We start from the raw sequence: 121,896 nt of genomic DNA on the forward strand, positions 1-121,896 counted from the left end.
ATTCTTAAGATGTTTCAAACTGTTTTCCCTTTCTAGCAAAGCTGAAAGCATTTTACAAAAATTTCTGAGGACAGATGAATTTGGCTCACAGTTTTATGCTTGCATAATAAGACAGGGAGAATGGCTAGGCTGAAAGGCTTAATGGCAGTTAATCTAGAATCATTATTTAGCCTGAGTATAAGACAGTATTTAGAGATAAGAGAAGATGGAAGTTTTCAGGCGATGTATGATCTGGGAAAAGAAGCCTGGGAAATACAAAGCTGCAGCGTTTGATTCCCTTAACAGTTGAACTGTAAAAATACATCCCAGGGCCATTCCAGACCCCATGGTCACGTCTGCATTCCTCCATATTAGCTTTATAATTAACCAGGCAATAAGGGCGGACATTAGCACAAAGCTGTTCTTTGGGCTGGCTGAATTCAAGCCACTGTGTGCACAATGGCATCATGTGGCATAAAGAGTAATTTCAGAGAGATGTCTCCCCAGGTGGCTTTCCTTAATATTACAGCCACTTTGCCTAATTATACAAATACTATAGAGAGTTTTAGAGGAAAATCTGAACTCTCTAATTGTGTGGACCTCTGTATTCTGGATACCTCCAGCAACCCAACCGTGATGTTTGCAAGTCTCTTTGCTCTAACGGTCATGTTGTGCTAATTGTGTCCTGCACACAGGATTTACTGACTCGTGCTAATGTTGACAGAGACCGCCACATTTTTGACAACCATGGTTTGAATTGAGGTAACGAGTACATAAATAATTAGCACATAAGTAAGTAAGACTTAAAAATAGTACAAGTGAGATAAATCTGTGGTCCAAATACAATTTGTTTCAAATCTTTTCATTCAAAAACGTGTTTCCTATTTCAGTTTATGATAAACAAACACACACACAAACAACCAACCACAACAAACAAAAGCAAATGATATCAAGTCAACAGATCTCCAACAGTACATAATTATTAATAAGCTGGCTAGAACAGCAATAAAGAAGTATCAAGAAACTTAAGCATAGTGGGAATTGTCTTAGCACCTCATATTAGGGAACAGCAGGTAACTACCAGGAATTAAAAAAAAGCCTTCAGTCTGTGCATGAATTACTTGGAGGTGTTTAGATGGAGGGTTTGTTGCAAGACTACCTTCTGTCAGTACATGCACCAGCATGTAAAAGTAGGATCACTCATCTGAATGAAAATGTTTTTGGAAAGTCATCTATTTTGATCTCTAATGCCATAGGATTTTTATGGGCTTAGCCTGTGACGAAGGTTTCCTGCATTGTTGATCTTTCTATCCAAAGTACCATCGTATCATGGGACAGAGAAACAAATCACACTGTTGTCTTCAACAATCTTTGACATGATGTAATTGTAAATTGACTTTCTCCAATTACCTCTTGGGCAGTGTTTAAATTTCCACTACCACTCCTGCATGTTGCATCAGGAGGAGAGAAGGAAATGGTGTGACTGGGAGAAAGCCCATCCCAGACAAAGGCAAACAGAGAAATGTATGTTATATCACAATGAACAAGCACTCCAGCAAGAGAGAGAATGAATTTCCAAGCACACATACACGATGACTAGTAGCAGATAATTTGGAATGAAGATGAATTGTTTCCTTAATATGTCACGTGTGCTGACCACAGACAGCCTGCCCAGTCCTGTGGGAGCCCTGCCAAGGGAGCCTTCTGGGGCCATGTGGAGAATGGAGGGATTATCCCTTCTGGTGCCCCTTGCACTCACTTCCAAATAGCCTGAAGTTTGTCCACATCTCTGAATTTAGCTTTGACTCTCCCTGGGACTGTCCCACATTATGAAGTGCTGTATTTTCCAGGACAGAAAGTTTTTGGATTTGAAGAATCTGGGAAAAATGGGAGAACTGGCAAATTAATAATAATCTCTAAAGAAGTTCAGCATTCCTTCCTTAAAGATCAGTTGTCTTTAAAGAGACCGAGACTTAGTGAAGTTGTGACTGAAACATCTGCTGCCACTGCAGCAGGGCCCCTGCCCAGGCCTGCTTGGTGATGCACGGCAACAGGAGGCCATATTCAGGTTCACATCTGTCACAATTAGCACTACAAATGACCCCTTTGCAAAGCCTTGGTTTCCTCTCTAACTGGCATCTGTTCTGCTTCTGCCCTTGTAAGTTTACTCATTTCACTGACACTTCTCCTCATCTATATCATACTTATGGAGGAAAGGAGGACCAGGCCTTGGCTACATCCTATGAAAACACTCTCATCCAGGAATCAATGGCACCTGCTATTGCTAAAATTGTACTTAGAAGACTGGAAGCTGATTTTGTAGAAAAATTAGGAGTTATCTCACAATATCAGAGCCTGGAGTCTCAACTATCACTAATGATAGCTTGTGCTAAAATTGCGACAGTAAGGAAACGGAAGTATACATTCCATAAGCTTAACTACTTGGAGTCTTTTCATTATATTTCAAACAATGTCTTGGACAATTTCTGGTGCTTGCAGAATCTTTCAGCTCTCTGCAAGCAATTGGCCAAAATTCACCCGGGTCTCTATTAAATGATGTTAAAAAGTGACTCTTTGCTCCTTACATTGTAAATCCCCATTTGGAACATTTGGATGCATCGTGAAAATGGTCCAGAATTATATCCTTGCTCGTAATCCCATCTGAAAGACTAAATAGTAAATAGGCATATAGTTTGGGCCATCCTATTCCTTTTGGAGCTGGTTCTTGCAAGTAAGGAGCAATGAGGTAGAAAATTGCGTGGATTCTCAGTTCAGGTGCTGTATCTACAACTGGTCTCACCACCTCTTTGCTTGCTTAAACACTGCTTTAGTTTTCACAGCTGAAGGTTTAAAATCCTACTCTTGAACCAAAAATACACTTGGCAAAGAAAAATAGTAAGAAGAAGAAAAGATGTCAAGAATTTAGAGGGAAAGATCCTCCTTGACACTGCTGTTACTTTATACGTCCTTGGTAAGCCACTAATTCCTTGTTTCGGTGGACTACAGAGATGTAGGAAGAATTAAATTAATGCATATGATATCTATCAAAATAAGAATTTTTATGACTGCCATGTGTTAATCCCTCTGATCTAATAGTACAGTTGTGGAATGTAATTAGTAGCTCTATTAGCAGGAGTCTACAAGTCATCGTTACATCGAAACTGACTTTAGGTACATATCTTGTATAATTTGGAGGTCAGATTCTTGTATACTTTCAAACAAGTACAGCCTTCCCTTAGAGGTGATCCTACTGGCTTTTTTAATGCTCTCCAGGAGAGAGCATTAAGGTGAAGAGATCATTATGGATCTCCACACGAGAGCAAGGGTAAGGAAATTAGAACAAGAAAAGAAGCAGTAGCAGTACAGAGATCAGTAATCTGTAGTTCTTCATTCAGAACTTAATCAGGTGCACAAAAGATTATTTTAATTTTAAGCAAGAATGGGACAGATTGTTGATACGGACTGGTTGTAATTATGACTTCTTGCGAGCTGTGACTTATAAATTAAAGCTTCTAACTGTGTTACTTGCAGAGCTGTTTGATCTGTATCCAAACACACTGCTGCTGCAGTAAGATACGGGATTTCAGTACAGTCAGTGGTTTGATAGTTTCACTAAGTTTAAAGTCACTGCTTTTTAGTGTAATCTGCTGCTTATGATTGTTAATGAATATCATCTATAACACTTTCTATACTTAGGCCTTAGTGAGTGATCCTACCAGTACTGATAGAATAATGGAAACATTTCCCTTGTAGTGGTAAAGATATGTTACTTCGACATGTAATTTAATTAACACTTTAAGTAATGTGAGGTTTTCTGCTGAATGAACTTGGATATGTCTCTTATGGTCTAGTACCATAAGCAAGCCAAATTCTGCTCTCAGGTTTATAATTTCAAGCTAGCTGGCACCTACAGTTTCTTGCTGAAATGAAGCATCTAATTATGTGAAGCATCTACTTGCCCCAATTTCCTTTCCAGTCAACAGAAAGAGACTTCAGTGGACTAATGAGCTAGCTGAAAGATGTCTATGTCCCTTATGGATAACCAGATCCCAATATAGGTGAGAAGAGTCTATGCTGTTGACATAAGGCTTTAATATTTTGAACTGTCTACTTCCAGAATATTCATATATTCAACAAATTCATTCACATAATATTTAATAAAGCAATTGAAAATACAGTGCCTCATGTGAAAAGAGACAATAAATCAAAGCTAGTATTTCTTTTTCCTTATGTTGCTCCCCACTCCGGTGGCATTGGAAACAGAGTGGTATATGGGTTATTCTTTTTTACTCCCTTCTTATAAATCTAAATTAAAAGTTACAAACATTTGTGATTTTTGTGTTGTAAAGGGCAAAATGCATGTCATTTTATATTGGAGGGCAAAGCTGGGAACAAGACTGTGATATGAAAACCTCAAGCGTGTTCTTTCAAGGCCTGATTTCAGCGTCACATCAAAGATTACCATCATCAAAGTGGTGTTTTTCACTAGAACCTGACTGTCAGGAAAGAGAAAAGTCTACAGAAATAAAAGAAATTCAGCTTGTGCTGAAACCTTGCATGGAAAGTAAATAACATGCAAAGGATGATACTGCTGGCAGAAATAATTTCTGCTTATTTACTTGGTAAATAGGACTTAGACAATACATGGATGAAGTACCCTGGTGCTCAGTTTACCCCTGTTTGTCAGATCAGTATTTTGCAAGCAATTGCACTGTAGCACCTCTCTCATGTCATTTTTGAACACGAGTTCTTCAATATGAAGCTTTGGGAAAGGAAAGCATCCTTTTGTTCCAAGGCGGAAATTGCCAGTGTTTGGGAGGAGCATGGCCTTGGTGGCCTTGGCAGCTTGAGAAGTCTGCACGCCCAGCAGAAGAGCTGTCAGGATGCAGCTGGAGAGGTGATGCGCCTCATTTTCACATCTGAATGTTAGTTACAAGCTCAGGAACTGATGTCTCTGCTTCCTGTCCTCTCCCGTGACTGACACGCTGTCGATACATAGTGAGTTTTGTGTGGACTGAAGTCTCCACTGCTGACGCCCTGTCACCTTCTAAGTGTCTCCTGCCATTTCCTCTCTGGGGTTGGTTATGTTTGGCGGTCCAAAAGAGAACAGATCCACACTAACCTAACATCTCTAAATAAACCAGACTCGGGTTTAAAGTGAAGTTGATTTTTACAACTGAGCCAGTTCTTTTATGGATGTCCTGACTAACAGAGTTTCATTTTGCAACCTTCAAAAGTTCCTGTCTGAGCGTTGCACATAATATTTCTTTCACTTACTGCTTATAGAATAAGCCAAGTTCATAAAATTTAATAGTGCCATTTGTGGAGGTCAACTGTCTTTCTTTTCTTTTTAACCCTCAAAGAAATATTTTGTAAGTGAAAAACTCCAGCTATGAGAGCTGGTGAAAACATGTCCAGTAAAAATGGTACCCCAGAAAATGATGGCGAATTCCAAAAGGAACGATAGAGTTTCCACTGAGCTAAACATGCAAAGTCTTTATTTGATTCCTCACAGTGTATTAAAGCATGAAGTGCATTTCTGTGGCTATTCATTGACTGAAACTTCTGCTGATTTTGCAGTCTCCTAATAGAGTGGAGTCACCTGTAAGAAAAATCTTCGTCTGTGTTGTAGATTTCATATTGTTAGCTCTCTATACTTTCTTGTTATCCTTATCCCAAATGTATCAGAAATGCTAAGTCATGGCCTGGACCAGTGATTGAGTACATGGTGGGAAGGCAGGGCCGAGCCAGGGGTGCTCAGGTGAATTTAATGCAGATGTGAAGATGGTTCGTTTTCACTTTAAAAAACCTAAGAGTGAAGCTCACATTCTTCCCTAAAAGTGGTGAATATCCACAGTAGATCCACTGAGAAGTGAATCAGAAACCCACAACAGCTTGTTTTATGAATGGATAAGAAAGAATTCTCTTAGAAGGAAGAGACATAAAACCAGCTGATGCTGAAGGGCAGAACAATCATTCCCGTAATATGGAATTCCAGAATCTGGCAATATTTGCATTATTCTTGGAGCTGCTTCTGACCATGATGTATCAGGTTACTTGCAGCAACTGGAATTAACTAAAGTATGATGGTTATGTTAACCAGCATTTAAAATGCCAAATATGTTGGACAGGATTATGAAATAGTAATTTCTGCTATAAAACCATAATTTTTTTTTTCCCTGTAACTTCTGTTTCAATCAGTATTAGCATGGAACTGATCAGATAATGTCTTCCTGCTTACTGGACTTCGATTCTGGGAACTCCCTGCAAAAAGTAAGACTGCAAGAGAATAAACTGATGCACACAAATAACGGCATAAAAACTATTCCATTTATTAAAGGTACCATAAGATTTTGAATGATTACCTTGCAATAAGCCTCCACACATAAAGTAAGAAAATAATTCGGAAAGAAAGCTTTCTTTTTACTCTTTTAAAGGAAGACTCATGAAGACAAACCCTCAGGAGCTGAGGTAGTTTCTTCCAGAAGGAAAAATCAGTATAGTCACTGACAGCAACCTGGAGATTAAAAAACCCTGAAAAACAAAGCATCTGTTTAGTTTTGTTTTACATTGTAAATGTGAAGTAGAACTGTTTGACGTGCATGATCTGCAGATATCCTGGGCTGATGAAAATTGTATTAACTTCTTGTTTTTCACAGATGCTACAAAAAGAGAGAGTGCTCTGTGTATGTGAACTCTGCTTCCAGATGAACCCTCCACATTCTGTCTTTGTAGACTTAGAATCATAGAATATCCAGAGTTGGAAGGGACCCATAAAGATCATCAAGTCCAGCACTTGGATCTGTATAGGACCATCCAAAAAGTCATTAGGACTCGCCTAATCTTTTTGGGGTCTGCCATAGGGTGACAGACACTGTACATTTTTCAGCCTCCAACTGCTCCTGTAAGTCTGGTCCCAGAGTCTACAACCTGCATCCAGGCATGGGGCTCCCTACCCATGCATCTGCCCTACTCCTGAACAGACCTTGATCTCTTTGCCTGGAATGTTTCCATCACAGACTTTCCATGAAGGGTGTGGAGACTTCCATATCTTCTCTCTAAGGCAAATTTCAGCAAAACTGGCTTTGGGCAGGCTGCCAGGATAGCGTATTTTGCACTCTTCACGAAGAGTTTATTGCTGATCAAAGCTGGTTGTCAGTACAACAGCCTTCACAAGAGCAAAATGTCATTTGGGAAAGGAAGTATGTTATGTATGTTTACCTCAAATCAAAGGCTGACAGAGAGGACCTCTCAGGATTGGAGACAACAGCTTCACTACAGCTGAGTCCTTTCCACTGTCCTGCATAAGTCAGTGAGACTGGAATTCCTCTCTTATTAACACTGGGTCAGTGCTGAGGCCTGGAGGGGGCCAACTCTGATCTGGTGCAGGCCTATCCCCTGGGTGGAGGAGGATACCAGATCTGACAAACTATACATGGTACAGAGCAGTGTTAGGTGCTGCTGCAGTGTGAAGGCCAACCTAGCAAGTGTGTTATATAGGGCTCATGCTTATGGACTGTGTGATTTTGGTCTAGTACCAGGGATCCAACAAACACCCTCTCTGCATGCTCCAAGGCACAACCTGAGTGTTACTTACTCACGTTGCACATCCAATTCCCAAAGAGCAGAGAAGCTGCTTGAAAAAGGCCAGCGGCCAAAGCATATGAACAATTATTAGTCTCAAAAATGGTTGTATTGCAAATCTGATCGATGTTCCTGCTGTCAGTTAGATAAATATAACAGCATTGTTATTGTAGGATGGGCTATTTTAAGACAGATGGACTACCAGAATTGGATTTCAACATTTATTTAGATTTTTATTTTTCCTATTACATGTGTTAGCCCTTGTTTTTGTGAAAATGACTTGACTAGAACTAATGTCTCACACATTTCCCTAGTGAGGAATGCCAAGCTGAACTGTGAAATACATTTGTTATTTCACACTCTTCTCATATTACTGTTGGTGAACTTGGTCATGCCAGTCAGGCTCAGGCTCTTCCAAAACAAATTAATCAGATGAAATCTGTGGCCTCCTGCACCTTTTAAGAAGCAGTCTGTAGAGATGTCAAACCAGTTGAATAGAACTATTGATCACACTTCTAAGGCTTGTCTCTAATTTCTCTCCTCCCCGTCCATGGTAAAATGGGTGAACTTGGGCTCCTTAGTAAATTGACTTAAAATGCATGGGGGAAAAAGTACCACAGAGCAAAGTGGTAAACACTCTGTTTGCTGCTGTAAGACTTAGCTCTCAATGAAGAATATTCCTCCCTTTCAGTGACATTGCTTTGCCACCATGTAGCTTATCACCATTATTTTTCTCTTCAGCTCTTTCTCATATTCAACATGTTTTTCACTACATTTCAGAGCAGACTCGACTTTGTAATGGATTCTTTACAAGGGCTTTAACAGTTTAAACTCCCTGAGAATGAGATTCCCTTCTTCACTTATGCTTGACCTCCAACACAGTACTTTCTTAGGATAAGTAATTTGATCTCCTATTAAGTTTCTTCCTGTGGCTTAAATCTTCCCTCTTTCATGTTCCCTCTTGATTTTTAACACTGTGGAGATGGTCTGAAGCCAGCAGCAAGCCTTGTAAGATTTTCACTGCTGGCATTTTCTCTTCAAAGCAGCATTGCTATAGCTGCCCAAGTCTCTGCTAGCAGAGAAAACCTTTGAAATACATGAGGCTCCACAGCATGGTCACAGTAATGATGAGCATAAAATAAAATAAAGAAATGAGAACTGTTTGTTTAAGCTGTTGGTAGCGACCATACAATTAAAGAGATGACAAGGTCTGGAGTTTGTTTATCTTTTCAAAGGCCCACACACTGGCTTCTGCTTTACTACAGGTTAGGCCAAGTATTGCCTCGTTACTCATCCGGTGACTGAGTTGCCACTGCTTCCCAGAGGGATCAAGGTCTTATGTCCCTGTACAATCTCTAGCCTATGACACCGCTGTGTAGAAAGAGTAAGGTAATTTATGTAGAGTGATGCTTCCCAGACTTACCCAGGGATGTCTGGGCTGGGAAGCTGTGCTGAAGCACAGCAGAGATGGCACAAACTGAGAAGAAGATTTGGTCCTTCCCCAGGAGTTTGCCATCATTCAGGATGGCAGCTGAAATCTAAACCTGCCCACAGGCCATGGGTAGGCTCAGAAGAGGGGAGGCTGAGGTTTCTGTGTTCTAGGCAAGCTGATGCAAGCCCTCCTCAGGCAGGACCTCTTGCCTCCTCTGCCATGCTCTGCAAAGGGGCAGCAGAGCAATAGCAGAGGGGGTCTGTAGCCAAAGGTCTGGTTAATGTATGTGTTTTGACAGAGGCTGGAGCTTCAGCTGCTAAATCCAGTGATAAAACTCTCTGGGCAGTAGGAATTCACCATAGCTTGGTCCCAACACCAGTGAGAGCCACTGGAGCACACTCAGGGATAAATAATTTCCAACAAAGCAATGCAAATAGAGCAAAGAAATGAGTTGATCTGTTTCATCCTATCTGTAAGTACACAAAATTACTCAATTACTCTGTCAGGTAATCCTGCCCTCAGTAGAATTAAGTTTGTTAGCTCCTTTAGTAAAGCAGCATTAGCTAAAATGAGAGAGCATTATATTCCATCTATCAAGCTAATCTACTGGGCTAATACGATAATCTTGGAATGACAATTTGTGGAAGATTTCTAGAAGCTACTTCTCTTCTTTTGGTCTTTTTATGGGAGTTCTAGAATAAATATGTGAAATATCCAACAACTGAGAAGTTATCCAAATAAAAAAAGATTAGTACAGAAGAGTACGACTTCATCTGTGGAATTAAGAACAACTTTATGGCTTCAAAATGAGCATTTTGTTACTGAGGTGTTTTTTATGCCACATTTCAGTGTGCAGCCAAGGAAGATTGGACTATTGTACTAATAAAAGAGGAAAACATGAGAGATTTTATGGGTACAAGAGTATAAATGAGATGTAAATTAAATACCCTCTTGCTATAGTGAAGATCGATCCCTCCTTTGCCTGCTCTACATTGCCATACTTGAGAATGTTGCAAATAGAAAATGCAAATGCTAGACTTGGAGTTGCCAGGTTTTACTTCATGGGATTTGGGTCAGGCCTAAGTGATTGCAGGGCAGAAAATGGTCTGTAACAAAACATTTTGAGTTAAACCTAGAGGCAACCACCTCCACGGGAAATGAATTGTGGGGATGTAGATAAGCCCACACAAATCCTTGCCACAGGTAGACAAATACTGCCTCAGGAAGTCTGTGGTGACCAGCATTGTCATCTCCCTGCAGCACTGTGGAAGTATCTAGGTATCTTTGTTGTGGCAAAGCTTCACACATATGCTGCTGCTACACAGCTGACCACAGATACAGAGAGCCAATTCAGTAATGCTGCTCTCCAGTCGGATCACTTAAGTTAACATATTTCTTTTCAAATGAGTATCTTCAATACAAGACATTGTGTACTGCATGTAATGAGATGGAGAAGCGTGACTTTGCTGTAGTCACCTTAGACTTACAACCACAGCCCAGCTGTATGTGCACTATACATGTCGCCTATAGCCTTCATGAATGTAGAGAGTAGATGGAAATACTCATATTTTATTCACCAGCAGTATCTGGAACTTGTTGAAATTTTTATTTTCATTAAACATGCAAGAACTGTCTGTACTGTGGTGTGATCTGAATGCATAATTTAGAGGGAATTTTGTATTTTTTGTATTTTGTGAGGGTTGTTTTTTTCCACCCCTGTCTAGAGGTTATTACATCCAATGTATTTGTACAATTAGCCACTTCTAAAGTAAAGATACAATATTTGCACTTTTTTTCCCCCTTGAAAGCAATACTCATCACGTGCTTAGAAAACTTTTAAAGACTTTCATTAGTCTTTATGAATCAGCTGAAATGTATGTTTAAGAAATCTATCAAGTAGAAAATGTTAGTAAGGGATTTCTCACATATTGTGTTCAGCAGGTCAGATTACTTACAATATATGTGTAGCATCTGCGTTGATTTTTGCAGATGAAATCACTGAGTCACAGCTGCTTACGTGATTTTGAAGGTTGCTTGGTAGGATTCCATGCTCCCCATCTCTTCATTCAGCCAAGCTTCATCACTGCCCCACCACTTTCTTCTGCGATGAAATCCAGCAGGAAATTTGTATTAGTTTTAATATAATCCCATTAGTGTCAATCAATAACATGCTGCTTCGGGCACCCCTAAAAGGCAGTTATGATGTACAAGAGTTTTATCAAGTCGGTTCTTAGGGAAGTTTACTTTAAGATGAATGTTTTTGCCATGGAGACGGCAGTTTATGAATATTTATATCACAGTATATAATTGCAGTGTTTAGTGTTAAATTCAAAATGAAGATACAGATATGCACCATAAAACTCTTCCTTCCACAAAGTCCACTGAAGTAGAAAATCATTTTGAAGCCAAGCAAGGCATGATGAAATAAAACCCCTTGACTGATGCTCTGGGTTTTTAAACTTGCTTAAGTGTTACGTGACTTAGTCAAATGATTTCTTCAGCTTACAAGTTATGTTAACAATGTTAACATTAACAAATGTAATGATGTTTTGAAGGTATGGAAAGGACATGCAGAGCTTGTCCACAGCTGTGCAATGCCAGTGTTGAACTCCAGAGGGTCAGCCTCTGTTTTGGGATCAGGAAGAAAACTGTGGGCCAGAAATGGATGTACGTTGTGTCCCAGGACCCAGCATGGCAGGCTGCCTCCTGCTCAGTGTGTGCTGGGAGCTGTGGGGTTGGGCAGCAGCAATCAGGGAGGGCAGCACCCGGGGTTTTCTGCTTGCATCCTCGCGAGTTGTCACACTGCCGCTCAGTCAGCCGTGCTGTGTGTTCTCACTTGGCAAGCGGACCCTTAAATCTGACATGACAGATGACATTTTCCATTTTCATACTTCTGAGCTCTGCTCCATCTTTGCTGAACCTTCACTGATGTCCTGAACGTGGGCTTGTCAAAGGTCTTTGTGACAGCACTGTGCTTGTGCCACTGAGCTCTGCAACCTGTAGGCTGGTCAGGAACAGCCACATGTAGCTGTGGTTACCTGAGGAGTGAGTCTGTGTAGCACTGGCACGGAATTAGAAGAGCAAGCACCTATTTTGTGGTTGGAGCATTCAAGAGGAGATACCAGAAGGGGTGTGTGTGACAAGACAGAGACGTAAAGTGCTGCTAAGTGCTGCCTGCGTGCCTGAAATTATCTCAGTAACACATTCCACTATAAAGTGCTGATGGCAGAGGAGCGGGGTTATGTATAGCCAGCTGGTGGGGAGTGGCAGGGCTTGTTTTACATACACAGAGGAAAGCACTGGGGGTGTTTCTGGTTTCAAGAACTCGAAGGAATGTGAAAAGGAACTGATCAGTTGGGTATTAATGATTAAGGATGGGCCAGTTTGTTGTTCTGAGGCAGCTGATGTGCCTTAGCAGCCAGAGGCAGTGGTTACATGTTCTCGAACACAGAACTAAGCTGGAGGGATCAAAGTCAGTCCTGCTCTCAGCTCGTTCCTCCAGCCTCACTCCTCTCTTTCACCAGTGAAGGCCCTGCTTGCTTCCTCCTGTGAGGGAAGCCCACAAGGAAAGGCAGGGAGGCCTCCTGAATGCTGCTCTGCACAGATGTGCGCTTTAACAGGAAGAAGCGAATGCCCACAGGAGCTGAACTGATGAGAACCCACAGCAGATGGCTGTCTTTGATGGCAGCAGCCCACCTCTGAGCCAACACACCTGCTCTCAGGTCCTAGAGGGGCGTGACTTGAGGCAGCGGGGATGCACATTCCATGTCCATGCTGTCTGTTCTTGCACCATGTAACAAGGAGGAAAAGTAAGTTTGGTCCTCCAGCCCCAATATAAGGATACACGGTGCTGCCCCGGTGGCTGGTGAAGCACAGAGAGAGCCACTAGAGGGCTCAGAGCTGCTGGCTGCACACAGCTGCCACTGGTGGCCTCCAGTTGGGGTTCAGCTATCCCCACAGATCACGTGTGATCACGGTGCTCACCTCATGTACCATTACCAGGAGAAATGTCATCTGTAGAACATGTTCAATGGGATTGGTACCTCAGTGCATTCAGTCCAAGGTACATCTCAGCACCATTGGATGCTGTTCATGGATGCAGGATGTGAAACATCAGTACAAACAAACAAACAACATCCACCACTGAATGACTAAAAGCAATTGCCATAATGTCTGCTTTTCTGGGGTAATGCCTGGGCTATTGTCTGCTGAGTTTGAGAGTTCTAACACAGTGTGATGCAGTGTACAATGAGACATAACTTTGATTTTTTGTTGCTTGACTTCATAGGCTCTAAATATTAATACTGACATTTTTGCTCATTATTAATAAAGTTTAGTTCACTATCAGTTAAACAAACATCATTTTTCCCCCCTTAAACCTGAACAGATCTTTCTTGGTTATGAAAATTAAAGTGACAGCCCCCAGTGAATTAACATTTTCTTCTTGAACAAGGTGGTGTGATCTAAACATCTGTGACATAACATAATTACTATCAGATACTGAAAAATCTCAGATTAACTTCAGCACATGCCAGGCTTTCATCCAGTTGGAAGATGTCTGCAGCTTAATCACAAAGTTCTACACAAGATCAGGGTCCCAGACTGGGACTTCTGGTCAGGTGGCAACCACAGGACCCTGACAGGAGCTGCCAAGGTCAAAGATCTATAAGAACCTGAGCACAGACTGAAGAATAAATGTAGCTCATTACAAGAGCTACCATCAGGAAAAGAAATTCAGATTTCTCTCTGACATCTCTCCACTTAAACCAGTAAGTGCTGAAGAAACTCACTCTTAACAGATGATTTCTTGTTGGTCTTAGGAGACGGAGACATCCTCTACCATTGCTTCTCAGCATCCAGAAGGGACCGTGATTCAGCCATGATTCAGAAGGAAATGTGTCACATGGTGAGTCATCAGCATCGCTACCTCCAGCACCTCTGGTCTCCCAGCTGAGAGCTGACAGTCACCTCTGAGAAAGTGAAAGCAGCAGATATCATCACTATGAGGCAAAAGTATAGTGAAGACAGTTCAGCTCCCGCACTGCAGTGTGACCTCGAAAACCTTTGCAGTCTTCATTTCTGTTTATTTATAAGAACAGACAACTGCTTAAGGTACAGCATCAGTTTTCAAGAAATGAAAAGCCAGTCTGGTATTTATTATGTTGATAAACTTCATATAAAATATATATTTACAGATTTACATTAATTTATTTATATATTATGGAAAAAAAGATGCAACTTTTGCTTTTCACCACCTGAGAACCAGAACTCTCACTTTCTGCCCCATGCTAATGTTTTTAATTATCAGCATGCCTTTGCAAGGTGCCATGGAGCCTTTGCCTTCTCATTCCAAACCGCATTATGGTGCCACTGAACAGGAGCTGAAAGAGGGCTGAGGTCAAAGAGCATGATCATAAGTGCTGTAGTTCTGGCACCAGGCATACTTGCAGAGTTAAAATCTCATGATTAAAAACACCTCCTGTAATCAAGAAGGCGCATTGTATGAGGCTGCATTCCTGAAACATCAGCAGTCCCGTGGTGTGCTTCTATGAGACCTATCATCAACCAACAAGCAGATAAAGGCTTCTGATTTTCTAATTAAAAGAGTGAATTTATCTTGATTCCCCATATGCTAAGTGAGGTTGATTAGTGAAAGATATAAGGGATTAAAACTTTGGCTGATTATAATTAAGACTAAATTATTCATTGCAAATAAATTATCTGACAAGTTGGCCATTATCCTTCTCCTGAGCCAATCAAACCTCAATCTAAAGTTTTCAATTTCATACCTATTTTGCAAGTTATTTCCAAGTTAACTACAGAGGACACTTGGAGAAGGCAAGCACAGACATGGGGAATTGTCCGTCACTGTAAGGTTTATTCACCGTGTGAAAAAGGCAAATTTTACTCACACCTTACCAAAATACAGATACACCATAAACACCATCCACCACAGCTCTCTTACAATTGTATTTTATGTGTCTCACTAAAAAAGACGTTAAGATTTATAAGATTTTATATTCAAGTAGAAGAGAGGTGTGCAAAAGTGTTTTAGGTATTTTGTGGTGCCGAAGGTTTAGAGGAACATGTTTGTGTCAGTGTGGGCCACAAGCGGATTATCCTGAAATGTCAAGTACAAGTGTAGTGACAGAGTGGGTTAAATGGTTGGATTTGATTTTACAATGAACGAAGAGGAAGATTAATTGCTTTTGTCTGTTTGGGTGGGGGTTTTGTCTTTTTGGGGGGCTTCGGGCTGTTGTTGTTTGCATTTCTGAGTCATGAGATTAGAAACGCTGTTTGTATTCTTCATACTGATTCATGACTGTTATCTGAATTTCCATCAGGTTCTTGGAGGTTTTTGTGCCTTCAAACCAAACCAAAACATCCAGAGAAATGCATCTTTCAAGGAAAAATGTCATCCAGTTTGCTCATAATTAGAAGCACATTTCAAGAAAGCAAAACCTTTTATTTACCTTACAAAAATGAACATCATGTTTCTAGATGGCTGGAAGGATTTGGAATTTGGAGCCAAGGCGCACCAAGTACTTTGCCAGGGAAGAAAGTGCTGTGCTATTGAGCAAGGTTTTGACTATTTGGATCAGACTCTCCTGTTGCAGTTCTTCTGGACAGGGAAAGGTGCAAGCAGCAAAGAAACAATGCAAAAGAGCCATCTATGGAGGACTCAGAGTCTTTTTGCAGTCTTCTTTTCCAAGAGTAAGGGAAAAAGAATGGCTAAGAGGGGCACCATGTTTGCGCAAATACTGCGGGTCCCAGGACAGCGATCTTCTTGGTTACTGTCCTGCTGACCACCAGGAAACAATTATGTGTGAACACAGAGTATGACCACAGCCATTAGCCAAGTTCCATCCCTTCTCACCTCACATGGCAAGAGATTTCAGGTCAAGCAGCCATGGCTGCTGCCTCTTTGGGCTCAAAGATGGCTTTCTATGATATGCTGAGGTTGGAAAGAGGCTTGTTTTGGCTTCAAAGGGGATCAGACTAATGACTGTGCTCTGGTGGAGCTGCAGAAACCTGTGTACAGTCCCTGTCCTCCAAGAGCAGCAAATGGCTCAGGATTGTAAGCATGATGTCTTGCAAAAAAGGGAGAAAAAGTAGTCCCTAATGACTTCACACTGAGAGTGAGAATGTTGAAAACTGTGCATGAGCTGAAAGGAGCTGTTTTGTCCCAGAGGGACTGATGGAGGCAAGAATGGATTGCAGAAGTCTACCAACCACGGACCATGAAACAAATAAAAAGGCCAGGCACTTACCCAGGCTATCCCAAGTCTTGCCAAAAGCTGAGAATTGACAGAGGCAGAGGTTTTGTGGGCAAGAATGCCCTTTTCCACCGATGGACCAAATGGAGCTGAAGAAATTATATTTCAAAGGTCAGGGTGTGGGTGAGAGAGAGAGAGAGAGGCAGAGATAGACCCTGATGAGATGAAGAGAGCTACAGGGAAGGGGACCTCAGAGGAGGGTGAGGAGAGGGGAGGGGTGTTATGAACAATAGCGACTTACTGACCTAAATCACAAGGAATGCTGGATGTGGTGGGGAACAAAAGCAGAGATTTATATGCTGAGTTTCTTCAGTTGCTTAAAAAACCCTCTGTTGAAGGAAATTACTTTAGAATGAGGGTCCACAGGAGCTGGATTTTGGATAACACAAACTGAACTAATAGGGCAGTTTCACTGGTTATCACTAGTCCAGAGACGTTCACTGCATCTGCACTGGAGGATCCCACATATAGGCAGCAGAACATGCACTCTGTAAATACATAGGACTACACTGATTTAAGCAGTTAAAATGAGTGAGCTGGAGGGACCAACGCAGAGGCTCCACGTTGCCCAGACCAGAACATGCTCACAGCCACACAGAGCAGTGCTCTCTTCGAGCATACAGCCGTGCAGGAATGCCCAAACAGGACAATCATCAGAATAGATGAAAAAATATTCTTGTTTATAATTAATATATCCACTTATTTTTCGATGAGAATCTCAGGGAAGAAAGGCTACTGTGAAAATCATAACTGAGCATCCCTCTATCTCATGAAACCCCAGCAAAAAATGCTGCACATAGTGGCAGGAATGACTACCAATCTTTTAGCTTCATTCCAGGAGATGGGTCAAGAAAGTAGGAACCACAACTGCTCTGTTTTTACTCAGAGAACTGTAACAGTACAGCATTCACATGCACAGCACACATGCATGTGACATGGCCCCTAAAACACAATTGTTAGTTCTTTTCCTTGCTGTGGGTGGGTGAAGCCCCAGTGTTCATAAAATGTCTCTTATAAAGAAGAAGAGAAAGACCGTTTGCCCAGAACACAGATGAGGAATTATTCAGAGCTAATTCAATAGCTTTTCTTCTCCCCAAACTGCCATAAAATGCAAAATATTTGATAACCACGTAAACTAAAAATTATTGCTTACACTTCTCTACATGAATCTGTTCAATTTACCGCTGTACCGCGCTTTTGATTGAATGTGGAATTATAACTGTGTGTTACGAACAATAAATTCTTAAATGCATTAGATATGATTAAATTTACACAAATAATCACTGGTGAGCTTACTAACATATGCTTTTAGCACTAAGGCTTCTTCCTTCCCTCCAGCATAATACCTTTTTCTGCACTATCAGGAAGACCTACGACTGAAGCTACCACTGAGCCAGGACGTGGAGGCCAGTTCATTATACACTTGAATTAAGATATTTATTTCCTGATAACTGGTGCAAATTTGGACGATGCCATGCATTTCTTTATTTACAGTGGCAACAGACAGTGGAATAAAAGGTTGGTGTTTACATAACAGTTTTGTAGGTTATTAGAACCAATAATAATGACAACACCAACAACAATGTTTAAGTCCATCTACCCAAATCTTGCTTCAATAAAGTTACTTGTGAAGCATGAGCTTGCCCAAGAAGAGTCATGCCTGCAGAAATTATCTCCTGTAGGCAGTAGTGTTTCTGTTCCTGCTCAGAACTGCCCTACACTGTGCTTTTTCTTATCAGTTATAATTGGACAGCGAGGGGAGATGGATGCAGAAACTGCTTCCATGCAGCCAAGACAGGTTATGGGGTGGTCAGACTTGAGGGTCTCCACCAGAAGAGGGACCAATGGCATCCACACATCCTGACAATGTGCAGCAGCTGGATGAGTGGGAAGGCCAGTGAGTGCTGAGCTGCCCTGTGCAGCACTGAAGCCCTGGCACAGGCTTTGCAGCTAGGATAGGTCCTTTCAGTGTCTTGTGGGCAGTGAGAGGCCTCTCCTACAGCTCATCCTTCTGAACACAGCACAGCTTTGTTAGCCTGGTACAGAGTCCTTCTTGTCAGGGCTCCATCAGCAAGGCAGCTTCTTGTCAGTGTGCAACATAACTGACTAAAAAAATACCAGAACAACCACAAAACTGGGGCCCCCAGCACAAAAAGGATGTGGAGTTATTGGATCTGGTCCAGAGGAGGGCCATAGAGATGATCAGAGGGCTGGAGCACCTCCTCTATGAAGAAAGGCTGAGGGATCTGGGCTTGTTTAGACTGAAGAAGAGCAGGCTCTGGGGAGATCTCAGTGCTGCCTTCCAGTACTTGAAGGGGGTTTCTAGACAGGAGGGAGGCTGACTTTTTACACAGTCTGATAATGACAGAACATGGGAGAGGGGGATGGCGTGCTTTATCTAAGAGGATATTTAGGTTAAAGGTAATAGGAAATTCTTTACTCAGAGGGTGGTGAGGTGCTGGCACAGGCTGCCCAGAGAAGCTGTGGTCGCCCCATTCCTGGAGCTGTTCAAGACCAGGTTGGATGGGGTGCTGGGTGGCCTGAGCTGGTGGAAGGGAGCCCTGTGCACAGCAGGTGGGGGAGAGCTGGATGGGCTTTAAGGTTCTTTCTAACCCAAATCATTCTATGATTCTGATTCTGTATCTACCTTCAGGATGCCATTTCATGAGTCATGCAAGACATGTGCACTGACTGGTCTCCTTATGCTGTGGTCTGTCCTGGTGTGGGCTTTCTGGCCCAGCTTACATCCAGCATTCTACTTGTGTGCAAGTACAAAAAGCTTACAAGGATGCGGCAAACAGCTTTATATCATGAAACCTTTCACCATACTAGCTGTGCTAAAAATCTTAACATCATCACTTAGGATGTTCCACGTTCGAATTTAAACCATGGTTTGTCATGGTGTTTTTCTCCCTAGGGAATATTTCTCTTGAACCAGAGAGGCCAAGCTCACTGTGAGACTAACAGTCTGTCTGCAGCTCACGGTGGCAGATTAACCTGCACTGGGGCTGGGGGAACACCACTGTAGTACGGCATTCAGCAAGTCACCTCAGCTCCTCTTCCTCATCTCCTCTGATTCCGTCCTGTCTGTTGTGACAGTGATTGCTTGGGAAAGGTCTGTCTCCAGCTATGTACCAGAAACCTTGATCTCCGGAGCTCACAAGAGCTCTTCATGCCAGTGATTTGGAAACAAACATGACTTGTTACTAACGAAACAGACATAACATAATCAGCATGAAGACAGAGGGTGCTGGAACTACTGTTTACATTTTAATCACTAATAATACCTTCATGTTAGAAGATCATTTTCTTGCAGATGATTCACCCAGCTCTGAACAATGCAGGGTTCTTCTGCAATGTGCTTTAGAAATATATGTTAGGATCACACAGTTTTATGCCTAGGATCTTCCTATTTAATAAAATCTTGCAATCAAGAGAAAATTTCCCTTCCTCTGGTGCATACATAGCATTTCATAACTAGATTTATCACACAGTGCAGAGAAGAAAAACCTTCCTGTGTATTTTCCAAACACAGACATGTAGACGTGGACTGAAAGACATGGTTTAATGATGGGTCCACTTCTGGCAGTTCTGCTGCAGAAGAGACAACTCCTGATAAATGGATGAAGAAAACAGCTTTGTCCTGTAACACTGCTGCAGCCAGAGTTCTTTTGTTGTGCTCATTAACACTAACTGAGGGGGGAGCACCTTTCTTTGGAAACAAGCCTGTCTGTCAAACATGAAACACTGTAAAACACAGTCAGTATCGTTCAGCACTTCCCAGATCCCCAAGCTCTGTTTCCTTGCCTAGCTGAGACCAGCCATAAGTTACTGCTCTTACTTCCCAGTTTAAAATCAACTTTTAATTATGGCATCTTAAACACATCAGTTTATGTTTTTATCAATAGGGAACGTAGCTTAGTGGAGAGGCTGCTCTGTGCCATCCATTCCTATTTAACTGCATCAGCTGATCACACAGGAAAAAGCAACTCAGCAAAACTTCACACATAAACCCACCCCAAATAAAACATCGTCTTTTAATATAAATTAATGGTTTCAAATAAGAAACAAACCTCCAGAGCAGGCAGCTCTCCAATGACTGCCTGCAGAAGCACCTGCAGACTGCACTCAAACTGAGAGCTGAGATTAGATGAGTATCCCTGTCACCTCTTGGTGACCTTACTTGGCGATGTCATTTAGCACCTTCCTGAGCACATATTTCTGTTTCTCCAGTACTTCCTCTCTTTTGGAAAATATATTCTCAGCTGTAGCATTAGTAACTTAGACTGAGATAAAGATACCCCCACTCCCAATATTCTCTCCTGGAAACTAAAAACCCAGCAGATGAGAGGCCATCTGTGTGGATACCTCATAATGCATTTCAAGACTAGAACACTAAAAAGTAAAAGAGCTGCACTTTTAGGGCTTTCCTTGCCAGCAGCAATCCCTTGAAAACCCTGTAGGAGTGAAAGGATAGAGCAGGACAGTGCCATGGGAAACCCTTCCCTTCCCTTCCCTTCCCTTCCCTTCCCTTCCCTTCCCTTCCCTTCCCTTCCCTTCCCTTCCCTTCCCTTCCCTTCCCTTTCCCTTCCCATACGTTGTATTGATGGGAAACAAACAAACAAACACCCAACTGCTGTGTTCTTCTAAGGCCAAGATTAACTCTTAGCTGTGTAGTAACCCCACAGTCTTGCTCCAAAGAAAGCAAACTGATGTACTTTTGAACATAGGAAGACGTGTGTAAAGTTCCTGTTCCCAGTTCATGAATGCTACATCCATCCAGAGTCAAGGAGCGCTACCTTCTAGTTCCATCTGTTTCTGTCAATGGGCTTACACCATAATTTGTGAAAGGAAAATACAGCCTGATTTGCTATCACAGAGAAGCTGCTCACTCTTGCACTAGGCGAGTGCACTGTATTTGCTCTTCCAGAGTCTGGAGAAGGAAAGATTCTTGATGCATTCCAACGTGCTTTTTGGTTGTACCTGAAACTGACCCACAAACCTGCCTATTCATTGTGTTCTGCCTCCATTCGGGGCTGAGGATGGTGGTCTTATTACAGCAAAGCAAATGGAGCACTATAATTGTGTCCTGTGTGCACTCTGGCAATTCCTCTTCCTTCCACATCTGTGGCTGCATTGCCCAACTCCATCAGTGATGCTGAATGGGGCCAAAGAGCAACTACAATGTTTCTGGAGCAGGAGTTAAGGAACGTTCACTGCAGTGACTTGCCCGTGAATGCACAGATCCACAGTGATAAAGCATTTGGGGATTCTAAGTACATTTGTTTGTCTTGGTGCCCTCTTTCCAAATGTTCATGCCAATAGTGCTCCAGACACATGCTGCATGCTTATAGCTCTCTCTGGATATCAGCAGAAGCAATGGCCAGCTGGAAATTTAAATGGAGATGATGATGCTCATGGACTCGAAAAGAATCACAGCAACACTTGACTGCATGGGCCTACAACTGTAGGAACCCAGCATGTACAGCCTAATACATTCTCTTCATCAGCTTCAGAGATTACTTTGAAGCATTAAAGAGATGCATCACCACAGGTACCAACAGGACTTCAGTGAAATCTCAGTGCTATGTAACCAACTGAACTCCCAAATCAAACCCAACTGGTAACGAGTGTGTGCAGTAAGTGAAAGAAGACGACTATTCCTGGCGAAGTGTTACACGCCAGTTTTTTCTTTTCATTTTACAACTTCATCATTATTTCCTAACAAAACTAAAAAAGAACTACCATTAATGAAAGGAGAAGCCGCTTGGCAAATATCATTGGCCTCGATGTATAAACACTCGTGTACAGGCTCAGCATTGGTACTGTTCATTGTCTCATTGATTTCAAAGGGATTATTTGCATTATGAGCATTTTGTGCACCTGCATTTGCTGTACGTGATATCACCACATATTTTCACAGTGATAAACTAAAAACTCTGGTTGTATTATATAGGTAAGTCGTCCATTTTAATCATAATGCAGGCAGAAAAGCCTGTGCATCCACCGTGACCTCGCCAACACAGGAGATTCAGATTTTCACACAATTTCACTCATCAGGATGGCGGTTCCTGATCCAGACCTCTCTTAGGTCATCCTGCATCTCCAGAAGAATCACACACAGAATCACAGAATGACCCAGGTTGGAAGGGACATCAAGGATCATGTAGTTCCAACCCCCCTGCCTGGCAGGGCCACCAAACATACACCTTTACTAGATCAGGTTGCCCAGGGCCCCGTCCAACCTGGTCTTGAACACCTCCAAGGACGGGGCATCCACAACCTCCCTGGGCAGCCTGTTCCAGGGCCTAACCACTCTCCTAGTGAAGAACTTCCCCCTAACATCCAACCTAAATCTTCCCTCTTTTAACTTAAAACCATTTCCCCGTGTCCTGCTATTGTCAGAAGAACCAGGACACGTCTCCTCTGCCCTTGTTACTAGGCCGTACCAACAGGCCGTGTTGGTGCCAGGCTGGGTGTATGTCTGCGGGCCGATGTGGATGCGGGGCCGCCCCTGCCCTCACAAAATGGGCGCCGATCTCGGCAGCGGCGAAGCTCCGTGTTCCCGCCTGTTGCAGGCCCCGCGGAGCAGAGCGGCGCGGCAGCCCCGCGGCCTACGTGTCCCGCCGGCCCCAGGCGCAGGGCCGCGTCTCCCGCGGGAGGCGGAGGAAGCGCGGCGGATCGGGCCTCGTTTCTCCTTCCCCCTTCTCCTCCTCCCGTCCCCTGGATCCCTCGTCGCTCCTTATCGCCGGGCGGCACGTCGCTCTCCCCGCCCCTCAGCGCCGCAGCGGGCCGAGCGGCGGCGGCGGCGGGGTCACGGCGTCGGCCGGGTCAGAGGGTAAAGGTTGCTCCCCCAGCATCCTCCGTGCTGGATACTCAGCCATCTTGGATCCGCGGGACAAGAAAATTCATGCGGTGAGTCCGGCCCCGGCCGCCCCCCCCCGACCCCCCGCCGCCGCCCCGATCCCCGCCGCCGCCCTCCCGCGGCCCGATGAGGGGGGACCCGGCGTCGGCGCGGCCCTCGGCGGGGCTGTGCGGGCCCGGGGCCGTCCCGCCGGGTTTCCGTTTGCTTTTGTCTCCGAGGGGAGCGGGGGGGACGCGCGGCGCCCGAGCCCGGAGCGCAGCCGCAGGCCCGGCCCGGCCCGCCGCCCCCCGCCCTCCATAGCGACCGCGGCCGGCGGGGTCCGCCGGGAGCCGCTCCAGGCCCAGCCGAGCCCGAGGCCCGGCCGCGCTCGGGCCCCGCATCCCCCGCGGCCGTCGCTCTGCTGCCGCGGCCCGTTCGGGACGGCTCCCGCCCGCCGTCTCTCTCCCTTGCCGGGCTCGTCCGAGGGCCGCGCGGGCTCCGTTTCCACCCTGCGCCGCCGCCACCTCCCGCCGGGCCCGGCGTAGGGGTGGCCCGGCCTGTGCCGCCGGGTGCCGCCGGGCCCCGCTGCCGGGCGGCGCCGTGCTGCCGGGGCGGCCTCGCGGCCTACGGCGCCGGGCCTTCAACGAGTCCCCGGCTGAGGAACGGGGTGAGCCGGGGATACCGTCGGCCTGCTTCCTTTTACAAATTATATATATATATATTTCTTCTATTTATTTTATTATCATCATCATTATTATTATTATTATTATTTTTGCGCGTGTGTGCGCCTTTTACACCCTCCTCCTGGTGGCGGTTAAGGTGATGTGTAAACAGGTTTTGCTATTCCCTCAGATGTGTTGGTAAAACAAACTTGAAACGGAGTGATCCCATGCAAGAATTTGCCTGCGTGCACGGTGTGCTCAGTCGGGGTGGGGGGATGCAATGGGTCAGGGTGGTACCTGCAGTGTGAGGTGTAGGGCTGCAGCTGTGTCCCTGACAGAAGCAGGGGTTTGCCTGCATGTGCTGCCGGTTGGAATTTCTGTGTCGTTGGTGGTGGTTTCTTTGTTTTTAATTTGTTTTCTTCAATGAAGTTGCAGGTAACTTTGTTTTGGTGGTCGTCTAATGTGAGCTAGTGAAAACAAGCTGTTAGGTGTGGATCGGCTCTAAGTCTGTTTTATCAGAGAACTTGTTTCCAACTTTGCACAGCGTTATCCCTAGAAGATGATCATAACTGTCTGTGTCTCATTCTTTTTCATGCGTGTGTATATACATGTGACTCACATGGGTGAAGGCAGTGTTCCTGCTTCCCTACACACGGTATCCCTGTGGTGTTGGGGGCTCTGTCAAAGCCCCTTGGCCTGGGGAAGGGAGGTTGAGATGTTTAAACTGCTGTCACAGCACTCTGCGGGAATCCTCGCCTTTCTGGAAACTTGGATTTGTTTCAGGCTGTTAAAACTTGTAAAGACCTGCAAAAGCAGAGTAATTGTTTAGGTTTGCATTGCAAAGGCATCTCTACTTGGACCTGTACGGGTTGTTAGGTGTGCAATGGGGTACTTGGAGTTCTCTCTAGTGTAATGTGTCTTGCAGGGTCCAGTTTCTTAATCTTTAAGGCTGTGTTCAATACCTTGCTACTGTTGATGGTGAGAATTCATCTGGAGTGAAAAACTTCAAGGTGTTAACTGCTTCTAATCTTAGGAAGGGATTTGAATACTTGATACCAGGATCTGACCCACCTGACTTGCAAGTGTGTTTCTGTTTCACTTTCAGGAAGCTGTCTGTAAGAGTTTGTTAGCAGGTAAATCTGCTCTGTGCTTTTCTTCTAGAAAGGTAACATAACTCTCAGAATTATCGTTATTACTGTCACCCATCTGCGGGGCGATTCTACCAGCAGTGAAAGCAAAAGCCCTTGGTTAAGAGCTAGCAAGAAAACACCAACTACAAAATTTATTAAAGATGATTTGAGTCATCTTTAAAAGAGTCTAGCTGTAGGGAATTGGTTTTCACTGGGAAGAACAGAATGGTTAATGCGTTGTCCCCTGGCTGCATGATGGCACCTGGAAGCCTTGGTCTTCACGTCAGCCCTAAAAAGCTGGGCATATCTCTCAGGCAATGGTAGCTTTCATGAACTATTTTTGCTATATTTGCTGTGCTGTATTTCTGGCCAGACAGAAGTTGGAAACTTTCTTGCATTTTGAGGCTCCTTTGCGTGGTTTTTGTACTTCTGCACTGGCACAAGGGCCAGGCTGTGCTGTGAGCATTGCAGGATTTGTAACCTCACTGTGCTTCTCAACCAGTTGTGTGCCATAACAAGGAGTCGCAAAATATTTTCTAGCAGAGTTGTTAATGACTCTAGAAGTGGCATAATTTAAAGTACACTCTTAGTTAAAATAGGTGTTGTTTGTACCTGCCTTTTTGATGTGATCTGGAAACTTAAGGGAAGTGCTGACTTGCTTGCTTTGTTATGGGGCGCATAAGAAGTGCATATTAGCTCCCAATCTTGGTTCTCAGGTAGGTTCTTGTACTAACTTCTTTGGGGTTATCTCTTCCTGTGAAGCTATAATGTGGTTGAACACAGATTTCAAAGGCACTTAATATGAAAACAAGCAAACAAAAATCTTGTTCATATATAAATAGAAATATTCTCAATTTCTTGGCAGAATCCTTGCCGTATTTGTTGTATATTTCTGAACGTTATCTTACTGTTAGCAAACAGGCAGAAAGCTTCTATAGAAGCACAACACCATTACGTCAAAGAAGTATTTTGGGCTCCAATTTAAAGGATTACCCTCTAAATGATCATTTAAAAACTATTTTTATGATGATTGTAAATAATTTCTACACAAATGGCAGTGCTGCTTGACAAAGGGCAGGAGATGCAAGTTGGATTAACTTTGCCTCATCTGGGTTTATGAGGTGCAAGTAAGTAAATTTAAAAACCAAGTAAGTATGTAGCCATTCTTCTATGTAGCAGATCTTGAAGTTCATCCAGCTATCTCAACCTGTTTCACTTGTTCTTTCCCAAAAAGGGTTGATTGACTTTCTTTTTCTTTTCTTAGTTTGTTTTCTGTTGTGCTTCAGCATCTACGTTCTGTGTTTGTGTGTTGCATTGGTCTCCTGCCCTGGGTTCCTGTAAAAACATACGAACAACTGAAACTTTGTGGGTAGTCTCATTGACTTAAAAGCAGCCACTGGTGTGCTGACAGTTAACCTCTTACATCAGAGCTTTCAGGGTAGAGGCTGGGATGTTGACAACTCAATCTACTTTTATGGAACATTGTAACAGCGTGGAGAGGGTTGTGTCAAATGAAATTATTGCACAGTGGGATGTTTGAAGTTTTCCTTATGGAAATTTGTTTTTAGAGGTGTTTGTATTCCAACCGTATGTTTCCATGCTAATCAGTAAGAGATTTCTGTATAGGAGTTACAGTCTTTATGCTTTTATTTCAGCAATAACAAAAGACCATAAACTTTTCAGATTGCTTTTAGTTTGTGTTGTGTCTTTCATTTATACTGTTATGCTGGAAGTCGTATGGTGCTAGTTGGTAGTAGCTCAGAGCTGAGCTGCTTTGGGCCCCAAATTGAGATGGAGATGACCCCCACCCCAGAGGAGGTTACTGGGCCCCCCTGTGCTTCCCTCCCTCAATTTGTCTTGGTGATCAGCAGCGTTACAGGAACGTGGGTGTTATTCTTTCCTTTTGGCTTCCTCTGCTATCTGACCACCCTTTACAAAGTGTCATATGTTTAAAACTTGATTATAATCAAGCATTTTTTTCAGACACATCCTTCTTGTGGTGAGTTATGCTGCAAGAGTTGTACTTATTGATGAGTTTCTGATCAATGCCATAGTTTCCTTCTGCTTTCCATCATGGTGGTATTTTTAGCACCATCCTGTACCCCATCTCACAATGCATTTTGATTGCAGTCCGTAACTTTCAAAGCACATTCGAGGCTCTACCTTCACATTCTTTGTGCATCCGAGATCAGCGATGGGTGGACGTGGAAGTCTGACCTGTAAAAGGCTACAGTTTATTTAAAATGAAAACTACTATAAACACTGCTATGTTTGTGGGAGATGAAACGGAAACTCGCGCTTGGTGTGACTCTCACTGAGCAGACAGAGCGGCGGGGGCTGAGCGGTGGATCCAGGCAGAGAGTGCTGTCTGTCTGTTGGAGTTATAGCCCCGAAGTGATGTGTGAGCAGAAAGTAATGGAACCCGTTTCTAGCTGACTTCTGGTTTGGAGCATTGGGATAATGCTTTCCCATGTTTCACTTGGTTGCTTCAAGGATTCTGTGGAGCTAGATCCCAGCAGTCGTTAGTGTATGTAGTTAAGGTAATGTTTATCAACACTAAATGGTCCTATACTAAATAACATAGGTGGGTTTTGTATTCTTTAGCCTTACACATTTCAGAACTTTATGGCAGTGACACTTTCCTTACAATGTAAAGACATGTATACTTGAAAACAAGAGGTTTCCAGGCACCAAAAAGAAGTCCTATGAGTAATTATATTAAAACAACTGCGACAGTTCCAAATTAGAAACTCATTGTTTAGTTTTGTAGTCAACTTCTTGGCAAACAAGTCTTTCTAAGGCAGTCTTGGTAACACTGGCAGTGATAACATAGTATCATCATACGTTATCTTTGCTTTCTAAGGATTGTCTGAAGATTCCTGTCCTGGAGCAAAATAACTTGTGCTTTGTCAGTGGGCTGTGCATTTGTCATCCAGCCTATATGAATCTGTATGATTTTTTCCTTCAGGTTTCAGTGGAATAGTATATTTCCATCTTCAGCTTATTAAAACTTCGCTTTGTTTGAGGTGCTGGTTATTTTTTGTATCTATTTTTAATTCATTTTCCATGTTCTAATTTTGAGAGCCATTCTCGTGAAGGAAGTGTTGCCAGGGAATGAAAAAGATGGGGGGAAAAAAGGGAATGCCAACCTGTCTTCCATTGCCTTGGCGTGTAGGGGACTCATTTAGATAGATGTGCCTGGTATCTCCCACTGTTCCGTAGTGATGTAAGTACTGAGAAAGTACTTATTGCATATAAATGTTAAAGCAGAAAACGAGCTGTGAAGCAGGTTATCTTATTTAATGACCAAGTAGAGTCTTTTCTCTTCTGGGACGTATATATCATGCTTTGGAGAATGGAGGAGTGCAAATCAGAAAGGTCTTCAAACAGAAGTCTAAACTGCATGGCTCCAGTGTTTGAAGGGCTGAAGAGGTGAGGAGCAATTCTGAACACTGAAAGTGTGTTGTATCATGTTCTCACCTGTAGAATGGTTTGCAGTAAAAAAACCTGAAGCATTTAATATGAATAGTTGGTTGACTTTCTTGCGATGCCGGTACTGTTGCTGATAGTTGGCTGTGTGATGTACCTTTTGCAACATGTCAAAAGTATCGTCAGAAAATACTGTCAGCATTTTATACTGAAATCTTAATTTGTTGGTTTATGTATGTGGATGCACGCTTCTAGTGAGCGAATTCTTCGATATCAAACTTCCTAAGGTCAGCGTTATGCACTAGGATAAGTCAGTATCTTGTTCTGTTTCATGGTGAGAATTTGAACTAAATTTGGGTTCCTGTCCTGTTGTGATGTGGAGCAGACATTGTGGTTTATCTGGGGGGGAATTTTTTGGCACTTTCAGACTAATGTGCTTTGGGCAATAAAGAAGTGAGTTTTATATACTGTGGTTCATGGGAGCTCCGTTACATAAGAACATACATAGTGGGTCGTCAGTGGGGATGGAGAAGTATTCTGAATTTGTTGGAGGGATGAGATGTAGTTTGAAGGGGTTTGTATTCTTCTGAGCTCTCCTTACCTCAGGTCGGTGCATACTGTGGCTGTCAGCTGTGTGTGCTTTGATGACAAGTAGTATTTTTCATAATGATTTAATTAGGAATTTGCAAAATGATGATGTTAAGCGTGATCTTAATCTTTTCACTTTCCTTTGAAGGATGTGTAACTCTAAAGGATGCCTCTTATGAATCTGGTTGATGTTTTGTTTTTTTGTTTGTTTTTTTTTTTTTAGGGTCCTGACTGTAGGCTCGGTTCCTATTACTAAAATAAATTTGATTTTATAGCAGCAGCTTGTTACGTCTCGAGCTGGGATGCTCAGGTATGGGCCTGCTTGGCAAACAGGAATGAGCCGCTGTGAGGAGCCACCTGCGACTGTGCCTCACCATCAGCGTGTGTGCAGTCCTGCCTGCGGCAACACTGGGCTCATGTATGCCAAGGTGTACCTGCATCTGATTCTTAAAGCGGAACCTTTTTGGGAGGTGTGCTTTAAAGCTCAGTAGACGAAGCATCATCTGCAGGCCCCGTGCTATTAATGTCATTAGCAGAGAGCCTGGAGGGGAATAGTGTAGGCTACAAGCTAAGAAACAGCGGTAGTAAAATCTGTTAGTAGGATGTGCTTAATGGATTGTTTCATGACTGCCTGCAAGAAACAAGGGAGGCAATATTCAAGTGGGATTGTTTTGAAGAACGCTGTGATACGTGACCATGAAGTTAGCTGTAATTTTACTTTATTTTTTCAATAGGTAAAAATGAGAGGACCGTTGATAATGGGAGCTGGTGAGGAAAGAAGAGCAGAGCTGGATGTAGGGAAATGCATGCTGACTTCATTCTGCAGCACTGTGCTCTTAAAAAAAAATGGCAAACATTGAAGAGGTTTTGATTCAGCTTTTCTCAGGTTACCTCATTTGTGGGATTGCTTTGCTTGTCTGTCCCTCCCACTCGGCAGTGTGTGTATATAAAAGTATACGCATGTATGTAAAGTTCACAGTTAACTTTTAACTCAGAAATTAAGCATTGAACTTGCATACATGGAAACTTGCATCAGAAAGAATTAGACTTCAAAGTCTGGTCCTTCAAGCCTCATAAAATTGTAACTGGGTACAGGAAACGTGTCAAAATTACTGCAGCCTCTCAGAGAAGAGCTGCTCGGAGCTGATGTGGGACTGGTTCTGCAGCCTGGGAGCACATGCAGACTTGCAGAGCGTCTGCACCACTGCTCTCTTCCCTGGAGCAGGAGGGAGTGAGAGGGTGACTAGTGAAGAGATGTGGAAAAACAGGAAGGAAGTTGGGGTTCATCGTGGTGTGGGAGAAATATTAAGCAACAGAGTGAGAAAGCTGCAGGAAACCAGTTTTTATTAGTTCTGTTGTTCCTAGAATATGTGTATCTGCTTATGATCACTAGTGTTTTTTTGGTGGATCCAAGTGAACTTGCTTATTCTCAGCTAGTTGGGTGTTTTGGGGGGACTGGCAGGAGAGAACTCCAATTGGAATCTCTTCTAATCCCGTGCTTCAGCTGAGCAGTTGTTCTTTGTGTGCATTGATGTAACTGTCCGTGGCTCGGCAACAGATTCCAGTGCAGTACTTAATTTTGTAATGTGCTTCTAAAAATAAGCACCTAGTCTTATGTAACACCTCTTGTATTGTTAGCACCTAGAGGCTTCATCCCCACCGGCATGAACTGAAGTACAATTGCATCCTACCTGATTTTTTTCAGCGTGGGTATTTACATCTGAAATATTTTCCCTGACAATAACTGTGGCCAGACAGTATTTTTGCTTGTGTTTCAGGAATACCAACAACCTGCTTTGCACAGTTGGATGAGTTACTCCCCTCCATTTGCTGTTCTGCAGTATCATTTTGGTATATCTTGAAAGAACCACCAATTTGAAAGAGCTGTGCAGTGCTTGAGACATTTCTGCCTATAATTTAAAGAGACACGGTAGATTCCTGCTCACAGGTGCATGCACTTCACAAGTTGCACTTTTTGAGGCATCTCACATCATCTGTCTCTGCATTGGGACTGCAGTGGTTATGAAAATGTGTGGATGCTACACAAGACGGTAATTATATTAATGCAACTGTGATGGCAAATGTAAAATATGCTCAGGAGTCAACCTCAGGTTTTTCTTTTTCTTTTTTCTTTTTTTTTTTCTTTCTTTTTTTTTTTTTTTTAGTATTTCACAGAATCACAGAATGACCCGGGTTGGAAGGGACCTCAAGGATCATGTAGTTCCAACCCCACTGCCTGGCAGGGCCACCAAACATACACCTTTACTAGATCAGGTTGCCCAGGGCCCCGTCCAACCTGGCCTTGAACACCTCCAAGGACGGGGCATCCACAACCTCCCTGGGCAGCCTGTTCCAGGGCCTAACCACTCTCCTAGTGAAGAACTTCCCCCTAACATCCAACCTAAATCTTCCCTCTTTTAACTTAAAACCATTTCCCCATGTCCTGCTAAAGCAGGACTATTTCAGGTGACATTTATCACCAAATGGCATTATTCTGTTAGATACTTGATGCCTCTTGCTGTAGCCTTAGCTATGCTCTCTTTAATATGACATCTATTGTACTTTTTTGTGCCACTATCCCATTTTCAATTACGAATTGAATTCAGGCTACAAATAACGTGTTGTTAAATGAAATGATGGAGCGCATTATATCTTGCTGACCAGGGGGTGGCACCTGTACAAGACAGACTTGTCATATGTAAATAATTTATGGGACAGGAATTGGATGTGTCAAGAATTACAGCTTTAGCAGAGCAACTCAATTCTCATTTTTCACCACTTCTTGAAGTAGGTGCCGTGTTTTTATGTTAAGAGCACAGCTGAACTACAGAATGGAGGATCAAAAGTTGAATCTGAAAATACGAGGCCAAAACAGACATTTATTAGTTGTTCTGATGTCGTGTTTATAAAATTTTCTATAGCAATGTTTAGGGGTGTCCCAGGTGCTTCATTTGATGAGGTCCTTCTCCTTCCCTAGGGGTTCCTGGGGTTCAGAGGTGAGTAAATCCAAGAGGATGTGAGGGCTGAAAGAAATAGTACAACTAAACATATGCAGTTCCTTCAGCAGCCCCCAGTTTTAAGAATGAATGGAGCTTTGTAGATGCTTTTGGTGGTCATTTCATCTGAGCAGTTCAAATAATTTAGTTTCCTAGCAGTGTCTAGATCAGTGATTCAGAGTTATGGGGCTTGGGAAGGGCTGTCAGCTCTCAGGCTTCTTTGTAAACCAGTGATATCATCTAGAAAGATTAAAAAAATAATAATTCTAATTGTAATGCATGGTATTTATTGCATCAGTGGCCTGTGCTTCGCTCTGAAGGTTACCCTTGGTGAAGTATAGATTAGCTTTGTCCTTCCCGAGGCCAAACAGCATGTGTGTATATTTGGATGGATAGACACAGGGCATTTCCGAATGGATAGGCCTTATTTCTACATCAGACTCTGACTGTTCATTGGGAGGGTGGACAGAGGTAGTACGAGGCAGTGTGCTGCCCAGTCTGTCACCCTGTGCCTTCTCTTGGCAGAGGATCTTTAGAGAACCCTGTTTTCCTCACTGTGGGTTGGGGAAAAGCCCAGTGAACTCTGCACCCCCCTTTTGTGGAGGCCTGGGGATGCCATCCCCTCAATGCATGGTGGGGATTCTGGGCTCCTCAAGGAGCCTTGGGGTGCAGGTGAAGGCATTTGTTTTACGCTCCTCACACAACTTGCTATTTATCAAAGTTCTGGATGTTTGTGGAAGATATTGTGTCCTGACTTCCGTCTCTAAATCAGGTGATACTGTGACACACGTCAGGTTTCTTCAATGGCCGTCCTTGTGAATTACAGCCTGCAGAATGAATGGATGGTCTTCTCACTGAGTTAATGTAGAGTAAGAATGAGCTCACATCCCTCTAATGCTGCCCTTCTGTAGCACTTCGTAAAATTGTGTGGGTATGTTTTGATCTTTACAGAGTGTGGATATTTGGGTTGTGAACATGTTTTCTGTGGAAACTCTCTTAGTCATTAATAATTGTAGTGACACATTAAAATCTCTCTTACTGTTCTTACTGCAAAGGGAAATATTGTAAGAGTGACAGATTTCACTTGGATAGGAAGCTTCTGAAATTGATATGCGTTAAGAGCATTTAATGATAATCCAGTTGTCAATGCTAAACGCTAACACTGAAACAGAAAAAAATGAATGGGGGTCTTGCCTATCCAGTTATCCACATGCTTTGTAGTGTCAAAGCCAGAAAACATCATGTTTTGACTTGTTTAACCAGGCAAAAATCCCTCTGGTGTTGTGCTGCTTCTCTCAGTGCAGCTTACTGCTGTCCTGCCCTCTTGATTCTTATTCACTCGTCTTCTTCAGAAGAACCACTTGGTGTTTTTCTCTTACAAGTGACAGTCCACTGCTGTCAGGGTAACTGTGCTGTCTTGGATCCAGGGTTGTTGGTGCAATGGGTTCCATGTGGATTCCAAGGCAAGTTGTTTGGCACGTGCCATCCATGTCCTGCTTTTGTTGGCAGTCTGACCTTTGTGGTCTCTGTAAAACTTGCAAAATAAAACTGACAAAAATCAGTGATACAACAGACAAAGTGACTAATGTTAATCTTTCCCTTGAGACTGGTAGTGATACTTTGTAATTATATCCATGTTAAGAGGAATTAAATTGGATTTGGGGTTGATGTATGACATGTTAGTGTTAAAAATCTACGTAATGCTGCTGAAGTGCTCATATATCCATTATGTATTCATTTTATAATTAAATTTTTTTGTAACTTCAAACGTGCTTTGAAACTTTAGCTATTAAAGATTTGCATTTTTTGCACTTAGTGCAAGGAGCTTTAAATTGGTTTACAGAGAGAGGAAGAGGTGTGTTCCTTCAAGTGTGATGAAGGTGCTCCATGTATGTGTATGATGCTATGAGCTTAATTTGTATCTGAAGTTGGGTGTTTTAGGTCAACACCAAAGACTTCAGCTGCTCTTTTTCAATGTATCCCGTGTTCTCAGAAGCTGTGTCCTTTTTCTGCCTTCTGTGTGCTTTTGTTTTGAGGTTGTTGTGTTGTTTTTTGTTGTTTCCTTGTCCCTCCGTGACTCTTCCCTTTTTATCTGTTCTTTCTTTCTCTTCTATCGCTTGTACAATCCTTAACTGCAATTTGAGATTGAAAAGCAATGTTTTGGATTCTCCTGTTCTTCCTCATGTGTAGTCTTTGTATTGCTACGTTGTAAGATCATAAACTGGGAGGGATGTAGTGTACTGTTTATATGAGCATTATATGAATGTTACAAACAAACCCTTCCCTCAGCCGTTACATAAAGCTCTGCACAAATGAATGTTAAAGTTGCAGACTCAAGGCTCTCTGATATTAAGAAATGCTGGAGTGAGGGTTTTCATCCCATCTTGAGTCAGGTTCCATCTGCATAGTGTTACTGCAGTATTCTGACCAAATGCTGTTTTTTCCCAAGGGACTTTGGCCTCATTTGTTCGACAAGATGCACAGTGTTCGCTCACTGGATAGATAGATTGTCAGGGTTTTAAATTCCATTATTCAGACCAGACCATCCAAAATCATAAATAAATTCTGGATTAACATTTCCTTCCTGGAAAGGGAACTGAGATATTGGCTTAGTGGGGGTGCTTCTTAATATTTCCTAACAGAAATACCACACTTTTCATTCACAGTTGTGAAAGGTTAATGCTTCTGCGCAGACTCTTGAGATACCTGAAGCAGAAAGCACTTACGGAGATCTTTGTGTGACTCTCCAAACGTTGCTTGCAGTAAAAAACAAACACAGGTCTTAAAAGTCGGGCCTAAAATCAATATAGTGTGTGACATTTCAACATCTTAGCCAGACACGCTGTTTTCTTTCTGTAGTCCTCTGCCTCATTAATTATAAGATAGAGGCACGTCTTGACAGTGATCCCTGGTCACTTGGCTGTACACCAGGAGGCTGAGGAAATCCAGCAATGGTGGGTACGGCTCCAAACTCTGAAGCTACACATGCTGTAGTGGCTGCATCTCCGGGGCTGCTCGCCAACCACATCTCGCACGTCTGCCTTCTCGCTGCTGTTTCTTTTTCTGTTCCCATTCTGACCTCTTAATTCCTCTTTTAACTTTACTCCTAGCCTGCACCCTGACGGCACGCACAAGATTCTTAGGAGAATTCACCTCTCTCAGTTCTAGGATGAAGTGTCCTTAGCTGTGCTGGTTAGGTGGTGTCACAGAAGGGAGAAGTTGTGAAATCCTGTACGTCTATCTGTGTCCTGTGTGGGCAGGGTGGGTCTGCAGCTGGGCCAGCCTCGAGCAGTTCTCCCTTGTGATGCACACACCGGGACAAGGAACTGACCTTCTCTGTACTGCAGCATGGCCAGTAACAGCTGTAGTGTCCCAGCGGGTTTTAAACTGTTCTTGGCTGGGTGTGAAAAGGTAAAAACCAAATATGTATGTTGTCATAGCATCTTCTTCTGAATTGCATTTGAAGGCAGTTTAAATAAGGCTCAGGAAAAAAAAAAAATCTATGTATTTTCTATGCGTGCAAGTACTGAGCAGTTCTCTGAATATGAAATCCAGCAAGAGCTGTAGAAAACTTCTAGAAAATCTGTGGTTCAGAAGTGTTGCGCTAACATCAAATTATGGAGGAGTTGTCAGAATTCCTAACTTTGAAACATGATACGGTTTTGAAAGCAAGTTATTTGCTCTGAAAGTGTTTCTGCTCTTTCGATGTTTTTCGTTTTCTGAAAAGAATCTTCACTTGAGAAGAAAGCTTTTATTTTAGGAGCAACTTGACCTGTAGCTCTGTAGGAAGATTACTGACACTTATGAAAGTGGATGGGAAAGTAGAGGGGTGGGGAGCTGTACCATCATAGGTAAGGAATGAGTGCCATTGCTGCGTCTAAAGAAAGCAAAAACAAACAATTCTTGCAGTCCCACCATACTTTGTAGAGGGTTTTTTTTTTTTTCCTGTTTCTGTTGCAAGTGAAGACACTTGAATTTTCAGGGCTGAGGAAGGTTATGTAAGGAGGGAAAGGAGTGATGCAATTAAAAAGTGTTAGTTAGAATAGGAAGGAATGTTCTCCAGTGGGGTGAATTTTACTTTTATTTGGTGTGTTCACTTGCATTAAAAACGTCTTCACTGTTTTCATGATAGATGTTCAAGTAATATATGACTCATTTTCTGTTCCTCTTTGTGTTTTACAAGTGAGGCAGTTAATATCTAGACTTGACTATAAATCATCCGGTATCAACTTTAAATCCAGATTTATCTCACATATCTTCCAGCGCTATATTTCTTTGCTTGAGGTGAAATTTCTCTCTTCTTGCTTTAGCTGGCTATAGAAGGTGTAGGAAACCAGGCATCTTCGAGACCAATGAAGGAAGAGCGAGGAAGAACTTAATGTGTTTCCTTGAAAACACATGTATGCCAGAAATGAGCATCTATCTCTGAGTGAATAAGCATAGCTGAACAGTGTGTTTTACTGTCACGTCTTTTGCACATTATGCAGTCAGCATAACTGGTGCTGAACCCTTTTCCTCTCTTCCAGACTGCACTTGTGGCAATACAAATACAGCAAATTGGTTATGCAAATATACCACAGATAAAGAATAATCAATAATCCTCACTGTGTTGGACTTCACAGTGTTATTCTGACATTGTGAACTGCTGGACTGAATTGCTTTTGCTTTTTATGTTTGAGCTGTCAGGTGGAGGGATTTGTTTTCTTCTAATATTTTCTGCCCATAACCCAGAATTTTGGATAAAATCTTCCTATGCAAACAGGTAGCAGCAGTGCTGGACTTGTGCTCAGGCATAGCAGCCTGAATACATTTTCAATTGCTATAGCAGTTAAGGCATAAGTTATTAACAATGGTGAAGCTTTTGAATCATCTTAAAACAAATAAATAAATGCAGTCCGCCCAACGTGTAGTCACCAGCAGTCTTATGGGATTAGCATTTTTTTGAGCACTTCCTCTGTGACTGTGAGAGCAGTGTTTGTTGAGATTGCAAATTAGATTGTGGTCAGAATATTTTCCTGTAACGGATCAGTTCTGGATTCCTCCTTTCTTCTCCTTGCTCCGTCAGGCCTGTGTTGTGGTTGTTGTCCTCCTCAGCGAAGGGCCTGCATCGAATTAGGCTTTGTTTGCTGCTGCGCCCACCTCAGGCACAGCGCCTCTGGGATCTTCCCTCCTAAGTTTCTTGGGAAACTATGGGCTGTAGCTTATAAAACTTATTTAGATTCTTTTGGCTGGGAAGTGTAATGAAATTTTAATGTGTAACTTTATAATGGCGTGTAATGTTAGTGCATAATTTTGTAAGCTCTGCAGACATTTAATTTGTGCTTCCCCCCTGCAGATGCATACACGTATAAGTCATTACCGGTTTGGGCTATAAATATTTTCAAGTTACAGTTTTGTGCTTGGGTTTAGAGAATTGAAACAACATTAATTGGATTAAGTGTAAAACGTGCAGAAGAAAAAGTTTGTGAACCATTTGATTTTTGGTCAGTAAACAATTCAGTGTACTCAAATGTCCTTATCTCTGGATTTATTGTGACAAAGCCATCACTGGGTCAGGACACTAAGAGCGGTAAGGTAACCTACTAGCCTTGGTTATAAAAATCTCCTTTAAAAATGAGGTTGAGTTCTTACCACTGACTTCAGTGTCTGAGCACAGTTCTACATCAGGCTACCTGGTCTCTCTTTTTTAGTTGAAGTTTCATTTGTCTGTATCAAGTACCTGTAGCATACTCAAGAATCACAGGGCTTGAGAAGCATTTAGATTCCTTTTCATGGTGTGCATGTGTTCTTTAAATGAGCTACTAGAATCATTGAATTGTTTGAGTTGAAAGAGATTCTTATTAAAGATCATCTAGTTCAATTCCCCTGCAATTAAAAGGGGCACCTACAGCTATATTGGGTTGCTCAGAACCCTCTCCCCCCCCCCCACCTCACAGTTCCCCCCTGGCCTGACCTTGTGTCTACAAAAATAGGGCGTCTACCACCTCTCAAGGCAATCTGTTCAGTGCCTCACCACCCTTATTAAAAACTTATTCCTTGTGTCCACTCAAAGTATCCCTTCTGTTACTTTGAAACCATTTCCGCTTATCCTGTTGCAACAGACCCCGCTAAAGAGTCTCCTCCCTTCTTTCATAAAGGCCCTCTTTAGATACTGACAGGCCGCTCCCAGGTCTCCCCAGAGCCTTCTTTCCTCCAAGCTGAGTAGCCCCAGCTCTCTCAGCCTGTCTTCCTAGGGAAGGTGTTCCATCCCTTGGATCGTTTTTGTGGCCCAACTCTGAAATCACCCTAACAGGTCCACATCTCTCAAGTGCTGATAATTCCACATCTGGATGCAGTACTCCAGGTGAGGTCTCAGCAGTGCAGAGTAGAGGGCGGCAGGATCGCCTCCCTCAGCTCCCTTTGATGCTACCCAGGGTATGGTTGGCTTTCCGAGCTGCAACTGGCATTGCTGGATTGCCATTGCCCAGCTTGCCATTCCCCTGTACCTCCAGGTCTATTTGAGCAGGGTTGTGCTCTAGCATGCCTAGATCTCTCTGAGTGGCATCCTGTCCCCTAGACATGTCAACTGTACCACACAGCATGGTGCCACCTGCAAGCTTTCTGAGAGTATACTTGATCCTACTGTTGATATTATTGATGAAGATAGTAAAGAGCACTGGTTGCAGTACTGACCCCTGAGGAACATCGCTTGTCACTGACCTTCATCCAAAGAATTAGAATTTATGACTGTAGGAACGTGCTTGACTGATAGAACCCACCTCAAACTTCTATCATAAAAACTTCTTAAAATCTAGATCAATAAGAAATATAATGGTAGAAGTCTCATTTGCTGAAAAGAGGTAGATATGGAAGTGGTTGAGGGAGCCTGTATTAGTGCAGCTAAAGCATATTGCTCCCATATACTTCATGTTACTGACACATGTTAGTCATGATGTACTTCAAAGGAGTAAACTACTGAAACAATTCCATTTGTTTATGCTTTTATCTTGGGATGTTTGGGCATAATTTAGGAATGCTTTACTCCAAAAGAGAAGTACAAGTAGTTTAATTGAATTTAATTGAAAACTTTTACTTTAAAAACTTTTTTTATTTTTTTATTTATACACTGCAGCCATTCTAAATGACATTAAATAGTAATTATGCCAATTAAAAAAGATGATGATCTTTCATGTTTACTGGAAACTTTGAGCTTAATGTTTCAGCTGTTTTTGAAGATTTTTGATGGGCCAGTTTGTGTTAAGCTTGTGTTAAGCATCAGCCTCACTAGATTTCATTTGAGTGCTAATGCCTCTAGTTTGTTGCAGGTAATACGTTTGAAGATGGTGAGGTTTCAGAGAAGTCAGTCTTCTGGAGCGCTTCCAGTTTTTAAATGTTGCAGTGATAGTTGCACTCTTGGTTTGCAAATGTGAGCAGTGCCAAAGACACTCCAGAACTGACGTGATGCCATCAGGTACACATTATAGAATCAGGCAACCATTTTACAGTATCCCTCAAAACAAATGGTATATAACACAAAATTGGGGCTGTACTATGGTTCTTTTACTACAGTTTGCTTTCATGTTAAATTCAGTAGATCTCAAATGAACTTCTTTGTTGTATATTCATCTTACAGCAGTTCAAACTCTCCTTCTTTTGAGAAATGTTGAATCGTGCTGTAGCAATTTAATGGTGCAGAGAACAGGCCATGGTATCCCTAGTCATGGTAGAAGGGTGTGATCCTGTCCTCAAGATCAGAGTGGCATGTGAGGGACAAGGAGACTTTAAAAGTATTATATTCTCATAAACATATCTCTAGATTGTGTCCAGACAGGAGACTGACATTATTGCCTCTCGTTTGTTCCAGAAGTCACGTCTGTGGTGCAAGCGCTTTGTACTATTCAGGTGCTGAAAAGTACGGGAGGCACTTTCTAAGAAATGTCATTGCTAACCTTTAATCTGGCATTGTTTAGCTTTCCTTTTTTAGGACCTTCCTACAGGACCTGTCCCCTTATGTTCAGATCCAGAGAGTGTTTCCTGAAATCCTATTGAAGGGTCTTAGGGTCTTTAATCTGTTCCTTGTTGGTGTGATTTCATTTTTTGCAGCAGGTGTCTCAGATCACCATTCCATGGGGTGAGAAATAAACCTTTTCTTAGAGTTATTTTTTCCTGTCTACCCCTCTTGGGAATGCCCATGTTGCCAGTCACAGCCTGTGAAAAGTATTTTGCATAGGAAGTCGAAAACTTTAGGTGGAGAGATTTCTTTTAAAATACCTTGGGAAGAGAAGAGAAATGATGATCTCGGATGGTATGTACTGTTTATGGAAGTGGTGTGTTCTTCTCAGTTGGAAGTAAAAGAAAAGCAGTTATGCCAGGTCCCAGCTTCCTCTAGGAAGATGGTCTACGTTCAGTGTACTTTACCTCTGTGGCGTTAAACTTCTGAATGAAATGTCAACCTGCAAAGCAATGGCTTTGATGCTGTCATGTTTGAACAGAAAATTTATGATCGTGGCTGCTGTAAAGTGCTTTGCTTTTTCTTCCTCTCCCCCCCCCCCCCCCATTCATAAAAGCTTCTTGGCAAGCAGTGGCCGGCCTGCGCAAGTGTATGTACGATGGGGAAATGAGCAAATAAATAAAGAGATCTTGCCAGCCTGTGAACTGGCTGCAGAGTTACTGTGAGAACAAGTGGCAAAGTTGGTTGGCAGATGCTGCTCCAATAAATCTGGGAAGTCGTTTTTTCAGTGTTCATTGCTAGACAACTTGCAAGCTTTGCCTTAGGCTCTAACAATTATCTCTGATTTCCAGCAAGGCAGTTGAAATGAAGAGAACTGCTTCGTCAGGAGGAGGCAGGAACTAGATTCTAAAGAGATCTTTCAGGTAGTTTGCTGGGCTCTTCTCCAGCATAACCTTGTGTAGGAAGCTACTGCTCTTCTAGGTCCTTCTCAGAAAATTTGATTTTTGGAGGTTACAGGACATAGATGAAGCAAGATTCTGGATCACAAACTCATTTAAAGGCATTGAAGAGACACGTACATCTGTTTGCAGTGTGAGGGATACCTCACTGAGTGTCTGTTGGGAATTGTCTTGAGTCAAGGTGAAGGATGCCTCGTTCTGAAATTGCACAAACCGTGCTTTTGCACAACATCTCCATTTCTGCATGTTTATTCTGCTTTGGTGCCCACTTTAAGGTGAGCTCTGTGCCAGGAAAAGCAGATGGGCAGAAACGTCTTGTTGCTTTCTGTGTCACTAGTACTTTTTTAATGAGTGTGTTGATAAGCTACTAATGCGCAATGGAGAAGGTGTGTTGGGACTGGTCTGCAAAATGAGCTAAGAGAAACCTGAAATCTGTCCTGTCACTTTGCTCTGGACGTTATCAATTTACATGCCCTGTCCAGGGTTAACCTTCTGCCTTCTTCCTAGCAGTTAAATCACTTCTTAACATATTTGAGCGAGTCTGTTTCCAGGACCTGGAGCCTGCTTCTTTCTATCAGTGGATCAGAGCTCTGGGTATTTACTGCTACAAGCTGAGCACCTATTACCGTAGTATTGCAGAACTGATGTCTCTGCAAGTTAACAGTTTTTATATTAAGCTTTTTTTTTTTGTCCCACTTCTCAAACTTCATATAGAGAAACAGAAGCCGTGTTCCTTACGTTGTATCCATAGGGAGTGAATGAAGGAGGGAAGATGTGCCTTTTGGTACACAGCACAAACCTGGCTCTGTAGTACTGTCAGCTCTGTTTTCCCTACCTGTTGCTTCTGGTGCTTAGTAGTAGTGGGTTTTGGCTTTTTTTCCTTGTCCCACTTGATCTTTATACTTTCAGAAGTTAGTGAAAATGAGGATAGGGCTTCTCCATGGAACTCAAAGAGAGCCTGAAAAGCCAACTTTTATTTAGGCATCTTTGTATCTTAATGTGAGCTTTTCCTTTATGCTTTTATTTTATTAAATAAATTACAAGACTGTGTTGAGCTTCCAAATTATCTTTTCTTCCTGCAGATTGATACTGTAATGTATTCAGAAGTTGAGATACATACAAGATGCTGGTATAAATTCTAACCCTTTCCAGTCAGTTTGTATTTCTTTATTGTATATTGCTACAGTAACTTTTTTTAAAGGACAAATGCCAACAAATATGTAGCAAGATAAATCTGAATATGAAGCAGCCTGGGGATGATGCTAGTTGGGAAAAGTTGTAAAATATATATAATATTTTTATACTTTATGAAACTATTATGTTATCCCCAACATTAGCTTGGGAGTATTATGAATGCTGTTTTATTGTGCAGGAATCTTTTAATTGTAATTACAAACCATCAGTTAGGATCGGCTCCAGGTGCTTGTTCCTAGAAGCTTATAATTCATTGTAAGTAAAATACTGCAGGAGAAGGGAGGAGTGTGCACATTAACGTGTAATGTTGAGATTTTATGTACAGATGTACAGCACTAAGTGTTCTGATGTGCCCTTCCTTAAAGGAATGGCTGTTAATATATTGCAATCCAATTAGTCTTAGTATAGCTCGGTTCATAACGGCGCTTGCATAGTGGCATGGCTTTTTTTAATTTAGAAGACCTTTGCTTTTAGGCTTAGGAAATGAGCTTCTTTCTTTGGCTGCCATCTAAGTATTATTAGTGCCTCTTAAAAACTGCTGAGCAAAATGCTATTCTGATCCACCATCAAAAATAGGTGCGTGGAGTGGCATATAGACTGTACTCAAACAATAATCTGACATCAAGCGTTCTTGCATTATCACCTGTAAAACATTTAAATAAAGGTTTGCCTTAGGAGAAGTAGTTGTAGCTGTATTTTCACATGCTAAATGCAGTTTGGTTTTGGTAATTTTACTGGTTAAATACAGGTGCTCTGCAAAGACCGCTGTGTTTGGTGAAGGATTTTAAGTTAGTGTTGAAGCCGAAGAAGCTTTAGTGTACCTGGCCAAAGACAGATATGCGGGTGACCATTCAATTATGAAAGAATGTGCTATATTATTTAATGTGAAAACCAGCTTTTCTTGTAATTCTTGTGTGAGAGGAATGTTATTACCAGGGGGTTTTAAGATAGTGTTGCTGTTCTTGTAGGTATTTTTGTTCTTTCGTTTCCCTTTGGATTTTCTTCCTTGCTATGCACTTAAAACAAGAGGAAGAAAAAATGAAGGGAAAAGGGCTCTTTTACACTTCCCCAAAGCAACATAATCTTCAGGTCTTAATTTTGGAATAGGCTCAGCTGTGCTGACATCAGTAGGATCAGTTTGTCAAAACACCCTCGAGAGATTGGCCCCAATCCCACGCTGACCAGGGTACCAACTGCACTTACCACATACTCGTTTGTCATTTGACTTCACAGAGGCTAAATGTGTGTATAGTGTTCTGAGTTGAGGAGTAGGTTGTAAAAAAGTAAAATAGAAAAGTGATTGAAAGGGCATTATTGATTGTTTCGTGTTGATGTTTTTTAATTAGACACTAAGTATTTTACCATGAGGCCACCTTCTTTATTCATGTCCTCTTTTCTTTTTGCATCTCTGTTGTTGATCTCCAGTTTGCTAGAAAAGCTCTTTAGCAAAGATGCTTTGCTTGTTTGCTCTCCTCCTTATGTCCTCTACTGTCTGGTGACTCTTAGGGGTCGATTGTTTTTGCTCCTGGTGCTGCTGAGTGCTGCTCTTGCTTGGGGCAATTGTTGTGCTGGAGTAGGACACAGCGTGAGTGTGGGATGTGTGGGACCCAGGCAGCGCCGTTAAGAGTGAAACTAATTATCTGCAAATTGCTTGCAAACCCAATAAACAGAATTATTTAAATCATTTTCAGTAACTTTAGCTGATGATGAAGCATTTGTTTGCAAATGGAGCTGGCAAGTGCACAAGTTTTGTGATTTTAACAAAGTCCAAGACAGCTATTTATTGAAGTCATGTGCTCTTGTCTGTCTGGGGAGTATGTGTATGTGAAGGGTGGAAGCATAGCTTCCTATTCTTGCAATAAGAAGTTCTTCTGAGGTATATTGTTGTTCATTGCGAATTGCACTTCTGTGCTGTTGTTGTTGCATTGCTGTAAAATTGCTATACCAACATCCTAAAAATAAGGCCACTTCAAGACTGTCTAATATGTGTTGTGTTCTGTGGATTTAAATAGCACTGAATAAAATGCTTGAAACATTCATGGACTATTGTGCTGTGGTGTTGGTCTAAAAGAAAATGTTGGAGTGGAAGGTTACACCACCATGGGTGGGTTCTGCTAGACAAAAAGCTTGACACAAGCCAGCAGTGAGTGCTTGCAGCCCAGAAGACCAACTGTATCCTGGGCTCGCATCAGAAGAGGGGCGGCCAGTAGAGTGGAGGAGGGTTGTACCCCTCCCTCTGCTCTGCCCTTGTGAGGCCCTGCTTGGAATACTGTGTCCAAGCCTGAGGTCCCCAGCACAAAAAAAAGATGCAGAGCTGTTGTGGTGGGTCCACAGGAGGCCACGAGGGTGATGTACCATGAGGCCAGGAGGCCGGAGTACCTCTGGGAACAGGCTGAGGGAGTTGGGCTTGTTCTGCCTGGAGAAGAGTGTGCTCTGCAGGGACCTCATTGTGGCTTTCTAGTACCTAAGGGGAGCATATAAACAGGAGGGAGACTGACTTTTTACTTGGTCTGATAGTGATAGGATGAGGGAGAATAGCTCTAGACTAAAAGAGGAGATGTATTTGAGGAAGAAATTCCTCACATAGAGGTGAGGCCCTGGTACAGGCTGCCCAGAGAAGCTGTGGATGCCCCATTTCTAAAGGCATTTGAGACCCAGTTGGATGCAGCCCTGGGCAGCCTGAGCTGGTGGGTGACAGCACTGCCCATGGCAGGGGGTTGGGAATTGATTATCTTTAAGATCCCTTTTAGTTCAAACCGTTTTGTGATTCCATGACCTTAATGATGGTAGCATCTGGCTGTAAAGCAAAATTACTATGTTGGTGTTTGGCTCTGCTCAGCTCACACAGCTGTGATCTTGTAGCTCCACCTAAACACAGTGTCTGAAACAAGGAGAAGGAAACTTGGAGCAGTCCTGATCTCTTGCAGGAAGCAGAAAGAAGGAAATTCACTTTTGGTGTAAAATTTGATGTAGTTGCAATGCTGTGTACTGAAATCCTTCAAATGAGAGCCATAAACTGTGCTGCAAAGTGCCAGGAGGGGCCAGGGCCGGCGTGTCCCGAACTGCAGCCTGCAGAGCTCTGCTGTCATTTCAAGGTGGTCACGGCTCATTTCCACAGCCGCTGTGGTGCCAACGTGGCCTGTGCTGCTCAGCCTGGTTTAAGAGCGCTGCATCCAGCAGGCTGAGGAATATCTGGTTAACTTGTTCTGTCTCTGTGCAAACTTTGTATTGAATGTAATACTGGTTTAGCAATGCTGAAAAGGATAAATTGCTTTTGCTGGTTTCTTGTAAGAATTCTTTTTCCTTTCAGGCATGAGCCTAGTGATTATACTGATGTTCTTGTATAACCACAGCTCCTCAGACCAGGCACACTTCTCTGTGCGTGGTGTTCAGATAGACTATTCTTGGTGTGGTGCCATCTGTATGTGTATATGAGAGTGTTCCAGCCTCAGGTACTGGTGTGACACTGGCTGTACTTTGTAGGTTATAATGTCCTGTGTATTAAATATAGAAGAAGGAAGGGAGGTGTCCCACAATCTCAAGGATTTTCTGCAGTAGTTGAGATGTTGCCTGCTCCTGTGGCCTTCGTGAACACAGCTGTATTTTGCCATATACTTCTGTTGCTTTTGCTGATGAAATAAGAGCTCTGGCTTCCTGGGAGGGATTTCGGTATTGCCTTCATATATGGCTGCCTTGATACAACAAGAGAAGTTTTAATAGCCTGAGTATGGAGGGATGGCTGTTATATGTATTTGCACATGAATGATTTTATATGTTTGGCAAGGTGCTTGTAGCTGCTGTAGCAGATCAACCTTTTAGTAAACTTATGCAGTTTGGCCTGAAACTGATGATTGTTCGTTCTGTCATAGAGTCAACTTTACAGTTCAATCACTGAACATCTTCTTTTGCCTCTTTTTTGTTGTTGTTTCCTTCCAAGTAATACAATTTTTATGCTGCTCAAAGACTTCAGCTTTGGTTTTTCCTTTTTCTCTGTTCGAACTTGCAGAAGAATATCGCCAAACTTGAAGACTTCACAAGCATTAGGTTTGGTACCCATGACCCCACGTTTCTCCCTCTGGTGATATCATGTCAATCTTTTCTTTTACCTGGCTACAGTTTCCTTGTTTCACAAAGCCTTTTCTTTGTAACCTTTGCCCTGTTCTTGATACATTAGCCAGGTGTCTCAACTATCCTGGTGCTGTCCTACAGGTCACCACAACCTTTCCCTGTTCGCAATCAGATTGTAGATTGTGAAACTAAAGATTGAAAGTTTAATTGTGTTGCAGAAAGAAAAGACATTGCAGAAGGAGAGAATTTTACAGCTTGTTCTGATATCAAAAAGGAGGTAGATGTTGGGGGTTATCTTTTTCCCTTCCTTTTTCCTATTGGCGTCGGGACTGGCTGTGCTGTAGACCAGTCAGGAAAGAAATTGATATACCTGTTAATTTCAAGCTACTGGAATGGAAACAAGGAAGAAAGTATCGCAGATGAAGTATCTGTATTCTGTAGTGATGTAGATCTACTAACAGAAAGTCAATCATTTATTTATATTAATGTTACCTGCTTTGTAATAATGAAACAGGTCTTTCAAGGGACTCAGAAAACTGTATTTCTAAACTGACTTGAAACATCTCTTGAAAACTAAACCACATACAAAATGCTCAGAAATCTTGTTCACATCTTGTCAGTTTAATGCAGCTACCTGAGGTGATTGCAGACACATCTGTGAAGGCTTTTATGCTGTGGTGGTTTCAGGACCATTATGTTTTGGCAGTAAAATAGTTGCCTAGTAACTAATCCTTTACATTGGGTGTCCCCTAGGACTGTCTTTGGAACTGGTTACACCTTGTAATTTGAATTGCTCTCATTTAATCTAAGATGGGATGCAAAGGTCTTGCAGTTCAGAGTTTCTCTTTCCAGGGAAGCAGAAATGTCTCAGTTTGCCTGGAACACTCGTGTAAAGACAAGTGGCTTTGGGTGGTATGGTGGTATGTATCAATATAATATGGTGACATCAAGAAAGGAAATATTGGGAAGCCACATGCTGTTAACCAGGGACAAATAATTAATATGTTACGCTTCAGCTTTATCTTCAGTTTATCATCTGTGTGTTCTGAATACAGTAGCAGAAGTCTGAGATTTAATGCTTATCATAGAATTACCCAGGTTGGAAAAGACCTTGAAGATCATCAAGTCCAACCACAGCCTAACCATAGTACCCTAACTCTAACAACCCTCTGCTAAATCATATCCCTGAGCACCACATCCAAACGGCTCTTAAACACATCCAGGGATGGCGATTCAACCACCTCCCTGGGGAGCCTATTCCAGTGCTTAACTACCCTTTCTGTAAAGAAGTGTTTCCTGACATCGAACTTAATCTTGCCTTGGCACAACTTGAGGCCATTTCCCCTCGTCCTGTCACTTGCCACCAGTGAGAAGAGACTTGCCCCACTCTCACTGTAAGCACCTTTCAGGTACTGAAAGAGGGTGATTTTGGGTCAGAGTGGGAAACTGGACTGGTATTTTAGGGGTGGACATCTACAGATAGGCCTCTGTCAGCTCTGATATTCATTCAGAGAAAAGTTCCTGCAAAGTCAGTTTCATTGATCTCAGTGCTGAAGTTACGTGTTTTGGAATTTGATATTCTTAGAGTGTGCTGCTGCAGGAGCAGTGTTGTCACCAGGCCAGGGAGAAGGCTGCCTAAGTGCTACTGGTGCTTTGGCCTCTTGTTGGGAACCCAAAGATACTTTTGGTTTCCTGTTATCATCAGTAATGCTTCCAAATTTTAATCATAGTCTGTTCAGAGAGAAGCCAAGATGGTGTCTTTGGAATACCCGTTTCGTGTGCTCTCATGCTCTTAACCTTTTAAAGTCTGTCTAGAAGTTCTCCCACAATCTGAAATCTGAGTAGAGTACTTCACCGTTTATAGTCATCTTTGTTTAAAGCAAATGGTCTTTCCATATGAAATCCCTAGCTCAGATCAAATTCTTAGTGGGTATCCCCATCCCAGATACTGAGAAAGGTCTGTGCACAGATATGAGAAGTGGATTTCAAAGTCGTTATCTGAGGTGCAATATGAGGAGGAATTAAAAGCGAAAGATAAAAAAGGAGTCGCCAGATCATACAGGGTAGTGCTGAAAAATATTACCAATAGTGAATACTGTTGGCCAGAAACTGAATATCTGCTCAGGATTTGATAACTTTGAATACTTTCCATTACTCTTTTGTGATCTTTCCAGAGGGGAGAGATAGAATCAGGAACTTAGTTACAGAAACCGTATTTATAGAGTTAATAAAAAACTTTAAGTGCTGGCTGCTCAAAAACCTTTTGAGATCCGTGGTCAGCAGGGAGACCTTTTTTATAGAGATAGCGTGTGGGCACATATCTGTGTATTGTGTCTGTGGCTTTGTATGGGTTGTTGTACCTCCCTTCCCTTAACCTTGGACAAAGCAAAGTTTTCTGCTAAGACTGTTCTGCTGGCTGCTTGATGCCCATGAACAAGAATGCACTTGTAAGGTGCCAAATAGAGAAGCTTACTTTTGTCAGGTCAGCTGGGCAGAAGGTTGTTCAGAAATGTGAATGCTACCATGGAAAATATTGCTGTATTTTTGTCTATTATATGGAAGTAAAGGCGATCTTTTCAATTCCTGAAGTTGTTAAATGGGAAGCAGCTGACGGAACAACCATCAAGTATTTGTTTTCCCTTCTTCACTTCACCTGCATAGTAGGAAGTTCTAGGAGCCTTGCTCAGCTACTTCTGTGTTCCTGTACTCATGGTGCGTGACATTCAGGTCATGTAGGTGAACTTGTACACGAGGGAGTGGTGGTTCTGCTTTGACATCTGTCTCCTCCTGAAGATAATAGTGGCAGTGTCTGTGGTGAGATATGATACAGGATCATGATTTCTTTGTGTTTAATGTTTGTTTTCTGCTAACTGCATTTTGTGTAGTTGTTTTGAGCTCCTGCCAAAGTCGTGCGTGTCTGAGCACTTTCTAAATCATTTTTGATTGTTTTAAGTGCAGACTGTTGGTGTCTGTTCTACTTCAGGTTTCAAGTGCTGCATCCTGATTTACTAATGGCGATTTAGAGTTGCCTTAGATGGGAATAATAAGATGCAGTTTGAAGCAGAGTATGTGAATGTGCTGCAGATGAATATAGGAAGAGGCAAATTTGGCTTTAGTTTACTGCACGTGTTTAATTGATCACTGGTTGGTTCCAATCAGAAGGATCACAAGAAATGGGAAGTAAGCTCAGCTAGGTGCAGGGAGTAGATCTGTTTTAGTTTCATTTTGTTAGCAGCAAGCTTGAAATCTGGCTCACCACCTGCTTAGGCTGCCTTTGTAGTCAGTGGATAGAGATCACTGTAGAGAACGATCCCTCCCCTGATAGTCTCTGGACTGACTCTAAAGCAAGCTTAAGAGTTGCTTTTGAAGGCAGGAGTCTTCGTGCAGCTGTCTGCTTATGATCTTTTACATTACTGACAAAGACCTTGCGGTGCTGATTTGCTTGCTTTGGTGGAGTATACGAAAGCACCTTGTTACCTTGAAGAAGCTGCTGTTTGTCTTTCTGTGTTAGTGCAGACAGGAGGAGAGAGATTTCCTTGTAAACGATTAGTTCCTGAAAACAATCTGAAGTGGTTGGGATTAGGATGGCAGATCGTCTGGTGATTTTGTGAGTATTTAACGTCAAAACACCACAGGAGTATCATAATTTGAAGAAAGATGCTGAAATAAGTTAGATTTTCAGTTGCAGCAATAGCAAAACAAACTTGAAAATAATGGAACTGTCAGTCATAACAGACTAATGAGTACAAGTCTGGTGACTAATGAGTATGTGACTACAGCAAAAATGCCTTTCAAAGTAATTCTTCTGTAAGGAAGAGTGCAGGCATCCTTCTCCAGTATTTAACATGCAAATAGAGCCAGGCTGTATTTTATGAGCTTGGTGGAGAGATGTTATGCAAAATTGCTCCCCCCACCCAGGATGAACACTGTTGTGACACTTTTTGTTGAGATTTCTAAATTAAATAATGAAACCTTTCCAATAGTTGGGCAATTATGGTTGTGTACTATACGTAACTTAAGGGCTTCGTGTCTTTGTCATAGCTCTGCATTATCTGTGTTTAGGTTCAGCTTGATGAAGTATTTTCCTATTTTGCTATTGTTCAATGTATGTATGTGTATAATATGTGTTCAAAACTGGGATTAGTTTATATGGAGTTACTTTTGTCCATGATACGTAGTTATATTATCTAGTATTACCCAGACTTGTTCAGCTTGGAGAAAAGAAGGCTGAGAGGGGATCTGGTAGATGTTTATAAATATCTAAAGGGAGGTGGGAGGCAAATGGATGAGGCCAGGCTCTTCTCGGTGGTGTGTAGCAATAGGACAAGGTGAAGTGGCTTAAAACTTGAATATAGGGAGCTCTGTACTAGCATGAGGAAGAACTTCTTTACAGTAATGGTGATGGAGCACTGGAACAGGCTGCCCAGAGAGGTTGTGGAGTCTCTTTCTGTGGCAGTACTAAAGACCTGTCACTATGTTGTAGGGTACCTGCACTGTGAAAACTGCCATGTGAATACTTCACTGTGAAATTATGCTGATTGTTTCTTGGTACAGGTTTCATGTTCACGTGGAGTTGAAACGCACTTGCAGTACGTAATAAACCATTTGGATGAGCAGTATGTTGTTAAGGGCCAGAAGGAAGCAGACATTGTTCCAGGCTGTGTGAGTTCCTGTGTAGAAGTCATAGTGAAATCCATTAGTGCTGTGTTCAGAGATGTTAGGATCTCTTGTGGACTACCGTACTTATGGAAGTACAGTAAACACTGAAAGGACTGAGGAGGAATACGAGTTTAAAAATGATAACCCACAAGAACAGAGGGATGAACTGTTTTTCTCTGGGAATGAGAATACAAAGGAGAGACCGCCTCAAGAGCGCAAAAGAAACGGGGGAGGAAAAGCTACTCTTTTCCCGCTGGGATCAGTTAAGACAGTTGTGATGTTTGTACCAGAGGGCTTATAGGAGGTTGGGGGGAGTTTTGGGAAGTGCATTCGGCCTGGAGTAGATTGTTCCAGGAGTTTGTGTGAGGTCTCCTGTGGGCCTGGCAGCGGGTGGTTGTTACCTCGTGCACATTGGCTGCCACCTATTGCAGAAGTGCTGTCACGTCTAGGAGGTGGTATCAGCTGCTGGCTTCTCTTGAATGTGAAGTATGTCTTTGAATAGGCAGAATTTACCATTCCATGCAAAACTGGTAATCAAAGAATTAACATCTAATTTGGGGAAGAAGAATACAGCTTGATGCACAGCCCTTGGGCCAGAAGAGTTCTCATTTCATAAAATACAGAGAACAAAAACCCATGTAATGAGGTGGAATTGCATTGATTTTAATCAGTATAGGTTTTGTGTGTATATGAAATAGCTACTATTTGTATTACAAGCTTCATTCTCAATATAACATTATGTACATATGTAACAAAACGACGAAAGTTGGCATTTTCTCATTCAAAATGTATCAGTTTTCAATTTGTTTTGACTAGAGTTCTCTCAAGTAATGTGCTGGTACTTGAGTAAGGTCTGGTTTGTTATTCACCATTGCAGGGATGATAAGGCTGGAGTGCTGTGGAATTTCATTGGAGCTATTTTAGTCAGCTGGTAAAATCTGTGTTATAATGGCAAGAGGCATCTTTCTTCTGATGAGCTCAGAGATGCTTTTGTGTTGCTTGATGCTGCCTGGAAATGAGTGGGAATCTGAAGCGTAGCTACTTCTAGGCACTGCCTAGAGAGGCTTTACAACCCTTCGTGCAATGGGGGGGGGGAGGAGGATTCCATTTTAAATGATAATTGTGATACTGTTTACTGATAATACCCTAAAAAAACAGCTGTTTGTCCTGTGACTGTTTGTAATATTGACTCAGGAAAGGAATATAACTCTTCTTCTCTAGTTTGTTGTACGTTTTTTATTCTATTTGCATGTTGGCTTTAGTACCTACTCCCACCAGGAGTTTTATAGGATACAAGAACCTTTCCACAAGCTGCAAGTCTGAATTTAACAAAATAAAGGAAACTTAGTACAGTCTGGATGATGGTAGCATCAGAAAACAATATTGTTGATTGTACAGATGCTAGAACTTAAAGTGCAGATTGTAAGACAGATAAAGAAGCCAGCATTTCTGATGACAAATGGTGAGCTTAAAACAGAAGGGGGTTTGGAAACTCTGAAGTTTTGTCTAATGGTGCTGGTGCTCCCTAGGGTTCTTAGTTCCTTATCAGATGGAAAGGATCGGCATATCTATAAGTTTTCAGTGATACACGCTATATTTTTACTGGACGAAATAGAAGAAGTACCACACATTCTGGATAGCCAAGCAGTTTACTTGTTGAGGAAAGGAACTTCCTTTTTTGTCCTGTAGCTGTAATAGGCACAGCTGGTTGTGCTGGGCCTCTTTGGGGCAGTGCTCTCAGCAGTGTGAGTGTGCCCTTTGGCTTCTTGGTGCGGTGAGATATAAATCTGTCTCTGTATGGGAGAACTGGTTATTTCGCTAGCCCAGGGTCCTTCATGCATGAGACTTGGGTGATGTACTTTTTCTCTGATGTAACTGTTCATTTCCTGGACCACTTGAAGCCAGAACACGGAGGTTCTGAACATCCTGAAAGGTCAGAGTCTCTGCCTGCCTCATTTCTTTCTTTTTTTCTTCTTCCTCCTCTCCTTCAGTGAACGGCAATTTTCATCAGGAACTGGTTTCCTTCCATCTCCTTCAGATTTAGAAACATGGATTCTGCTGCTCCAATTTGTTTTTGTTTATTTTGTTTTTCCAGTCATCTCTGAAAACTTTGAGGCGTGAATTTGTGCTTGTTCCCATGCTGTCTCAAGGGTGGCTTGGAAGCATCTCCCTATTTCTTCTAAGGAGGCAAAGCTGCCTTGAAGTTGGATAATAGAAAGAGTCAGCCAGCATTCAAACATGACTGGGGTTAGCAGAAAGATGCACACAGTTAAAAAGTAATTTGGGGGACGCTTGTGGTGTCTGATGTGGTTTTCTTATGTGACTAATTCTGTATTATTTTTAGAATAACTTGATGGAATCAAGGCATCTGAGCCTTTCTGTTTAGAGGTCTCTTATTTTAACCTTACATTAATTTTGGTGCACTAAGTGTATTGAAAGGGATTTTCCACCCCCCCCCGTTCACACAATAAGAATTGTGTGAAGTTTGGAAGGTAGCAGTGTCTTGTTACCAGTAATGTTTTATTAATCTAATTCATTTACAGGAAGCATTCATCAGTCAAAATTTGCTTTCCTCAGCAGGGACAAAAATTAATGGGCAAAAGAGCAGTGTGTAGGTAGGTGGCTATTTTTAGTGCACTTACAGCTCCTTAAGGAGAACCTCATTCGAAGGGAGAGGGGGAGCCATCAAAATGATTCTGCTCTTTCAAAAGGTGATGCGGTGCACGAGGAGGTATTGAAGGAAATAGATCTGAAGTGCTGGTGACGTGTTCAGCACTCGCATAATGAGGTTTTTATTTAAAAGTGCCTGGGAATGACGCATGTTTGTGTCTATGCGCCGAGAAGAAATTGAAACAATTGTTTTTACTTTTATATGTCATTTTTAAAGTGGTGCAAATTAGTTTATGGAAGATTTACAAATGGTGTTTTTCCTGACGGCTTCCCTGTGCTTGAATGTGGCTTCAGTAACGTTAACTGTAAAGGGATTGGACGTGGGTTTCTCAACGTTGTTGACTGTCAGTGCTTTGCTGCACTTAATGCATCCAAATACAGCGCAATAATTGCTACATTTCAGTATGTTCTTCTACCATATTTTCTAATAGTAGTTAAAATGATTCAGGGTTCCGTGATTGTAACTTTGCAGTAGTAGTGCTGAACAGGGATGGGTGAATTCTGCATTTTGTTACATTGGCTGCAATCAGCTACATGTTTCACGTTAGCATTGTTTGCACATAAATGCTCACTGGAAAACCTTAGTAGTTTCTTCATCTCACAGAGTAAAAACAACAACAAAAAAACCAACCCTTAATTTCTTTTTTTTCCATGAGTTGCGTATTAAATTATACAGGTTAGGTTAGAATAGCATTGCATTTAATTGAGTAAAGTTGTCTTTGAAGATGGAGTGTTCAGTTTAATGGTTGCTGTTGTTGTATCATGACATCACAGAGTCAGGGGCTTCAGTTTCTAATGGAAGTCACAAACCTAGGAACTGTATAATGCGGTTGGGTTTTCTAGTTGTGGCTTAAAAAGTGGGGGAGGGGAAAAAGTAAACATTTCTAAACAAGTATTACACCATTTTAAAGTATAATTTATTGCTCTGAGTGGGAAAAGAATTTCAGCAGATTGTGAGCTAATTGGAGCTTACAAATTATTGGGGGAGAAGAACGTGATCTTAAAAGGCACAAGGTTTAAAAACTTCGGAGTTAGCTCCTGGGTTGTGGCAAATAGCAAGTGAAAGGAGCATGGCCGAGTTCCCAGTAACGTGTCATGACATGTTTAAAACTCATTACAGTAAGATGAGCATCGGAGGCGGTCAGCCCGGAGAACAGCTTTTGTGATTACTCTGTTTTACATTTTGGCGCTTGCATGTTTGAATTTAATGCTATAGTACGGAAAGTCCCAGAAGCCTTTCTCAGGAGTTTCTTCTTCCCTTTGCCATGTGTTGTTGTGCTCAGCCTTCCATTTTTGCGGGTTGAAAATGTGACTGCGTGCTTCTTTCCTTTGCATTCCCACCTCCAGTCCCAGCATTGCAGATGGGCTGGGGAAAAGTTCTGCTTAGCCCAGGTTGGTTTATTGTGCATGAAAATAATGTATCCGTGTGCTGCTTTTCCTTCCAAGGCAGTCTCTGGGTTGTTTCAGCTTTCGTAGAGCAAAGCCAAGTAAGTAGTTAACCTCCCCATTAGAGAACATGCCTTCTCAGAAGTAGCTTACAGGCTTGCTTGAAAGAAGCTGAGGTCTGAGTAGCTTGTAGCATGGGATTCCAATTCTGCATCTAGGTGAGGACTCTATTATGTGAGCCAGCAATTAAGGTACACTAGAACGTGCAAACTGCTAACCAGAAGTTTGAAGCTCTTAGTTTGAGGTACCCTTGTGCCAGGAAGACAGGATCCATCTTAACAGCTGTGATAGGCAGATGGCTGACTTGCATTGTTTTTGAATGTACTTATTCTGAACCAGGCAATAGAATTCCTTCTTGAGACAAATACAGACATCAGGGCATGGGGATTAAGGACTGGTATAGCTTGTGTGCTCCTACTCATGATTCAGGAGTGGCTGCTCAGCCCTGCTTATTTAAATTTGGGCTAGATCTGATACTTCATAAAGCAGTACCAGACAGACCTGTTTTGAAATACTGCATTCATACATGAAGTCATTCACTTATTGCATATAATCTTCTGTAGTGTTAAAATGGCTTTGTCTTGTAAAGGAAACCTATTTTAGGTCTGCAGTCCTCTCTTTCTATTCTTTTTCATTGTCTCTAACATGATAACAAGGAATTTTACTGAATCCTCTCATGGAAGGCTATACCTACTGTGTATTTTCTTTCCCTAAATGTAGGCGTTTTAGAGCAGAACAGAGGGATGCTTTTGTCAGAATGTGGATTTTTTTAGTAATCAAAAAGAAGTCTGCTGATTTGGACAAGAATGATCCAGTTCTGTTTCAGAAACTGTGATGTCGAGCATGTGGCAGTCTGTGTGAGTACATACTGGAGTAGAGGGAGAAACAAACCAGAAACTTTCATGTAAAGGGCATGACCAATTAATTATACAAGTTTGTAGTTCTTATGGAATGCATGTGAAGAATGTAGCAAGCTCAATGAGGAGCTGTGTGCTGTTCTCTACAAGAACAGGGCACGTGTTTGCCTTTTGATGAGAAGAAATTAGCAAGTATGAATACGGAGCAATAGATAAGAGCTGCTAGGAGTCACCAAGTTCCCAAAGGGGCTCATATTTTTCTCTGGATTATCATGAATTTTTAAGTTAAGCCCCTGCTTTTCTTCTCTTGAAGTTTATTGGATCGCTTGAAGTAACTGAGATGTAAGAAATGTTTTTTCCTGACAGTCATCAGAATAGTGGTTAGAAAAATAAAACAACAAACCTGTTAAACTGGAAAACAATAACAAAAGGAGGAAAGAAGTGAATAAGGATACGCTTTCTGCTCTGAAAGTGAAAGGCTTAAGCAGCTTCATTTCAGTCTTGTCAATGAGTTGGACTGAGCGTTGCAGGCAATCCAGAAAAAGGAATGTTTAAAGGATGCAGGGCGCTCTTCTAGAATTCAAGGTCATAGTATACTAAAAAGTGTGTTGAATTATCTTGTTCTGTAGAATTAGAAACTTAGAAGTTTAAGCTTCTGTCTTACAGTTTTTCAGTTTAATCTGCTGAAGGAGGTCTGGAGATATTCAAGACCCGCCTGGACACCTACCTGTGTGACGTGGTGTAGGGAACCTGCTTTGGCAGGGGGGTTGGACTCGATGATCTCTAGAGGTCCCTTCCAACCCCTACAATTCTGTGATGCACACCCAAAAGAGTTATCTAAGCATTTCTTTGAAAGCTTAACAAATTTATCTATCTGTTTATTTCTTGGCATTTTAAATCATGCACCTCATCTCTGTATGTTCTTCATGGCAGATTCTGTTCCTCTGGCACTGTTGTCTCGTAGGACATTTATTTTAGTACCCAAAACATAAATTAATTGGCATTGGTCAATATTTTTAGTTCTTCCAGATGAAATTATAGGTTGAGGGTTTGCACTTATTATTGAGGAGCATGAAAGTAACAGCAAATATTTTGGGATCTGTAGATTTAAAGATACTTTGTTGCTGTTGTTTCTCAATGCGAAGGCAATGGGGCAGGTAAGGGAAAACCAAACCTGTATGTACTGCTTGGCAATTTGTGGTTGGGCAGGATGTCCCTCTAATTTCAGTGTATACTACCAGGAATAAATCAGGGGTTTAGGTTACTGTTCATATTCTGTGACTTGTCTACGGCCCTTTGGGAACTAAGGCACAACCTCAGTTAGATCCATTAGTGGATGCAGTCCATACTTGTTGGACTTTTCTCAGTGTTCTTGTCCATCACCAGCAGTTGTCTAGAATTCATCCTTTTGATAAAGTGAATTTGGACAACTTTGGAAAACAGAGTGCTTTATTCCTTAGTGCTTTGACCTTAGCGTACAGTTTCTTGGCAGTTAAGGTAATGCCATTGTCCTAACCCATTCCCTATGGTGTGGTGTTCTGCAATCACTTAACAAGCCCATTCAGTGACACTTTCACTTGGTAGCCAAGAGCAGTGCAATGTCAGCAGACTTGCTGCTGTGAAACCTTATGTCTTGTGGAGAATAACCTGTTCAGTGATGCAAGTGATGATTCCTGATGTAATGAATCCCCTCAGTGTAAGAATCGCTCACTGAATGTGTGGAAGACTTCTGTTACCTCAAAATCCAAGTATCAAAGCAAGTGACCACAGACTACAGCAGATCATGAATTTATGTTTCACCCCACAACAGACTTGGTATTGCTTAAAAGCTGATTTTAGAACTTCTTGAACAACATTCTTGTTCTCAGAAACCGCTTCTGAGTGAAGTAAAGTGCTTCCTCCAGCCACCAGTTGGATGGTTGTGTTGCCTTCTTTGCTTTCAAAGCTTCCATCAGATACTCAGCGCTGTGAGTCATTTGGACTTTCCTTTGCAGTTGTTTAACAAAATCCTGATGCAATGTTTTGTTCCTTCAAGGAATCTCTGAATTTGATAATGAGGGTTTGCCTGTAACAGAGTTTGCTTAAGAAACGTGTAAATCTGTTTTCCAAGAAATTATATGAAGCTTCATCATTTTTTCTACCGTTTCCATTTTAGATCTACCATTTTTTGGTTGATAAACATTAGAGTTTTGATGTAATGTGTGTATGCAGACAACATAAGGATTTTGTTAAGCTATTTTATTCCAAACAGTGTACATTGAGGATATTGTTGTTTCTCAGTTAACTTTTTGAAGCTGAACTCTGTGCAGTGGTGAACAGAACTAGAAAAGCACTTAATAACTATTAGCTGTTGGAAGCTGTAAATTCCGCAGAGCGTTGCTCTGTGAGCTGTTAGTGTGCTGCCTCCAGGAACGTTTTTCTTTGTAGGAATAAGCATTTTGATAGCTTCCCTTTCAGAAATGGGGGACAGGGGTAACAAAAATAAAGGATACACTTAATAAACGATACGGTACAAGAGCTTATGGCACCGGAGAGATTCAGAATCACGTTTTCAGAAGTGAGGACAGTAAGGAAGGGAATGAAGCCCAAAGAATGCTTCAAGTACCTGTAAGTGCTTTTGCTGCTTGTAGTTTTTGAGAGCTAGTTGTTGTGTATTCCCAGTCATTGGAAAGAGCTGTGTTATGGAGGTGATGTTTTGTTTAATTTGAAAATAGTTACATTACCCATTTATGTAACTCGTAACTGCTTCCACTTATTCAGTATATAGATTTGTAACAAAATGTAGCACCTTTCATATTCCTATTAGCCTGCAGCTCAGGGAAGACATAGCCATGCCTTTGAAGTATTAATTTGGATTTTGAGTACAAATCTTAACTTCCTTTTTCTGTGTGCTTAATACGTAGATAAATTAAATAGGGTTATCTGAAATTCATTTTAATGTCTGAAATGTGGCGAAGAAGTTGTTCTCTCTCCATCCAGTTATCTTTCCTGAACAAGATTTAGTGCTGGAACTGCGTCTCCTTTTAAAAGCAAAACTTACAAGATTCCTGCTTCAGAGTGGTGCGGGGCGGGGGGAAGGATTATGTCATTTAAGAAGCAAGAACTTCTTCCAGGACTTGGCTGACCCTGAGAAGACTTGAAAGAATTTGGCATCAGATTGTAGCATCGTGATTTAAATTCTTACATTTTTCCCATCTGCAGTACTGGGAAAATGGGTCGAAACCACAAATGGATGGAAGTGTTTTGCTATTGCAGCCCTAGATGAAAGTGTAAGAATATTTTGCATTTTATAAAACCAGCTGTAGGGAAAGAAAAGATGAAAGCTGAGGTCTTGATTCTGCAAAGACTTCACAGAAAACAAAACTTCTATTGTGAGCAAGGCTGTAGATCTTATTTGAACGCTGAGTGATCCAGTTTTCGATATAATATTTTATTGAGAGCAGAGTAATGGGCAGTTCTGTGTTGTTGCTGGATTTGCCAGGCTGTTGGGGTACTGAAAATTGACATTTTGTCTTGATGCTCTGAATACTTATGACACTTTTTTCTGAGAAACTGGGAGGAAAGTAGGAGATGTAGGGGATCATCCCATGTCTGGGACTTGGGCCAGGTCTAAGCAGCATTTGCAGTCTGAGCTTAGAGCTACCCCAAATTGGCAGCCAGTTTTATGGCGTTGTGGCATAAAGTCTGTCACTCCAAAAGAGAAATGCTGCTTTAGGATGAAAAATGACGTGTTATTTCAGTTTGGGGTATTTAAACAGTTTAGTGTACTCATTGAGCCAAAGTTTTACAATATGAGAATCTGACTGAAATCCACCTGCTTAAATGAGAGAGTGTAACAGCTAGTTAATTCATTTTTTGGACAACCTTAATGGTGAACAGAGTGACTGTGTAGGTATAAATCCAACGTGTGGAAGATTAATATATGTATTTATCGTGTCTTTCCACTGTACTACACAACTAGTTCTGCTTAGCACTTGCATTTGTGATGGTGTGCGAGAAGCATCGCTATTCTGACATGGAACAGGGCCTAACTTGGAAAAATCTTTATGAAAAGTAATTAACACTTAAAAACACACACACAGAAGGAGTTTAAACATAAATAAAAATAAATAAAAAAGTCAGTGTACAGTTGCAGTTCGGAGCATTAAACAAGTCTGCTACTTTTCATTATCTTTAAAGTAGATTTAGTAATGATTTTAGTTTTTAAGGCTGCACGAGTCCTTGTTCTTTAGATATGATGTAAAAACATTAGAGTTGTTTTGTATGGCTGAACCCTGTGTGGTTGTAATCACTTTACAGCCTGGCTTTGTAGTGAGAAGCGTAGAAGAAACAGGCTCTGGAATACTTTAAAGAAACGTGCTTGCTAAAGCAACTTAATGTTTTCATTAAAAAGAAAAAGAAATGTTTCCTATCCTTTGATTAACTTCACATTTTTCGGTCTGCCCTGAACAGTCACAGCGTCCCTTAAGTGTGTTTTAGGAGGACGTGCTAAAAAGCTGTACATGCATTTAACTTTAAACCCGCCTGTGCTCTTGGGAAACATTTCTGCCTCTGCAGAATGTACCTTCAGTGTGCTTGCTTGCAGTGTGTGGAGGAGGAGTCACTGGGAAGCAAATATGCTGCCAGGAAGTCGTGGCAGCTCGTAAAGATTTCTTTTGCTTCAAAAATTCAGTGTTAAACATTCTTAATGTTTTGAATTTTCTGGCTGTATTTAGAGGTGAGAGAAGCTTGATGTGTTGTATGTGCGGAATGAATTTTTTGGCCGGAATATTCTGAGCTGCTTCTATTTTTTTTTAAATATCTCTGGGGTGAAAAGAGAAAAAACAACTACAACAAAAGAAACCCAAACTAAAAGAAAACCTTTCTTTAAGTTCAGTGTAACATAAAGGCAGTAGCATTGCCTCTTTCTTAATGATGCTATAAACAAATGGTCTGCAGCTTAACTTAATAATGTATGTATGAATGTACTCCATCAGTCTAATAAAAGAAAAAAACCAAAACCTTACTATTTCTGCTTATGTTCTTCATCTGACTACATAGTGCTTAACTGCAGGAAATGCTTTTGAAACTTGCGCTTAGTTCAAGCACAGTGTTTTAGATGAATCAAAGATGAAGTTATGGCTGTATCTGGGAAGGAATAGGTAGCAGTAGTGCTGTCTAAAAGAGTTTGTTGAATCGATTTTGAGGTTGGAGGGAACAAAAAAAACCCCACACAACTAAATCCTACACCTGCAGTAGTCTTGAAACACACTCCTTCGTCCTGCCAGGGCTGTTGCTGCTGGTGCTCTTCACTTTTATGTGCCCTGGATTCCTCTCTGACTTCCAGGAGCGTTGTTTTTCTCTTTGCCTACTGCCACCTTTCTCTTGTAGAAGTTTCTGATTTGGAAAACACAAGAAATTTAGCAAAGAATCTGAACCAGTGGGATATATTTTACAGTAGAATTAAGGAGTTTTAATTGCACAAAACTAGTTGTTTTTATAGTGTGCCACTTCCTTGTGAAATTATGTCTTATGTTTTAGAGGCTTAAGTATATACAAATTTAATTAGGAATAATGTCATGCTTGGCTGACATATAACTAAACGTATATACATTAAATGGGAGAACATAATGAAGCTGACATTAATTTGTAGAGTAACACATCATTGTCTGTTTCAAGTCAATGAAAAGTATGTGCTTTGTTTGTAATGAAGTTGACCATCAAATTCATATTTGTCTTCCACATGAGCACATAACCTTTCTCATTCTGTGTAAGCTGTAGCTTGCAGGCGGTTGGCCTGTGAAACAGCCATAGACTCTGTGAAAGGTATTAGCTATTAGCATACAGCAGGCCTAATTCTGAAGATGGTGACCACCTTGTTTCAGTATAAGTTTCTGCTTGTCTGTGTGAGTTTTCTTACAACTTTTTGGGGGACTCACCAATATCATAAGGATCAAAGCAGAATTGTTTTGATGAAAGCTTTATATGATTTCCCTAGTACTAGGAGCAGTTGCCTGTACCTCACAGGCAGAACCCTCATGCAGGCAGTGTTCAGACTTGGCCTGGGTTAGCAGGTGTTGTGTTTACTGAGTGTGTTGGTCTATGTCTGAATTATTTGTGTTGTCATTGGGAAAAAGGTATTGTCTGGCTAGTGATACTCAGCATCTGAGGTGGTAAATCATGTTGGTACTGAAGCTGTAACTTGTAGAGGAGACATGTTTTAGCATGGTGTGTCTCTCTTGTGAAGCAGAAGTCCATCTCAATATCTTACTTAACTTCCTGTTCTGGTCACTCTTAAGAGCAACAAATGTAAAAAGCTCAGGAAGCAAAACTAAGGTTCATGAATAAGTCATGACTACCAGATACCAGTGAAGAACAAAAGCCTGGTAAAGATTTCTTAACATAAGATGTTCTGAACTTTATATCAAGAAACATGCTCATCCTGTTTGGGGATTCCATAAATTAAAATATTAGATTTCAAATCTGGTTTATTGCCTATCTGATTATGGGAGTTCCTTTTATGTCCTTTGAGGTTCTTTTTTTTCTACTTTATTTCTCTGCTCACCTGTATGCCCATGCACAGCCCATGGAGCATGTGCTAAATAACAGGCTGCTGCTTTCAGTGCATCCCATCAGTGGAGGGGAATACAGTAACCAGAGTTGATACTGCTGATACATCAACAGTGGACTGGCATTTCCCTGTTGAAATACCCTGTTTTCAGCTGCTTGTGCAAATTGCAACAGCTTTATCAAGCTGAAGCTTTTTGTTCCTAGTATCTGCTTTACCTCCTTGTCTTGCAGTGTCTTTGAGTTTTCAGCTGAAGTTACTAACATAGTTACATAACTAACTCTAAGACGTATTTCATTTCATGAGTCAGCAGCATGCCCTGGGGCATGCCACATTTTGGGGTGAATTAAACCCGAAAACCCATCTGACCCAGCATAGCCAGCTGGTCAGGGGAGGTGATCCTTCCACTGTACTGAGTGGTGCAGTCTTAACTTGAGTGTTGTGTGCAGTTCTGGACTCCACGTTATAGAAAAGACACCAGGATCCTTAGAATAACCAGGATCCTCCAGAGAGGGAAGGTATGTCCTGTGAGGAGAGGCTGAGGGCACTGGGCTGCCCAGCCTGGAGAAGAGGAGGCTGAGAGGTGACCTCACTGCTCTCTGCAGCTCCTGAGGAGGGGAAGCAGAGGGAGGTGCTGGGCTCTGCTCCTGGGAACTGATGGCAGAATGGGATGTGTGTTTGTTTGTTTGTTTTGAATAGGTTCATTTCTCTAATTATCTGAATTATGTGTGCTCCACTTAACGATTTCCAACATATTTCCAAAATATTGTCTGAAAGTTTGCTGTTTGTGGCCACGAAAAGTGAAGTCAGCTGAGAATAGAAGAAAGCAGATTAAGGATAGTGGTTTGGGGTGACATGTTTTGGAAGGAAAGCTGTGAGGCTGAATGAGAGAAGCAAATTCCAGGCTGATTCCCTAAGAATAGACTGGAATATAGAGCTTAAGTGATGCTTTGAAACCTGGGTGTGCTCAGTGCAGAGCGGAGGAGCTGAGGGGAGGCCTGATGGCGGCTGCAGCTCCTCACAGGGAGCAGAGGGGCAGCGCTGAGCTCTGCTCTGTGTGACAGCGACAGGGCCCGAGGGAACGGCATGGAGCTGTCAGGGAAGGGACAGCCGGGGAAAGGGTCTGCAGCAGAGAGCAGTGGGCATGGAATGGGATGCAAAGGGTGGTGCACATGGCCCCAAGTGCTGGAGTTGAAGAAGCAATGTTCTCAGGCACTGGGTTTGATTTTGTGTGGAGTTGGACTCAGTGGTCCTTGAGCATCCTTTCCAACTAGGGGTATTCCGTGATTAATTATCTTTGGAACCTCTTGTTCTTTAGACTTTGTAACGTATACACCTTCTTACCTCACTGAAACTTCTGTGCACCTTGGCATTATTCCTCAAGTCAGATGCTTCTTAAAATTATCCTTTTAGAGAAAAACAAACAAAGAAAAAACACACCAAAAAACACAACTTTTTAAAAAACCTACCACAAAAAACCACAACACTTTGGTCTGTGTAGTGACAGTGACTCAGTGTGTGACTACTGATGCAGTTTGGATAGTTGACTTTCAAGCAGTAGTGTTTTGGTTTCATATCTGAAGGTGGGATTGTATCTTAACGTGCTGTAGCAGTTGACAAATGAGTAACCTTAAGTCAAGAAGTTGCTCTGAAATAGCTAAAAAGACAGGAACTGTGAGTCATCTGAGGAAGGTAAATATTATCTTGTGTTTGCACATTATGGGTAGTGATTCTTCTACCCACACCTGTCTGAGCTCTTTGGAGTTGGAGCTGAAGGCTGCAGAGCCTGGAAGTCTGAGGTGACTTCTGTTGTGCTGGCAACAGGCACTTACCCTTACAGAGTCTGACTTTGCTGCTCTGCCACAGGACTGTCATTCACTTAGGTAGCCTATTACTTCTCTATTACTTCACGGTTTTGTTTTAGTATTTGGATGGAGCCCTGGGCAGCATGGTCCAGTATTAAATATTGAGGTTGTTTGGCCCTGCCTGTGATAGGAGGGTTGGAGCTTCATGATCCTTGAGGTCCCTTCCAACCCGGGCCATTCTGTGATTCTGTGATTCAGATTTATATAGTGTGAGTTTGACCATAGGGACCATAGCCTGGCTCTAGACTTTCCAAATGGGTAGAACGCCTTTTCCTGCATTATATATTTATTTATCCACTTATTTAAAGGGAAGTCTAATCATAAAACTGGAAGTAAAATTCAAATAGATCAACTTGCTGAATAAGAGAATATATTTAATCTTCTGTGGGATGGTAGATTTGAGCATACAGCAAAACTTGTATCTGCAGAAAAATAATCTCTGATGCAGCCCATCTGACTGATTGAAATGTTCAATTGTGAAATCAACTTGCAGTCAAAACTGCAAGCAGTTGTCAGCCAGTCCGTTTCTGAGTTACACAACCGATTGCATTATCGTTCACAATGAGGGATGAAGTTATCATTCTGATGTCTTCCAGGGAGAAGTTTTGCGTATGGCTGAGGCTCAAATTCTAGTGGAGAGGGACTTGCAGGATAAACCTTGAGTGTCTGGGAGAAGTGCCACTGTAGAACTATAGTTGTTATGAGAATATTGGAAGCAGATGATTATCTGTACAGAATTGAGTTAGACAACACTGTGGTTCTGTACTGTTTCATGACCTCGTTAATTTTTCTTGTAATTTTGATTAGCACAGTTTCTTACTGTACCTATTAAAATAAGGGCTTGTTCCCGGTATGGGTATGCTGAAAGACCCAGGTGATCTGTAAACTGAAACTGATGTGTAATTTGTGGGGTTTGTTGCTTTGTTTACAAACTTGGCAGCTGAATCTCTTCTTTTTAAGGCTCCAACTGTTGTCCTTGAAGACTGATGTTTTGTTAACATGAAAGGGTGTACTGTAATCATTTGCTAGAAACTCAAGTTTGCCTCTCTGTTGTTTTAAGTCCTTCTTTGTTAGGTTTTATTTTGTTTTCCCTAAAAAGTGTAGGGACTTAAGCAGCTTATTTGTTTTCTATAATTATTTTTAATCACGTTTGCTTTCTTAGCATGATTGATTTCTTATTTATTTCTTATTTGATCGAATAGCCACCAAATAGTAAAAACCATTATGCGCACATTGATGTGCAAACACACAGCGTACATTTAGCTGATAATTTTCTTGATGGGTCATCAACTGTGAGCATGTATTAAATTAGTTTTTTATATACAGTGTCCATGGAGTAGTACGTGAGCAGAGGACAAAAGCGTGCTGGTACATAATACAAACATTGCTGTTTTTCCAATGCATACATACTTATGATAGCGTTGAATTTTGTTTAGTTCAGCCTACATGCAGTGTAAGCTACTGGCACTTCTTTTTAAACTATCATTTTTGTGGCGACACGTACGAGTTGAAGGCCATTTCAGAGGCTACTGCATAGCATTCTGTAATACTAAATCAGAAGTACTGTGTTAAATCTAGTTTAGAACCCAGCTTCAGTGTACTGTAAATCCTTCAAATGACGAGGCAGCAAGAAGAAAGAAAGTGGGTAAATGTGCCCACGTTTTGTATAGCTGGTGGAATGTAGTAGTATATTGTTTACTTTTCTTTTGGTACTGACTATGTAACACCAGCTCTATATTATTAAACAAGTATCCATTGTTCTTGATAGATGAAATCATTAAACCATTTCTTCAGCAGATGAGCGAGCTGCACATTTTGCAGTGTGTGTTGCATTCGCATGGTTCGTGTGTAGCAGAGATGGATGGTTCTAGTGAAGCTTCTCAAAGTGTTGCTATACTCCAGCAAACCCTTGGAAAAATATAGCTTGTAGGTAGCCATTCTTGAGAATACGAGTGAAGAACAGTCTGAAACAATAATTAAATGTCCTTTATCTCCTTCATGTGCTTGTATTACGTATAAAAGAAATAGATTGTAATGCTCCTTTTTCCATGTTTATGTACAGTTGTTACTACAAAATAGTTGTTTGAAAGATTACCATGCTGTGAACATGGAGAATGCTCTATTAGCATCACCTCGGAGAAACTGAATGGTTGTGAATGTGCAATCAAATGAGGGAAGAGGGGTGTCCCAACATCATCTTCCGTTTCTCTTTCATCCTGAAAATGATATATGCATTTTTAAAGTGTTGTGCTCATGTACATTCTGTACTTCATCCTGATTTTAAGCAACTCTTAACATATTCCACCAGTGGATGAGGAATATGTTAACAAGACGGTAGTTTATATTCTATTGTGTATCAGCTCCACGTTGTGCCAAATTGGAATTATTTCTGACATTGAGAAGAGCGGTCATAACTGTTAGCTTTTCCTATCAATAAGATTTATGTTATCTTGTAAAAGTACCAACTGATGGAATTACAGATTCTGTTTTGACTTAAATTGCAGATTGATTTGGTGGTTACCAGTGTGTGACTTGTGATACTTAATTGAATTGACGCTTGCTTTCCACTGAAAGGCTCATTGAGACATTCTTTTGTAGGCGTTTCAAGTATCTTACCTTATTTGAAAGCACTGATTTGTAATGGGAAATAAAAATAGAGCAGATTGTTGACTTTGCTTGCTAAGAGTTAAACAGACACATCAGAAGCCCTGGGCGGTAGCTTGGCGGAAGCTACATAGCTGATACACAGGCTGAGACTGTAACCTGGAGTTGTGCACTCACAGTGGCAGTGTGCATGTGGGCAAACACTGCTGTGGTTTGAGGAACAGGATAGAGGAGATGCTGCCCAAACTCCTAAAGGGGTTTGGTTTTTTTTTACTTGTATTATTTCATATAGTTTTCAGCTCTTACAATGATGAGGAGTTAAGTCAGTTGTAACTCAGTGATTGATCTTTCTGCTCTGTACAAAATCCAAAACATTCATTCTCCAGGGAGATGTTACATTGTCCTTCTAGTTTTGACTTGCCACTGTTGAGGTCATGAGTGAGCTGAGCCATCCTTGGGTGCTACCTATAGTAGTACTGCAAAGCAGCCACAGAATCGGTTTCATATTTTAAAACTGAAGTATTTGCTTCAAGCTGTTCAACTAATGTAATATGCAACCATCACTTTATAAGGAATTAGAAAGATCTTTTTGCAGTTTAAGACAGAGATTTTAGTAATTTCTACCTTATAGGCAAATCCTGTGTCTTTGCATAACCCCCCTGTCACATTGCAGGAGAGGATCACTCAGAGATTTGCCAGCTGCTTTCTGTCACCAACTTCTGCTGGGAAGCAGGTAAACTGGCTGTTGGTGCTTGCCTAAGAACTGTCTTAAGCAGTCTCTGGATGGCAGCTGCAGTTCCAGCCTTTAATCCAGCTCACTGGTCTGCAGTGGCTGCCTGGGTAGTGGGTGTGTGCCCCAAGAACAACTAGCAGCCCTCTTAGCTCAGGGAAACCCTGCTGAGACCCAGCAGCTGCCGACAGGACCTGCAGTGCCCATAGCACTTCCCTCAGGCTGCTGTGAAGATGTCAGTGCTCACAGAAAGGCCCTGCCCAGCTCTGGAAGGGCTTCACTGCATTGCAGCTGATTACTGGTTGTGGGCAGGGTTCCTTCAGGCCTGCCCTGTCCCACCTGCAGCTGCATCCTGATAACACTGCTCTGCTCCCTGCATTTTGTCGGCCCTGTCTTTTTAGTTACCAGTGTGGGTTACCAATGAAAATATCAATATTTTATCCCTCTAATTATGAAAAGCTTTCTTCACTTCTTTTTAATAACTGTGCAGTTGTAAGGTTCCATATTAGTATTGGTGCGTTTTGTCAGTCCTCTGGGCATAATCTTGATTAGTTTTTGGGCCGCTTTCTCATACAATTATCACCGTAGAAAATAATCTCTTAGGCAATTCTAATTTGGAAGACAGCGTAAAAATACCTTCCAGCTTTTCGATGTATGGATTTCATCTTCCGGCACACCGGCATCCTTGTTTGTAGCAGCCTTAAAAGTAGTCTGAGAATCAAAGCTGTGACCTTATCCCAGTGCCTCAGAAACCTTTACGGTGGCTGTGTGTGTATGCAGCCAACCATGTGTAAGAAATGAGAAATGAGACCTAAAGCTTTACGGGGTCAGAGACTGAATTGTTGTTTCCCACCTATAGTTCCTGTACTGCAGTTCTGAATAACGTATTATGTCTGTACCTTACAGTATATACTTTGTTGATTCGCTTTTGGTCACAAGTTTTATATTTTTATGCTATTGTGTCAACTGATGGTAGCTTCAAAAAAGAAATTAGCCTTCTAATACATCTTTTCATTAGAATGAACAACAAAAAAAGTCATCTCTTATCCCAGGTATTGTTAGGAGTTCTGACAAATCCTTAGGGACTTGTGAGGAACTGAGTTTTTACCTTTTCAAAAGCTGTGGTGGGCTGATAAGCTGAGCTGCTGGGGGATAGCTTCACCCCAACACTTCATTATCATTTTTGCAATGGTGAAAGCCATCTACCCTTTTCTCCACACTTTATTCAGGCAGAGCAAAGGACAAGATAATCCCCTTAGCCTGTTAAATGCTCCATTCCATCTGGTAGGTGATAATTGCATTGTAAGGGGATTAGCACAGTGGGATATGCTTATAGTGTAATGAAAGCTTCACTACAAGTGTGAAAGTCAGCTGGATATGTTCGAGCACTTTGGGACTTTACATTTGTGTTTTATGGCATAGCACAAAAAAAGAGCAAGTTTCATCTGGAAAAGACATGCAGTACCTTTATGTGCCTTTATATACCTGTAACAGATTGTTAATTTGCAGTAGACCTTGGTGGTCTGTATAACTGATGTTTTGTTCAGGTGAACATTTTGGCCATTTCTGTGCTTGTAGCCATAGCGTGTGCACCCTACGCGTCCCACTTAGACTCAGAAGTGCTGTGACTTTGAAATTGTGGAGGTAGGTTGTTCATAGCGTGGGAGCACCTGTGTTACCAAACGCTGCTTAGAAATCTTTGTCTGTAAAGGTGAAATGTGAATAAGCCACAGTATAAGGAATACCAGCATAAATTTGTGTCAGTGAGGATAAGGGGGTTTTGCAGCCGACCAGAAAAAGTGTTTTGAAATTTGGTCAGTGTCATTTTATGCCCAAGGTAGCATAAAAGGACGCTTTGCTTTTCTTTTAAAGTCTGATGCTTAGCTAATGCTGTCAGCAGTGATGACAGTAAGTCTTCAGGCTCAGAGCATTTCATAAGCTGCAATTTCCCTTCCTTATCTTCAGGATGTTACAGATCCACCTGAAGCTGTGCCGCAGCTCAGCTTTGATTGCCCCCTATTCATTGCCCCCTCTCCAGTCTTCTGTTCCATACAAGGAACTGGGCCCGGAGTGTGCCATTCAGCTGGTTTGAACATTAACCTGTTGATTAGCCTGCTCTGTGCGGGCACGCTGTTTTGTAGCCAGACGGACTAGAAATTTGACAGCAGTGTGTGTTTTTACATAAATAAAATAAGTCAGGTGCATAAATATGCACTACGTATGCGGTAGATCGTGTAGTGACATTGTATGACCTTACTGTGGGAGGAAATTTGTTCATGAATTAGGGTTCTGTGAACAGCTGCATGGTTGCTCTTTCTTCAGTTTCAAGTTCCTGACTTAGCAGCTGTGCGTGTGTGCATGAGTGCCTCAGGGGGAGTTAAAGGCAGAATAAAACCTTGTGTTTTTCAATGGATGCCTGCAATAACTTTGCCAGTCTTGATGTCATAATTGAGTGTGGTTAAGCTCAACCTGCTCTTACTTCATCATGGGTCTCAGTGTGCAGGGTCAAGTAGAAAGTTGTTTTGTTTTGGGATGGGACACTTCCCACCCTAGTGCCTTCTGGAGTAAGTATTTCTGTCACTGAAAATCCTGGATGGATGAATCATTACACTGGCAATATCTACACAAGATTTACAGAGGAATTTTCGGCTTTCTAGAATAACTTTTTTAACAGTCCATGCATACATGTAATTTAAAAGTATAACACTGAAACGTGTAGCAAGCTCAATCTTACTTATCGTTTCTTTTCTTTAGGTGACAAACAGCATGTTTGGTGCTTCAAGGAAGAAGTTTGTAGAGGGGGTTGATGGTGACTACCATGATGAAAACATGTACTACAGCCAATCATCGATGTTCCCACATCGGTCAGAAAAAGATGTAAGTTGAATAAGCTTGTTTTCCCCCTTTTAATAGTGAGGTATTTTCAAGCATGTTAAATGTATGTAAGGAAAGGCTTCATCAAGCTTTAAGCTGTGTATTACTATTTTCAATGGCAATTGTTTTTAGTTTTAGTGTTTATGCCCAAAAAGCTTCAATGATAGCCTTGACTAGGCTTTATTTTTTCATCTTTGAAAACTGTATTTGTAATTTAAACTAGATCATTATTACATCTAGTAGTTACTTGCTGTCTGTATTGTTTTTGCTGTGTTTTTGCATTTTTCATCCTCAGTGGTCATTTTTGACAGTGCCTTGCGCGGCTTGTTGATCTGCTTAAGTAGTAGTCTTAGTTAGGAATCACTCCCTTTTGTAATAGAAGAAAGTTACAAAATCAGCTATTCTTAAATATTTTTCCCGTTGTAATGCATATAGCTGTTTAATACCAAAGTAGTGTTACATGCTTTGACCTGTGTAAACATAAACACTTTCTATAGGCTGTTAGTTAAATTTAATCAGAATTCTCAAGGATAGGTGGAAATAGTTTTATTGTCATGGCTTCTTAAGCAAAACCATAAAATGCTTGAACAATTCGTTCCACCTTGTTTAATTAAAGATGTTTTGAGGAGCTTGATGAGAAAGTTCGGGTGAGCTAGCAAATGATTAGAACATTTTACAATGGAAAAAAAATAGACTACTCTTTTCTGTGTATGTCCATTACATGTGTGTACCACAGATGCACACAGGCACAGTAGAATATGTATAACATTGAACATGCTTTCTTGTCTATGAATAACTAGAGTAGAGGTGCAGGGAGCACTCCCAGACAACACTGCTATTACTGGTTCTCAGTTAGTAAATTCCCTGTACTAGATTTGATACATTTAGGGAGAAGTCATTTAGGATGTGGTCAGAAAGGTAAAGCGAGACGCTGTGCTGCACAATCTACAGTGAAAGCTGATGCTTGATGCGTTGTTGATATAGAGTGTTTTAGTTGCCTACTCTTTCTGTAGGCAATGTTGCAGAAGTGGATCTTAGAATGGGACTTCAAGAGAAGGAAGGTGGGTGTTCCAGTCACTAGGAATGAGGAATGAGAAATCCTGAAAGCTTATGGGAGAAGTGGACAGAATGGGGAATAGAAGCTGCTGTTGTTGGCAGAGAAGAGTGATGTCAAACCAACAGGAGATGGAAGAGTCATTTTTGCAAAAGCTTCTTAAAGTTTTGTTTCTTAATACTTTTTAAGGGATCTTTTTATTATTATTTTTTTAATGTAGCTTTATTATTGACCATTACAACTTCCTGAGTCTATGCTTATAAAATCTTAAACTATTACGTGCTTTTTTAAAAGTTGATAAAAATAAATACATAGTGGTGATATTGATACTGTCTGGTGCACCGTCGCTTATGTATAGCTAAATGTATATTGTATATATTATGTGTTGTTTTGTTGTTTTATTTGGCTCACAACAAATGAGAACATCTGCAGAGATGGTTGTCTTGGTTTTCTTGTTGCCGTCCCACCAATTTTGCAGCTTTGGAAAATATTTTCCAATAAAAAATAACTGGATTTAAATACTTTTTGAACTGAAATTCAACAAAAGATGGTGTTCTCTTTACGAGGACACAGTAAATTTCTTGACCGCGTTTGTGTTTGGATAACGCTTAGCACTGACAGACAAAAAGAAGTTTGCTCAGAATTTCCAGTGAGTAAGCTAATGAGGAGCTGTGTTTCAGGCTTTGGATGCAGCGCTGTGAACACCTGTGGGGGAAAAACTTCCAGCATTCTTGACCCTGAAATGTATTTTAGTCTTTCTTACTTGACACTTATATGGAAATATGGTACGCAAACGTGGAGAAAAATCAAGGTAGAGGATCTCTGGGGGAAAATGAGGCTACAGTCACTTATATAACTGGCAATCGAAAGACTAATGTCTAGTGCACACGATCTCTTTGTAACTGCGGTCCTTATTGAGAAAAACAAAATTGTATAATTTTTTTTTTTATATACAATAGACTTGTCTGTGCATCATGTAATTTTTTGCAATGTTAATCATTCTGTGTTTTTTCATTTTCAGTTTCTTATGTCTTTACTCAGAGTAGGTAAAGCTTTGTTTAATGGGTGGTGGGTTTTAACTACAAGTCTTTAGGAAAACCAAGTTCTTTTTTTCCCTCCAACGTACCATCTATGCATATGAACCTCTGATCAGTCACATGCTTCACTTATCCTGCAAAGTTCTTCAAGTTATTGCAAGCATAATACTTTGCATAGAGTTTGGAGCCTTTGCTTTACTTTTCATAAGCCAGAAACCCTCCTGTGAAGAGGCATCATCTTCAGGTCAGATACAGTGATGTCACAAACACAGTCTTACTGGGTTGAGGGTTTTTACAGGAGTTCTTCATAGTTTAACACCTAAGTTAGAGATGTGATTTTTTTTTTTATCATATTGTGTTAAGAAATAGTTTTTCATTTACTAGGGTTGAAAAAGCATCTAGAAGCTATCTGGAAAAGATGGGGGTTGGGGGGGAAGCATTGTATGCCTTATGCCTTTTCATAAGCAATTCTTATAGCACTTACTTTCTATAGCAAGTTACTATAACTTGTGACTTGTTTCTTTGGCTGATTTTGTATTATTTATTTATTTATTTATTTATTTTACCTGAAGGTAAAGTGAACTGAGTAGAGGCTCTTGAAGTGATATCTTAAGACTTGAAGACTTTTGACAAGTGAGAACAAGTAGTAGCAAAGAATTTAGGAGATATTTTTATTTCAGAGCCTCGTTTTAGCTGAAAGCAAAAAAGCTTTCTCATAACTTGCCTTTTTTCACTGGGGGATATATATCCAGACACTTAGGATTTGCATGCTATTTGAAATGAAGAATTTGCATTTACTTATCCACACAGTTACATATAGACCAATCTGCTTGTTGCCTGGGTCTGTTTTTGGGGGGAGGCACAAAGCAGTCGTTGTTTTGATTTTACTCCAGCAATCTAGTGCTTACTCTTTAAATGGGTGGCTTTGCTGTGAGTCATCACAACCTTGCTGTGATAAGTAGGGAAGTGGAACACAGTATATCCATGAATGCTCTTTCTATGAATTCTGCTGCACTTAGTGTGTGATAACCAGCCTTGCTGAATTATTTGTGTTGGACTGGTTGAAAATATAACGGTTGTTAAAAAATAGTTCTAATTTTGGCTTAAAGCAAATGTGTTTCTGTAACTTGAATTGGCAGCAAGACACGTGCTGTGATCACAAAATAATTGCAGATCTTATTTGTGGCCAGTGTCGCAAACCTAATTGATCTGCATCTCCACTCAACAAGATCACTTTAAGGATAGGGGTCCATCTGTTTTTGCTTTGGTAGAGTGATAGAAATTTGTGAGTCAAGGACTTCATTCTACTTTTGAAGCTAATTTCTTCAAATGAAGCAAAATAATGGCAATAAATTTCAGATCACTTCAGTTTGAACTTTCTGTAAGGAAAAAAAACAAAAAAACAAAGCAAGTGACATACACTTACCTACTAAAACTTGTGGTAGACTTTTCTTCAACTAGTTTGTCCTATCATCTCTGAAGCCATTTTATCACCCGCCTCTTCCTGTGGTAAGGAGTTCCAAAACAGATGTATGTTTCTTTTTTAAAGTGTCATGTTTTGCTGTCGGCTGCAGGCATGAATTTGGTTGTACACAGCTGTGCCTTTTAATGAAGATCTGCCCAATTTATGACAGAAGTTCTTTGGCAGTACTTGGGGTTTTTTTTTGGCATACTTGCTCAACAGATGATAAAGGGTTTGAGTGATTGGCACTTCCAATGGGTTAGTTTAGTGGGCTTCCACCCCTTTCTTAAAAACAAACAAAAAAACTTTAATATTAGTCTTAACTGATTCTGGACTTTTCTCATTTGAGACCTGAAGCTCGTACGCAGTCCAGTTCTTTCAAAATGTGACTTCTTGTGAAATCAAATATATTTTAAATAACTTGAACAAATAACATCAAACCTGCAGATTAGGTTTGGCTCATTGCAGGTCTTAATCTGGCTACATGACAATACCTTTCCTAAAGAAAGAAGCTCTCAGATTTGGATACTGAATACAGTGAAATGGGTTATTGATTCTGGGAGGCCACTTTCCAGAGGACTCTTCCCTCCTTATGTGGCAGAAGCACGTCCACAGTGGATTAAATTCAGGTGAATTTTTCTCATGAGATAGTTGCGGACTTGGCTGCATAAGGGAAGATGTTGGCATCTTTGTCTTCTAGTGAACAGGATGATATGTTACAAAGGAGCAGTCAAAAGCATTTTATCAAAGCCTTTTCCTGCAAACTTCCATTAAAGTAATTTGGAAAAATAATAATAATTTTATATATATATATATATATATAATAGTTGGGAGTAGAATCCTTCTAGGTTTGGGAAACAAACTGTGGAAGGGAATCACTCTTCTGGAGGCAGCTTTGCTTTACAATTGCTGAACACTATTGCATTGTTCCAGCTTGGCTGTGGACTTTCTTACACTATTCTTTATGGTTCTAAGGAAAACTACAATGTCTTGTTTCCCAAGGCATTTTGCTTGCCATTTGCCTTAGTCATTGAAAGAGAATCTTTTGGGTTAGTTGGTCATCATTTAGCTTCAGATGCTGCACTTAAAGTTGTTGAAGCATTTAAGAATTCCCATGTATTCCCATCCTATAGTATCAGAAAGAGCAGCAGAAGCACTGGAGATAATCCTGACTGGTCTAATAGAGCTAACATATTAAGATAAGTTCCATAATATGAATAGCTTTGTTTTGTTAAGGGGAAAAAATGAAAGCTTATTTAGGATAAAATAATTAAATATCTTTTATTTTAAATGGAAAGCAAGTATTACTGTATGCATTAAAAGTATATGTGTGACCATACTTGAGGATTTGACTGAATAGTGGGTTTGTTTGTTGTGTTTGCTTTGTGAAATATATTCCTTGAAGTGTAAGATGCAAAAGAATGTAGTTGTATTTTACCTTCCCAGAGGGTGACTGAACACAAGAGTTAGAAAAACAGGTTTTCATATTCTGTCAGACAGTTTGCGAGGAGAATGTATCTGAACTAGTTTAATTAGTTATTGCACATCACTTATCACTGAAATTACATTTGTGGTTGATGATTGTAGTATTTAATTGCAAATGCTGCTCAGTTTCTGTGTGTTTTTTTACAGGAGAAAAGGTTGACTGTGATAAGTGTTTCAGCACTTGGTCTAAAAGCTATATTTAATCGTATCTTCATGTAAATCAGCGATACAGGATGGGTCTTGCGTGCCAGCATTAATATATGAAGCGGTTCTGTGAGTCAGATTAACCCCATGATAAAATCCTCTGCCTTCTGTGGAAGGGAAAAGTTGTTATCTCTTACACAGCAATTCAGTTTACCGAACAGACTATATTGTAATATTAGTGTTTTACATACTTGGTCTGTGGGTGGTTTTTTTGGTTTTGCTTTCAGTATATGAGTGGATATTCGGTTTGAGCAAAATATTTGCTTTGTTGTTCTATATCATATCTTATGACATTTCTTTTCATGGCTTTCAACAAGTTTTTAGTAATCATTTGGCACATTAACGTGCTGCAACGTCAAATTTTATTAATTGTCCTCCAATTTGGGGATTTATATAAATTTTGTTGTAATGCGAGTTTTATGAATGCCATATTAAAAACCAGTTTGTAATTTGACTGTTAATAATACAGCATACTGAACTGTCCAGGGTATAGGAAGTCATGTCTATCAGTTAGTTATTCGTTGGCTTGGGGTTTTTGTGCACGTTGCTATAACACTTTCTCCTTTTGAGGCTGGAGGTCAGCTGTTTTGTTGTTAAATAGTGCAGCACAGATGGCAGTTACCAGAAATAAAGTAGTGCAAATATGAAATGATGCTGATGCTTGCAACTGTGAGAAAGCCATCATTTATCAAGCCAGATATTACTCACACACTTATTTGCTTATTCTAACATCTTATGCTTTTAGGAACTGGATTTCTGGAGTCAGATTGAGGCCTGCTTGCTTTGTGTTAAAGAAAGTGACTTTAGGCTGTAACTACATGGCATGGTGGCCTTTGCAGGAGGGTTGTTTTTCCCCATGCCAAGGTGCTGCTACATCAGGAGGCTGTGGCCTGGATTCACCTGCTGGAAAATGCAGCAACTGTTTTGCAGCACTGCCAAATTCAAGGAATTTTTTCTCAGGATTGTTCATATTTCTGGATCAACTTGCTGCAGGAAATCCATTAATACGTAGTGAAAGTAGTCATGATAAAATTTGCCTCATCGCAGTGAGTGGTAAATAGTCTGATAGTATATTATTGACTTACTGATTGTTTTTATGTGGACCAGTCCAAAGAAATTCATCTATCTGCTGGAGTAATCAGCTGATTCAAGTTAAAAAACAGAATCTTACATGGTCAGAAGGCACTGTGACCATCTGAAACTTGTGAGCAAAGTGTTGTTCTCATTTGAGTTGATCACCTCAGTCTGTCATTGTGCTTGTGCTTCAGAGCACTACTGCAGTAAAATGCAGTCCTGGTATTGCACAAGGGATTGGTTGTTGCATTATCTCATGGCCCTGTGGGAGATGCAAGCCTTAGGCTCCCTCAATCACCTAACAACATGTAGAGGAAAACCACCTGAAATAAGTTGCATAGTTAGATCATGCTGTGTTGGAAGAGAGAAATGCCATGTTTTGGCACAACTGGGTTTTGTAGCTATTGACCACCAGGAAATTGATTAAACTGAAATACTCCAACTTGGAGAATGGCGTTCTGTATGTGCTCAGCAGAACTGCACACCCTTTAAGTGTGATCCAAGAGAATTGCTGTGTTTTGTGTATCACAGAATCATAGAATTACCCAGGTTGGAAAAGACCTTGAAGATCATCAAGTCCAACCGCAGCCTAACCAGTACCTTAACTCTAAAAACCCTATACTAAATCATATCCCTGAGTACCACATCCAAACGGCTCTCTTATCATGTGGCTGATAATCCAGCCGGGTGAAATAAATGATGCTGGGAGAACTGTTAGTAGCATTCGCTTTGAATCTTTATCTTTGGTAGACAGAGTTCAAGGACACTTAATAGTGGCTCAGAGGTTTGGTGTGTAAAAAAGGATTTGGGAGCAAACGTTCAAATTTTGGCTAGTTTATTCTTTTGTTGCTGTAAGTAATATGAAAGCAATAGAAAAAGTAGGCATGATTGTAAATGGTTCCTAACAACTGAAAAACGTGTTTCCTGTGATGTATTACAATGTCAGAACTATTCTGGATGTATATATTTGACATATTACACACAAATGAGACAGAATAAGAGAGAAATCCATGCAAGATACTCCTTTGTGAGATTTAAGAAGTACTTCATCTGATCAGCCTGGAACAGATCCCCTGAATATACATTTTCTTTTTGAGTCTTGTTATCTCTCATGTCCACCTTAAAATGAGTTGTTTGACATGCCATTGTTAATACTTGGCCTTTATTCTGGCCTTTCATAAGGGTTTCCTCTGTAAGTCCTTCTGAGTTTTACTTTTCCTATAAGAGCAAATGGAACAATGCGTGCAACCTACTTTGAGTTGAAGAGATGCTCCTGGAGTGCAGCAAATATTTTCCACTCACAATAGTGCAGCCAAACCAGGGGGTCAGGTGCTCTAGGCCAGGCTAACTCAAGTCAGAAATGCACACCATGTACATGTTAGACCTTAAGGACCAATGCTTTTTTGTTTACAGACGTATGTCTCTTTGGCCACGTCACTTGCTGATGCAACTGCTTATTTAAAGTGTTCTTTTGTTTGCAGCCAGTCCTCCAGTAAGAAGGGAGAACGTGGATCTGGTTTGGAATCTATTTTAGCTATAAGTTTTTTTTCTGTAGGAGGTTTTTGTCTTGGTAGTTCAGCTCTCTCATGTATGCATGTGTGCGTGTTTATTGATGTTGTTGCTTTCTACCAAACATACAAATAGTGTGAGCATATACAAGTTTGAGGTAATGTTTCTGATACATTTTCTGACAGTAGTTATTTTCCACCATACTTTTCCCTCTCATGCCTTGTGTATGTAATTAAAAAGTCATACATACTTGATGTAAGTTATATACATCAAAACTGCTCTTGATATTTAGCGTCTACCCTGCAAGTTTTATTCCTCTTTCCTGCCATCTGCATTTGCCTCCTCCAGAGCAGACAATTAGCTGGACACTTCTGCTGTGAGCAGGATGGGTCAGGTCAGCTAGCTATTCCTTTTTGCTCCAAGGCTAAACCAGCCAGACCTGATGTTGACAAACATCAGTCTGATTCTTTAAAAACATTCAGTGATGGATACTGGCAGAAGGAAGCTGTGGAATCCAGTGCTTAACTGGACTTAAGATTGCTAAGATTTTTTTTATTACTATTATTTTTTTTTTTAATATCTTTTCTTGATAGCCTCCAGTTTGTCACATTTCACGTATGGTGTCTGGAAGTGGACATGAGAGATTTTAATGGAAGTAATTGATAATGCGTTATCTCTAAAGTGGGCATGATGAAGGAGGAAACTTTACTTCATCTGATATTTGTACACCTTAGCTGTTCATATGGTGCCTTACAGGCATGATACTTGCTTTTTAGGGGTTACTGTGTTATAATTTCAGTATTTGAATCTTGCCTGTTGTGTAAATCTGTTTCTATAACAGCAGCTGCAACCTAAGCACTCATTTCCCACTGTTTGCTTTTACAACTGACAATATGAAACTTTGAACTTGCTGTTACTGAATTAAACAGAAGATCTGTGCACATGATGCTTGTTTTGCAGAGAGAAAAACCCTGCATCTGTTTTAAATTGAGTATTCTTCCTTCTGTAAAGATGGCTCTGTTAGATGTAAGAGTAGGAGAACTGAAAGCTTCTGCATCTTCTTCCTCTATGCTACTTTTCTTTTGTAAGTTAAAGAAAGTCTGGTTTTCTACATGCAGATTTGGATGTGTTGACATGGAATGTACTTTTATTACTGTGCAGATATTTTAGGGAGCTTCTAAAACTTGATGGTTGAAAAAAAGGATGGGGATTTTTAGTCTCTCTTATGGCAGAATAATATATTATTGCAGACTTCCAGAGCAAGCTACCACCAGATCTCTTTGTCTATAATAACCTTCTATTCTTTTTTCAAATTTTAGATGCTGGCATCACCATCAACATCAGGTCAGCTGTCTCAGTTTGGGGCAAGCTTATACGGGCAACAAAGTAAGGATTACTTTTATTGATTCTATTAGATGTTCTAGTTTCATGCTCTTTGGATAGGCAACGTATTGGGTTTGGGTTTTTTGGTGATTGTAAAGAAGGCTCTGTCCTGTCCAATGTGTGACTTCATTTATCTTGGAAGATATGGTTTTTGCATTGTCTGTCATCCATTTCTGCAGTGTTTGGTATACAAGGTGTCACATATTGACACCGTATAGCCATTAAGTATCCAAATACAGTCATCTTATAAAGAACGTCTGGGACTGAATTAATTGAAGAAAAGCTAAGTAAGGTGAGCTGGGTCAAACCAAACCTCCTTCAGAAAAACATCTAAGGGCTAGAAGGAAATTGTACTTCATGGCTTATAGGAGCGGATTAAATCTTGCCCATATGCTTGGCAACTCATATTTGGCAAAGAAGTATGCCAGGAAGATTGTTTCCTGCCTGTCCACTGTTTGTTTTGTTCTATCTCTTGAAGATTTTTTTTTTTTTTTCCCTTGCATCTGCCAGTCTTGTGTATACTGTTGCTAATGAAGACATACTGAGAAACAGTAACACTGTGCAATGCTAGACCTGATGTAAGTGCTGGAGTGAAGAGCTGAACCTCCCTGTAGTTAAGAGGGGCACATGTAGATAGTGACTCAGAGCACCTGAGTTACATAGAGTTTCACAAGTAAAACAGGTTTGTGAACATCTTTCAATACTCCATGCTTTTGAGTGTTTGCAGCTTTCTAGCCAAGTCCATCTGACTCAGGCACTAAGGAAAGATGTCTTAAGAATATTTTAGAGTGTGGATGTTTTAATTTGGACACACTAAAAGCTTTGTCTCCCAAGTGCATGGCCTTCATAGCTTATTTAGGCTTCCTTCACACAGTTTAAAACGTCTAGTGATTTGTTTACTTTTATTTTTTACTATCCCTGTGGCTGTTGATGAGTGTCTCTGTCATACCAGTGGGTATTTGATTGCCCTGCTGGGACTTTCTGGCCAGTCCAAGAGTCAGGTTTAGATTTTTGGGTCCCTAATCTGACACTGCTGAACCTTTCAGGCTCAGCTGCATAAGATACTGAAGTAGCTGATTATTTTTAGGGGTGAATATTTTTTTCATCAACTTTGTTGTTCAGTCCAGTTGTTTGTCATGTTTTGGACACAATCTCTTGAGCATACAGACTTGTGCTGCTGAAAATTCAGGAGTAACTATTTTCAGGGTTCCAAATATGGAGAAACTGCTGCATTTGTGTAAATTCTTATGATTAAAACATTCTGGGAGGGACAAAGCTTCTGTCCAGGTACTTTTAGATAGATAGCTGTCCATCATTTAGCAAAATGTCATTTTAAAGAATTAAGTTAAACTTAATTTGTAGGCATTAAAAAATAACCACTTAATCAGTTGACAGATGTCTTGTCTCAGTGTAAATGAAAAGTATGGAAAAAGAAGGCATAAGAGAAGGTTTCTTTGGATGCTTTTGGTTGGTTTGTTGTTGTTGTTGTTCATTTGGGATTTCTTTGTAATGGCAAATATTTCAACTGCCCTTACTTGCCAGCCGCAGGAATACAGGAGCAGAACTACTCATTAAAAATTCTAATTAAAGAAAAGCAACAACTAGAAGAAATGCTATTAGTGAAAAACTGACTGTGTTGGAACAAATGCTTGCACAAAATCAACCTGAATACAGTAATCACTTTTATTTCAGTGTACCATCTCTAGAAGAGCATGGGTGTTTTTTTTTCCTTACCATTTTATTTTTTTAAATTCCACCTAGTTGTTAATTAATGTGAAATATTATTTATAATATATATTTATGCTCATTGAAATTATTCTGATGCAGCAAATTGCCAAAATATTTACAGCGAACACCTTGATATAATCAGCAATTAATGAAGTCTTAGGAGGCTTCTTATAGTGAGTCACGCTCCTTAATCTCAATTGATAAAGTGGAGTGTTATCCAAATCGCTCGTTGCAGACTTGTTGAGGGAGAACATTGGGGCAGGCAGAGCTTCTGCAAGAGTGAGAGCTGAGCAACTGGGAGGTTTCTTCGGACCTCGTCCATAGCAATAACTGGAGCGTATGCTGTGTCTATTCTTTGCGTTCTTAGTATTTCATCATGTCATACGCTGGCATATTCAGCTCTGCTGTAGGGGTGATTTATCATTGGAGAGTGCTGATTCGTCTTAATTTTTCTTCCTTTTGTCTGCAAGATAAGGTTTTAAATTCTCTGAGGCTTCCTCAGCAGCCTCACACCAAAGCGATAGGACTGTTATTTATAGCTATCGCGTTTTAGATGCAAGCATGTTTCTGTTGATCTGCTGCACTAAATGGCTTTCTCTTGTCTTTGGACATAATTTTAAAACTTCATGAATACAGAAAAGGAACGTGGAAACGATCAGAAGCTCTGTAAAGTATTCTGACGTTTTGAGACTGGTTGTTTTTTGTTCTTCTGAACTGAGATGGTTTCTTTTTATCGCGCGTTAATAAAGTACTTTCGTAATTTCACAGCACCCAAATGCTTGCATAGAAAATAATTTTTATGACAATGTAAAAAAAAACAAAACAAGCAAGCCCCCAAACCAGCCCTGTGTGCTTTTAATTCCTAGTTGAGGATGCTTAAATTCTACTTGCTTTCAGTCCTCAAAAAATTAAGTTTAACCTGACTTTGGACACTGTAATTGCCTTAACAAAAAGAAGCAACTCAGACTTTATAGAGAAGTGTCCTAAAATATTCATTCCGATGCTCTGAAAGCCATGTTATGAAATATTCCTAGTTTTATTTTTTCTTAGTTATAGGTTTGCGTATTTTTTGACAAGCTAGATGGACGTTCTAGATGCTGGCCAAATATGTATCCATTTATTCAATTGCAATAACCTCGTTCTTCAGTGGAGATGTTTATTTTCTCAGAACACCGACTTTTTAAATATGTGGATTTCCATGTAGATGTCCTCGTCAACAAAACCACAGCTCCCCCTCTTCTATTCAGAGTACATCTCAAAGGAAACAAAATCTTGTTAGTGACTTAAAGAGCCTTTCTCGAGTTTGACAAGAATGGGGCTATGTGTGAGGTAACTGGGCTTGTAGTACGCAAGCAAGGACTTCATATTACGCTGCACTTTCCTACAGTCTTTACACTTTTTGAGGTTGTCAGCATAAGTTGTTTCCATCCACACCTGATGGCTAAGACTTTGTTCCGGATCGCTATGTATCTCCACCCCTCTGAATTTTTTTTCAATAGGTGCACTAGGCCTTCCAATGAGGGGAATGAGCAACAATACCCCTCAGTTAAATCGCAGCTTATCACAAGGCACTCAGTTACCGAGCCACGTAACGCCAACAACAGGGGTACCAACAATGTCACTTCACACGCCTCCATCTCCGAGCAGGTATTTATTGATAGCCAATGTTTCTGCAATTGTGTCTTTCGGCAGAGCACTTACTAAATGTTCTGCGTATCGTGCCACAGCTACTTTTAGACTGATTAATTAAAAAAGAAAAACAGTAATTTTTTATTGACCACTGCCTGTGTTAGGTAAGTAATACCGTAAAACGGTAGGATAAGACTTAACTTAAGACAGTGTTTGATTTTGTATGTAAAGGATGTAAAGTTGTTGGCAAATTCTGCTTCAGAATGTAAGAGTCTGTTTTTCAGTTGTTCTGGTAAACAAATGGTAAATGTTTTTATATGGCTGTATTACAGTATGAAAATATTAAGGTAGTAGGTCTGAAGTGCTCTTTAAATAAGAGTTGTAACGCCTCTTCAAAAGCATAGTACTTAAGTATTTATCTGAACCTGACCGAGGACTTGATTGGTACGCAATGGGTCATCTGGTGTTTCTGAAGAAATCCAAAACTACGTTAATTATAGAGAGTACTCCAAACATACAGTGTTGAGTCTAAGCACAAATTAAGTTGCTACAACTCTTAAGTGTATCCTACATGAGTAATTTAAATGAGTAACCAAATACTATTGTACAGATTCATCTCTGTGGATGGTTTTTCTCTTTCAGGGGGATATTGCCTATGAATCCTAGGAATATGATGAACCACTCCCAGGTTGGTCAGGGCATTGGAATTCCCAGCAGGACAAACAGCATGAGCAGTTCAGGGTTAGGCAGCCCCAACAGAAGCTCTCCAAGCATAATATGTATGCCAAAGCAGCAACCCTCTCGACAACCTTTTACTGTGAACAGGTAAGGCTGTTTGGTCAGACCATGCCTGTGCAGCCATGGGCGTGCTTAAGATCTGCTTTCAAAGTCTATTTTTTTATCCATTAGAATAAAACTTGAAAGTGTTGCTTTGCGTCTTCCGGTCTCTCAACGCTAACTTTCCAAGCTGCTGTCAGTAGTTGTGCAGCCATTTTTGAAGCCTTTCAGCTAAATTCTGTTTCTGACTACTTAATTTCTACTATTCCTTCTTTAAAGTATGTGATGTTTCTAGTATGTTCCCAAGTTTATTTTTGAAACAGACTTTGTTTTTTGTATGTATACATCTTCTTGAAAACTCTCCATCTATGAGTTTGGGAAGAATTTAGTCAAGAGATAATCCAGAATAACTGTTTCAAATTGTGGTTCTGTAAGAATAGTTAACTGATTTGGACACAATGGAGACCTCATATTTTACTTTAAATTCTGGAATAATATGGAAAGCAGTGGTTTGCAACTCATCCAAGGTGCTTGTTTTGATGCCAGAATTTTCTCAGTTACTTCTGCTCTTTTTTTCTAACTCTGGGCAAGATTGTGGCATCAGAAATCATTGTGCTTTACCTGTCTTGTTGATATGTTTATGCTTAGTTTATATTGATAACCTTGTAATAAAATGTGTGTCAATTCCAATTACATAGTGTGTAATCAGCTTCATGCAGCTGACTGTTTTCCAGACTTCTTTCCGGAGCCTCATGATCCCTGTGTTCCCAGGTCATTCCTCTTTCTCGCTTCATGCCCTAGGCTAGGGGACTGAGCTCAAATACACTCCTGGCAATCAAATGCTACCTCTAACCCAGTGTAGTATTTTTACTAATCAAATGAAAAAAAATGGATGCCAGTTATCTGAAACTTGATCAGTCTTCTTAATTCTGTATCTTTGCATTATGATGTAGGCATAAGTAACCTCTTTCTTCATCACAGCAATAGAGGTTTGATAATAGTAATTTGTGTTCTTGGAGTATGAGAAGACTTTGGTCAGAGACCACTCTGAAAGTAATGCCTCCTATTTTATTTCCATGGAAACTACAACAGATATAGAGACTATAACAACTATAACAACAGAGAATTTGATGGAGCAAATTCTCAGCTACGAAACACCATTTTTCAACATAGTCACTGCTGTTAGCTATGCATATTTGCCCATGATGAGCAAGACCTTGCATGCCATGCTTGTCAAAATCTGCACCAGCTGAGGTGACCCACTCACTGCCTCAGTGTGCTCACACCCACTGTTTGGTCTCCGTAAACATTCAGTAAGTTCCAATGGAAGCCATTTATTCCAGATGGAGGAATTCACTTCCACACCTTTGCTTATCCGTGCTTCCATCTCAGGTGCCATTGTGTCAGACTGCCCCTCTGCTGCCTTCTGTCACACAGCAACAACATGTAACAGAATATTGGTGGGATGGTTCAGCCCCCACTGCCATACCACCAACATCTGCTTCTGATGTTGTGGGATAACACAGTAAAATAGGAGGCATTTCTTAAAGAGCGGCCGTTGTGTCTTGGCCTTTTCTTTCCTGTGTTGTGCCAGCAGGCAAAGAAGCTAATAATTTTAAAACATTATTTTATAATTTTAAGTGTTTGTAAAACTTCAGCATGGATAAAAAAAATCTACGTGCAGAGAATAATGATTTTGGAGGTTGATGTATAGGAAGTACTTGTTTAAACAACATCCAGCTGTAGGGCAGAGATAATGAAATTCCATTCTGTAGGAGCGTTTGAATGAAAACTCTTCTTTTGCTGTTTGCACTGTATAGCTCATGTTAATGATGGTACAGTTTTTACAAGCTGAGAAGGACATATTACTAGAACAATGCCAAGTTCTTACTTCATGTTTTATTAGCCTACAAAAGTATAGTACATGTCCAGTTGTTAATTGACTATATTTAATGAAATGATGACATGACATTTGAAAAAAAAGTTTTTATTTCCTTGAGAGGTACATGAATTATGTGACTTCCATGAATTGTTTTGAGAATTGTTCCTTTTCTTGGAGCAAAGAATGACTTCAGATCTTTGAACACACAAAATACTTAACTTTGTCTTTCTTGGTTACATCAGTAAAACATGACGAAAGCTGAGGTAACACAGGTTAACAAACAGTTTACAAGTAAGTGTAAGGAAATACGCATCTGGTAGCCTAAAACCTTTCTTATCACTGGAATTCTTGGTCTAGTTAATTCTAGTTATTTTAAAAACAAATGAACATGCACAAATCATTTAGGTGTTTGTCAGACCACAGCACTCCTATCTAATTCTTAGATATCTTCAAGTATATTTACTTGTCTGTATGATACTTTAACTGGTATCCTTGTATGGCAGATACTGTATGTTGTGATGGTTGCATACAATAACTTTCCAGCTTTTAACTGAGTCACGACAAACTTGATCCCATCAATGATTCAGCTTCCACCCTCAAACGAATGCTCTCTAATCTGACTTTTTTCTATTGTCTTTACTATTATTTCATTTTTATGTATGAAATTACCAAGTAAAATGCACATTTATCATAACTTGTTGGCTGACAGATGTCAAAGAACTTGTGTCTGTTTAAAAAATAATAATAATTTTTAAAAAGCAGGTTATTTCAAAGTCATTTCAGTTGTCTTCATTCAGCAGTGCTTGTTGCTGTTCGGAATTTTCAAAGGTATGAGGGAAAGTGATAAAAAATTGAGTTTAGGCTAAAGTGGATTGCATAAGATGACATAATTTAAGTGCCTTTGGCTTTTTTTCCTTGATGCCTTCAACTGGAAATTATGAAAGTCTCTATTCTCTTTTCTCTGACTTCTTGGATTTTTTTCACAGTATGTCTGGATTTGGGATGAACAGAAATCAGGCGTTTGGAATGAATAACTCCTTATCAAGTAACATTTTTAATGGAACAGGTGAGTTTACTCTTAATTTATGCTGATCTCGCAGTTCAATAGAGAGATTTTGGTTTTGATTGGATAAGGTTAGAAATACTTCGAATACAGTTGTTGAACGGAAGTGTTGCCCTTAGAGAGCAACTCTGCGCTTTTATTCAGCAGATTCTTTAAACCTGACATTAATGCAGAAAAAGTACTTTATTCTAGTTTCAAGATTCTGTGGGGAAAGTGTATTAAAGGTTTGTTTGTTTTCCCATAGCATAAAATAACAAAAACAGTGCTCTGCCATCTGTTGTTATTGCTTTAGAGCAGTGGCTTGTAATACTTCTGAAAGGCCAAGTACAAGTCTGCTGTAGAATAATCACTGTACGTCACTTGACTTGAAGTTGTGTCTGTTCAGTTAGGAATGCAAAGTAGCTTATGGAATTGGATAGGAAATGGGAGAAGGAATATTTCAAACATTACAGAGGATAAACACAACAGGGCAGCGTTTTTAGAGACCTTGAAGTGATCCTTTTGGTCAGTTGTTTTAGTTGGGATTTTTCCCAGGGAATTACTCTTCACCTGACTTTAATTAGAAAGAGATCAGTGTTCTCATGTAACAGTGCTGTAGGCTCACGGTGCTTTGGTATTGGCTTGTTGGTGGCTGCCTACCAAGGGGTGCTGCCGATGTCACAGCACGGAAGCCTCAGCTGAGGGGTTTGGCATCCCTGTGGCCTTGTGACATCCTTATAGAGCCCTGTTGCTCTCCTCACCCATGTAGTTTTATCCCTGCAAACTGGAAAATCTTCCTGTGTTACCTGTGTCTGCAGTGGTTTGGACTTTACCTTATCTTACCTTATCTGAGTGGAAAAGAATTCCTTGTTGATGATATGGGTGATTATTTTCTCTGAAATCTTTCCTTGATAGCTCCTTACATTTTAAATGTGTTACCTATCCTAGTGCTGTGGTTTTGATATTCTTCCTCTATCTTGTCTAATTCAGAAAGAGCAAATGGTGTTACTAAGTACTGCTGGCTACATTTGTTTGAAGAAAGTCCCAATGTCCTTGAGACTAGTGTCATAATACAGATGTTGTATGTATTTGTGGTAGTTATAAATGTAAGAGTATAAATATGAATTAGAAGCAAGAAAATATATCCAAGATTTATCTTGTGCATAATGAAATGAAAAAAGAAAATAAATAAAACCAAACGGGAACAAAAAAAATTAAAATACCTGCTTTTGTTGTAGATGGAAGTGAAAATGTGACAGGACTGGACCTCTCAGATTTTCCAGCACTAGCAGACAGAAACAGAAGGGAAGGAAGTGGCAATCCAACTCCATTAATAAACCCTTTAGCTGGAAGGGCTCCCTATGGTAAGGTTATATTTTTGAAAACTCTTTGAATGAATGACATGTCTGTTTGCTCAGTTTGCCTTTTTCAGTTCTAAAAACAATAGGAAGCCTTTTCAAAAATGCCAATATCTTGAGCTAAGTCTCGTTTTTTGAAAATCAGCAATCAATGTCTTTATAATCGGAGATTCCCTTCAGATATCTGTATGTATTAAGACTTATTTGTTTTAAATTCATTGCCAACAGTGGCTGCTGGGAATTTCAGTCAGCATGATAAATCTAAAGCTTCTCACTCTCCAGTATTCTTTTTAGGCAATAGATTGCTCTACTTGCACATATGCAGAAACTGTCCGGTTCTGAAGAATCAATCTTAGAAATAATGCTTGATTATTAGAGATGGTTTTTCTGTAAAAAGTGAACACTTGTAAACATACTGATTATCTTCAGTGTTTATTGGTAGTACTTACTGTTCACTGTAACTCTTATGAGTCTGTAAGCATTGACTGTCGTCATTAAGATTCCAAATCTATGTCTTATATAATTCTTGCTGAACAGCTTAAAAATAATAAAAGGAAAAACATAAGGGTGGATACAAATCTTACTATTTGGGTCTGGAAAAAAATTAGGTAAGTTTAGCATGAAGGACAATACTTTTTTCTGTTACTGCTTCAGTAGATTTTGTCATGCATGTTGCATCAGCTGCTCTGAAAAGTTGCATTTATAACTTATTTTTGTGACACTTGTCAAATTTCCCACTAAAAATACCCTATTCTTTTCCAGCTAAAAAAAGCTAGTGTTCTTCAGAGATAGCTCCAATTCTAATTGGAGCGAAATAATAGATATTGCATTATCAGGGGAAAGTAGCCTCATGGATTGGGTGTAACCAAGGCTCTCTGCTTAAGATAGCTGTGAGAAACAGTAAAAGAAATCAAGCTGGAGTGCTCACAAATGCAGGCAGAAGTCACTTCCCCTTATAAAGACGCTGTAAAGTCATGCTAAGCGTAGAGAGCTAATATGGCTTGTAGCTTACACAAGTTTGTCCATCCCAAAATTAGAAGCCATTACTTGGAAAACTGATGGAAGATGGGAGAAAAGTCCCACGCAGATGTACTTGCAGCATGAGGCTGGAGTTCAGCACTGAGCTGTGTTTAAAAAAAGAAGAAAAAAGGCACCATTTCCCCATTTGTGATGCTAGCAATACCTGTTTGCGTGATTGTGTGGTGAACTAGGGAGAAAAGGTCTGAAAAGTTATCTTGAGCATCTATTAAATGCAGGCTATCACTGTAGAAACAATAAAGAAATAGTGTTATGTGAGGCACTTGCCACTGTGTTGGCAAGTCAAGGTGGAGAATGCTTCTGGTTGTGGTCAAGAAAAAAGGAAGTTTCAAACTGTGCGGAGGCAGGCATGCTTTCTGTATGCTTAGCTTATTTCAGAAAATAAGCCTTCAAACATGTCTTAGAAGGAAAATACACAATATAGTTAATGTTCGCTACTCTTCTCTCAGTGGAAGAAATCTTAACTCTGAAAGCAAAGTGATTACAGAGGAAACTGAGTTATATATATATTTTTTTCTTGATGGAACATTGACCTTTAACATAATAATACAATACAAAGTCATATATGTATATGTTGTGAGCTACTGAGCCATTTTAGGTCTTACATTATCTGTTAAGAAACATTAAAAAATAGGCCCTAGACTTGCTTCTGCCATCTCTTACTGTAGTGGTGTAGTTTGCAAACAAATCACTGTATTACTTCTCTGTGTCTTAGAAAAGAATATTTGCCCTTGGGTGTCTGGGGAGGATTTCTGTTCTGTTTTAAACTGGCGTAGAAAAAATGTTGTTTTTCAGTAGTCAGAATCCATATTCCAATGTGATTGGCCTACTTCTTTAAAATTAGGGTCAGAGCACTGAGAGTTGCAGGCTGAATGCTTTCAGTTTCCATACTGAAAGTAGGAGTCATTCTTATGTCACAGGCAAGTATTTAATTGGAGATATGTTCTGTTGCAAGTTAACTGGGCATCTTCTATCTACCTGCTTCTAAAGTGATTAGAGAATGGAGGAAAAATGTATAGTATTAAAAGCAATTTATCCTTGCTTCATCAGTGGATTTCCTTTAAAACTACTTCAATAACACCTGTAAAGATTTTTGTTGTTGTTATTTAAATATGCAAAACAGGTGCTTTTATTGATAAAAAGTTTGGGGCTTCATTCTTGAAGCAGTGGATTTGTCTATAAATTTAACCCAGAGTGTTTCTCAGCTCACACTTAAATAGAGGCTGGAGTCTAATCTGTGTGATGTTTTAGATGAATATGCATTGTTTTGTTTTACCTGAGTTACTGGTTTTTTAAATTGTTTCTGCTGTACTATGTGTACATAAGGAAAATGAGCAGTAAGCAAGATCAACAGCAGGAAATTTTTTACTTAGCGATCATTTAATGTTATTTCTGCTTTCGTTTTGATAATAGTTGGGATGGTAACAAAACCAGCAAGTGAGCAGTCCCAAGACTTTTCAATACACAATGAAGATTTTCCAGCATTACCAGGTTCCAGCTACAAAGACCCAACATCAAGTAACGATGATAATAAATCTGTAAGTAAATATGCTTTTGTTTCAAGTGTTTGAACTTTTCATGATTGCTGTATTTCCAAATAGGCAGTGGAATATATTTAAAGTATAAGGTTTTCAAAGTTGCCCCTTTAAATTAACGAGAAATTAAAGTAGGGTTTCATATGTGACTGTGTAAATGGCGTTTCTCAGAATGTTCTTTCGTTCCAACAGACACAGTGACCTTGCTTTCTTAATTTCATAAGAGTACTGTATATCCTCATGTATTTAGAGCGAGAGTGGTTGAGGAAGCACTCACAAGAATACTTCACAATTATTTTCAAGAATTGACATTCATTTTTAAAGTTCTGCAATCCGTAACTTCTTTTTCTAGCAATTCCAGCTCAGTTTTCACTGTTGGTGCCTCTCATCAGCACTAGTAATTTTCAGATGGTGCCATCTTTCTTCTAAGCTGTCAAATCCTTGAAATGTTAGGTGATAAAATACCACTTCAAGGTAAAATTGTTGATGAGCAAATGAAAGCGCAGGGAGCACGGTCTTTTAATAGAGACTGTTACATTTGTGGTTATGTTGCAGACTAGTTGGATCTTAAGTATTGTTCTAATTACTATGTGTTAGATTGTAAGATTTTTTTTCTGTTGTTTACTCAGCGAGACCTGTAATTTATAATCGTGCATTTTATTAAAAATTAGAGATAAATACACTAAAATTTGGGTGACAGAGAACAGCATTCTGCAGTGTTGGACAGAATGTTCTAGTTTGATTGTTGTACTACTTATAATTGCAAAAATTTATTAAAAAGAAGTAATGGCAGGTAGGTATTAGAAGGGACTTCAAACTTGCATGAAAACTGGAAAATGTCACTTCAAAAAAGGTGGGATCTAGGCCTCCTCCTTGGAAACTGTGGGCGGATTATGGTGTGGAGAATATTCTGATACACTTGGGATTGAGTACAGTAGGGAACAAGGGACAAAACATGATTATATTGTGTTACTGCAGACTTGTTTTAAAGAATATTAAAGAAATAATGTTTATGAAAGGTACCTTTTGTCAGTAAGTGGGCTCCTGGAGAGCTATTGCAGTTTTCTTGCCAAACACAGTGTTTACATCTCTTTCCTGATAGTTGCAAAGGTGCCAAATGCTTGTTGTTTGCACCTGAAATTGTCCTGTGTTATTACCTATTGCTGCATCATGGAGCATTGTGGGCTGCAGGAACAAGGCTATTGGAGAAAGCACAGATACTTGGGACATTCATTGTATATTCAAACTCAAGTGTAAAATGTTTTCCAAGATTGCAAGCTGTAGGCTTACTGATAGCTCTTGTTGCATGGGAAGTGTATTTTATGAAGTGTCGAGTATTACATGAGGTTTGTCAACAGAGTACAAGAACTTCAGCTTTGTTGCATTTTAGTAGCTAATGTATTAGTGTGACTTGAAGTACTGTTCAGGGCTCTTGGCTGAAAGATACGGTCTACCAATCTTTTCCTTTTTGGATTGTTTCCATCATACCAACTCTACAAATTGCTTTTAATAGAATTTGAATACATCAGGCAAAACATCATCCAGCACAGATGGGCCCAAGTTTCCTGGAGATAAAAGTTCAACTACGCAAAACAACAACCAGCAGAAAAAAGGGATCCAGGTGTTACCTGATGGTATGTAACATTCCGCTTTGTCCTCATCAAAGGTTTTGGCGGTTCTTTATATCATCATGTTGGTTTCTTCACTTCTTGAAAGAACAAAACTAATTTGTTCTTCTTGCCCAGGTCGGGTTACCAACATTCCTCAAGGGATGGTGACGGACCAGTTTGGAATGATTGGCTTGTTAACATTCATCAGGGCAGCAGAGACAGATCCAGGAATGGTACATCTTGCATTAGGAAGTGATTTAACAACACTAGGTCTCAATCTCAACTCTCCTGAGTAAGTTTCTGTCTTTTAGTACTGTCTTCAGTTTGGTTCTTATTATGCTGTCGTTGGTAATAATAGATTAACTTAGTTGACATAAGCATCAAACCCACAAGACATTTTGCCAAATAAAATTTGAAAACATAATGACAGTAAAACAAAACTTTCATAAACAAGGTAATTGTGCTTCAAGGGATACTGAGATTTGTTTTGCAAGCTTTCAGTAAGTCTCGTGGCTTTGCTTATTCTCCTACCTTCTTAGGACATTATTTAAGGAATTGACAGTGTGTTGTTAGTAGGCCTCAAATACGCATTATTTTTCTAATAATAGTATTCCTTGAAGGTAATTACGTATAGATATCACAGAAATCTGGGGGATAGGTACTAGTGCATTTACAGAGTTTACTCTGCAACAAAGTTGAAAATACAGTGTTCGAGTTAACGTCCATTCGTTTCACCTCAGTTTAGTCATCTAGGCTTCCTTTAGTGGCAGTGGATGGAAGAGTAAATAACAAGTTCTCAATGGTAAGAGAAGTTCTTAAGAATAGTAAGGTGAATCACCAGCCCAGAAAGCATCTTTTTCTGTACTTGTTACAGAAGGAATCTAGATTTTTCCCCAGTTTGGGGAGAAATGCCTATCTTCATGACTACAGCTGTCTGAGATAAGTTCAATTTCTGGTACTTCGGCAGCTAGGAATGTCCCATCGTGACTCTTCAATCATGAAGAATTTTATACCCTTCTCATTGAGGGAGGCACTGAGGGGGAACAACAGGCCTGTAGTTTATTTTAATCTGTAAAATACAGTTGATAGGAAGCATGCGTTGTCCTTATCCTTTGATACAATCTTACCATGTCCTGAATTTTTGCCTTATGTTATGTAAATGACTCTTCATCTTTCAGCAAAGAAAAACACAGAGGTTGACCTCAGTCACTTGCCTTACTTCTGTGGCACTTTGTATGTGGGGAAAAAATGAGATAAAGAGTTCTGATGCTTTTTATCAGAAGAGATTTATGTAATATTAACCTTACTGGCAGTTTTGTGCATGCATTTAAAATCGTTCATACAAAACATTAGCCAAACAAAGACCAAACAGTATATATGCTGACTTGCTGTTTGTCATAAATTTTATACAGAGCTGCACTCTGAATGTGTGAGTGCAGAGAAGATTTCTGAATGGGAGTATCAAGGTGAGAGGGAAATGGCAGGAAAAAGTAGCTCTTGATTTTTGCATCTTGAAATGATTGGTATTAATGTACGTATTTATTTCTCGAGGCATAACTTTATAGAAATAATCATTTCTAGAAAATATTTCTCTAATGTTTGCATCAAAACATAGTCAGGTTGTCGCATCATCAATGCTTTTAGAAATATTTCAAAACCACCCCCCAGACTCATCCTTCTGGTACAATTGCGTGTAGTTATTTGCTGAATGTGTTACTTGAGCACAGTATTTTCTTTGCTTGTGTTAGGCACACAGCTCCCTTCCTTATTGAATCTAGCAGTTCTTCACTCCCATCTCCTTCTCCCTCAGCATGCTGAGAATACATAAAGAACAGTTAAACCTATCACAGTTTGCTGCTTTTTCTCAGTAGTTTTAGATTTTTTAGCATTCACTGGGATATCTGCCTGATACTAAAGTTATTTACTTTTCTCAGTACAAATTGCTCAAAAGTAATTGGAGGATAATCAGCTTGAAAATAGAATGCCCTTGTACTCTAAATTATGTTATGAACATCTGAATCTTAATTCTTGAGCTTCCTCTGTTACTGTTCCTCAACACAGGTGAAATCTGGTTACATCATTTAGTTAAACAGCTGGCATGCAGACGTAGTAGGATAATACTTCTGGTAATTTCATTATTTGATGTTTTATACAACATTATGCGTTAGTTTTGATGCCTAAAATAAAACTTAACCTTTACCCACCTATTGAATAGTCTATAGGGAATTTGGAGCTAGGTGATCTTAAAGCCCCTTCCAACCATTCCATGATTTTCTGCTTTGGGATGACCTATAGCTGTACTATACAGCTCCCGAGTGTAACGTCCAGGTTAATACTGTGCATGCATACATAAACAATATATACATGTGACATACTGCTGCTTTTTTTCAGCAGATGTATGTTAAAGAGCAGGATTTTTAAAAACTTTTAACACATAATTACTGTATACTAGATATTTATGTGTTGGATGGAGGGGATAGGTTTAGTATTTAATCTATTCTGTGTCATAAAGTTGGTTTTATTTTATACTACAGAGCAGTTTAGCATAAAGCCTGTGCCACCCTTAATGTCTTGCCTTATGTTAAGCATCCTTTGCTTGATTTACAAATTGCCATTAGAAAAAAAAAAAAACAACAAAAAAACATTTTGCACTTGGGAAGCAGATTTCTTTTTCTGCCTTTTGAGGTGCTTCTGATATTAAAGTCGCTTATCCCATTTAAACACACAATAAATGTGCTTTTAAAAACACAATTTTAGAGTTCTGCCTATATCTTTATTTGAAGTAAACCTAATAACTCCTAGTTTTGTACTTCTTTTCTGCATAGATAGGTTAACACTTATTCTTAAATAATGATTATGTATTGCCTATACAGTCCCATATTTTCTTAAGACAGATGCTTTTCATGGAATCACAGAATGGCCTGAGTTGAAAAGGACCACAATAATAATCAAGTTTCAACCCCCCTACTATATGCAGGGTTGCCAACCACCAGACAAAGCTGCCCAGAGCCAAATTCAGCCTGGCCTTGAATGCCTCCAGGGATGGGGCATCCACAACCAATACCTCCTTGAAAAATGTTAAATTAGTAGCATTTTATTCATGTCATAAAGGAGACACTGTGGAAACCCCTGTTATTATTGCATTTAAGTGATGCAGTTGGAATCCTCTGTTCTTCACCTTAGGGCAGAAGGTCGCTAGGGCATGCATGATGTGGTGGAGTTGCAGGAAGCTCCTCTCCTTGGGCAATGACTGTCCAGGCTTTCAGTAGAAAGAATGTTTTAGTTATTTCCATCATCAGCAGATATTGCTACTGAAATCTTCCTGCAGGCTCTCTAGCACAGACTTTCGCTGTTACACTAAGATTAGTAACCTCGAGTGAGGCTGACACCATTTTGGCTGTGTAGGCTCTGTGGCTCAGCTGGAAGTTAGTTTTGTTGGGATAGCTGTGTAGGATTCAGATGCTTAGTAGCAACTATTAAGTCGTTGTCAAGAAGGGAACAAGGGTTGAAGAGGGTGTACCCTAATACAAGTAACATTTCCACAAAGTTCTGCATAGCGTCTTGACCTGGGTAATTGGAAGCGCACTGTAGTGCAGCTACCTGTGAAAGTGTTCTTCAGCCTGGACCTTTTTTCACTGCTTTACCCGTTAAATATAAAACTCATTCCTTGGTACATCATCATTGTAGTAGAGCTGGAAAATTCATCATTTTCTCTTTATTAAACAAATGATGTAGGTCTTTGTTTTTGTTGGTAGCATGAAAGAAAAATATTAAATCTTAATAAGCATATTTTCACATTGTGCTGGGATGTAGTTTATTTGCAGTCACTGAAATTTAAAAGAACATCTTTGTGGCTTAGTTAATAAGTTTACAAAAAATGAATCTGCCAGTATAAACTTCTTTCTTCCTTTTAAATTGTAGGCTAATGAATCAGAGCCCACCAGGCTCATGGCAGGTGTTCCAGGTCTAATAATAATAATAATAATAATCTATTTAAAATTGGATTCCTGGCACTTAAGTTAAAGGAATGATAGACTAAAAAATGAAATTTTGTCTCTGGAGATTCCCAAGATGGTTTAAATGTGCCTTTACTCTGAGCATTAGAAAGAAAATGAATAAGAGTAGCTTATTCATGCTTTAAGAAAATGGGTTGGAAATATCCCTCTTTCCTTCCTTCTCACCCCATGTGGAGTGATGCTGACTGTGTGTTATGCTTATTGCTGCCAGTTTGTAAATTGTATTTTTTTTTCCCCCCCCTCAGAAATCTTTACCCCAAATTTGCATCACCTTGGGCATCGTCACCTTGTCGACCTCAAGACATAGGTAAGAAAAAAAAGGCTATTTAATTCAATATTAATATATGAAAATGGTTCTCATTTACAAGTCTTAATAGTTGCATCAATTCCGATTCTTTTTTAGACTTCCATGTTCCATCTGAATACTTAACTAACATTCACATTAGGGATAAGGTGAGTATGTGTGTGTACTTTTTGTTAGTTTATTACCAGTAATTTTCTAAATTTTCTTTCAAACAGATTTTTTTTTTTTTTTCAAATTCAATGCATTCAGTGGATGTTCTCAATCTTTTTAAGAGCAATGATATGTTAACTGGCGGGTTAGAACATATCATGCACCCATTCCACCTTAGAAAAGGGTAGGGAAAACAAAAATGAGTACGGGCAGAGTTAGCTAACAAACACGTTGTATGCTCTTCATACAAAGAGCATGTTTAGTATAATTCAGTGTGCTGTAATATTCAAATGCCATATTAAATTGTTTTTTTCTTGAGATTGGCTCAGAATTGTGATTCAAGATACTGTCATATTTATCTGTTGCTTCCCATGTGTACACAAATAGGAATTCTTGTTAGGTGCATTTTTTTTCAAGTACTGTAGCTCCTTAAGAGGGGCTATTGAGAAATACGGCAAGAAATTCTGCTCGTGTTACTTACTAGGGTGTGAAATAAGCAAATACATTCAAGTGTTTAAAGAACTAAGAAGAGTAGATGAAGATACACATAGGTGCAGGGATAAAATTCTGTCTTGCTGATTCTTCTGTTTATTCTCTTAACGTATCTTCGTGTTAGTTGGAAAGGTTAACAAAATGAAGAAAAATGATTGTTGTAATAATTCTTTCTCCTGTTAGATTACAATTTACAATGCATGTAGGATGGAAGCACATTCTGCATGTATCCCTCTGTTATTTAAGTGGGATATTTTGTCTTAAAGTATTTATATATAGTGATTTTTTTCATCCTCATTTTCTTCCATCTTTTGCAGCTGGCTGCAATAAAACTCGGCCGATATGGAGAAGATCTCCTGTTTTATCTCTATTACATGAATGGAGGAGATGTATTACAGCTATTAGCGGCAGTAGAGCTGTACGTTCAAACTACTTTGTTGGTCTTACATGATTTAATTTTTCGCAGTAATGAAGTAGTACATGTAATATTAAAAAAGAAAAAACAATACTGGAAAGAGAAGCTTAGTCAATCTAAGGCTGAAAAACTGTTTCAGAATACCTCCTCCGACACTGGTTCCATTTTGCACTTCTTTCATTCATACAGCAGAAATCAAATGTCTGTCTCATAAATTTAGCATTCTTATAAAGCGATGTGAAAAAAGTTTGTGAGTGTTCATTAGTTATTAAATGTCTAACCTGAGAATCTTCAACTAAATGAAGATAGTCATAAAGAAGAGTTTGTTGTTTGAACTTACCAGACTTGCTGAAGTTTTGTGTGTGATGAAGTTAAAGTGTAATAATTAAGTGGAAGTGGTATGCGATAGCAACCGTAATGATGCCTTAGAAATAGCATTTTGATTTTGAATGTATTGTACGAGTTTTATGTAAAATCTTAGAATTGTAGCCTGTGACATCAAATTGAAATAACTAATGCTAAAAATTATTTTTCCTTCCTATTGAAAGATTTAACCGGGATTGGAGATACCACAAAGAAGAACGAGTATGGATCACCAGGGCACCCGGAATGGAGCCAACAATGAAAACCAATACGTACGAGAGGGGAACATATTACTTCTTTGACTGTCTTAACTGGAGGAAAGTAGCTAAGGTATATATTTCCCCTTGTGAGGATATTTTAAGTCTATCAGCTGTACGTTTTTAGAAAGACAGTAACCCAAAGTCCATCTCAGAATCTCAGCTTTTAACCTCACATCATTCCAGTTCATTATCTTTGTTCCTGATGTGCATGAGAACAGAGATTGCCTAAAAAATAACTGGCTTGTCTGTGGAAAGGGAGGAGCAGTTTTTCCATTTCCTGTTTTCTTTGGGAACTAAAAAGAGCTTCTTGTTTTCATCACAATTTTTATTAATATTGAAAACCTTTCTTTCAAGTACAGTATTCTAGAATAAAAATAATTGTTATTTTTAAAATTCTGCATGCAAATATTACTATTTTGCTTTAGAAAGTTGAGCAGGGAGTTACCACATCAAGCTTTAGACTTAGAACAGGTGTTTAGAGTGGGAGGAGTTGGCTTGGGTTGTTTTTGTTGTTGCTGTTTTCTAGATACTGTCTTATTGAGCATAATGTAGGAGTTCAGTGCTCTCGTTTGAATGTTCACGTACTTCAAAATAGATTGCTTCTCTTAGGGAGGAGATGTTTTCATGATTGTTTTCTGTATTCTAGGCCAAGAGGCATTAAAAAATACACAAAAAGAACAACGGTCTTCTCCCTTTCCACTTATGATAATTTGTTCCCTTCTGTTTTGAATACTGTCAATACTGCTCACCCCTTATTTGTAATTTATGGAATTATGCTTCTTTTTCTCCACCCTCTTGTCAAAGTATTTTCAAAATACTTCCCAGTATTTAAGTGTCTTTCAGCTTTAAAACCATTTTGTACAGTGTATTTTCCTTGCTTGATTAAGATTTCTTCACTCTGTGAAAGCAAATGCTTTCTAATGAATATAAGTGCAGGAATATTTTAGTGATCAGCAGTGTTATCATTCACTAACCTGAAAAAAGGGATACGTTCTTCCGATAGTAGCCTATCCTATAAGGGAATGCATTCAACTCTAGTTTGAGCTGGAAACGATACATACGCATTATGCACACAACCATCACACCTAGCTAGAGTCTGAGTTGGATAATCTTCCAAAAAATCACAGTCCTTGTTTAATTTTAGTTCATAGAATCATTGAATGGCCTGGGTTGAAAGAGGACCTCAAAGATCACCTTGTTTTAACCCTCTTGCCACAGGCAGGATTGCCAACCATCAGACCAAGCTGCCCAGAGCCACAGCCAGCCTGGCCTTGAATGCCTCCAGGGATGGGGCATCCACAGCCACTCTAGGCAACCTGTTCCAGTGCATCACCACGCTCTGAGTAAAAAACTTCCTCCTAATATCTAACCTAAACTTCCTCTGTCTTAGTTTAAAACCATTCCCCCTACTCCTATCCACCCATGTATACAGCAGTTCCCCATTCTGTTTATATGTTCCCTTCAAGTACTGGAAGGCCACAGTGAGGTCTCCCTGGAGCCTTCTTTTCTCCAAGCTAAATAAGCCCATTCCCTCAACCTTTCTATGTAGAAGAGGTTATCCAGCCCTCTGATCATCTTAGTGGCCCTCCTCTGGACCTGTTCCACGAGCTCCACATCCTTCCAGTGCTGTGGGCCCCAGGCCTGGACGCAGTGCTCCAGATGGGGCCTCACAAGAGCTGAGTAGATGGGGACCATCACCTCCCTCTCCCTGCTGGCTGCCCCTTTTTTAATGCAGTCCAGAACACAGTTGGCCTTCCAGGCTGCCAGCACACACTGCTGGCTCACATCCAGCTTCTCACCTATCAGAGCCCCCCAAGTCCTTCTCTGCAGGGCTGCTCTCAAGGAGATCTTCTCCCAGTTTGTATAAACACCTGAGATTGCCCCACCCAGGTACAACCCCTTGCACGTGGCCTTGTTGAATCTTATTAGGTTCACATGGGCCCACTTATCCAGCCTATCCAAGTCCCACTGGATGGCTTCCCTTCCCTACAATGTATCGACTGCACTGCTCAGCTTGGTGTCATCTGCAAATTTGCTGAGGGTGCACTCAATTCCATTGTCTGTGTCATTGATAAAGGTGTTGAAAAGCACTGGTCCTGAGAAGGACCCTTGGAGGACACTACTTGTGACTGGCCTCCACCCAGACATAGAACTATTGATCACAACCCTTTGGCTGTGACCAGCCAACCTGCTGTAGTTACATGGAATTATATAGCAGTGGCATGATTTTCCTTCAAGTTTTAATCAGCATGGCAGATTCATTCATGATAAAGAAACTTAGAACATATACAGTATCTACAGAACGTCTGACCATACTCCTGTGTGTTTGGTTTATTTTCTGGAAAACACATAGCAGATCAGACTAAATCTTGAGACACTGAACAAGATTCCTGTATGTTGGAACTATGCATGTTCTACCTGTTTAGGTGTTTCATTTAATTGGAAGGCCGAAATTCTGCATTGCTTGCACAGAAGGCATTTCATTTCTGTGATCAAGCTGTATCTACATACTTCTAAGATAATATATAATAAATTTGCTTAGTCTGTGCAACCCCTTGAGAAATTTACATTTTAGTCATTTCCAATGATGTGTGACACTCATCAGTCCATTCGCACATTTGACTCATTCCTTTTACTGCTTTTCCAATGGTCGTAACAAATCTAAAACTTCCTAATGGAAGATTTTAATAGCAAGCTGTGCTTGTGCAATTAATTATATAGATATAATTTATATATACAAAGTGATTCCAAGACCTTCAAGCAAAAACATCTCTCCCCTCAAAGGAGAACCCAAACAAAAATGTTATTTCTGTGTTTAAATTATTGAGTTGTTGTTTGATATAGCTTGTTAGGTATCCCAAGGCACTGTTTAAGGTTATTTTATTACTTAAGGTCTTCAGAGAGGAAGTAATTACTTTTAGAAAGGATAGATTTATTCTTTGGAATCAATGTTTTCTATTTATTAGTGAACAATTAAAGTCTCAAATAGGTATCCATATCAGTAGATCAGATGGAAATTTTACTGTATTTGGAAACAAAAAGTTATTTTACTAGAAGGAGGTGATGTCCATTGTGTAAGGGTAGTAACATCTGTAGTGTCTCCTGTTTTTCTACACGCAGTGAAAGTATCAAGCTTGATACTACTTGATGCTTAAGCACTACTTCAGAAGACAGTACTTTTTCTGCTGGGAGTTAAGTACTGTCCTGACATTCAGCATCCAGTGCTTGAGTTGTTTGTTTGCCTTTTTGTCCTTCCTCTGTTAAAGAGTAGAGCTGGTTTTTTTTATAGTGGGTGTTCCTGGCTGTAGGGAGGAAACAGAGATACACAAAATGAGTTCTCCAAATGATTTTGCCCAGGATCTATACAGATTTTTTTTGCATTTCATATTTGTTTTTGGTTTGCTGCAAAGTGCACCAGGCAAGTTAAGTATTGATCACAGGAGGATAGAGAGAGATTTGAAGAAAATTGGTATGGTGTTACATGGAGAAGGAATCGCTTGAAACCCTTCCTCAAGATTTCCATCCATGATCAGTAAATAAGAATTTCTGTGCATATGTTTAGTATGGTCTTGGCACTGTATGGTAATGGTGTTACCTCTGATGATTCCTGGACTGGACTTTTCCCATGAGGAGTAAAACAAGAATGGCAGTATGTGTTGACCTCTAAACTGAAGGAAAATATGGCTAAGTAACTTTTCCTAACAATTACAGAAGTATTAATACAGTATTAGTTCAGGAAATTAAAAATATAAGAATCTGGGGGGAAAAAAGGGTTCTGATAAATAGCAGTCTGTTACTGTAACAGCTGCATTACTGGTTGAGTATTGGGAATACAGTTCCTTAGGAGGCCACAGTAGTAATTGCTGCGTAATAGTTTCATTAGTGCTCTTGAAGCAGTCAAACAAGAATTATTTCTGGTGAATTACTCTCTTATTTATATATGCAAATTAAATTATTTTTCAAGGTACTCTGTAAACTCATCTGTTGTTTTAGTGTATATTCTCAAATAGATGGCGGCACGTATTCTAATGTGCTGTGCCTTGAGGAAGTTGCATTATGCAGTTATTAGCTTATGTATTTATTGCACCTGCAAATTAATAACTCAGTTATTAAAGGTTATATTGAATTACAATTGATACAGGGAAATGTAACTGTTTCCTCTGAATAACATTATAAAATCTTACAGCTAAGTTTGTAATAATGAAGAGCAAGGCTTGTTAGATTTTTTTATAGGATCCTAGATTAAAGAGTAGGCTGAATTTTCTATTCCTAATACTCTATTTCCTAAAAGAGGGAAATTAAAAAATAAATTAAACAAAAAAAAGCTGAGTCTCTTAAAGAAAATAATAGATAGATCCTAATCTATTAAGATTTTGTTAATTCTGTATTGATAGGGGGTTTAAGTATTGAGAAAATGCTAACAACAGTAAATTTCAAATCCACCGTAAGTGCCAAACAGAACACAGGAAAATGCTGACTACAGATATGTCTCTGTATATGATTTTTCATTCTAGGGCATTTAGAAAGTACAATATGGCTAAAGACACTTTGATTTTTCACTGAGGATTTGGCTTTATAGTGTGCTGCTGTTGAGGAGACGTGAAAGAGAGAGGAAGGGAAGTGGATATGAGACCAAAACTGCCTTCTACAATTGCACGTTTACTGAAATCCTGGTTTAAATTGTCTGAAGTAAACTGTCTGGAATTTCTCCTTTGAAAAGTAAGGAGAAATAATCCTGTTTAAGGAGAGGAAAAAAAAAATAACATAACCTGTATACTTTGATTTAGTATCTATAAAATGTGGAGTTCTTTCTGAAGAAAGGTTAAATTTCCAGGTGTTTACTTGCTTGTAAGGGTTGCTGCCTGTATTAAATGACTTTCTAGTAATTATAGAAGTATTAATATTGATCTTAAAGTGGTAGAACGTTAAATTTGTTCTTGTAACAGCAATGTGCCATTGTATTTGAGTTCAGGCCCTACCTTAAACTTGGGTCTTTGCACCCATCTTTAAGCCAGCATAAATACTGCCTTCTTGGTCCCGCTTAGATTTTCTTTGCTGTCATTTAATGGGACTACACAGCCCAGACTTATTTGTGATCTAGGCAATTCTTATTCAGCTAACTTTGCTTTGGCTTAGTCTATTAATGCTATGGATCACCTGAAACAATTCTGTCTCCAGTATTTTTTATATATTATTGTTTGTCTGTGTGCAGGCTGATGTAACTTTGCCACCAAAGCAAGTTTTTAGAGCGGCACAAGAAGGAACTGATTTAATTGCATAGAAAATTTATTTAGTGTTGAGCATGTGCCCTAAGTTTCCACGCACAGCTAGTACTCATTTTCCTTGGTCATTAAAACATATCTAATTTTCAATAATTATTCTGTATAAGAAGTTAACAATATAACAAATGTTTGTCAATGGATAAGTGGCATTTATACACTTTATTTGTATCTGTTTATATTCAAAAATATCAGTGATGCTGTTCACACCCTAAACTACAGTGGCCCCCGGAATCAAAAGGAAAGACTTAAAGTGTAAAAAAAACATGTAATACAAGTATTTTTCTACATACAATAAATAATTGCCTTTTAGTTTTCAACAAATTTTCGTCAATGAGTTCTTTTTTGGTATTGTCAGATATAACTGAAGTATTCTTAAATGCTGCTGGATATTGGGCTTCAGCACTGCTGACGTGTAAGTCGAAAAGGCACAGTAAGCCTTTTTATTTTAAGATCAGTAACAGTCTGAAGCATCCATTCATATGCTCCTAGAGCAGCTTTGGTAGGAAATTGTATTCCTCCTTCTAAACGAGGGGTTTCCAGTTTGTGGCCCACAAAGCACTGCTCAAGGTGCCAAACCCTTCCTTCAGACAGGACCGGCAGTAGCACGCAGCCACAGTAAGTTTGGAAACCCCATTTATAGGTAATCAATTCCATTGTAGTGGTTAAAGTAAAGTGTAATTTCAAGGGTATTTCAGAGCGTGTGAAGGTTCAGGTAACCGATCTAAGCTTTTATTATTAATTCTTATCTTTTGTTTACAATTCTGTTTAAAAAAAAAAGCAGTTCCCCAACAGAATGATAGTAATCTGCAGATCCTTCCATGATTATGTGCAAAATGGAAACTCTGAAAGCCAGGAATGGGAGAGAAGTTTGAGAGGTATTTTCCCTATTAAAAAATGACTTCAGAATTATGAAGATCCAACCAACCTAGACCAGCTTGTCACACCAAATACCTGTACACCATGACTTTGCTGCTGAAAAAAGGAGAGAGCAGGCATCCCTTCAGTACCAGCACGTATGTGTGGATCTGCATAAGAGGGGAATGTACACCAACTGGCATGCAGTGTTAATGAGGAGTGCCAAAAGCAATTTTACTTGTTTGTGCAACTTAAAGGCTACGCACAGAGTGTAGTGGAAAAAATGAGAGAAACACATCTTGGCTGAAGCAGAGCAGGAATGCAGAAATGAGGCAAACATACAACACTACTGTGCAAATGGTTCTATAACCTCACATACAGGCTTTGCGAGGATTTTCCAGGTTTAGGTACAGTATTCTCTGGGGAATAGAGACCTGCTGGCTTCCTAGCATTTGTCCCTCATTAGTTTTGTTGCCACGCTGAATGTTCTTTCCATGCTAGTTAGACCTTGTTTTGCATTAAAGCAGAGGAATCGGGGAGTTCAGTTTCCCCAGATTTTATTTCTGATGATGAATTGATTTGTTCTTTAATTGAGTTTGTCTACCTGTAAAAGCTGAAATATTGCACTATTGAAGCACTTCAGGGAGAGCTTTAAAATAATCTGTTCTGCACGCTTAGTGTTTTTATCAGTGTGTAAAAGGAGGGGGATTAAGTTTTCTCTGTAGATACAGATGAAGGTCCTCTGAGGTTCCCCATTCAGTTAGGCAAGATAAATGACTGTGTGTGTCCCTTGTGTTGAAAGGAAGTAGCCTTAAAAAACAGTTGTGCAGCTTCCACTTACTGTACTTCTTGAATGAAGATGAAATGGGGATGAGGCCAAGTTAAGCTGCGGAAAGGATCTGAAAAATATCAGATTGAAGTAATTTCTTGTAACTGCATGTATGAAGGGAGGAGCACCAAATGTCAGAGTGTACTAATTGAGGGTTTTTGCAGGGTCACGGAGGGAAAAGCTGCTTTTTCTGTGTAATAATCAGGATGCATTTAGATATCAGGGCTAGCTGCAATCTGATTTGTAGTAGTTGCTATAGTCAGATTAAAAATTCCTGCTGCATCACTGAGGTATTTTACAAGTAGGCAAACCAAACCCTCTCAGATGGAAGTCAGGAGGTTGTGCCAGTGAGACAGCGAAGCTGCTTGTTTATGCATCAGTTCCTTGTGTGGCATCTGAGTACATGGGCAAAGATTTTTATTCTGAATGGTTGTTTATAATACACCAGGGAGATTTCTTGTGAAAGGTGTTTTCAAAGAGAGGTGTAATACAAAGGAGCTCAGGACATACACAAGGATTTGGGTAAATTGGAGTGTGAAATGTGTTATATTATTTTTCTTCAGTTATGTCTTAAATTGGTTTCAATAGTCTGTCTCTAGCGTTTTAGGTCATGTTCCCCATTGTTGTGCTAAGGTGAAACCCAGCTAGTTTCACCTTAAGACTGGGCCTGGTAGAATGCCACAAAACATCTCAGAACTAAAGATCATACACAATAAGTCTCTGTCCATCTGAACTGTTGAAAGGCAGGAGCCTTTATTCATAATGTAATCATAGCATGGGCTGATTTGTGAGCATGTTGTATATGCAGATTGTATAATTGAGGTCATAACAAGGGTTCTGAGGGTAAAGTACCATTTAAAAAAAAGAAGGTTTGGAGGAATCCCACGCATTGCAGGTGTAGTGGCTCAGAATATTGACTTTTTTTGTAATTAAAATATGGAATCCAAGATAGTGAACTGGCTCATTTTTGCCTCAAGATAGATTAGGACTTGATCTCTTTTGTATTCGTGCTTTTCAAATACGGCTTGTAGAAAACACTTTTGAGCAATTAAATGACACATAGTTTTATTTGGCTTTGTCTTTTTTGTTTGTTTCTTTTTTGATTGTAGGAGTTCCATCTGGAATATGACAAATTAGAAGAAAGGCCTCATCTGCCATCAACCTTCAACTACAACCCTGCTCAGCAAGCCTTCTAAAGACTTCCCTTTTCTTGGGGTATGGCTGTCTCAGCACAATACTCAACATAACTGCAGAACTGATGTGGCTCAGGCATCCTGGTTTTAATTCCTTGAGGATCTGGCAATTGGCTCATGCGAAGGGTCACCATTTGAGGTCCTGCCTTACTAATTATGTGCTGCCCAACAACTAAATTTGTAATTGTTTTTTCTTTAGTTTGAGCAGGGTCTGAATTTTTGTTTTTGTTTTATTTTTTTGCCAGCAGACAAGCTTGGGTCTGTAAAGACAAGCGAGTACACTGACAAAAGTTTACCACTTAGTTTTCCAAAATGTAAAAAGTCAAAAAATAAGAAAAAAGACAAAAAATTAGACAACAACAAAATTTGCATTGTTCATTGTAGCACTATTGGTAATAAAAAATGTTTGTGCATTTTTATGTGAAGATCCTTCTCGTATTTCATTTGGAAAGATGAGCAAGGTTTGCTTCCTTCATTTTACTTCCCCTTCTGTTTTTGAAAGGCAGTTTTCGCCAAGCTTAATGCAAGAATATCTGACTGTTTAGAAGAAAGATATTGCCACAGTCTCTGGTTAGTTTCCAGAGTTGTGTATTACTGAGCTTCATCTTTCCAGAATGAGCAAAACACTGTCCAGTCTTTGTTACGATTTTGTAATAAATGTGTACATTTTTTTTAAATTTTTGGACATCACATGAATAAAGGTATGTATGTACGAATGTGTATATATTATATATATGACATCTATTTTGGAAAATGTTTGCCCTGCTGTACCTCATTTTTAGGAGGTGTGCATGGATGCAATATATGAAAACGGGACATTCTGGAACTGCTGGTCAGGGGACTACTTTGTCGCCCTGTGCACTAAAGGGCCAGATTTTCAGCAGCCAAGGACATCCATACCCAAGTGAATGTGATGGGACTTAAGTGAACTGAGACAATTCACTCTGGCTGTTTGAACAGCAGCGTTTCATAGGAAGAGAAAAAAAAAAAAAAAAAGATCAATCTTGTATTTTCTGACCACATAAAGGCTTCTTCTCTTTGTAATAAAGTAGAAAAGCTCTCCTCACTGCAGTGTTGACTTTGATTTGAGATTGTGAAATTATTTCTTCAACAATGAATAATGGAAAAAAAAATTGAAGTATTAAAACTATCGAGCTGTACAGTGGTTAAGGCACTTGAAGAGTCTTTTTGCTGCTGACAAGTAATTTTATAACAGATTCCTATTCTTTTCCACGGTAGACCAAAATGTTTGGTCATCTTGGTTTGAAATCTGTTCCTTTTTGGTTTGTTTTAAAAGAAAAAACAACAAACAAAACACGGGGGGTTGGGTGACACTTCATACGGTTCACATGATAAAAAGGTGCTTCGTCAACTCATCTGAGAAGGAAAACTTGTGAGAAGTGTGGCTTAGAGCTGGTCATAGTTTAGTCCTGAACTGATGCTTACCCACTTTAGATAGATACACTTTTCATTTGATGGTCATTACTGCTAGAACAAACACAAGTACACGCTGCTTGTAGAAAAACTACAACAGCTCCTTAGAATGGAGGAAGAAGAACCCGAACCATTGGGGTAGTTTCCTTTCTCTCCTTGCAACTGGAACTTCACATTGAGCTGCCTTTGGTGATACAAAGCATTTCAGAATACCTGAGATCATCAAGGCAGTAAAACAGTGCCCATCAATCCTTTTTATTTATGGTTTATTTTTTAGGTTTTAACCTGTTTTTCTACGTATTACAAAATAGCTTCCTGGCATTTATCGAACTAAACCTGGAAATGGGCCATCTGTGATACTGTTGCTTTTTCTGTATCAGGTTTATAGTGATTTCAGATTCTACACTTTTACATGTAATTTAAGATGATAGTCATAAAAACCATAAACCTGCTAATCAACATCTTTTTATTATGACAGCACACTTAAATAAGGGCTGTTTATCATCTGGGTGATGACTAACACAGCAGAGAAATATAGCGGCTTTTCCACAGAGTGGACGCAGACGTGTCTGAGAAGTCGAGCCTGCAGCTTGAAATGCTAACAAGGAACATCTTCCAGAAGTTTACTGCTGTGATAAATGTGAACTTTTTCTTTCTTTCTTTTTTAACTACTGGTCTGCTGTGACCATTGCATTTTTGAAGGCTTCCTGAAACATTATTTACTGCTTCAGGTCATTGGGAGTTTATTACTTATGGGGTTGGTTGGTTTGCCAGTCTCGTGGAAATGAATGCAATGAATGCCAGGGAGCAAGAGGAACTGCACTAAAAGTAGCATCTTGTTACCTAAATACATACGCAATTGAGCTGAGATTGAAACCATTGTGCCCTGGGTGGAAGCAGGAGAGATGGCGTGATACCTAAAACAAGGAAGCACATTGTAGGCTGATCCCGAGTTGATTGATCAGAGTGAAAAATCCCTGCTGCTTTTTTTTTTTCCACAAGGAAGAAAAGCTGAAACTTCATTTATACTTGCGGCAAACTGCTTCCTGAATTGGAGATCTTTAAATACCAACAGCGAAGCTCTGAGGCTTTTCTTGCACCTCTTTCACTGTTGCTATAAATAAATGAGAGAGAATAGAAAACTACTCGAAATAATTTTACTTGCGGTGCTTTCCTCCCGTAATTACAACACGGTTGTACAACACGCAAGGTAAGTTCTGAGACACAAACCAGCATTCTTGGAAACAACCAGAAGTACTTTGATTTTTGGCCCGTGAAACCAAACACTCATCTCTCCTCGGCACACGTTGTTTATAACTATGTCTTCAATCATTAAATAGCTCCATTTGGTTTGGAAATCCACTCCCCTGAATTTCCAGGGCTGTGAAAGTGACTTTCACCAACTGGGTTATCTGTAGCATTGCAGTGATCACCCACCGCTGCTCTTTTAACAGTTGTCACTCAACCCACCTGCCTGCGGGGCCATCTGAGGCGCAGGGCATCCCAGAGGAAGGAGGTGAGCGTGGGCCACCTGCGTGTTTGGAAGTAACCATAAAAGCACTCGGGGCTTAATCTCTGCTTTAGTATCCGCTGCCACGTGTGCTTAAGTACCTTCAGGTGCTTGATTAGCCTAATTGAATCCACAAATAATCCAGGGAATCCTGTAGATGCTCGCGTGGCTAAAACTATTTTGCACGTGACTGCGGCTCCATTAATGTTAGCTGGAAGCGTGCTGGCATTCACTGCTGACCTCATCATTGCTTCACAGGTGTGGCATGTGTGTGATACAAGAAAGCAGGGTATAGCTCTTGGAGAAGGTATTTGGCTTCTGAATGGTAGTGCTTTAAAGATATTTACACCCTAGAAAGGAACACTGAAAAAAAAAAACAACACATATATTTAATGTTAATTCCCCAGAGATGGATTGAAAGGCTGGATGTTGAGTGGAGCAAAGGAAGAGAACTTGGTTTCTCTGCCACACTCAGAAGGGCTTCCAAGGGTGCAGTTGGGATCTGAAGTGTGTGGTAGTTGCACAGTGCTGTACTTACAATTACAGTCCTTACTCACTGTAACAACTGCTGCTGTTAACATGCGATTTCTGGATGTTTCCATGCTCCGTGTTTCTCTACACTAACTGCTGCCTAAACACCAGTAGGATCTGGGTTTTGGTGAAGGATGCAGTCCAGGCCGAGCAGCTAAACTGGACTGACAGCTGATGCTTTTGTTTTCGTGTAGCTCCAGAATTAAAGCGCTGTAGCTGTTGGTTCCTCCCCATCTCCTTTAGTAAACACGCGTGCTCTCATTTCTGCGAACCTGAGAGCTCCTGGTATGTTTAAAAGACCAGAGGAAACGCAGCCAGACAAGTCATTTTGAAACTGCGGTTTGATTTACCTCAGTAATTTACCGCTTTCAACCAGCTCACTTTTGGAGCTGAACTTTTTATGTTTTGAAAGTAACATTAAAACACACTGAACGATGGTTTGGGGCTGTACTGATTTGAGACAGTGCAGCACTATCAGCGCTGATTCTTGAATCTTGCTTTCTGAGACTTGCTTTTTTTGCAGCTCACGCAGCCATGTCGGCATTAACACAGCAGTATTGTTTGTAGGTGTATGTCACAACTTCCTGCTAAAACCAGAGAGCATCCTCTGGTTTAACAGGTGGCCCTGCACTGCGCTGCAGCACGGCGGCAAGCTGGCTGATCTTCACTGCTGTCTGCACCATCCTGCATTGCCTATCAGTTGTTCCTGATCAGGAGCAAAGGGGCCTTGCAGAATGTTTTGGAACCAGCTGTTTTTGGGCACTTTGTTTTGCTTTGGTGGTGTTTTTTCCCCTGCCCTTGTTTGTGTTTCTAGCTGCCAGCTGTCACCTTCCGCCCTTTGAAGCCCAGTTTACTTCCTGGTGAGTGTTCTAGCACTGGTTTCAATAAGGCTTTTTTTTTCTTCATGTATACATACATATGTATATTTAGGTTATTCACAAAGGCCTTTTGCTACAGCTGAGACTGTGCAAGAGCTCCCTGGTGGCCATCACAGGCTTCTGCAAGGAAATGCATGTGGCCTCGCAAGGCTCATCCCAGTCCGTCCCCTCTCAGACATCTTAGACATCAGGACAACCCTCCCACCAACATGGCTGTGGAGAGCCAGCCTGTCCCATTGCTCTCCTCCTTCTAGGCTAATTTCTCCTCTGACTGACCATAGCAGGCCTGTAGTACTGGCTTAGTACTGACAAAAATAGTTGTGCAGGCCTTCAAAAAACAACACGTGTGTTTATCTGGTAAACATTAGCCTCCAATTCCAGGCACAATACAGCCTCACCATCTGCTCAGGGCTCCAGCACAGGGTTTGGTGCATGAAGTCCAGCCTTCAAGGTCTGGCATCCATTTGCATTCATGTCACAGCGCTGTGCCTAATGGCCCTCCTGCCAACCGCAGCTCAGTGTCCCACTTGGAGAACTTATGGATCCACTTCATCTTTAAAAGTTTGGGAAAGTGAAAGAAAAATGTGGCCAGAAGAAAAGCATTATTTCCCGTATTTATTGTTCCATTGATATCTGTACCTTCTCATCTGCTGTATCATCAGGCCCAGAAACTGTCACACTTTGTTCTGCAGGATAAAAACATGACAGCTGTTTATTGTACTTTGGCACTGTGTAATGCCAAGTAACGACCAAGTTTATTTGCGAGAGGAGCGCGTTCCTTTGGATCTGAACAGGGCACATCTGAGGGCGACCTTTTAAAGGCTGACACCTTCCAGTTAAATGCAGTTCTCATCTCACAGCCATCATCTGGCCGACCTGTGGTCTGCAGGTAACAACAAAGGGCTCTGAGGCTGTGCTGGTGCTGCACTGGGGTCTCAGACAGAGGCCTGCCCCCCTGCAGGCGTCACCCCTTACACGGCCCTAATCTGCAGCAGCCTCCATGCAGCAAATCATCCTGGGGCCGATAATCCCAGCCAAGCTGTCCCTTCCGCCCCCGGACAGCCCTGAATTAGGTCAGCCGGGTTGAGATCTTCTCATTCGTTTTTAATACGGTTTGTTTCTTCCCCCCTCCCCCAAATTGATAGTAATGGAATTTATTTTGCTTGGTTTATTTGGCTTATATATATGTATATCTTTATTTTATGTTTACTTCTTAATTTTTATTCTGCCGTTCATTTAATACCAGTGTGACCTGTTCTTTATTTTCCTTCTCCTGCCTTTCTTCCCTGTTTCTCAGGCTTTTTTGGTCTTTATTTCCCCCTCTTTTTTTCTTTGCTCTCCCTTTTCTTCATTTTCTTTCCCTCTTTCCTCCTTCCATTTTTTTCCTCCTTTTTTCATTCTTTCCTTTTCTTCTTTTTTTTTTTCCTTTTTCTTTCCCCCCTTTTCCCCCTCTTTTATTTCCTGTACTTCTCCTTCCTTCCTTCCTTCCTTCCTTCCTTCCTTCCTTCCTTCCTTCCTTCCTTCCTTCCTTCCTTCCTTCCTTCCCTTTCCTTCCTTCCTTCCTTCCTTCCTTCCTTCCTTTCCTTTCTCGAATACTACTTCCTTTTTCCTTTCCTTCCTTCCTTCCTTCCTTCCTTCCTTCCTTCCTTCCTTCCTTTCCTTCCTTTCCTTCCTTTCCTTCCTTCCTTTCCTTCCCTCTATTCCCTCTTTCCCTCTTTCCCTCTTTCCCTCTTTTCCCTCTTTCCCTCTTTCCCTCTCTCTCTCTTCTCCCTCTTCTCCCTTTCCTCTTCTCCTTTTCTTTTCTTTTTTGCTTTTCTTTCTTTCTTTCTTTCTTTCTTTCTTTCTTTCTTCTTTCTTTCGTATCTTTTCTTTTTCTTTCTTTCTTCTTTCTTTCTTTCTTTCTCTTCTTTCTTCTTCTTTCTCTTTTCTTTCTCTTTCTCTCTTTCTTTCTTTCCTTTCTTTTCCTTCTTTTCTTCTTTCCTTCTTTCTTCTTTCCTTCTTTCCTTCTTTTTTCTTTTCTTTCTTTCTTTCTTTCTTTCTTTCTTTCTTTCTTTCTTTCTTTCTTTCTTTCTTTCTTTCTTTCTTTCTTTCTTTCTCTCACTCGTTTCTCTTTTCTTTTCCTCTTCTTCTCTTACTCGCATCCTATTCAACTCGTGCTCTTCTTATTATTTTCATTTCATTAGTTATTTACGCTCTCCCCTCCTCCTCCCGCTCACTCCCAACCGCACTTTTACTCCTCATCCACTACCCGCTTATTTATTTATTTACCCGGCCCCGGAGGAGGCGGGGAAGGGGGAGCGGCCGAGAGTGTAGCGGGCGGGGTGCACGGAGCCGCGGCCGATGGCAGCGGTTTCCAGTCGGCGAGCGGCAGGCGGGCGATGGCGCGGGGCCGGGCGGCTTACGAGTACACGGAGGCGGAGGACAAGAGCATGCGGCTGGGCTTCCTGCTCATCGCCGCCGGGCTGCTCTCGCTGCTGGGCTTGGGCTGCTGCTGGCTGCGCCCTGCTCTGCAGGAACGGGGCGGCGGCGGCGCCGCCAACTGCACGGTGCTGGCGGTGCGGCAGCTGGGCGAGCGCTTCGCCTGCACCTTCTCGTGCGGGGCCGCCTGCCGGGGCACCGCCCGCTACCCCTGTCTGCAGGTGCTGGTCCGCACCTCCCGATCCGCAGCGCCCGCGCTGCTGCACGAGGACGAGCGGCAGCTCCGCACCAACCCCAAGGTGAGCGCAGGAGGGGAGTAAACTCTTCAGAAGGGCTGACAATAGCAGGACACGGGGAAATGGTTTTAAGTTAAAAGAGGGAGGATTTAGGTTGGATGTTAGGGGGAAGTTCTTCACTAGGAGAGTGGTTAGGCCCTGGAACAGGCTGCCCAGGGAGGTTGTGGATGCCCCGTCCTTGGAGGTGTTCAAGACCAGGTTGGACGGGGCCCTGGGCAACCTGATCTAGTAAATGTGTATGTTTGGTGGCCCTGCCAGGCAGGGGGTTGGAACTACATGATCCTTGAGGTCCCTTCCAACCCGGGTCATTCTGTGATTCTGTGTGCGGGTGGGGACGGGCTGTGCCGAAATGGGAGTTTCCTCGGGGCCCATAAACTTCTATGGCAGCCCGAAGAAGCGGGAGGAAAAGTTGCATCCTCCGGCCGGCGGGGACGGCGCCGTGCCTTCTGTCAGGGCGGACGCTCCTTTAGCTTTTTTATGTCGAGCAATGGGGAGGTGTGTCCCAGAGGAGCCCGGGATCGGGTTGCGGAGCCCCGTCAGGGTGGGCTCAGCGCCGGCAGCGGGACCGCATCCCTAGGGCTGCCGCAGCGGTGCGGCTCCGTCCGTCGGGCTGCGCGCCCGGCTCCGGGTGCTGCTTTTTGGCCCTCGATGTCTTTGCAGGCACGGAGCGGGAAGTGGGACGGTAAATCTGATGGGGTTTGGATTGAGTGAGGTGAGGCTGCGGGGCTGGGGAGCTGCTGTGGAGCTCTACAAACTTCCCCCTTCTCGAGGTGCTGCTCCCCATGTACACACCATCTGCCCTTCTGGAAGCCTGAGTGGAACTCAGAACCCTGTTTGACCTCTCTGTGTATGGGCTGTACACCCCATATTGTATTGTTGGCTGATGGCTGTACCTGCCCGAGACCGAGCAGGAAGGATGTTGTATTGATATGATTGTGTTCTTTGGTTGTAACTGAGTTTAACTGAGTGGAGAAGAACACAGAAAGAAACGTTGCCCAACTATTTTTCCTTACTATGACACACCAATACAAAATGTGAATAAAAGTTGTGTAGGTCCTGCTAGGAAAACGCATCCTCTTAAAGGAGATGAAGGATGCGTTCGGTGCTTTGGTTTTGTTCTCCTGGATTCAAACCTGTCTGGCCGAGCGCTTATGGGCTGCTCTTGATTTGTGTCCTCAACTGTCGCCCTCTTTGAGAGTTTTCAGGATTTTGTGGTAGAACAGACTGGGCGCAGCAACAGGCTGGGAAGCCGCTGGGTTTCCTGATTAGGGCCCAGTGTGTATTTATGAGCAAGCACCTGCAGAGCCCTTTAACCCTTCCTGTAGCACACCCATGCATACTGATGGAGTCAGGCACACATCATGCTGATCAGCTTCCAGACAGGAGGGGAAAAGCCGTGAGCAGTTCTGTTTAGGAGGGTCTCGGTGTTCTCCATCCTGTTTGGCAGCTTCTCCCAGGGTGGCTCTTTTGTTGCTGTTAAAGCAGCAGTGTGACAGATGCATGTTTCTTGTTGTAGCATAGAACTGTACTGGATGGACCGTTAGCTGCTCCCCACCAGAAACAACCCCCATGCATCAGATGAAGAGTATTCTACTGTCTGTAACGGAGTGGGCTGGTGTGTAAATGCATCTATCTGTCCGTCCTGGTGAGCTCCAGCTGCAGGAAAAGGCTTCTTTTTCTCCTGCTTCCTGGGATGATGGCATTGCTGTATGGCCCAGGATTCATTTGGGCTCTTAAAAGATTATGTAGCTGGGTCAGAGTTAATCCAGAAACGTATATATGAAGCACGGCGCACGATTACATTTGGCTTTGAGAGATTTGTGGATTTCCTCTTTTTATTTTTTTTTTTCTTCTTTTTTTGGTCTCAGAGGAAGAAATCTCAGCAGAGCAGTCGCAGCCTTTCTTCAGCTGCGCTGATAGCAATAATCATCTCTGAGATAAGGCTTAAGGGGGATTAATTGCGAAGTCATTTTGTCACTGACATCCTGGCTGTGGAGCGAGATGCCTTCTATGGAGCGTGTGCCAGCATGCACAGCAGTGCAGGGCTGGGCTGTGGGTTTAGCTGGGCAGTATGATGACTTCTCTTTGCAGTCAAGCCCTGTTCTGGAAGAATACGATGCTGGTGGGGCAGGCCCAGAGCCTGGGGGTGTAATTGTCAGTGCTTATGCACCTCTGCTCCTTGCCAGCAGGGTGGTCTGGGTAGCCCTTCCTTACTCTCAGGCCATGAAGACAAGCCATAAATGTGAGGGAATGCTTGCACCACAAGTTTGGAGAAGCTCATCAGGAATCAGAAATTGTATGTTTGAGTGGTGTGTTGTACTTTCCCAACGATAGAGCACCAAGAGCACATCTGTACAAGCAAAGCTAAACCAGGACTAGTTACCATCTAACTTTTGAGACAGAGTGGTGGAACTGGGAGGACGTGATCTCTGCTTCACGCCAGCGCAGCAGTTTGGTGGTGGAGTTGGGATTCCTCCAGGGATGCTCCAATGGTTGTGAGTCATTGGCCCCGCTGGCTGGGGTAGATGAGGGGCCTGATGCTGCAGAGATACCGGTGGGGAAGCACTGTGTAGCAAACACAGCAGACACAAAGCTTACTAAAACCATGGTGTGAAGTCGTGTTAGCTGCTCTCTGACACTTTTACTGAATTGAATCCTGAGTCATCTATCCAAACAGCGGCTTTGACTGAGGAGTGAATATTATTAGCTTAGTACTGATTTTGAGCTGTGTAATTGAGACTGCATTTAAATTGCATAATGATGTTATTGTTGCTGTGATGTAGTGTAGGAGGTGCGCTATGTACTGATAGATCGTATGAAAAGCTCCCCGCATCATTAGGTTTATTCTGAATGTCTAATCTTAAGCGCTGTTCTCCGACTTCTTTGTAACAGACTGAAGAAAAACCATCAAAGTATTACAGGGTGGGACCCTTCCACTGAAAATGGATGTTGCTTCTTAGGCTGCAATTAAGCGCGAGGCATCCTAGCTTGCTTTCAGACACTTGGCATTTAGTTACGTTTTGATGGTAGGATTTCACACTGTGTATTGTGGGGGAGGACTGTGGAATTAACCTTTCAGAAACTGCCTGTTGCCAAAGCTGGAGGTCATCCCAGGTTCACCTACCAGCTCATGGCACTGGAAGGTTCCAGATTATTGTTCCTGTCTATCCCATCTAAGGAGCCAAAATGAACGCCGGGTTAGTGAGAACTATTGATGGCATCCTGGGGAAGCAAATGAGCTCCAATGTATGTGCAGCAGGTGATAAATCAAGTTTGGAGTTGGACTTAAGGTGCTGCCTGCTGCTCAGGGCCCTTACTGGGTTGAGTAGATCTTTCAGGGGGACCCGTAGGATTCATGTAGGGACCACTCCTTTCTTTGAGGTCGTTGTTTCTCAAGAGGTTCAACCAGTGAGGTTCCAGTGATTTATGACAAGATTCCATGCATTTCCTTTGTGTTTTTCCCATGAAGATACAGAGAGAAGAGACAGAAGCAAATCTAGTTCATTTTCAGATCAAGATAAAAGGGTGGGAACTACTGTAAAAAGACAAGACTTGAGTGTTGTGAGTGATCCAGGGCTACATCTCTGAAAGCCCAGTCTCAAGTGTGCTGTGGTTGGGGAGACAATGCGCTTGGTCTCCTGGGGCTTTGAAGCAGATATCCAAACCCAGGAGCTTGCGTCTCTATGGCTGACTTCTCTATGGTAGAAGCAGACACTGAACTGCTCTGCTGCACTGAGGGTTGGAACTTTCTGTGCTGCTTTTTGCTCAAGTAAAAGTGGCAGAAAACGTTCTTTGTGCCAAAGAATATCAGCTAGATATCAGATATCATTGTCTGCAACTTGCTGGAATACTTTGATTGTTTCCACATTCATCACCACAGCAAATCAAACCAAACACCCATAGGTGTTACACGGCAGGTTGGTTTGATAACAGAACAAAACATGATTAATCTTTGATTTTGTTTCTGAATGTTTCTGAATCCTTTTCCAGTACCTGCAGGGTGTAACTATCAAGTCAAGTCAAGTTCAGCTTACTTATTAGTTGCCTTTCTTTGGAGCCTGTATTAATTCTTCTTTGCCCATTTCAGTAGTGTTGGCATTCAGAGGAAGATGCAGAGAAAGCGATGCCTGGTGTTCTCAAGCACAAAAGTAACTCTGTTTTGCTGCATGTGTTGACAGTGTTCCTACATCCCTCCCTGTGCCAGAGATGATCAGGAGAACTCTGAGAATGTCACGTACAAGCAGAAATACTGGAAGGAGAAAGTGGGTTCACAGCCCTTTACTTGCTATTTTAACCAGCACTTGAGGTAAGTAATGTATGTTTGCATAGATGGAAGTGCTTATATGTGTGTTTAGCAACTGTCTCTTGGTTCTTTCTGCACAATGTGTATGTACATTCATGTAGTGATGAAGCTTAATGCAGGGAATTTAGTGTAAGACAGCTCTATTGGTGAAAAGCTACGTGGGAATGGAAAAGCGTTTTTACCACTTGAGGTAAAAAATACAAAGCTCTAAGGAGAGTTCCCTTTAAATCATGCAGTATTATGGCAAAAAGCATCTTTTTTATTTTTTTCAGTGCCTTGAGAGAACAGCAGTGATGGGGGTGACGGGCCCATGTAGATGAGGAAGGGGAAAGAAAATACTTAAGGTATCCAGGTCAGGCAAGGTTTGTGGGACTTTGCTTCCAGTTCCAAAGGGATCTGGCATGGAGAACTGAAGCAAGCTGGCAGGTACAGAGAGTCCTGACTCCCCTGGGTAGTCTGCTGGACACCTCAGGCCTTCAGGTTCCTCCTACTCTGGCTATGGCTGTTGTCCCCTCCCTGCTGAGACTGTAGTCCTGGTTGGCATGCCCTGGAGAACAGTCTGTTGTCTCCAGCCAGCTTTGTGAAAGTTAGCCATTAGCGACAGTGCAGAGAAATAGGATCTTTTAATCTCACTCAGAATTAAGTGCCTGACTATGTTGGGTGCCCAGAGGTGTTTGTCTATCTCCTGTAATGGAGCTTAGGGCAATATGCCCAGGTGCAGATACCCATGTGGTGTGCTGGGGTGGGTGAGCTGATTCTCATGTCACATCTGCAGCTGGGGCTGAGGCAAAGTTACGAGATGTGCTGCCTAAGCTCTGCTATTTGTTCTGTGCCAATTGTGCAGCACTTGGGAAAGGCTTTTTCCTTATATTTGCTGAATCCTGTATTGTTAAATGTTATTGCCAAATGTTATGGCTGCCTTGAAGTGCTGCTATTTCTTTGATTGTACAGCAATTTATATGCAGCAGAAGAAAGGCTCGCTGCCAGAGATACTTGAAGTTAGTCTATGCTGAAATGTGTACACCATCTATTTTCTTCTGGAGATAGAAATGAGCTTTGAAAGATAAGTTTTGCTGACTCTAAGGGTGCTTGCTTAGGTGTACTTTTGCAGCTCTGATAATTATGGAGCTTGCCAAGCGAGAAGAATCATACAAACAATGGAAAAATATGTTCAATTCAGGAGAAAAATCTGCAGGTCTTCTGTCAGCAGTTTTTGAACTGTGTGGTGCAGCAAACTGCTCCCTGTCTCTGTAAGACAGAAAGGGTGGAATAAAGTTCTAGAGGAATGAATTGGCATCATCTTCTCTTTATGAAATTTAATTTGGTAATGCTGTCAGAATTGTTACTGTGTGTGGAGCTCACTGTTGGGCAGCTCCTGTCGGTTGGTGGGGCAAGCTCCAATCAGTTTGTTTGAGAAGAAAGACGTGGTTTAGTGGTGGGACTTGGTAGGTCATGTTCATGGTTGGACTCTATGATATTGATAGTCTTTTCCAACCTAGATGCTTCTGTGGTTCTGTGACTGATTTCTTCAAGTTATAGGTGTCATTGATACCAACCACAATGACAAGAAGTGATAAACAGAGATCTCCACCAGCTCAGGGCCCTCAATCTTATGATAGACAGAGGTATATATATCAATTTAAATGGTATTATTGTTCTTCAGCTCTGGTCTCATCCACTACAGCAAAAACACACTGTGATCGCTTTTTTTGCGGTGTAGTTTATACCTCTCAATGTTGTTGTACGGCACTGAAACTTGAAGAGCAAATAGTAGTGACTAGTGAGTAGTGACCACCTGTATGGTGTTGGGCATACCCTGTAGGCTATTTACCTGGGAATAATTCTCTGCAGAAGGCAAGGGTGCTGTAACCATAGGGCTGCTTGTCCATATAGGGCGGAATAGAAATCTTGTTCTGCTTTGGTACACACACAGTTCTTTTAATTAATTCCCTGCAGTTAGAAGATAGTGTTGCTGTTTCCTATCCTTTCTTCCACTGTGTCATTCATGGAGCGGTGCTCAGGCCAGGGGGCCAGGAAGGTGCCCCTGCCTGCAGCATGCCAAGGCCTTGCAGCAATAGAAAAAGCACTAACGAGTGCATGCTGTAATGAAGCTGAAGGCATGTGAATCTTTATGGGGAAACATGCTGTTTTGCCTTTTTACAACAAATACAGATTTCTGCCTTCCTCGTCTAGACAGTGAAAGGGGAAGGTGTTCATTCAGAGTTAAGGCAGAGATGTCTGTAGGTTCTTTTGGTTGTTTAGTTGTGTTGGTGGTGCTGTGCAGTGTCTGCCACTGTAGGAGTGGTACAGTACTTTGCAGTGTGCACTGTCTGCAGAGATGCTGTGAGCAGTTAACAGGGAACAAAAAGCTTCTTACTCTATAGAAAGTATGACTTAAGTTGCTGCTGCAACTAATGTTAATAATATACAACTAAAAGCAGCACTAATCCTGGAACTTCACTAACTGCACACCTCTGTTTTCCAAAAGGGAAACGCTTATAAATGGCTAAGTGGCAAGAGCTGCAGTCCCATCTGCAATGAGGGTTGGAATCCATCACTGCTGTCACATCAGATATTTTCCTGAATCTCTTAAGATTCAGATAGAAGAATATCTTGCACTCCCCAGACACACTTTGTTTCTTTAATTGAATCTATTCAATTAAATATTGGAGCTATTGTGGGAGAGGTGCTGCAACCACTGCAACTGTGGCTGTTCCTGCCCAAGGCCATGCTTAGTTCCTGGGAGCAGGAGAGGGAGCCCACTGCTGGTCTGACAAAGCTGGGACTAGCAATGTATGTTTTCCTAACTGGAAAAAGCTCTGCTTCCTTCCTTTGCAGATGGTTTTCCATCAGACAGCCTGTCTGACTGGAGCTGGGAAAGCAGCCCAAAAGTGCAAATACTGTGAGACTGACTTAATAACTCTGTTAAGCTGCAGGGAGGGAAAGCAGGCAGAGCTAGGGCTGCAGATAACCTACCTGCATGGACCTACACCAGCTCCCAGGCTCATGGGAAGCAGGTGGGCACTGAGCTGTCAGACACTTGGCCTCGATGAATTCCCATGCCTCTGGGGATACCTCCTCCTTGCTGCCCTCCTCTGTCCTTCCCTCTGTTCCCTTTGGGGATGGGTATGTCAACCATGCAGCCATGTTAGCTATCACTGCAGGACTTTGTGGGGCAGGTCCTGGCCAGTCCCCACGGGGCCCCTTGCGATGTTCTTAGGCCTTGGGATGCTTCCCCTGGAGCACAGCCAGGACTCACAGCTGGGAAAGGAGCTGTAATTGCACCTGGAATTCCTCGTGCAGTGTCTGAGGCTGTTTCAGGTAGAAATATGCATATAAGCTGACTTTATTGCTTCTACCCCAGATGCATTCCATTGGTGCGGGGTGGGCTCACACTCCTTCCCTTTGCAGGCCAGACGATGTCATGCTGAAACGCACCCACGACGAGACCGTCCTCTTGCACTGCTTCCTCTGGCCTCTGGTCACCTTCTTAGTGGGCGTCCTCATCGTGGCGCTGACCGCCTGCGCCCGCAGCCTGGCTGCCAGGGCAGAGGCCATCCAGAGGAAGAAGCACTCGTAGCGGGGCTGTGGGAATGGAGGTCGCCATGGAGCCTGGCTCATGTGGGAAGGCTCAGCACACTGTGAAGCTTTGCACCGTGCATCCTTGCTGGCAGCAGAGCTGCTCCTGCCAGAGGGTTAATCTTAGGAGCCCGCCCTGCCCAGCGCCAGCTACCTGCTTCCTCTGCTGCGGCAGTAAGTGAGTATCTGCTACCAAAAGCTCCACACTGTACCAACACAGTGTGCTCCATCCACCCTCACCAGCAGCTGCCCGGCTCCTAGCGGTGTTGAGAGACAGTTTCTGAATACACTGACGTGGCTCATTTATTCTCCGCAAAGTGATCTTTGCTATTGTTTAATATCAAATATTTAAATTATTTCCTTTATGATATAGACTGTATTTCCAAAGTAATAAAGTTTGGCTGGTTTGTTTTTATACCTTTGTTTTCTCTTTTTTTATGACAAAGATACCACTGTGCTCACTGGGTTATTTGTTACTGAGTAGAAAACCTTCACTTCAAAACTCAAACTTCTATCCAGATGAAATCCATCATCATCGCCTGCTCCGTGCAAGGAAATGTAGAAACCTCACAGAAATATTTATCTGAAAAACACTTACTTTTCCCCAGATTTATTAATCGGTGACTTCTCACTGGTACAGGGCAAGGCTGTGGATTT

At 41.0% G+C, this 121,896-nt stretch overlaps 2 protein-coding genes across 2 annotated transcripts; both read left to right on the forward strand.

Moving 5' to 3' along the window:
- Window positions 1-22,737: 22,737 nt before the first annotated feature.
- CNOT2 (CCR4-NOT transcription complex subunit 2) lies at window positions 22,738-107,357 on the forward strand. Its single transcript, XM_015855998.2, has 15 exons — window positions 22,738-23,187; window positions 70,205-70,327; window positions 79,469-79,535; window positions 82,760-82,907; window positions 83,532-83,714; window positions 86,535-86,614; window positions 87,829-87,954; window positions 90,400-90,524; window positions 92,035-92,155; window positions 92,267-92,423; window positions 96,393-96,454; window positions 96,551-96,600; window positions 97,411-97,511; window positions 98,057-98,201; window positions 106,207-107,357. Exons 1-15 carry the CDS (start codon window positions 22,753-22,755, stop codon window positions 106,291-106,293), a joined length of 2,010 nt encoding a protein of 669 aa, XP_015711484.2. The 5' UTR covers window positions 22,738-22,752; the 3' UTR covers window positions 106,294-107,357.
- A 5,397-nt stretch (window positions 107,358-112,754) lies between these two features.
- Window positions 112,755-121,654, forward strand: KCNMB4 (potassium calcium-activated channel subfamily M regulatory beta subunit 4). The gene is made up of 3 exons (XM_015855989.1): window positions 112,755-113,360; window positions 117,536-117,663; window positions 121,072-121,654. Exons 1-3 carry the CDS (start codon window positions 113,022-113,024, stop codon window positions 121,238-121,240), a joined length of 636 nt encoding a protein of 211 aa, XP_015711475.1. The 5' UTR covers window positions 112,755-113,021; the 3' UTR covers window positions 121,241-121,654.
- Window positions 121,655-121,896: the final 242 nt, after the last annotated feature.

Source organism: Coturnix japonica, chromosome 1 (assembly GCF_001577835.2).
Source record: "Coturnix japonica isolate 7356 chromosome 1, Coturnix japonica 2.1, whole genome shotgun sequence".
In the NCBI taxonomy this organism is placed as follows: domain Eukaryota; kingdom Metazoa; phylum Chordata; class Aves; order Galliformes; family Phasianidae; genus Coturnix; species Coturnix japonica.

What these genes read in the sequence shown, in the direction of transcription:
- CNOT2 (XM_015855998.2), top strand. Translation starts at nt 22,753, where the DNA reads ATGTCTGCGGGCCGATGTGGATGCGGGGCCGCCCCTGCCCTCACAAAA. An exon ending in GGGACAAGAAAATTCATGCG is followed by an intron (nt 23,188 to 70,204) that starts GTGAGTCCGGCC and finishes TCTTTTCTTTAG; the next exon opens with GTGACAAACAGCATGTTTGG. An exon ending in TAACATTTTTAATGGAACAG is followed by an intron (nt 86,615 to 87,828) that starts GTGAGTTTACTC and finishes CTTTTGTTGTAG; the next exon opens with ATGGAAGTGAAAATGTGACA.
- KCNMB4 (XM_015855989.1), top strand. Translation starts at nt 113,022, where the DNA reads ATGGCGCGGGGCCGGGCGGCTTACGAGTACACGGAGGCGGAGGACAAG. An exon ending in AGCTCCGCACCAACCCCAAG is followed by an intron (nt 113,361 to 117,535) that starts GTGAGCGCAGGA and finishes ATGTGTTGACAG; the next exon opens with TGTTCCTACATCCCTCCCTG. An exon ending in TATTTTAACCAGCACTTGAG is followed by an intron (nt 117,664 to 121,071) that starts GTAAGTAATGTA and finishes TTCCCTTTGCAG; the next exon opens with GCCAGACGATGTCATGCTGA.